General features: G+C 40.2%; 1 protein-coding gene, 1 long non-coding RNA gene and 1 pseudogene across 2 annotated transcripts; all 3 read right to left on the bottom strand.

The window, feature by feature from the left end:
* Positions 1-30,365: 30,365 nt before the first annotated feature.
* LOC113835275 lies at positions 30,366-37,262 on the bottom strand. The gene is made up of 3 exons (XR_003484651.2): positions 35,256-37,262; positions 34,914-35,088; positions 30,366-31,618 (listed from the first exon to the last, which is right to left on the bottom strand). It is a non-coding gene; the product is annotated as an uncharacterized LOC113835275 (long non-coding RNA).
* A 2,780-nt stretch (positions 37,263-40,042) lies between these two features.
* Herpud2 (HERPUD family member 2) lies at positions 40,043-82,234 on the bottom strand. The gene is made up of 8 exons (XM_027411699.2): positions 81,997-82,234; positions 65,989-66,066; positions 62,951-63,064; positions 60,397-60,548; positions 45,215-45,337; positions 42,192-42,515; positions 41,385-41,499; positions 40,043-40,925 (listed from the first exon to the last, which is right to left on the bottom strand). Exons 1-8 carry the CDS (start codon positions 82,141-82,143, stop codon positions 40,764-40,766), a joined length of 1,215 nt encoding a protein of 404 aa, XP_027267500.1. The 5' UTR covers positions 82,144-82,234; the 3' UTR covers positions 40,043-40,763.
* A 22,222-nt stretch (positions 82,235-104,456) lies between these two features.
* Positions 104,457-105,695, bottom strand: LOC100772945 (annotated as a pseudogene).
* Positions 105,696-144,179: the final 38,484 nt, after the last annotated feature.

The raw sequence follows: 144,179 nt of genomic DNA on the forward strand, positions 1-144,179 counted from the left end.
TGAATGAATTTCCTCTTATTTAGAGGGTATTGAAGCCAATCAATTAGTCGTTGGTTACCATCAAGCAGTGTGTGTGCCACTACTGTACCCTTAGGGCTATCTTACCATGGCGGTACCATTGTGGTTCATAGACATCATAGCTGAGTAGGACTTCTGATTGCTTCCCTCCTTTGGAAGCTTGGATGGTGCCTTCTGATAGCGTGAAAGCTAGTCCTTGAAGAGGAGGCTTTCAAGTCAGTTCCAGATAAGTGGCCTCTGGGTACTGTGTCCAAAGTGTATGATGTCTTCAACAATGAAGACTTACTTTCCACATTTGGGGGATCAACTAAGGTCTATGCAATAGTCTGTAATGTTTGGGGAGTCTCTTGGATAACACTGACCAACAACTCAAAAGAGAGCTTCTTGAACATTCTGTTGGGCTTTTTCTTAGATGATCTTTGGTTCTTAGGGGGAACATTGTGAGAAAATTTCACTTAAAGTAATATGTATATTTACATATCAACTTATGTGTAATATAGGAATTTTAGGTGATAGCTAATAGTATAATTCTTTATGACTCTTCCAGATATCCTTGTGGTTATTTTGCTGTCTTCTCTCCTTCTATATTTATCTCCCTCCCTGCTGCCTAATTAGAACCGTCCTGTTTTTCCTGCTTCCTTTACCAAATTATTTGTATGCTAACAGTCTCCTCCCTATTGCCCTCCACACTCTCTCCACCATGCAGTGGTCCCTTTTACTTTCCTGGTTCTTCAGTTACTCAAGACTTATGTACTCATATCAGAAAATTTGGACCTAGGAACCTCAGACAAAAGAACATGAGATGTTTGTCTTTCTGGATCTAGATTATCTTGCTGAGTATGATCTTTGCTAGTTCCATCCATTTGCCTATGAAGTTCCTGACTTCACTTTTCTTCAGAACTGAATGGTACTCCGTTGTGTGTTCCATACTCCATTGTGCATATGTACCACATTTTCACTATCCATATATCTGCTGAAGGGCATTTAGGTAGTTTCCATTTCCTACCTATTGTGAATAGAGCAACAGTGGACATGGCTGAGCAAGAATCTGTGGAGTGGGACATCAAAGTCCTTTGGGCAGATGCCAAAATAGTGGTATATCTAGGTCATATGGTAGATTTGTTTTTAGTTTTTTGAGAATTCTCCAAACTGATTTCCAGAGTACATCAGTTTGCAATCCCAGTGAATGAGGGCTCCTTCATCCCCTCCAGTGTTTGTTGACAGTAATCTTTTTGTTAACATTTTTTTTTTGCATTCTGATTGGAGTAAGATGAAATCTCAAAGTTGTCTTGATTTTCATTTCCCTAATTGCTAGAAATGATAAACATCTTTAAAATATATTTCTTATACGTTTTTCCTTCTTTTGAGAACCAGGCCCATTTTTTTTGAATGGGTCATTTGGTGTTTTTATTAGTTCTTTATATATTCTAGATGTTAATCATCTGTTTAATGTGTAGCTGGCAAACATTCTCTCCCATTGTGTGACTTCCTCTCACCCAATTGATTGTTTAACTATGCTGAAGCTTTTTAGTTTTAGGAATCTCAATTGTCAATGTTGGCCTTAAATCTTGGGCAAACTGAAGTCTTGGAAGTCTCATGCTGCCTGTTTTCTTCGAACAGTTTCAATGTTCCTGGTTTCCCATTTAGGTCTTCGATCTATTTGGAGTTAATTTTTATGCAAGGTGGTGGATACAGGTTTAATTTTATTCTTCTATACATGGATATCCAGTTTCCCCAGCACCATTTATTGAAGATGCTTTATTTTCTCCAGCACCTCTGTCAACTCTAAGAGGCTGAACATACATGTCTTCATATTTGGGTCTTTGATTTTGTTCTATTGAACTGCGTGTTTAATTTTTTTCTAGTAGCATACTGTTTTATTGTTATGTCTCTATAATACATCTTAAGATCTGGAATGGTAATCTCTTCAGCATTTTATTATTATTATTATTATTATTATTATTATTATTATTTGCTCAGGATTGTTTTGACTACCAGGGGCCAATTTTGGTTCCCTATAAGTTTTAGCATACCTTTTTTTTCTACTTTTGTGAAGAATGAGATGGGACTTTTGATTCAAATTGCATTGAATATGTAAATATCTCTTGGTAGAATTGTCATTTTCACAAAATTAATTCTACCAATTCATGAGCATGGATGATTTTCCGTTTTCTAGTGTCTTTATCTCTTTCTTCTGAAGCTTAAGGTTTTCACTGTAGAAGTCCTCCACTTCTTTTGTTAGGTTTATTTTTAGATATTTTCTTTTCCTGTGAATGGTAGTGTGTCCATGTTCTTTTGTTCTGAATGCTGTTATGTATTAAAAAGTTACTGATTTGTGTAAGTTAATTTTGTATCCTGCCACACTACTGAATTGGTTTATCATTTCATGACATTTTCTGGTAGAATTTTGGGAATCTCTAATGTATACTACCATGTCATCTGCAGATAGGGATTTCTTCATTTCCTACTTATACTCCATTGATTTCCTTCTGTTGCTTTATTGCTCCAGCTAGTACTTTGAGCACAATACTTAAAGGAGTCAGGATAGTGAACAGTCTCTCTCCCAGATTTCAGTGGGATTGCTTCAAGTTTTCTCTATTTATAAAGATATTGTCTGTGAGTTCCCTGTATATAGCTTTTATTCCCTCTACTCCTACATTCACTAAGACATTTATGATAAAGGTGTGTTCATCAGAGGCTTTTTTGCATCAATGGAGATGATCATATGATTTTTGTCTTTAAGTCCATTTATGTGATCTGTTACATTTATTTACTTGCATATATTTAATCATCCCTAAGTTTTAGGGATAAAGTCACATTGAGCATACTACATAATCTTTTTCGTGTGTTTCTGTATTCTGTTTGCAAGTTTTTATTTTTGTTTTATCAAGTATTTTTGAATCTATGTTCATTCATGATATTGGTCTGTAACTTTATTAGTTGTGTCTTAACTTGGTTTGGGTTTTTGAGTGATACTGGATTCATAGAAGAAGTTTGGGGGTTTCTGTTTCTATCTTTCAATAGTTTAAGAAAGTTTGGCTATGGATCTTCTTTGAAAGTCTGGTGGAATTCTGTTGTAAATTCTTCTGACCCTGGATTGTGTTTTTCAGCTGAAAGTCTTTAAATTGCTATTTCAATCCCATTTGTTGCAGGTCTATTTGGGGTGTTGACATTTTGTTCAGCTTTGATGGTTTGGCTGTAACTAAGACGTTATCCATTCTCTTAGGTGGTCTGGCTGACTGTAGTAACTTTCTGAATTTCTTTGATATCTATAGTGTTTCCCTGATCATTTCTGATGTTTCTGTTAACTGTTCTCATAATTATAAGAAAGTGTTCTCCTTTGTCTTTTATGGTCAGTTTTAAATTGTTAGATATTAGGATAGCAATGCCTGCTTGCTTCCCAGTCACATTTGATTGAAGTACTTTTGTTGATCCTTTTACTTTAAGGCAGTACCTATCTTTAAAGCTAATATTTGTTTCTTGTGAACAACAGATATCTGGGTTTTTGTTCTTAATCTTAATGAATAGTCAGCATTTCTTTGACTGTAAAATCGACACCATAGATATTTAAAGTTATTATTAAAATGTATGTGTTAATTGTGATCATTGTATTGTGTTTTGCTTGTGTTGTTTGTGTTCTCATTATTACTTTGTGTTTTAGTAATTAAAGATTCCAAGTCTCTCTACTGTATTCACTCCTCTCTTCAGGCCACAATAATGCTTCCTTTTTTTTTAAGGTTTGGCTTGTTGGTTATTTTTTAGGCTGTGTATTTCTGTGGGAATTTTTTTCTCTTTTAATCATGGCAGATAGTTTTCCTGGAGATATTATTTTAGGTTGATTATCAAAGTCTTCTAGAATTTGGAAGAAATTTCTCCAAGCTCTTCTAGTTTTCAAAGTTTCCCTTGAGAAATCAGCTGTTATTCTGGTGGGTTTTCCTTTATATGTGTCTAGCATTTTTGTCTTTCAATACACTTTCTTTATTATACATACTTAATATATTAACTATTACATGCCATGGGGTTTTTCTTTTCTGGTCTTGTCTACTTGGTGTTCTGTGTGCTTCTTGTATCTATATATGTATGTCTTAGTTTGGGGACATTTTCTTCTATGGTTTTGTTAAAGATCTCACTTTTGACATTGACATGGGATTCTTCTCCCATATCTATGTCTGCAGTTAAAAGGCTTAGTCTTTTCATGGTGTCCCATATTTCCTGCATGTTTCCCTTTTCTGTATATATTTTTTTCATATTTCTTTCTATCTGGTCTAGATCCTGGGTCTTTATCCTTAAGTCCTGATATTCTTTCTTCTACTTTCAAGGCTTTCCTTTAAGTTTTCTAGTTGAGTTACTGGATTTTTCAGTTCCATCTTCCTTTCAGCTTAGTCCTCTTCAAAGATTCTACCTCATTATTGAACTCTGTTCTCAAGTCCTGGATTGTCTTCATTATTCCCATTAGCCTTTTGTTTGTGGGTTTTTGTTTTGTTTTGGTTTTGGTTTTAGTTTTTTTGTCTTTTTGTAATCATTCAAGTTTATTCTCCTTAACTTCATTGAGCTGTTTCTTTGTGTCTTCATTAATCTCTTTGAATTATTTGATTGTTCTTTTAAATTCTGTGTCCTGGAGTTCATCTAGTTAATCTTCATTGGGCAACGTTTCTACAGCAGTGTAGGTTTTAAAGGAAAGATAATGGCTTGATCTTTCATATTTTTTCAATTTTTTTTTAAAAATTTTATTTTTATCCTGCTTTCCCAGAATGTATACCCAGTGACCTCAAAGGTCAAGTTAAAGATGTTTGTGGGAAACCATGTGGGTGCTGGGAATTTAACCTGATTGCTCTGGAAGAATAGCCAGTACCTTTAAATCACTGAGCCGTTTCTCCAGCCCCACTCTTTGTAGTTTTGCAGTGAGATCTAGACATGTGGCCTTCTTTTGTTAGTTCTGCCATGGACAGGGCAGATTGGGGTATGAGAAGGATATGGGGCAAGTAAGTCTAGAGATTGAAAATAACTTAAATGGAATGAGTTCAGGTAAACAAAGGGGACTAGGCTGGTGTCCAGAACTTGTATCCTGGTCCAAACCTGGAGTGTAGGAATAGATGTGACTGAGTGTGGAGTTTGGATGTAGCATAGAAAAGGCAAGAATGTTGGGGATGCAGGCAGGGTGGGTCATGGTGGAAGCTTACTGCCTCCTTGCCGCACAGGCAGGTGTGGTGACTCTAGGTTGAAGCACTGTATATGTTGGGTTGCATGAATGAGTGGGTCAGAAAGCCTCTTCCAAAAGACACTGGAGAAGAATATATAGGGTTGGTTGGAAGAATATATAGGCTGGTTGGAGGGGTCCAATGTCCAGGAATGCCTTTGAATATATTGCTTGCAGAGAATAATCCAGACCCAAACCACCAAAGCTGAGAGCGATAATCTTTATTCTTTCTCTTCATACGGCCTTCTCTTTTACTAGCCTGGTCTACCCATGTCGAAGAGCTAGACCATCAGTGAAAACAAGCAAGCAGTTTTGGATGTTAGCAAAGTCCTGGATCTGCATGCATCATGAGTTCTTGGTGCATGTGGTGGTTTGAAAGAAAATGGCTCCCTAGGAAGGGCACTATTAGGAGGTGTGGCCTTGTTGAAGGAGCATGTCACTGTGGGGGCAGGCTTTAAAGTCTCTTTTTCTCAAGCTTCCCTCAGTGTGACAGGAAGTTGACTTCCTGTTGCTTAGATGTAGCACTCTCAGCTCCAGCACCACATCTGCCTGTATAACATCATGCTCCCTGTCATGGTGATAATGGACTGGACCTCTGAAACTGCAAGTGAGCCACCCCAATTAAATCTTTTCTTTGGTCTTGGTGTCTCTTCACAGCAATAGTAAACCATTACTAAGACAGAAGTTGGTACCAAGGACTGGGATATTCCTGTGATAGCCCTGGCCATGCTTTTGTTTGGAGTAACATGGACTTTGATACTTTGGGTTAGGAAAGCAGTGGAATGTTTTACACACTGCTTAGTGGGCCATACTGGTAGTAGCATGGAAGACAGAGGTACTAAGAGTTATTTGAACTGTCCAGGGCTCACTCAAGAGGTTACAGAAAAGAATTAGTATATTGCCTAGAGATTCTTCTTGTATTTTGGTGAAGAAGGTTCTTTGTCAGAAACTGGGGGAGGGAGGGAGACCAATATTTCTTTCTATTAGCTTACTTTGTGGATACTATTTAACATGTAAGTATTTCTGCAGTAAACCCATAGCTGATCCTCAGGGGAATTGTAGGGGATGTCGTAGCCACGCCTGCTAAGGGGCTGGCTACAGCATCCCCTGCACTCAAGCATTAGAAAGAACTAAATAGGCTGGTTAGTACAGGCTGGGTTTGCCACTGTGAGCTGACAATTCTCAAAGATTTCTCAGCATTCTTGCATGGTTGGTCCTCCCACTGCTCTCTTCACAGAAGATTAGGTAGTAAATATATGCCTTGCGAGATGGAGAGACTGAATATAATATAGTCAATGTTCCCTCCTCAGTGAATTCCAGGAATGTAAAGCTTAGCAATACCTCCTTCCTCAGAGATGTCCCAGGGGAAGGCTTAGCAAGCCTGTTGGAAGATTCCTTATAAGACTGGGAAGTTTCTAAGGCTGCAGTTCCCAGCTCTGACACAGTCCATAGGAAGGCAGAAACCAACTCAGACCCACATCACATCACTCCATGGAATTCAGTGGGACAGGGTTGGCAAAGGGAACAATTGTGGCATGCTGTGCCACGAGCTAAAAACTGCCCAAATCCACTTGGGGGCATTATTTTCCTCTCTAATAAGTAAACTTTAGTAGTCCCTTCACTACTTGAACTGACAGCTGCTAAATGTCTTACTATAAACTTTTATGTTTCATAGATTTGAAGATCTTACAACTATAAATAAAGCACCATCCTTCACTGATAATGAGATCCTTTTTACTTCATTCTGTCTGACCTCTCCCCATCCCATATCTGCGTCTTTTTGTTAGTTTGTGTCCCTCTGGGTTTGACCAGGGTCATCATGTGGTCTTTGGATTGCAACTATCCACTGCTGTCTGTTGTGTACATCAATGATTACACAACTGGAGACAGAGGGTCCCCTCTCCTGAAGTCCGTCAGTAGCCTATAATATGGCAGTAAGGGTGAGGGTCCCATGAAACCCTACCCCATCCGTGACTAACTGCTGGCAAGGCCTGTCTTGTGCAGGCCAAATACAAGTATTATGTTGGTTGTGTCATATGTAGAGGATGGCTTATGTTGCTTTTCTCCTTGTCCTCAGGATCTTATGTTCTCTCTGTTCCCTCTTCGGTAACGTTCCCTGATCCATGGAGGGATTAGTATAAACAACTTGTTTACCATTAGGTCCTCATCTTTTTCTCAGCATCTTGGGCAACCAGGAGTCTCTCTCTGCATTCACTGTCATTCATGACAAATATAAGCTTTTCTGATTAGGGTGAGAATAGGTATTTGTGTAGATATTTAAAAGGCTGTTATGTCTACTTAGCTAAGTATCAGTAGTAATATTCCTCATAAGGGCCTATAATCTGCTGAGGTATTATTTTTAAGGGGGGAGGAGGAGGGCATGCTCACAGCTCCAGGTGTAGGATCCTTTCTGTAGAGCAGGCCTCAAAAGCATTCAGAGAGTATTTGGTTACCAACATAACAGTTGTCTACTATTACATATATGGGTACATCTTGCCTGGCAGATTGGTGTTGCAGTTTGTTGAGTTCACAGCTGGGTGAGAGAAATGATGCCTTGCCCTTGCCCTTGCCCTTGCCCTTGCCCTACCCCTAACCCCTCCCCCAGTGCCTGCTTAGCACTTTCCAGAGCTTTGAAGGTGAATGTCGATTTTAACAGCTGTGCTTACTCAGTCCAGGAAAGAGCTGGTCTGACAGGTGCTGACTTCAGGAGAAGAGCCTGACAAGGTTTTGAACTGATGTTCATGCTCCAAAGACAATAGAGAATAAGGGGCTTGGCTGGACTGTGAATTTCCAGACATTTCCTTCCCCAGGGAGGGGCCAGGAAAAAGCCCGTGGAATTATGCAGCAGAGCCCCTTCCACAAGGAAGAAAACAGCAAGAGTCAGCAAAAAGGATTCTGTCCCTGGTCAGAATGCTAAGGCTGTCCTAAACCAAACTCCATCCTCCTAGTCTTCAGCCCCCAGTCATGCTCTCTAACATCCTAGCTTCAGGAAGCAGCAGCTCCCTCAAATAACTCACTGTTCTGGGTCTCACCCACCAGCTACAGAGAGATCTGTAGTCAGGTCTAGACCATTTTTGCCCTACCTGTACATCTGTACATGAGAACCATCCTATGTAGCATGAATAATAAAAAACCCAGAGACAGATATTGGGGTCAGAGAAGCAAAGCAGCCAGCCACTAGCTCTTACCTCTACCTTAGGCCAAAATGGCTGATCCTGTCTCCAAGAATTCTCAGAGTGCAATGCAGACTGCCCTGCTCTCCACCAAGCCTTAGACTGTAATCCCCTGAGCTCCTGTCTCCTCCAACTTTATATTCCCCTCTATGTGCAGCCACACCACTTCTGTTTCCACCTCCCTAGTGCTGGAATTTTAGGTGTGTCACTCCAAGTGCTAGAATCACCTTTGTGTGAGCTCTGTTTCTCTTTTAGACTGGATCGATTTCGAGTAGCTCAGGGTGGCCTTCAACTAACAGAGATCTGTCTGCCTCTGTCTCCCAAGTCCTAGTATTAAAGGTGTATACCACCACCACCTGGCCTCTATGGCTAACTAGTATTGCTGCTGGGATTAAATGTGTATCACCACTGTCTGTCTCTATGGCTGTGGCTAGCTTTGCATTTTGATCTCCAGTTGTTTTTTCTTTTTGTTGTTGTTTTTCTGTTTTTTTCCCAAGAAATTATTGTTTATTAGTTCAAATTAGAAACAAGCCTGCTTCACATGTCAATCCCTGCTCCCTCTCCCTCCCCTCCTCCCCCACCCCCCCACCAACACCCAACCCCATCCCCCCTCTCTATGGGGGATCCCCAGAGTCTGTCATATCATCTTGGGCAGGGTCTAGGCCCTCCCCTATGTGTCCAGGCTGGGAGAGCATCTCTCCACGTGGAATGGTCTCCCAAAGTCCTTTCTTAGTCCAGGGATAAATACTGGTCTACTACCAGAGGCCTCTTAGAGTGCCGAGGCCTCCTCACTGACATCCATGTTCAGGGGTCTGAATCAGTCCCATGCTGGCCTCCCTGACAACAGTCTGGGATCCATGTGCTCCCCCTTGTTCAGGTCAGCTGTTTCTGTGGGTTTCACCAGCCCAATCTTGACCTCATTGCTTATCACTCCTCCCTCTCTGCTGCCTCTGCTTCCATAAGCCACTGGATGAAAGTTCTAGGATTACAAATAAGGCAGTCATCAGTCTCATTATAGGGGAAGGGCATTTAGGGTAGCTGCGCCACTATTGCTTAGATTGTCAGTTGGTGTCATCCTTGTAGATCTCTGGAAATCTCCCTAATGCCAGATCTCTCTTGGAACCTATAATGGCCCCCTCTATTATGGTATCTCTCATCCTGCTCTCCTCTATTCTTCCCCTGACTCAACCTTCCTGCTCCCCCATGTCCTCCTCTCCCCTCCTCTTCTGCCCCTCTCTTTCTCCCAGCTCCCTCTCCCCTACCCCATTGCTTCCAATTAGCTCAGGGATCTCCAGTTGTTTTATTCAATCATAAACAATATCTCACCACAAACCTAGCCTTATAATGGGCTCTCCAGGGCTCCCCCACACTGACTGTTTAAATTGTCTATATCTTGGTAGTGGTAGCAGCAGGCTTCATCCCTAGAGTTGCTGTTCTCATGAGCCTCTAGCTTCTGCCTCCTTTGTGAAAGTTCTGAGGTTTTATTCACACTGACTCCTAAGAAACTGAGACAATGAATGGCTCCATCTTCTGCATAGAGTTTCAGCTGTATTTTAAGCAAACCGAAAGATACACCCTTTGGAAGAGTCGGCGTTTGCTGAGAGTTGACCAGAGTAAAATGCTTCTAAGCCTTCACAATGTACAGTAATGTGCAGAGGGCTTTGTAGGAGCTATGTCCTTGAGTCCACACAGGGAACGGGCACTATTCCCACTCCCCCAGCAACCTGAGACCCAGCGCAATTACCCAGCCAAGGACACACAGCTCCACAGTGCCTAGAACTGGCCTGGAACGTGATTCTGTGGGGCCTGAAGGATCTGGCGCTGTTTCCCCTCCTGCTGTTGTGCTTGCATTAGGATTGATCGACAGTACCCACTGCTGATCCTTGCAGATCCTTGCAAAGGGGAGCTGATGCTTTCTTACATCTAAAAACCACAAGAATTTGATACTGTGATTGTAGTAATAGACAAATTTTGTCAATTTAGGTCAAGTAAGATAAAGATTATAAATGTTCCTGCAATCACATGTAGAGCCTGTAAATTACAAATGAATGGCACAATGTCCAGCCCTGCTGCTGCCTCAATCTCACTGTGGGGAGGTCTGTGTCATCTTAATTCTTCCTTTGGTAATGCCCAACCAGGTATTAGCTGATACACTCTCATCCTACCGCCCAGCCTCAAGGGTAAGGAAGCCCTGGCCCTCCAGCCTGTAGAAAATAAGCCATATGGTGTTCACATTTTTCAGTCCAGAAATAGCTGTGCCTTCCCGGTATGTTCTGGAAGTGGTATGAGGCTGCTGTGTTTTGATTTCAGCAACAGTTATCAGCAGAGAGCAGGCAAAGCTACTTAATTCCCCCACTTAGCAAACACTCTCCCTCGGCTGGCTGCCTGAGTCTAGAAAGAGGAAATATTTTAGGAAGCCAGAGAGTCATTTTGTTTTCAAAATATATGCTGACAGAGGTCTGGAAAGAAGAAATAGGAATTCAGTTTGGGTTTAGGAAAAAGAACCATGTGATCCCCGTTGCATACCAGACACAGTAAGACATGCTTCCCTTCTCTGCCTCCCCCTCAGCTGGGAAGGAACCCCTGTCCTCTGACTTTATTGCATATGGGAAAGGAGCATTTGAAGAGGCTAAATGCTTTTTGACAGGTATATATGCAGGTGCCACATAATAGGACTAGAGTCCAGAGTGCATTGAGTCTGAGATTCCAGGGTACAGTACTTGGCTGAATGTCCAGCCAGATGAACAAAGAACAGAGAAACTGTCAAATGCCAGTACTTGATGCTTTCTCTTCAAGTGTCCAAGGATATAGCATGCTCTCCCTGGATGTTTTGAAAAGCATTAAAGTGGCATTGCTTTTCTACCTTACCTGTACAGCACTGAGCAGGACCTTTAGAAATAGACCCAGATATCCATCCTCCTTGATCTCATTTTGTCCTCAGTTGCTCAATTGCTTGTACATATGAATATATTGAAATATGGAATATCAACATTTCAGGGCAATTCAGCCAGTTACTAGGGGGCATGTACCTGAACCAGTGTCCAGCCTTGGTGTTAGACCAATGCCTTCCTGGGAAGAAGTTCAGGCCTTAAAACAGCAGCCACAGGTTCAGTGGTCCTGTCCCTGAAACCTCCAACAAACACCCCACCACAATTTTCTTTGCCAGAGAAAAGTTCAATGTTATTAGATGGAAGAATGAGAAAGGCAGAGAAAGAAGAGAATGAATCATCTTTGCAGGGAGAATGGAGACACACGTGACAGTCAACTCCTTCTTTTTGCAGGTAATGGGTTTTTTTTTTTTTTTTTGTAGTAAGTCCAAAGATTCCTAAATACAACACCAGTAGCACAGGCACTAAGATCAACAAGTAATAAATGGGACCTCCTGAAACTTAGAAGCTTCTGTAAAGCAAAGGACACAGTCAAAACAAAACAAGACAAAATAGCAGCCCACAGAATGGTAAAAGATCTTTACCAACCTCACTTTTGACAGAGGACTGATATCAAATATATACAAAGAATTCAAGAAACTAGACATCAAAAGACCAAATAATCCAATTTAAAAATGGGGTACAAATCTAAAAAGAGAATTCTTAACAACAGAATCTCAAATGGCCCAAAGACACTTAAGGAAATGATCAAAAACTGTGAGATACCATCTTATACCTATAAGAATGGTTAAGATAAAAAACACCAATGACAGAGGGTCTAGGCCCTGCTCCAAATGATATGACAGACTTTAAAGATCCCCATGGAAGGCTTCACCCTCCCTAGGGAGCAGAAAGGAGAAGGGATGGGGGTTGGTGAGGGGCAGGGAGAAGGAGAGTGTGAGAGAACTGGGGTTGACATGTAAATGAAGCTTGTTTCTAATTTGAATTTTTTTAAAAATAAGGTAAAAACCCCACCAATGACAGCCTATGCTGGAGAGGATGTAGAGTAAGGGGAACACTCCTCCATTGCTTCTGGGAGTGCAAGCTTGTATAGCCACTTTGGAAATCAGTATGGCAGTTTCCCAGAAAATTGGAAATCAATATATCTCAAGACCCAGCAATATCACTTTTGGGCATATACCCAAAGGATGCACACTCATACCACAAGGATATCTGCTCAGCTATGTTCATAGCAGCATTATTTGAAATAGCCGGAACTTGGAAACAACTTAAATGTCCCTCAACTGAAAAATGTGGTACATTTACACAATGGAGTGGTACTCAGTTGTAAAAAAAACAATAACATCTTGAAATTTGCAGGTAAATGGACAGAACTAGAAAAAGCCATCCTAAGTGAAGAAACCCAGTCCCAGAAAGACAAATATAGTATGTGCTCACTCATAAGTGGATATTAGACATAAAGCAAAGGACAGCCAACCTACAGGCCACAACTCCAGAGAACCTAGGTAACAAAGAGGAGCCTAAGAGAGACATATATGGATCTGCCATATATGAAAAAAGAAAAGATCTCCTGAGTAAATTAGTAATGTGGGAATAGGGGAGAGGGTAGGAGGGGAGAGGAGAGAGAACAGGAGAGAAGGGGACAACATGTATAGCTTAATAAAAATTAATCAATTAATTAAAAAAGAAAGCTCAAAGACTATGATACAATCTTTCATTCATAGAAAGCTTGATTGATTGATAGATTGATAGATATAAATAGGTAGGTAGATGGATGGATGGATGGATGGATGGATGGACAGATGTCACATCACTGGGTACTTACCATATGGTAGGTAGGCATTAGTCTCTCCCTCCACTTGCATTATCTTGAATGGGGTTCTCATATCAACCAATACTGTCCACACACTGGTCATAGAAAAATGGAAATACAAAAAAGAAAAGAAAAGAAAAAGAAACCAAATTTCTGTTCATATGTTTATATGTTGTAGATGTCATGTTAGGTATGTTACAGTCACCACAAGTTTACCTGGAGTCATGTATATGAACATGTGCTGATGAAAAAAACTCACAGAAACATATAATTGTGTGTATATCTATTATATATGACATGCATGTTGGGAAGTGGAAGGCAATGTTTTACACATGCACTTCCTGATGCAGGAACTGTAACATTGCCATGTAATGTTTCTTCAAATCAGAGCTTGTAATAAATCCTCCTTGAAATAAGTCACACAACAGATGACCAATGGGTTTCTCTTATTACAGGACACATATTTTGACAACAGATTCTGTCACTACAAAGAAGAAAAAATAAAAAGATACCAAAATATCTGCAGTGCACTGAGATGGTTTATCCCGGAGGTTGGCCCTCTGTGTATGGGAGTTCTACATCCATGGCTCAACCCAATTTCAGTTAGAAAGAAATTTTCAATTGTATTTTATCTGAACATGGACCTATGTTTCGTGTCGTTTTCCCTAAACAACATAGTGTAACTGAGCATGTAGCCATGTTGGGTATTGTAAACACTTTAGAATTGATTTAAAGCGTGTAAGAGGATGTTTGAGGGATAAGCAAACAACGCAAGTTTTACATATTTGACTAGCATTCGAGATTTTGGTGTCTTGGGGGTAGCACTCTGGAACCAATTCTCTCATACTGAAGAATAATGGTTTATTCAAGAGTCCTGTGATGTTTCATTTCCTCTGTTTGTGTTTCTTACTATTTTTCTATTCTCATCATTATAATTATAGAAACTTTCTGTAACTTTATAGATATATTCTAACTTGGGATTGACAAAAACTATAAATTATAACCAGAGGGTAACAGATCATTGTACATAATTGAGAAGACCTAAGACTGCAACAAGACGTCCTGAGTTCAAGTTTCAGCTTTCATAAACTCCCTCTGCAATGCTCGGTAAGTCTTTCTGTCTCTCACGTGGAGTGGGCTCATCTACGGAATGAAGAGTTTACAAGAGATATATTTGTCTCTTCAAGATACAGCCCTCCATTAGGGCTATGGCCATATGATTTTGGCTTAGATCTGTGTTACACATGAGACCTGTGTACTACAGTTTGCTGGCTCACCATACACAAATGATCCAGAGACCCATTCTCTGTCACCCATCACAGATCTGGCTAGAGAGACAGGCCTGTTTCTCACACTCTTTAGCACTGACAGGTGATGGGCATGTAACCAAGTGCTAGTTAGTAACATGATGTCTCAAGGAGAAACTTTCAGAAAAGCTTTTAAAAAACAGGCTCCATTACAATATCCCTTTACCCTTTCCTTCTTCTTCTTTCTTCCTGATCGTGACATGGCCTTGAGTCTGAAGCCATAACCTCAGTCTTTAACTGTGAAGAACACATCTGAGGACTAAGGCTATACATAATCCTCTATGAATGAATGGAAGAAATGATAAAAGCCAGACTTTCAAATACCTCATTGGGCCATCCTCCCAGATCCAGATGGCAAAAATCACACTCCTAAAGTGGAACGCAATTTAATGTGGATCACAATGGAGTCAGAACTAGTTTGAAAAACAGATGGTTTGTTAGGAAGTACTCACTCGATGGAGCCAGTCCTGTACAGCCAGGCGAGAGAGGGAACAGAGAGTTGCATGTGTGCATCCCTCATATTTAAAGCCTTGCTACGTCACCCTGACCATGCCCAAGTGTGTGTGGTCAGCATCACCTGTGCCAGCCCTCAAGCAGGCGTGGTCAGCATTTCCCCCTACAATTCCCTTTTTAGTCTAAAAGAGGATTAAAACTTAACGGTGTAAATGATCTATAATTAACAATCATAAGGGTGAATTACAAGATATTATAATCTACTAATGTCACATCTTAACTATAGCTATTCCAACTAAACCCTAAAGTCATCTGAAAGAGATGTCCAAGCTTGAACACCTCCTCTACAAACCAAATGCTGGCTTTAGAGTTGGACTTGGCTTTCCTCCTCTCAATCCAAGCACATTGTTAAAATAAACTTCAGAGTTTCTGTATTATATCATACTCCTGCTGCTTAAACAAATGAATCATTGCCTGTTGGAAGCACTATTGCAGGCTTATAGGAGCTGGAAATGAATGTAGTCCTGATAAACCTGAAACACAAAGATTCTTCAGGTACAGTAACAGTTTTTTTTTTTTTTTTCAAATAGGTTTTATTTCCTTTTTCAGCGTGTCTAACCTGTACCCTGTGGCCTGTGTGCAGCCCAAGATGATTAGGAACATGGCTTAACACAAAATTCTAAACCTACTTAAAACATTAGGAGATTTGGGGGAGGAGGTAACTCCTGTGTAGGTTTCAAGGGTGAATTTTGCTATTGCTGGTATCATGTCACAAAGTCAAAATGCTAAACAGGCCCAAAAGTTTAGAATGAATCTTCTTCCTAGGAAGGACTCACTGTGAGTGGCTCTCCCCTTGTTTACAAGCCTGTAACTCCCACTCCACCCTTAGGACCCTGATCACCCCTCCCTCTTTCCTTCTCTGTGCTCCCTCCTCCCTCCTCCCTCCTCCCTCCTCCCTCCTTCCTCCACAGCACCTGCATCCAGGTACTTTTTATTTCTGGATCCAAATTCCTCAGGCTTGCATCCATCCTTATCAAGAGGACAGTCATGGTATCTTCCCCCACTTTGTTTATTTCAAATATATCTTTGAGCCTGGTACGTATGCTCAGTACATGGTAGTTCAATTACTTTTAAATAAACATAACAATTTGTTATCTTAGCCAACTGGCAAACTTATGCGAAAGTGACTGCAGATTCCAGCCCCTGCCGACTGTCCTGTCCACAGACTATCATGCTGCATAGCTCTATCCACACTGCATAATGATCCCTGTCACCCTCACACACTTCATAAATGTAATTCCACAAGCTGTTTCTTTCTAGCATAAAAACACATGTGGAAATCAGCTTTCCTCAGACCTTTTATGATGTGTGTAATAGCAATAGATTTGATGCTGGATTTGTTTGTTAGTTTAAGAGAAATAAGAGGTGTTAAGATACTAAAAGTCGTGGGAATGGGAAAACGGGGGGGGGGGAGCTTTTCACAAACGACACTTGATAAACATTTATTACTCCCAGGGGGCATGCATTCATGCCTTCCCTGAGACAGCATGCACCACAAGTGGAAGATAGAGTGGGATATTAATAAGTCCCGATCAATCGATTTCCTCGGCATAACACTAGCAAAAGACATTCAGAGTTGCAGATTGTGTGTGTGTTTTTAAGGCAAGAGCTACCCTGAAAGGGTCAAAAAAGCAATTGAGATGTAATAGGATTGTATGAGATTACATTAAAGGCCACAATTATTTAGTTTATTACATTTTGCTATGAACCACTAAACGGCCCATCTATCTGGCAAATTGAAGCTGATTCACTTATGTTTAAGAATGTGCAGGATGTTCCCGTGCTAGTGACCCTCACTCCCTGATACTATGGGTAGGTTTGCTTTCTCAAGGACAGTGGTCCTACCTTGAGACAGGAAGTGTGGTTGAAACAGTATTTAAAAAAGCTGCCTAAGAAATCCAGAATTTTCCTTACACCCCAGTAGTGAACTGGCTGTCTTTCTCTTGGAACTTTAGTCTCCCTTTTCATTTAACATTCATTTAAATTTGCTTTAAAAAGAACTGTAGACTCCCTGCCATTTAAAAAAAAGTGTGTGTGTGTGTGTGTGTGTGTGTGTGTGTGTGTGTGTGTGTGTGTGTGTGCGCGCGCGCGCGCGCGCGTGTGCGTGTGTGTCCATCCTACGAAGCTCTAAACCCAAGGCTTGATCTTGATTTGTTTTAAGAACTGAGAGTTTAGAGGATGAGAGTATAGCTCAGTCATAAACTATATGCCTACCTTACATGATCTCCTGGATGCAGCATTAGATCTGCTGGAGATGCAGGCTGGAGCTGCCTGATGTGGATGCTAGGACCTGAACTTGCATCCTCTGGAAGAGCAGTAAACACTCCTAATCACTGAGCCATCTTTCCAACCTGCACTTGGCCATATAGAAAGTACCTTAAGGAAATGACTAGGATTGGGGATGGGGATTGTAACCTACCTCTTGCTTTGCTTGTGGGAACGATATCCATTTCATGGCAGACATCTATACCAGAAATATCTGCTTCTGAGAACATGAAAAGGGGGGAACATGTCTGAAGAGGCAGGAAATTCAAGCAGGGAGGGACAGGCACATCATGCAATGCTAGGCTAGATGGGAAAAATGAACACAACAGATGCTGGCCATCTTAACACATACCACTCAGACATTTGCAAGCCACTTCCTACTGCCCCTATTTCCATTCCACCCAGGTGTCATCATGTTTTCTTTTTTTACTGGCAATCATAGAATTGCATTGGCAAAGAAAGTAGAATTTTAGCAAAGTGATGGATGCATGGTTACCTCAAGTTTATTCCATTGTGGCTCAGGGAAGAAAGAGTCATGTTCAGCTTCCTGACAAACATACTTTATAGGTTTGAGTGACTAAAAAAGGAAAGAAACACAGCTGACTTCAGACTACATGTTCTCTAAATGCCCAGCCTGGCTGAGATGGAGACAAGGCTCCATTTCCCCAGAATGAAAGGGCTTCCCCACATTCCACTTTTCTATCAGGATCAGTTCAGACAGAGCCAGATCCCAGAAGACCAGAGACACACAGGAGTTTGAGAAGGCTGAAACCTGAATCCCTGGCCATGGCAAATAAGTCAGCAGTAGATAGGGAATGTCTGTACTTAGCTTTCTGGAAGCCTGCTGGGACCCCAATGCCTAGAAATAGATCTAGTGCCTGGCTCCACTCCAATGGGTATTAGTGAAGATGGTGTCCAGAAAAACCTAATGGCCCCAAACCTATTCCCTGACATTTTCCTGGGCTCTTGAGATCCAAAATCCTCAGACTAATCCAAAGATGGTTGGTAGGGACACAAAATTTCATTCACAGACTCAGAAAGTATACACTGAGCTTGCCTTCTATGTACCTGGCATTGCTGTAAACATCAGTGGACAAAAAGACAAGAATCTCACATGTAATAACAGGAAGAAGCATAGATTAAGAAGTAAACACAGGTGAAGATCTTTTACCATTCTTTGGGCTGCCCTTTTTGTCTTGTTGACTATGTCCTTTGCCTTACAGAAGCTTCTTGGTTTCGGGAGGTCCCATTTATTAATTGTTGATCTCAGTGTCTGTGCTACTGGTGTTATGTTCAGGAAGTGATCTCCCATGCCAATGCATTCATGGGTCCTTCCCACTTTCTCTTCTAAGAGGTTCAGAGTGGCTGGATTTATGTTGATGTCTTTGATCCATTTGGACTTAAGTTTTGTGCATGGGAATAGATATGGATCTATCTGCATGGTATGTAAAATAAGATTGTTTTAAAAAGAAAAATAACTTCATACATGATTATTAGTTTCAAACACAGACATAAACATATGGATTCCTTATTAGCATGTCATGTAGTCCATTAATTATTCTATTTTTCATGACGAACATTGTTTGGTTAATTGGAATATGAAAAGAAAGCTAACTGTTCAGAAATATCAATTGCTGGAGAGGAAGTGGACTAAGGGGAACAATCCTTCACTGCTGGTGGGAGTGCAAACTTGTACAGCCACTTTGGGAATCAGTATGGCAGTTTCTCAGAAAATTGGGAATCAATCTACCTCAAAACCACTCATGGGCATATACCCATAGGATGCACAATCATACCACAAGCTATGTTCATAACAGCATTTTTGTAGCCAGATCCTGGAAACAACCTAGATGCCTACAAACCAAAGAATGGATAAGAAAAATGTGGTACATTTACACAATGAAGTATTACTCATCAGTAAAAAACAATGACGTTGAAATTTGCAGGTAAATGGATGGAACTAGGAAAACCATTCTGACTGAGGTAACCCAGACCTAGAAAGACAAACATGGTATGTATTCAATCATAAGTGGACATTAGATGTAAAGCAAAGGCTATAATCCACCACCCCAGAGAAGCTGGGTAAAGGGGGGGATCCTAAGAGGGACACACATGGAGGTCCCCAGGAAGAGAAAATAGTTAATATCTTCTGGGTAAACTGGGAGAGGGAGTAGAAGGGAAGAGATGGGGTATGGGAGTATGAGAGATCAAGAAGAACAAGTTGTGGTAAGGACAGAGGGGGAGAGCAACAAAAGAGGTTCTCAGGAATCCACAAGGATGACCCTAGCTAAGACTCCTAGCAATAGTGGAAAGGGTGCCTGAATGGACCTTCCCCTTTAATCAGATTAGTGACTACCCCAATTGTCATCATAGAACCTACATTCGGTAATGTATGGAAGCAAATGCAGTGACCCACAACCAAGGACTGGGTTGAGCTCCTGGAGATCAGTTGAAGAGAGGGAGGAGGGATCATATGAACAATGGGCGTCAAGAGCATGATGATGGGGAAAACCACAGAGATAGCTGACCTGAGCTAGTGGGGCCTCACAGACTATGGACTGACAGCTGGGGAACCTTCATGGTAACGAACTAAACACTCTGAATATGGATGACTGTTATATGACTTGATCTGCTGGGGGTAGGCAGTCCCTGACAGTGGCACCAGGACCTATCCCAGGTGTATGAACTGGCTTTTTTAAGCCAATTCCCTATTTGGGATACCTAGCTCAGCCTTGACACAGTGGGGAGGGACATGATCTTGCCTCAACTTGGTATGCCAGACTTTGCTGACTCCCAAGGGAGGCCTTACCCCCCATGAGGAGTGGATGTGGTCAGAAGTGGGGGGGAGTTGGGCAGGTGTGAGAGGGGGAGGGACAGGGAACTGGGGTTGGTATGTAAAATGAAAAGTACATTTTTTAAATAAAAAAAGAAGTAAACACAGGGTTGATGAGACAGCTTGGTAGGCAAGGGCTCCTTAGGGTGACATGATCCTGTAGTAGAGAAGAAAGTCCTGGCTGTTGAGCAGAGGAGGTATGTGACTAAATTACATTTGAAATGCGCCACCTGCTGATTTCATGAGAAGAAAAGCTAGGGCACTCGTGTAGGAAGGCTCCCAAAGTATCCAGAGAAGAGACAACAGAGGCTGGCAGCAATGGGCTTTAGGGAAGACCCTGGGTATGACCTGAGGTTAAGGCCAGAATGATCTGGCAATAGGTACTAAGAGGGCAAGAGGATAAACACAAGCGCCAGGACTGACTTAAGGGTGTTTGGAACATCATAACTGGTACTAGCATTCTCCACGGGCTATGTCTTAGCAATGGGCTGGAATGATACTTAAGTCCTGAATATTCTAGTTATCTTTTCCTATTAGATTTAGAACATCCCTATATGGATATGCTAAGGTTCCCTACAATCTTAGTACTAATTGTATCACTACAGTCCCATCTGTGTGATCAGCAGAAGCCAAGACTCCAGGTGAGAAAGGATAGAGGACTGGATCCTATAAGGCCAAGGAAAAAGGCATCTTGGAAAATTCTATGCTTCACAGAGAAAACAATGGGGTTCCCTCCCTCTTTCCTTCCCTCCCTCCAATTTCTCTCTCCCACCTTACAATCCTTCTTTCTCCTTCACTCTGTCCAATCTCTCCCTCCCCCTGAAATCTCTCTCTGTGTGTCTCTGTCTCTGACTCTCTCTCTCTCTCTCTCTCTCTCTCTCTCTCTCTCTCTCTCTCTCTCTCTCACTCCATCCCACTCGAGGGACTCAGTGTCTCAGTGTATCCCAGGCTGACCTCAAATTCACTGCATAGCCAAAAATGACCTTGGCCCTCCTGCTTCTACCTCCTGAGTGTTGGGATTACTACACAGTAACCACACTACCTGTTTAATGTGGTACTGAGCATTAAACCCAGGGCTTCCTGCAAATACTGTATGAACAGAGCTACATTCCCAGCCCCAAGAATCTAAATCTTAACTGTAAACTATTAGTGGCTGCCAGAATCTTAGCATTCTTGGGACTTAAAGGCAAAAAGTCACAGATTACTAATCAGCTGAAAGAAACCAGGCCATAGGAGAAATGTGGCAAGATCCTCACAGACATAAGTGTGTCTGTTTGTCTGGCATGAAAACATATTCTTTCTGGGTGGCCCCTCACAGAAAAGAGATGTCTTGTCTGGCCTTTGCTTTTGCCAGGAGTTTGAACTCCACCAGGCCAGGGCTGTGAAGCTGACTCAGGGGGGAAGACTTCCCATCTCACCCTACATGAAGGAAGCAGTTGGGAAAGACACGTATATAATATAGTTAGGTTCCAGGCCTAAACATTCTTCTGTGAAATGTGTAAACTATGTTGTGGAATTCAGCTGTGGTGTTTGTCGAGCTAAAGAAACAACACACCTCCTCATTTCTCTGCGTAGCACAGAAGCCACTTGAGACACATAAATAGGCTGTTAGCTTATGGCAGAGTACAAGAGCTGCAGACATTCCATAGTGTCCCTCTGCTTTTGAAAATTAAAGCTTCTAGTGTAGAAAGCTGTGTGCATTTTGACTTGATACCTACATCAGTGAAGAGAGTGACTATAAAATATGACCCTGGATATTTATCAAGAGAAGAAACCACCTTGGTTTTGCTGTTGTTGTTTTGTTTTGTTTTATTTTATTTTAATGAGACAAGACAAAAGCCATGATGTGGAAGTTGGATAAGGCAAACCAACAGAAGGAAAAGAGCCCCAAGTGAAGGCACAAGAATCAGAACCCCACTCATTCACATATTCAGTAGTTCTATTAAAGTACTGAACTGGAAGCTACATATACCTGGTACAGACCCCTGTAGACCTTGTCTTTGCTGCTTCAGTCTCTGTGAATTCACATGAGCCTTGTTTGGTTGATTTAGAGGACCTTGTTCTCCAGGCATCCTCCATTCCCTCTGGTTCCCACATTCCTGCCTCCTCTTCTGTTGGGTTCCCTGAGCCCTGAGGTTTGATGGAGACATCTCATTAGAGATGAGTGATCCCAAGTCTCTCACTCTCTGCATAATGTCTGGTTGTGGGTCTCTATATCTGTTCCCATCGGCTGCAAGAAGAAACTTCTCTGAGGATGGCTGAATAAGGCACCAGTCTATGAGTATAGAAGAATACCATTAGGGGTCATTTACTGTTACTTTTTTTAAAGACCAGTAGTATTTGGTTTTATCTTGGGTCTCTGGTTCATAGCCACCCAAGCAGTGTTGGGTATGAGTTTCACCTCATACCCAAATCAGACATTGGTTGGTCACTCCCACAACTTTGTGCTGTCATTGCCTTAGCACATTTTGCAGCCAGGACAGATTGTAGATCAAAGGTTTTGTGGCTGAGTTGGTGATTACATTTCTCTTTTGGAAGCCTGAAGAGTACCTTCACATATCAAAGACACTAGAACAAGGGGTGAAGGTTCTATGTAGGCTCCAGCTCAATCTCTCCATGTTTAAGGAGCTGTGTAGGCCTTGCTCTCAGCTTGCAGAGAGTAACCTATTGTCTTGCCAATAGCCTGGATTGTTTGGGGATTTCCATGAGATACTTTAGGCCAAAAACTCAGTTGGATATAACCCAGTCCTGGTACTGGAAGTTTTGTTTGGTGACAAAAGATGTCCTTTTGGGACTATTTCACCCCCATTAGTAGACTACCTCATTAGGATCACTTCATATATTTTAGGAAGTTTCCATACCGCCCCTCAAATGCCCCTCAATCCCAGCTGTCTCTCCCCAACATTCCCTCCCTCAACACCATCTCCCCTCCCCTTCCCACTAGATCCTCTCATCTCTGGTCCCCCTAGTTTCCACAGCCCAAGTTCACCCATAAAATCTATTCTATTTTCCCCTCCAAGGGATATCTATGTGTTCCCCTCTAGTCCCTTTCTCTATGCCTAACCTCTCTGGATCTATATATTGTAGCTTTGTTACCATTTATTTAGCAGCTAATATCTACATTTAAGTGACTACATGTTTATCTTTCTTGGTCTGTGTTACCTTAGGATTTTTTTTTCTAGTTCCATCCATTTGCCTGCAAACTTCATTATGTCATGTTTTTTTTAACTGCTGTGTAATACTCCATTGTGTAAATATACCACATTTTATTTATCCATTCTTTTGTTGAGGGACATCTAAATTGCTTCTAATTTCTGGCTATTATGAACAGAGCAGCCACAAGCATGGAAGAAACAAAATTTGTTTTTAAATAAGACAACTTTTTTGTAAAATGCTACAGATTTTTAGAAATAAAAACCTATACAGGACTCATCCCTGTATTATGGCAATGGCTCCGTCCTACAGTGATCACATTGTTCCCATTGCATATTTTGTTTATCTGTGTCTTCTGCCCTCCCATGGCATATTGTCTCAAAATGAAGAACCCTGTCTATAGTGGATGCTGCTATCACCCCCTAGACTGAAAATTCAACCTTAATCACCCTGACTTCTTTGTTCCATACCTCCTGACCCACACCAGCCTAGCTCTCAACTCAGCTGCTTTATTGTACTAAACATGTTGCAGGATTCTTTAGTCCCCACCAGAGAAGAGGTCATTCTTTTGTACAGCTTTCTCTCTCACTGTGCTTCCTGGTTGGTATGGTGGTCTCCTCACAGACAGGCTCTCATCCTAGTTCAACTATGACGCTTCTTGAATTCCCACTATGCGCCTGATTCTGTCATAGGAGTCTCTGGATACAAGGCTAGACCAAAGCCTTGCATTTGTTCAATAAACAACTCTTAAACACCTGCAGGGACTGAGCCTGTGTGCAATGCTTTTCCATGAATCCACCCTAGGTATCTAATTCTATGCTGTAAATCAATCTCATATTAAAAACTCAACATAACACCAATTTCTGATGTTTTCATTTAAAGAAAAGCCAGTCATGGGGTCTATGACACCAACATTTTATAAAACTAAGTAATACCTGACTTCACATTACTGTAAATGGTCAGACTATACATTCGCTTCCTACAGGACACAAAATGTCACAGGTTGCAAAATCTTGTTATTTCACAGAGACTCGGTCTACTCACACCCAATTGAATTATTATAGAATTCTGGAATAAATAACTAAGCCTTTCACAACACCATCAACCTGTTTTCATCTTGTCATGCTGGCATACCATCTACCAATGCACAGACAGTTGTCCAGGCAAGTCATTTTCAGTCAGAGTATAATTTATGTGCCAACTCATAATATCTATCTTGAAAATATTTAAAAAGTCAATATAGTGAAAAGCTTTCCCTTGTCTCTTTCTTGAAATTCTTCTCCTGCTTAACCCAATTTTCTAAGTCACTTAGAGGCCTTTAAACAAAATGAAATCTTAATGATGTCTCTGCCATGAATAATTAATTGTTGGTGTACAATCGTCTCAACAAAATCCATTCTCATTAGATTAGAAGTTTCCTCAAGATGCATGAGTTCATTATGGGCATTTTTTACATCTTTGTTGTGTCTTCCCTTCTTTCTATTTCTAAACTCTGTGTGTGTGTGATCTGTGATTCCCTCACCCTGACAGTTTCCAAAGACAAACAATTATAAGGCAATTAAAGACCTTGGAGATGTAGTAAAATGCTTCCCTGCTCTGAAGTATGGCTGCTTAGCTGGAAAGAGTAAACAACAGAGCAAAGCTTAAACTTGCTGTGGTAGGGGAGGGTGGTTTGTTCTTTCAGAGGGAGCAGGGAGTGTCTTAGTAAGACATGCCTAACTATCTTTGTACAAAAATGCAGATGATGTAGTGCAAGGTCCCAGACACATGGGAGACTAGAGGTTATCTCCCACTCACTGGGCAGAGAGCTGGGAACTTCACCTGTTACAGTGGCACCACCATCCCTTCCCTTAGCAGCCACTCCCTCTCATTCCTCACAGTCCTTACACATAAGTATGCTCAGGTATTTCAATGGACTGCCTAGTTGAATCTCATTAAATCTGTGTTTTAATTTTTAAAAAGTTATTCTATAAGAAGATATCATACACATAACTTTAAACATGTCTACATTTTTCTGTCTAAATGTGTTGCATGGTTTTCCCTAGAGACATGTAAACAAGCTTCTAGTCACCACAAACAAGGCATCAACAACCGAACAAATAAATGATCCCACCAAGCCCAGGTAGGTGAACTAATGGATTTACTGGGCTTACTTACAGGAGCACGAGTGAAGAGTTGCCTAAAGGAGCATGGGTATCTGCATCACTGAAAAGACATGGGAGACAACTAAGGAAAGTTTCATCTCTGGACTTCGGTACCCAAGTTGTAATCAGCTCCACTCAGGAGTCCCTTGTAAACAATGTATACTGTTTTCACCGCCTTGAGGAGAGACCTATGAATCTTGAACTGCCCATACTTCCTGAGTTTCGTAAATTTTGTTAGCTTCCAAAGTCTTATGCGCCCTCCTTCTTGCTCCAGTCAGGGAGTGATTCAATCCAGAGGAAATAGCTATACAACAATAAGGCATCTACATTGGAGTATAACTACATCACTGTTGTTTTTTTTCAAAGTAATGATCTAAAGACTAGCCGGTATGGACTGGATGTGGCAGTGTCAAAGATTTTTGCTTCATTTTGATTTTACATAGCTATAATCCTCTTACAGATGCAATTTTGTATACTGTTTTTCTTATATAGCGGCATTGCCATCTTGGAAGTTACATCACAATGTCTACAACTGTCATTTGAAAAGCTGCCTGACATTCCGCTGAGTTGATGCACTCCAACAACCACCTTTCTCTCTCCACTTCTCACCACGATTGCTAATGTTACAGGTGAACATCCTTCTGCATGAACTTTTATCCAAGTTTATTTTCCTAAGTTCAGCTGCCAGAAATGAAATGACTCTATAAAAAGAGAATGTTTCTTGATGTAGTTTGTGAAATAGTTTCTCCCAAAACACTGTTCCAATGTCTGCTCCCATGAGCTCTCAGCTGGACCAAGATAAAATAGGTCAACTAACTCTCAACTCACAGTACATAAGACAGTGGATTTAAGTGTTTATTGTGAAACGCACAAGACAAACAGAAGTATTTGAAATGTAAGAAATCCAAAGACTAGTGAAACTAATACCCATGTGTACATTACCCAGTTTAGGAAAAGGTAGCATGTGACTGCCTCAGAAGATGCTCATGTACATGCATTGCCGTATTGTGGCAGTCACAGGCAGGTCATACAATCTCCTTGACTTACAACTCATACAGAGAACAAAAATGTTATCATAAACCCATTCATATGCAAAAATAATAAAAAAAATAGTGCTGGGACAGAGGGAGAAGGGATTGACATGTGAAGTAAGCTTGTTCCTAATTTGAACTAATAAAAAAAATTTAAAAAATAGTGCTGAAGTCTAAAAAAATGTATGCTAATAAATTTAAAGCATATGCAAACATTTATGAGGCTCTCCTTTTTATGTGGGAGATACACTCCACAAAGTCTAATGGATATCTGAAACAGTGGATAACATGAAGCCATTTTTAGCTGGGTCCTAATGTTTAAAGAGTGGTCCCACATTAATGGCAGAAGTGATGGGGGATGTCCTTCGGTATATATGTTTATCTTATTGGTTGATGAATAAAACACTGATTGCTCAATAGCCAGGCAGAAAGTATAGGCAGGTCTACCAGACCAAGAGAAGACTTGGGAGAGGAAGCAGAGGGGCCATGAAGAGACACCATGCTGCCCAAGTAATAACATGCAGGAGATTACTGGTAAGCCACAGCCTTGTGGCAATACATAGATTAATAGAAATGGGTTAATAATTAAGACAAAGCTAATAAGAAGCTTAAGTCATCAGCCAATAATTGATAAATTAATATGTCTTTGTGTGTTTATTTGGGGCTAATTGGCTTTGGGACCAGGCAGAATAGAAACCTCACTGGAAAGAAACTCCAGCAACACAGAAGAGAGGCAGACAGATCTGGAATTATACAGAATAAAAAATGTCCTGGGGAATGACCGAAGTGTGGTCCTAGGTGCAACAAAACCAGCTGAATTCCCAAAATGTGAATCAGAGAGATGTATTTATGGATTAGACAAAAGTAACTATATCATCCCAGTTATCTTAAGATAATATGAAAGGGAGAAATAGATCCCTGGATAAAGTATCTGATGGTAAAGGCCACATACGACTCCAAGAATTTACATAAAGTTTTATCTTTTGCTGCACAGCTATGTAGGGAAGCAGGCTAGGACTACTCAAGGGCAATCTTGGCAGTGATGAATCAATAAGCCTGTGGTCATGTCAAGATGCATCCATATGACTAATAAAACAAAGTGAGCCCGGCAGTGGTGGCACACTCCTGTAATTCCAGCACTCAGGAGGCAGAGCCAGGCCTCTGTGAGTTCGAGGCCAGCCTGGTCTACAGAGCGAGTTCCAGGACAGCCTCCAAAGTAATACAGAGAAACCCTGTCTCAAAAAAAAATAAAATAAAACAAAGTGATTATCATATATGCTGCAATGGAAGTTCTGTGGCTGTGCTTGCTCAGAATGTTCTAGTGGACTGTACTTGCCTAACCTATGTGCTGACATGTGCTGACACAGTGTCTGCATGATGAGATGATGTGGGAAAGATGGCAACAGGCACTGTCAGGTCCCTCTAAGCTGGTAGTGCAATAACAACACAGAACAGTGCACAGCTCAAAACTTACACTTTGTTCATTTGGGGACATTTCCATTTAATACTTTCAGGATATAGTAACAGAAACCACAGAAGGTGGAACAGACTATACACAGACACACATTCTTCACAGCTCTGGTAGTAGTAACTGAAGACACTGGTTCACTATCTTATAATTCTACCACCTTAGAATTTAAAATTCTATTGAAATAGGACAAATAAGAAAAAGCAGAGAGAACATTCACTGCTCTAATTTCCCTTTTCAAAGAGAACATATCTCTTCTTTATTGGGAAGAACTGCTGCAGGCCATCACCTTTACCCTGAAGAGGCTGGGAATGCGGCCCTACCCTCGCACAGAACTTCCCATCACACATAACCACTGTCACAGTGCCCCATTTCCCTAAGAGATAACTCATTCCTGCCTCTTGTGTTAGCACTCCATGGCTTGTCTGTACAGATTTTAAAATGTGGCTAAGAAGCACGTATCTATGCAGGAAGAAAATATTGGCACTATTATAAGAGTGCCATAAAATTATAAAAACCATAAGATGACCAGCTGTCTGAGTGACAGCCTGGCTTCAGCTTCCTTGAGGATTTACAAGCCCTTTCAGGGATCTCATTAGGCAAGCCATGAGTGAGCCTTGGAAACAATAGGCATCTACATCGGGGCACCTAACAGAACATGTCCATCAGAGGGAAGAAAATACTTTGCATTTTAAGTTCACAGGGATTCTCTGTAGGCCCTCAAAAGCTATTCAAAATTAATCCAAGCCAAGTACCAAAAAGAAAGTAAGGATATGACTAGTAAATCATTGACAAGTCAAGTGCTAATAACATGGACGAGTTTCATCAAAGCACTTCATCCTCATGTTTAAGTATGGTACTGAGGCAGCATCTTGGAGTGGGTGGTACTTGGAGTGGGTGTGCAGATGCTACCTTCTTTGTCTGCTTCTGGAAGTCATTCTGGGGTCCCCCTTCACCATCAACATGGTCAATCCCTTCAACTCTCCCCCATATGGATCGCCTGGTCCAATTACTATGGAAATCAGTGTGATGGTTCCTCAGGAAGCTGGAAACCAATCTACCTCAAGAACCAACTATACCATTCTTCAACATAGACCCACAGGTTCTACATCCTACTGCAGAGACAACTGGTTTGTCCATGTTCACTGATGCTCTACTCATAATAGCCAGAAATTTTAAATAGCCTAGATATCATCAATTGATGAATAAATAAAGAAAATGTGGGACATTTACACAATAGAATATTACTCATCTGTTAATAAAAAGGAAATTATGAAATTCACAGATAAATGGATGAAGCTAACAATAAAAAAAAACTTCCCCAGGTAGGTAAAACAGACACAAAAAGGTACATATTACATGTTTTATATGTGATTGTTAGCTCTTAAGTTTTGGATATGTGTGCTATAATCTATATAACCACAGAGCTAGGTATCTAGTAAGGAGCCAGAGGAGAAATGTCTCAAGGAGGAGGAAATAGAATACAGGGTTATGAAGAGATAAAAGGGAAACTAGAATTAGAGGACTAAATGGGGAGAGGGTCTGTCTTAGTTAGGGTTTCTATTGCTGTAACAAAACACCATAACCAAAAAACAAGTTGGGGAGAAAAGGGTTTATTTTTTTGAAGATTTTTTTTAATTGATGAAAGAAATTAGCCTAGAATTATGCTTCCAGAGGTGGAGTGGAAATTGCCCCTTTTAAGGTGCTATTCTTCTTTATTTTGATTTAATTAATTAATTGTGTGTGTGTGTGTGTGTGTGTGTGTGTGTGTGTGTGTGTGTAGGTTAGAGGAAAACTTTTAAGAGTTGGTTCTCTCCTTCCTCCTTGTGGGTCCTTGGAATGAAACTCAGGTGATGAGATTTGGCAGTAAACATCTTTAGCCTCTGAACTATCTTTTGTTTGTTTTATAAAGTTTTATTGTGATAAATCTTATAGCTATAAGTATTGGCAATAATCACAAGTAGTTTTTAAAAACATTTTCTCTAACCTTTTTTTCCCAAGAGATTATTTTTTTTTATTAGTTCAAATTAGAAACAAGGCTGCTTCACATGTCAATCCCTTCTCCCTCTTCCTCCCCTCCCCCCAACCTCCCACCAGCCCTCCACCTCATCCCCCCTGTGCTCCCCTGGAAGGGTAAGGCCCTCCTTGGGGCTTCCCCAAAGTCAGTCAAATCATCCTGGGCAGGGCCTAGGCCCTCCCCCATGTGCCCAGGCTGAGAGAGCATCCCTCCATGTGGGATGGGCTCCCAAAGTCCCTTCTTACACCAGGGATAAATACTGATCCACTACCAGGGGTCCCATGAAGTGCTGGGGCCTCCTCATTGACATCCACGTTGAGGGGATCCCATGCTGGACTCCCAGACATCAGTCTGGGGTTCATGAGCTCCCCCTTGTTCAGGTCAGCTGTTTCTGTGGGTTTCACCAGCCTGGTTCCGACCTCTCTGCTCTTCACTCCTCCCTCTTAGCAACTGGGTTCCAGAGTTCATTTCAGTGTTTCGCTGTGGGTGTCTGCCTCTGCTTCCATCAGCCACTGGAAGAGGGCTCTTAGCAGAGGTCAGGGTGGAGGGGGTGAGGAAAGGGTTTATTAGGCTTACACTTCCACATTGCTGTTGTCACTGAAGGAAGTCAGGACAGGAACTTAAACAGGGCAGGAACCTGGAGGCAGGAGCTGATGCAGAGACTAAGGAGGGTGCTGCCCACTGGCTTTCTTTCCATGGCTTGTTCAGCCTGCTTCTGATGGAACCCAAGACCACCTGCCCAGGGATGGATCTACCCACAATGACTGGGCCCTCTCCAATCAATAACTAATTAAGAAAATGCCTTACAGTTAGTTGGATCCTATGGAATGATTTTCTCAATTAAGTTTCCCTCCTTTCAGATAATTCTAGTTTGTGTCAAGTTGACATAAGACTAGCCAGCACGGGGGGGGGGGGGGGCGGATCGGGGATATAAAGGGACAGGTAACACTAAAAGTCTTTTGAAAAACAATATCGAGGGGACTCTGGCCAGCCCAAGCATGGCAAACATGGCTCTGGCAGGCCTTCCTTGCCCTTCTCCCCTAATACCTCAGCCTTACTAAAAACCCTTAGATTACATTCCTAAAGCTATCCAAAAAGGTTACTCCCTAGACTGACTATCAAGGTCTAGTGATCAAAGTATTGAAGTCCAGCAATCAAAAAACCTCTTTTGGCTCACCTCATTAACATGTCCAATTAAAATTAAACACCTCATCTTAATGCAGGGTTTCTCCTTTTACCTATATAAACCACTACTTGCCGATGGGCCATGTCTGTTCCTCTCTGTGTAGAGGCCATCCTTTGTCATGCCTCTCTGGGACAAATACCCCTTTCCCTCTCCCTTGTTTCCTACCCACTCTCCCTTATCCTCTAGCTCCTGTCTTTGTCTCTTATTCTCTGCCCCCATCCCTCTGGTGCAAATAAATCTCCTTTGTGCTGAGAACAGGGTCTTCGGGGACCTGAGCCAACACCAGTCCCTACACATAAGAAGATCTACCACTATAGAAACTTCCTAAAATATATTCACTTATGAAAGAAATCTAAATGAAGTCACCAAATAATAGGAGAGACGATGCTCCAATTAGACATACTATACCACCATGCAAAACCTTCAGTGCCGGGAAAGTTACATCTTGTAGAGTTATTAGCCATAGGTGGCTCATGGAACCTCCCTGACAAAAATCACAGATTATTGTCAAGGCTGTTGGTGGCTTTCCAAAATCTGATGGTAAGGCGCTATTTCTGAAGACAGTACTTGTTTATATCATTGAACACGGTTGCAAGGTACTCTGCACATTACCTGAGAAGAAAAATAATCATCAATATCACCCAACTATAAACACTGAGACCTACAACAATGACCTGCCTGCAAGATATACTGGTGCATTAGTGGCATAAATGTTATGGAGTAACACTTTTTTTAAATTGGATTAAGGCCCACTATATGAGATGAAACCCGTACCTGACACTGCTAATGTGGCCGAGAATCTGAGACTGATAGATCACAGGTCTAGGGAAAACCTAATATTATTATTCTGCTAAAGGAACACAGCAGGAAAAAAAAATGACTCCTATACCCATAGATCAGTGCCTCACTCAACCCACATCAGAGAAGTTTCTTGCAAGTAGATGGAAATTAAGAGAGAGACAAACATCAGGACAATATGCAAAGAGTGAAAGACTTCGGAGAATCCAGTCCTAAATGAGATGTCTTCACCAAACGCCCTCCCTCAGTGCTCAGAGATTGATACCAAAGAAGAGGTGGAAAGATTCTAAGAGCCATGGATGATGGATGACTCCAAGGAAACTTTTTTTTTTTTTTTTTTTTTTTTGGACACAACAGGACTGATGCACGCATGAACTCACAGAGGCTGTGGAAGCATGCACAAGACCTGCACAGATAGATCCAAGCTAGACAGGGTCCCAGCACTAGAGGGGATCCCAGCTCACTATGGAAATGGCAGATTCTAAGTACTGGAGGAGAAAACACCCAAGAGGAGCCTGAAGCTCTAGGACATGAGGAAGTGTCCAGAAGAAAATGCCCAGTGGTGGGGCATCTCAGTGAATGCAGGAGTCCATTGAAATTTAAGGGTCCAAGAAAATGCTGAAGGAAGACCCCAGACTTAAATAGTATGTAAGAGAAAAGAATGTTTATTCCTATACCAGCATGCTGGGGCCGAACACCTGTATAAAACGGCAATGACCCAGACAGAAGCATGCAGACTCCTTTTAAGCACAGCTAGGGGGAATTTCAGGGATGGTTAGGTCATTGGCTGAGGTTCTATCTTTGGACATACTTAGGTAAGTTTCAAGGTGTGCAGGAACTGTCCTTGAGACATTGTGGGGCTGACTCAGGCTTTGCTTGTGCTTTCTCTCTGTCATCAGGGATGTTTTGATTAATAGTACTTTGCTTTAAAAAACTGAAACTTAGACCCTGCTTGTGAAATGGAGGAAGTTTAGACCTCTCAGAAAGAGCTCCTATAGGGAAAGCTGGAGGGGATTTAACAACAAAACAAAGCAGGAATTGGGTTAAAACCCAAAGTACAAATAAGTAGAATAAATCCCAGCTGACACCAATAAATGACCAGGTAAACAGGAGACACCAATAAATGACCAGGTAAAGAGCCTCCATGAGGGAGAATTTCTAATGATGTATGTAGACACACTACTCAGAGTGGAGAACACTTACCCAGTCCTTCAGTTTCCAAAGAGCCCCTGTGACAAGAAGGTAAGAAGAGCTTCCCAGGGAAGTACGGACTACTTCAGTGAAGTAATCCAATCAGTATCAACAGTGCTAAGTCATGCTGATGGCATGTGCCTCAAAACATAATGAAAATGGCACTTAGCTTCTGGTATCTTCCTAAAAGCACATAACCCCAGTTACTCATGGGGTTAGCGCAATTCAAAATGGAAGAACAACTCATAAAATACCTGGCCCATAACTCTCAAAATGGACAAGGTCTTCAAAACCAAAATGCCCTGATAGTTTTGAAGCTGTAAATAGACTAAATAGTCAAGAGAAGGAAAATTATCAGAACATGGAAAGGATTCTGGAACAAAAAAATGAGACATCCATTCAAGATCAAGGATGTCTGAGAAAGTATAAGCTATAGTTTTAAAATAACGTATCAAAATTGGTTTATTAGCTACAACAAATGTCCCAAACTAATGTGAGGATAACAGGAGCAGGTCAGATAGGAGCCTACTATTTTTGTTTTTTGTTTTTTCTTGGATTTTCAAGACAGGGTTTTTTTTTTTTTTTTTTTTTTTTTGTGTGTGTTGTGTGTGTGTGTGTGTGTGTGTGTGTGTGTGTAGCTTTGGAGCCTATCCTGGCACTGGCACTGTAGACCAGGCTGGCCTCGAACTCACAAAGATCCACCTGCCTCTGCCTCCTGGGTGCTGGGATTAAAGGCATGTGCCACTAACACCCGGCATGATCCTACTATTTTTGTAACTTCACTGTAACTTTTCTAAAACCTTCAAATTTTTAAGTACAGATCTTAAGAGCTAAAGAATGATGAAAAAAAAAAAACAGCATTTAGCAATTAAGACCATCTTGATTTAGATCTTTTCATTTTAGGCAATAGTGACTAAATCCCTGTATTATGAAATTAGGAAAAAAACAAAAATTTCCCTAGAGAACTGCTAAGTGGGGCATATGGCCTGGGCTGGAGTCTCATGAAGTAAACGCTTAACATGTGACTAGATTTGTGCAATTGCAGAGGTTGTTGTCCAATATTTAAATGGCTCTTGCTTAGGAAACAATGCTCCAGTTCCACCATCAGGAACTAACTCTACATCCTCAATAATTGGGCAACTTCTCAAAAAGCATTTCATTTCGGGTGTGCCCCATCTCCAAACCAGCACCTTTGGATCACCGGTTCAAGGGTCACCTCCATTTTCCCTGTTTTTATGTTTATCTAAAATATTCTATAACCATGGAAAAGTAAAATTTTATGCTACTTCCAAGCTTGAAATAATTTCAGATTTACAGAACATTACAAAAAAACAGTATTGAAAAAAATCCTGTATACGGTTTACCCATCTTTTCAAATGCTAATACTGAAGACAGCCATAGTGCAGTAGTCAAAAGCATGATTTGTACATTGGAGCATCATGACTAGCTAAGCTGTAGGCTCTATGCAATTGTTAACAGTTGTTCCACAGCATGCATCACCCAAGCTGCACTTAGTGGCCCTGGCTCCTCACTGACAGGGCACATCCCCAGCCTTTGTCTCTCAAAGAGAGGATCCTTCTAAGAGATCAAACCATCAAAACCCCCAGAGTGGCTCCCTTCAAAGCATCTCTGCAGTTAGTTCCCAGGGTGTCTGGGAGGAGCCTGAAAAAAGGAAGAATTGCAGGAAGACTCTGCAGTCACCAGTAAACCCTCTGAGCAGATGGAGGAGGGTGGGAACACAACTGGTAGGAGCAGGACTGCATCTCCCCAACCTCCCACCCCCACCAAGGCTTATAGATAAATGGAACATTTAAATCTCTTATCTCTGAACACCTTCCACAGCACCAAGCTTCTAGATATCTCAGCTATCTAGATATCCCCCCACCTCATTCACAGAACCCTCTGAGCGGGTGAATACCTAAGGTGGCTGGCTCATCAGACCTCGATAGAAACAGGTGTAACTAGCAACCATGGTCGTCAACATTCCTGGAGTTTTACATCAAGACCATATTACCAAGGTCAAGAATTTCCTCTCTTACATGCTTTCTTGTGCTAAGGTAAGGTAGCATCCTTCCCATCGGGGTCCCCAAGAGCTGGAAAAAAAAAAAAAAAAAAGTCAATAGCACAGAGCTATGTGGTGCTACATCACCACCTAGTGTTCAGAGTAACACAGTGCAGTCATCTACCCCTTGCGGTTCCTTCGCATCATTGGGAGTGTAACAGGGTCACAATCTTCAAGAAGCAATACACAAAGACTTACCAAGTGTGCTCTAACTTTCCAGTGTGATGAACCAGATTCACCAGGGAAAAGCTCTGGGGTCTCACAACCCCTCCTCTCCTTTTACTGTGCTTTGTTCTTCGGTTCCTGGCCATTTCTAATACTTAACTTTTCTTTTCCTACAAACTCATAAGTGCTTAATCCGTAGTAGGCCCCAAGAAGCATGAATTCCTTCTCATCCTCTATACCAGTGGTTCTCAACCTGTGGGGTAGCATATCAGATATCCTGCACATCAGATATTTATATTACAGTTGACAACAGTGGCAATATTACAGTTATAAAATAGCAATGAAAATAATTTTATGGCTGGGGATCATCACAACATGAGAAACTGTTTAAAGGGTTGCAGTATTAGGAAGGTTGAGAACAACTGCTCTATATCCTTTTCTAAACTAAAACCTTCAGAGAACACTTCATGAGATTTGCCAAAAATAGCCAAACTGACTTCTGGGAACCACCCTGTGAGTGGGAGCAGGGACCATGACACCAATTGGCTTGTTTTGGAAACTAGCTCCTCCTTCAGCCTCACCCTCTCTCTTCTCCCACATACTGAGTCTGGCTCCTCTGACCAGCTCGAGGCCAGACAGGACAGCATTCCCCTGTGCTTGCAAAGCAGCCCAGTTAGCTAGCATGCTGTGTGTTCTTATGTGCTTCTTACCAGGTCTACCTGTGTGCTGAACACTCCAGCTTCTGTCCAGCTCTTGCTTGTTTGGTAGGTCTTTCCTCACCCTTTTTTCTGTACCCTTACATTAAATTGGTGTTGGTAGCATCATTCTGTCTGGTTCTTTATCCAGACTAACACGGTCTTTAAACTTAGTTCACATGTGCTCGATGTAGGGATGGCTGCTTCGGCTATCAAACTCGTTTCCTCTTTGTTTCTATTGGTTGTTTTCCTATGTCTTGCTTTTAGCTGTTCTTTTGAGTTGTTTGTGTCATATTCTATTATTCTTTCACTCCTTTAGAAAACACTACAGAAATCGAAACACGCCACTGTTGTCATTAGCGTATGCTTTCATGTTTGCGTGCAAGTGTGTGCACACAAGCATGTGGTGGCTAGATGCTAACCTCAAGAGTCATCTACCTGGTTTTTAAGGCAGGTTCTCTCACTGGGGACCTTGGGTTCACTAATGTTGCGGCTAGCTGTCAAGTGAGCCCCAGGAATCTGTCTCCACCTCTACAGCACTGGGATCATAGGAACCTACTACCAGCTTTTTATAGAGCAGGTGTGCTGGTTAGTATTTTGTCAACTCCACACAAGCTAGTCAGTTATCTGGGAATAGAAACCTCAACTGAGAAAAAGCCTCAATCAGACTACCTGCAGGCAAGTCTGCAGGGTATTCCCTTGATTAGTGATTTATTTGGAAGCACCCAGCCAATTGTGGGCAGGGCCAACCCAGGGCAGGTGATCCTGTGTGGTATAAGAAAGTTGAGCATGCCATGCCATGGGGAGCAAGCCAGTAAGCAGGCATCCTCCATAATCTCTGTTTCAGTTCCTGCCTCCAGTTTCCAGCCTTGAGGTCCTGCCCTGACTTCCCTTCATGATAAACTAAGTTTTAATAAAAAAAAATAAATAAATCTTTTTCTCCCCAAGTTGCTTTTGGTCGTAGTTCTTATCACAACAATGAAAACATAACTTGAACAGAAGGAATATGGCATATGCTTGAACATCAGCAATAGTTTTTATTTTTTATTTATTTTTTAGATTTTTTTCGCTATAAACCTTGTATTTGCAATTATCAGTTTTTCTCACAAGCACTTTTTAAATGACTAGTTTTCAAAAGTCAATCTATTACACAAGAATAAAATAATGTGTTTATCTACTCCATAATCCTCAATAAATATATTTAATGGTGCAAACTAAAAGCTTTCACTTCAATAATTAAGCATATGAAAGTTCACTTTTTTCTTTTATACTTTTTCCTCCATTTTTTATTTGAATAAGAAACAAGATTGTTTTACATGTCAATCCCAGTTTCCTCTCCCTCCCATCCTTCCCTGCCCCCCCAACTAACACCCTACCTATCCCATGCCCTTTCTGCTTCCCAGGGAGGGTGAGGCTTTCCATAGGAGGTCTTCAGAGTCTGTCATATCCTTTGGGATAGGGCCTAGGCCCACCCCGTGTGTCTAGGCTCAGGGAGTATCCCTCTATATGGGATGGGCTCCCAAAGTCCATTCCTATGCTAGGGATAAGTACTGATGTACTACAAGGGGCCCCATAGATATCCGAGGTCTCCTCACTGACACCCATGTTCCTGGGGTCTGGATCATTCCCATGCTGGCTTCCCAGCTATCAGTCTGAGGACCAAGAGCGCCCCTTGTTCAGGTCAGCTGTTTCCGTGGGTTTCACCAGCCTGATCTGGACCCCTTTGCTCATCACTCCTCCTTCCCTGCAACTGGATTCCAGTTCAGTTCAGTGTTTAGCTGTGGGTGTCTGCTTCTACTTCCATCAGCTGCTGGATGAAGGCTCTAGGATGGCATATGAATTAGTCATCAATCTCATTATCGGGGGAGGGCATTTAAGGTAGCCTCTCCAGTGTTGCTTAGATTGTTAGTTGGTGTCATCGTTGTAGATTTCCAGACATTTCCCTAGCTCCTGGTTTCTCTTTAAACCTATAATGTCTCCCTCTATTAAGGTATCTCTTATCTTGCTCTCCTCTATTCTTCCCCTGACTCAAACTTTCTGCTCCCTCATGTCTTCCTCACCCCTCCTCTTCTCCCCTTCTCATTCTCCTAGCTCCCTCTCCCCTCTCCTCATGCTCCCAATTTGCTCAGGAGATCTTGTCCCTAAAGCATTCCAGCTGATTCTCTTTTTCACTAGGTAAGTGGCCAAGATGGCCCAAAAGCCTCTTCTGTGCTTCTTCCATGAGAAGGGTGACTGGTGAAGACCATGCATGTCCAATTTCCTCACCTGCCTCTTCTGCAGCCTTGGCTCGCTCAGGCTTTAGCTGTTGCACATACTCAGAAAACAGTGTGTGCAGGGAGTGACATGCTCATTTTGTAAAGCAGGTCAGTTAGAGGAAGAGTCAGAACTCAGCAGTGGCCTTTTGACAGGATGACTTCCAAACTGGTCCCCAAGACGGGTACCTCTGGGATGTACCCAGAAGTATAGAGCAAAGACAGCTGCACCCATGGGGGGGTTGCTATAGGAAGAGATGAGTCTTCATTAGGGCTGAGCCTCACTGTGCTGGGCAAAGATTCCTTCCTAAGAGTCCGGGCTAGGAAATAAGCCCGAAAGCTCAAACCACAGAGTGATGGCTCTGCTCTCTTTGGGAGGACAGCTCTCACAGGCTCTATGGGAACCTTTAAGAAAAGGCTTGCACTGCTCCATAACAGACACATTCAGGAAGCATTGTCATGGATTCCTGTTCTGCATAAATGTTTCTAAATGTCTAAATATTGGAACATCCAAAGCATAATGTGTGTGTGTGTGTGTGTGTGTGTGTGTGTGTGTGTGTGTGTGTGTGAGAGAGAGAGAGAGAGAGAGAGAGAGAGCGAGAGAGAGAGAGAGAGAGAGAGAGAAATGAGTCAATAAATGTGCTTTGTACCCACTACACAGAAGTTGCCACCACTTTGCGTCTGCAAGGCTGGCCCTTTCAGCTGTGGAGTGAGCCAGCTGGCCCCACTGGCTTCCCAGACAACCTGCTAGTGAAGAACCCACTTGCCAGAGCCTGGTCCAGTTTTGCAGCTACAGTGCCACCATTCAAGATTCAACAGACTGGTGGCTGCCTCACCACAGTCTACTAAAATTTGAGGTGGAATCAAGGCTTAACTGACACAAAAAAAAAAAAAAAAAAAAAAAAAAAAATCCTGTCACTGAACTACACAATTACGGATCCAAAAGTGGTCTAAAACCCACTACCTGGAAATGTCTAATTTTAGTAGTGAAATGGTGGCAGACCCAGAGAAACTAGTTAGTATATTGAGCTGTGGATCAAACAGTGGAGCAAATATCTTCAACTCTGCAGCCCCTGAGTCACTCTTCCTTTGCCCACACATAAAACCTTTAACAGGGAAAATGTAATCCCTTCTGTCAAGTGTAAAGAATATAAAAAGTCCCTGGAAGCACCCTAGAAAAACACATCCTGGTTGTCACTAGTCATCACTTGGCTTCTGACCAGTTTCTGAACTTCGGTATAGCCTCTTTTGCTATCTGAAAACCATCTTTAAGCACCATGGCCATTTGGCACCATATAGGCCCCTCCAAAACACAGCTTGACATGACTAGTTATTTTTTTATTTTTTTTTTAATCAAGACTTACTGGAAAATCTGACATGAGGAAATTAACAACATGGAGAAAATAATTAAAAATAACAACACATTTACCATTCCTAGAATGCAGGCGTACCTCTCTCAAGGCAAATCTGACCAGCATCTTCCTCTTGAGGCTCTGCCTGGGCAGACACACAAGACAGCTGCTCATTTCCCCCAGTAGTGTCCCCTGTAACTACAACACCCTGACAACAGTACCCCAAAAATGCTGCAACCTCAATAGATTCCACAGCACTTCTCTCTCTAGCTCCCAACAGAAGGAAATAAACTGATCAAGAGTCAATAGCTCTGCATTCTTCTGCCACTATCCTGTAGGTGCCTTAATTCAAACCCAAGGAGTATCAAGACTGCCTGGAAACTAAGAGGTTCCCTTTAGAATGAAAGAAGACCAAACTGACCAGAAAGACATTAACCCTTCCAAACACTTGTGAAATTTAAAGATACTTCTGTAGGACAACTAGTATTGAAGAACTTGAATAAATATCCATCCCATAAGGCTATTTATCATAATTGACTTTTTATTTAAAAAATTACAGGGAGCAATTTCCAGCATATTTTATAAAAGTACTGCCATATCAAACATTTTGTATCACTTAATTCCAATGAAGAGCTGCCTTTTTTTTCTTTTAGGATACTAATTCCACCTGATGTGACATGTGTCCTTAAAATAGAAAGTTTCCATCATTTATTCAAATGTCAAAATTAAGATTTTTGAGAAGTTTATTGCTTTATGGGTGGGCAAGATGCTACTAGCACGTTTTAGGTAAATAAACTTCTTTATTAAAAACTATGAGGTCATTTCTGTTTAAAACTTTCAGGATAATTCACAGAAAATAGATATATTTATTCAAAGTACACACTGAAGGGCTGGCCGTCTAGCTGTGGACATTTAAAGGTTTAGCAGCTCTTTAAAGAAACAACACATAGTGGTTCTGCTTGGTAAACTACACATAATTGAAATGAATAAAACTGGAAGACCAGTACTGTTTATGCTATGTTCTGTTAGGATCTTTAGACAAACAAACAAAAAAAATCACACGCTTAGTAGTCCATTTGTGCTTAAAATATTCATATGCGTGAGAAGCTTAAAGAAAAGACCTCTGTACATGATCAAAAGAAAGTTATACATTTTCTTTTTTTTTTTTTTGAAATTGCACTGTTATTTAAACCACTTTCCTAAAGTCAAACCCTCCTTTGCAGCTGGCACAGTTTTTCAGGTCTAATTGGCAACTTGGGGAGGCCCCTCTGGTATTAGTGAAGTAAAAAAGGTGGTGATAAAAGACCAAGCTGAAGCCATCAAGCCGGGCCTTTGAACTGCACTGGCATCTTCACCTGCATCTTCTCCACTCTCGTCTTCAAGTCCATCATCCATAAGACGCTCCTTTCAAACAACATAAGCACATTCCTGAGTAACTGGTACCACAAACACCAACTTACAGCAGAGGGAGAGCTAAATACTTTCTATAGCAAGAAGACATCTAAGTGTGTAGGAAAAATGACAGATCCAGGGCAATTAGAAATCTTTGTAAAGTCTAAAATTAATAAGTTCTGTGTTGTGTAAATAACTGCCAATATAAGAAATTCTCATCCAGGCACAATTTTCTTTGGAGATTATTTTTAAAGAGATGCTAATCCTTCCCACTTATTCTAACAAGATATGACTGACTCAGTATTAAAAGCTAAATTCCCCAGATGTAACCACAACAGTTTCTATGTTAGCTTTTCTTTGTGTGCCTTCCATGGGTATTTGTGGAACATCTAAGAGTCCATCATAATTTCTGTCCCATACAGGACTAAGGACTATCTACCTATAAAATCCACACAAACGTCAATAACCTACCATTTCTTCAAGTTCTAGATTGTTTGCATTCTGCCCATCGTTGTTAACGTCAACATTGTTAGGAACCTGTTGCTGACCACCTTCTTGCCTGAAAGGGAACCATCCAGCCTGGTGTCTGTTCAGCAAAATAAAGAGAGAAAATAAGCCACAATCACTTGTATTTGAAATACAATAAGCTTATGTCGCTCAGGAAAAAACTACTGCGGATGTTGTTATAAATGATTAAAAACAAGGATCTTACTTCAAGCCAGTGGATTTCTCAAAGTAATTAACAGAAAAACAAAACCCAATTCAAATTCAAAGCCTATCTTGGACGTAACTGACTCAAAGTGACATATTAAAACACAAAATCTTTTGGAGCTTTTTCAAATTGAAATATAACTAGATATATTCCTTTGCCTCTTAGAGAAAAGGCAAGGCTAGGAAAAAAAAAATCAATGTACTTAAGAAAAAGAGTGTGACTTACGTTTCTAAGTCAATGACTTACTATTGATAAATATAACTTAAAAGAACATCCCCATGAAAGCATTTACTTGCCTTCTAAATAACTGAAAGTCTGTGAATCATTGAATTAACAATTCATATAAAATACAATAAACAAATACTCTGCTTTTAAACATATCTGATAAATATTCTTATACATTATCTCTGCAATTGCTTTTGGTTAGCATGAACATGCTAGATACTCAACAATATTAAAAGTCCTTCATTCAGTGTTTCTGACTGACTACATTATGCTATAATCTGTGATAAACTGTTTCAGAAGTAACTAAAAGAAACCACAAACAGTTAATATCCGTCACTCACAAATAAACCAGCAGCATGGCTCCCATTACCATGATAAACCGACTAAAGGAAGAGTAGAAGTATACAATGCTGAGGAGAACTGCAGCTCGAGAGAATGTGTACACCCAGTCTAGCCAGTCACGGTTGAAGTCCTCTTCGTTGAGCACTGGCCCACCCTGTGCATTCATTTGGACATTCTCATTCATGGGCCCATTTTCTTGGGCCACTAGGTTGGGAGCTGGTGGAGGCTCTTCTCCAGGAACATGTGCCAAATTCAGAGACGGTGATGCAGCAGGCTGGGCTGGACTGGCACTTGATGTGGCTTGAGCTGTAACTGCAGCTTGACTGTAACAGTTACCAAAACATTAAAAAAACTTTACTATGCTATTTTTTTCTTTTAATATTTTTCCATTTTAATTTATTTAGAAGTCCAAATTCTGATCTATGCCAAAATTTGTTCCACACTTGAATTAATTCATTGAGTCCACAAATATTTATTGAGTGGCATAATGTGACAGATATTTTCTAAGAGATTACCTTAAAAGTCAATAATTCTGATAGGTATTATCACAAGGCAGTAGACGTGACAGAGAACAGCATACAATGCATTTTTTAAACGTCTTAGGTATCACAAAATCTTGGATAATCACTTCTCAATCCCAATCCTAGTTTTGGGGCAACTCCACTTGAGGATTACTGGTTCTTGTCATCTGAGAAAGAATTGTGACCTCTAAAGTGCTGATAATGTGCCTGTGTAAATCAGAACGGGGCTACCAAGACAGTTCAGGGGGTTACGGCACCTGCCACTGAGCCTGACTACCAGACTGTGATCTTCGGGATTCATACAGTAGGAGGACAGAAACAACTCCCATAAGCTTCCCCTGCTTCTACATGTGACACAGTACACACGTATGTACACACACACACACACACACACACACACACACACACACACACACACACGAAATGCAAATATGCAATTTTAAGAAATTTCATTTTTAAGTCAGAAAAAGGACTGGAGGTGTAATTCAGTTAATATAGTGCCAACCTACCAGACATGAAAGCCCAGAGCTCCATGCCTAGTACTACATAAAACTGGTATGACAGCAAGCATGTGCCTATAGTCCCAGCGTTAGGGAGGTGGAAGCTCTAAGAACAACAGTTCAAGGTCATTTTTGGCTAAATAGCCACTTTGAGGCCAATCTTGCCTACATGAGACCCTGTCTCACAGAGAAAAATAAAGTTAGAATAAGTTGTTCATTACAGGTTTCCTAAAAACAAAACATGGCTGGGATTTGCTTTTAAACTATAACAAGAAAAAGGAAAGTTTGTAGAATAAGATTGACATGATTTTGTAAATACTGAAGCTCAAACATAGGGACTTGTTTTACTATTTTGTATTTTGTTTTACTATTAAGTATTTTTAAAGGCTTAAATTATGAATAAAGTTAGACAACATACGTAATGAAAATTAAGGAAATGCTCCCTGGGATATAAACACCTAATTAAACCAATGTGCAAATACCTTGTTTCTAAATAAGCCTTTTGTTTCTACAACATTTCTTATCTCATGATGGTTATGATACATGTGCAAGCTATTTTATAGCTAAGAACCTGAGACTCAAAAGTTAAATGACGCACACAAAGTAATATGACTCAATAGCAAGTGACAGCAAAGTCTCACTCCTTTTACATGGTTCTCATGGAGGTCACAAACAGAACCAACGGTGGAGCAGAGTACTAAGCACAAAGTTATAATTAAAAGATAGCTGTTACCATGACACTAAAAAGTACAGTCTCCCTGAAGCCAGTGTTTATGAACAAATACTAGTATAAGAGGTTCATAAAGCAGTTAAGCTTTGTACAGGGAGATATATAGGAGGCAAGAAACTCAGTAGACATTTGGAGCAAAAGAAAAAAAAGGAGAAGATACGTCTAATGCACTATTATCTGAAGTAGGATAAAGTTACAGCGTAAGATAGAAAGGAAGACTAATATGAAGTAAAACAGATTTAAAATGAAAAAAGATTTGGCTGAAATTTCGGAAGCAGGATTCAAAGAAAGAGCAGATGCTCAATTATGTTATTTTTGTAAGGTACTGGGTTCAGAGATAACAAAACCTAGAATCTAAATGGTTAAGGCCAAGAGCTTTCTTGACAACTAATAGAGGAAGTCACAAGGAAAAGGCATTTAAAGAATGAAGGAGACAAAATTTAGTTGTTCTGAATTTAGAGCAAAAGCAATTACTCTAGAAATCTCCCAAGCAAGCAGCAACACAGAAAGCACAGAAGGGGAAAAAAAAAAAAAAAAAAAAAAAAACAAAACTAGTGAGAGAGCTAGCAACTGCAGCCACAGAAGAAAGAAATCTAAGAGCACTGGCCAGGACAGATTCCTGGGTGTCAGCAAGTCAATCTGTCAAACTGAGCAAAGATTGTTACTGTTAAAAGGAAGGGGAAAGCATGAGAAAGATTAAAAAAAAGGAAGAGAAGAAAAACAGGACCACACAAACCAGAAGATGAGAGAAAACAGCAGCAGCTGGTCAGTGTAGATGAGTGTATAGGATGAGAATAAGTGAGAGAACACAGGAAGGACATGACTCACTGATGAGAAGCCTAGTTCCTCTGGCCAAAGTCAACAATGAGAGCAGTAACCATATGGGCCACGCTGAGCCCTACACTTCCTATGGCCCTTTTCCTTTGACCTTTTGTCTCCATGTAGATCTGCAGCCTTACAGGGAAACTCTCTTCTTGGCCTTCTATATTATGTCTAAAAAGTATCTGAATATTGCTAAATGAAATCAGGGGCACGAAGAAGGGGTAAAGAGCAGGCCTAGCTGATGTAAAATGAAGAGAAATTCTTTTTCTGTTAGTAAAGTAATCTGAAATAAGTATCTTCTGAGAAGTTCATAAATTCATAGTCAGTAATTTTGAAGCAACCAAGTGATGGCACAACAAATGCAATCCCAAATCAACTTAGATAAGGTAAGAGAACAAATACTAAGCCATTAACAGAACAGCTACAACAGTGAACTCAGACAGACTTACTATTGCATATAATACTGGTGAGCATACATCTGCTGCCACCACAGCATCTGCAGTGGGCTGAGAGCAGGGTACACTGGGAACCCAGGTGGCACAGCTTGCCCAGGAAACTGGTGGTCCACATTTCTGCAATAAAGAATAAATGAAGCCTTTTAATGTGGCAAAAGCTAAAAAAAAAAAAAAAAGAAAAGAAAAGTTCCTAGGACTTATTTATGAACCGTAAGTCAGTCACTGATAGAATATCTTTAAATCTTACTGAAAGATACTGATTTCCACCATTCTTCAAAAGAACACAATAAATCTTACCTAAGTTGAGCCTGGACCCAATATATAGACAAAATAAGTCATCTGCAAAATACAGAGAAAACGTGGACAAAACCAAAAATACTTTGATTTTTAAGTACATTCTCTTGAAGAATCAAAGCTATAAAATAAACTTCATGACATACTATTTTGAGGAATATGTCACAGCCAAATAGTAAAATTATATTAAAGATACAGCAGACAGATAATTTAAAATACAAATATTTCAAATGTAAACTGTCCTTTAAAGAGCCAGAGTGAATAACATACTTCTGAATTTTTATTTTAGTTTTTTGAGACAGGGCTTCTCTGTTACTTTGGAGCCTGTCCTGGAACTCATTCTGTAGACCAGGCTGGCCTCAAACTCACAGAGATCCACCTGCCTCTGTCCCCTGAGTGCTGGGATTAAAGGCATGTGCCACCACCACCGGGCTTCTTCTAAATTTTTTAAAATAAGTGAAAATTCTATTAATTCAGTAGAACCTATGGAAAGTCGCATTTAACTTCCTTGTGCTTCCAAGTGAAAGCTTTAGGAAAAAAAAAGAAGCCAATACACCCCAGAGGAGCAGACGCCAGGAAATAATCAAATTGAGGGCTGAAATCAATAAAATGGAAACAAGGAGAACAATACAAAGAATCAATATAACAAAGAGTTGGTTTTTCGAGAAAATCAACAAGATAGACAAACCTTTATCTAAACTTACCAAACAACAAGGAGTGAACATGCAAATTAATAAAATCAGGAATGAAAAGGGGGACATAACAACAGACACAGAGGAAATCCAGAGAATCATCAGGTCATACTTCGAAAACCTATAATCCTCAAAATTTGAAAATCTAAAGGAAATGGACAATTTCTGGACAGATTTCACTTACCAAAATTAAATTAAGAACAGATAAGCAACTTAAATAGACTTATAACCCCTAATGAAATTGAAGCTGTCATCAGAAGTCTCCCAAGCAAAAAAAGCCCAGGGCCAGATGGCTTCAGTGCAGAATTCTACCAGAAATTCAAAGTACAGCTAATACCAATTCTCCTCAAAGTATTCCACACAATAGAAGCAGAAGGGTCATTACCAAACTCTTTTTATGAGGCTTCAATAATCTTGATACCTAAGCCACACAAAGACACAACAAAGAAAGAGAACTACAGACCAATGTTCCTCATGAACATTGATGCAAAAATTCTCAATAAAATACTGGCAAATCAAATCCAAGAACACATCAGAGAAATCATCCATCACGATCAAGTAGGCTTCATCCCAGGGATGCAAGGATGGTTCAACATACGAAAATCCATCAATGTAATCCACCATATAAACAGACTAAGGAAAAAAAACCACATGATCATCTCACTAGATGCTGAAAAAGCCTTTAACAAAATCCAAGACCCCTTCATGATAAAGGTCTTGGAGAAATCAGGGATAACAGGAACATGCCTCAACATAATAAAATCAATATACAGCAAGCCGAAAGCCAACATCAAATTAAATGGAGAGAGGCTCAGGAACAAGACAAGGCTGTCCACTCTCTCCATACCTCTTCAATATTGTCCTTGAAGTTCTAGCTAGAGCAATAAGACAACAAAAGGAGATCAAGGGAATACAAATCAGAAAGGAAGAAGTCAAACTCTCACTATTTGCAGATGATATGATAGTCTACATAAGTGACCGAAAAACTCTACCAGGGAACTCCTACAGCTGATAAACACCTTCAGCAAAGTGGCAGGATACAAGATTAACTCAAAAAAATCTGTAGCCCTACTATATATGGATGACACATTGGTGGAGAAAGAAATCAAAGAAACATCACCCTTTACAATTGCCACAAACAACATAAAATACCTTGGAGTAACACTAACCAAAAAAGTGAAAGACCGTACTGTAAGAATTTTGAGTCTCTAAAGAAAAAAATAGAAGATACCAGAAAATGGAAAGATCTCCCAAGCTCTTGGATAGGCAGGATCAACATAGTAAAAATGGCAATCCTGCCAAAAGCAATCTACAGATTCAATGCAATCCCTATCAAAATCCCAACACAATTCTTCACTGACCTTGAAAGAACAATCCTCAACTTTATATGGAGAAACAAAAGACTCAGGATAGCCAAAACAACCCTGTACAATAGAGGAACTTCTGGAGGCATCACCATCCCTGACTTCAAGCTCTATTACAGAGCTATAGTCCTGAAAACAGCTTGGTATTGGCACAAAAATAGACAGGTAGACCAATGGAATAGAGTTGAAAACCCTGATATTAACCACACACCTATGAACACCTGATTTTTGACAAACAATCCAAATATATACACTGGAACAAAGAGAACATCTTCAACAAATGGTGCTGGCGTAACTGGATGCGGACATGTAGAAGACTACAGATAGACCCAAGCCTTTCGCCCTGCACAAAACTTAAGTAAAAATGGATCAAAGACCTCAACATAAATCCAGCCACACTGAACCTATTAGAAGATAAAGTGGGAAATACCCTTGAATTAATTGGTACAGGATACTGCTTCCTGACCATAACACCAGTAGCACAGACACTGAGATCAAGAATTAATAAATGGGACCTCCTGAAACTGAGAAGCTTCTGTAAGGCAAAGGACACAGTCAGCAAAACAAAACGGCAGCACACAGACTGGGAAAAGATATTCACCAACCCCACATCTGACTGAGATCCAAAATTTACAAAGAACTCAAGAAGCTAGTCTCCAAAACCCCAAACAATCCAATTAAAAAGTGGGGTACAGAACTAAATAGACAATTCTCAATAGAGGAATCTAAAGTGGCTGAAAGACACATAAGAAAGTGTTCAACATCCTTAGCCATCAGGGAAATGCAAATCAAACTAACACTGAGATACCATCTTACTCCTGTCAGAATGGCTAAAATCAAAAACACCAATGACAGTTTATGCTGGAGAGGATGCGGAGAAAGGGGAATACTTCTCCACTGCTGGTGGAAGTGCCAACTTGTACAGCCACTTTGGAAATCAGTATGGCGACTCATCAAAAAAAATGGTAATCAGTCTACCACAAGATCCAGCAATTCCACTCCTAGGCATATACCCAAAAGAAGCACATTCATACAACAAGGTCATCTGTTCAATGATTTTCATAGTAGCACTATTTGTAATAGCCAGAAACTGGAAGCAGCCTAGATGCCCTGCAACCAAAGAATGGGTAGAGAAAATGTGGTGCATTTACACAATGGAATACTACTCAGCAGAAAAAAAAAAAAAACAATGGAATCTTGAAATTTGCAGGAAAATGGATGGAACTCGAAGAAACCATTCTGAGAGAGGTAACCCAATCACAAAAAGACAAACATGTTATATACTCACTCATACGTGGATTTTAGACATAGAGTAAGGGATTACCAGCCTACAATACACACTGCCAGAGAAACTAGTAAACAAGGAGGACCCTAAAAGAGATAAACTTTGTCCCCTGGAGAAGGGGAAAGGGTCAAGATCCCCTGAGCAAATTGAGAGCATGGGAAGAGGGCGGAGGGAGCTATGAGAATGACAAGGGAAGAAGAGGAAGGATGCAGAGGTCATGAGGGAGCAGAAAGGTTGAGTCAGGTATAGATTAGAAGAAAGGATATGCGATAGGTAGGGTTTTAGTTGGGAAGGTGGTAGGGGAGGAAGGGAGGGAGAAGGGAACTGGGATTGTCAGGTAATTCAATCATGTTTGTAACTGAAATAAAAAAAAACAAGCTTGTTTCTAATTTAAATATAAAAAAAACCTTCCTTGTACTTCGGTTTCCCTAATTTTGAAACAGAATTCACAAAATGTTGTTACTCTGTATGCAGCAAACACTAGTGCTGTGACTTGAATCCAAAATGTCCCGGCAGTCTCATGTGTTTGAATACTTGGTCCCCAGCTAGTGGCGCTGTTTTAGAAAGTTATGGAACCCTTAGAAGATGCACTCTTGCTGGAAAGAGTGAGTTGGGGTGGGGGTTTAATAGCCCAACCCCATTTCCTGTACTTCCTGTGTTTCTTGACCAACTGTGACCAACTACCCAACACTTCTGAAACCATGCCTTCCCTACAATGATGGGCTGTACTGTAAGCCAAACCAAACCCCTCCCCACTAAATTGCTTGTCAAACACTTGGTCATAACAATGAAGTTACAGTGAGCCAGCTTTGCTTTTATTAACCACTTCTTAAATAAGACTGTAGCTTCAAAATATGTAATTTAAGACTTAGCAATAAAATGGCTCCTACTAACATTCTGCTGTACTCGTAGACCATTGCCTTGTTCAACCATCCTCAGCAAAGCTTCCTCCAGCAGTAGATGAGAACAAACACAGACATACACAACAAACTACAGTGAGAGACCATGGCACTCAGCCCTAAATGGGTTGCCTCCATCAAAGCCCTCCCCTTCAGGGCTCAGGGAACTCTGTAGAAGAGGAGGTGGAAAGACTGTAAGACCTAGAGGGGATGAAGAACTCCAAGGAAACAAGGTTTTAACAAACACACCAGACCTGACACACACATGAACTCACAGCCTCTCTACCAAGTTCTAACCCAAATAAGGCTCTAGCGCTGGGAGGCAAAGTGGACACAAGTCCCCATTCCTAACACAGAAGCTATCTCCTACAACTGATAACCACTCAGTGAAAAAACTAGTTTTCTCCACTGGAGTCTCACTGGGTATTCAAACAACTCTTAATCCCAGGCCCCAGGGCCAGCAGTAGAGTGCCAACACAAAACAAACCCAATGGTATTTTTTGGAAGTTCCTTGTTTCATAATGCTTTGTCTTGGCATTATTTTTAATTTTTTTCTTTCTTTTTCCCCATTCTATTTTGTAGTTTCTATCAAGTTTTTATACATTTTTTTGTGTGTTAATGTATGAGTCTCTGCGTCTCCGTGTTTCTTGTGCCTTTTCTACGGCTTTTTTTTCTTCTGGTAGTTCGTTTGCTTCACTTTATTCTGGTTTGTTTGTTCTTATTTTATCTTTTATTTTCTTCTTCTTATTGTTGTTATTATTATGCCTATTTGTATTCTACTGACACAGAAAAAGAAAGATATGTAGATTTGGGAGGACAAGGGGGAGTTGGAAGAAGAGACACTGTGATCAGAATATATTGTATGAAAATCAAAGGCCAATGCCTTCCTCTAGTGCTCTCTACCTCACTGTTTTGGGAAAGAGTCTTTCATCTAGAGTGGCTGAGTAGCCAGCTCCAGGGATCTGCCTATCTCGACCATCCCCTTTCCTAGACACACTCCCAAAGCTGGACTTACAGACATTAGCACTGTGACTGGCTTTTATGTAGATACAGGGGACCCAATCCAATTTTCTCAGGTCTGAAAACTATAGACTATTAAAGAGTGGCTAATTTTTCATTTTCTTTTCTTTTCTTTCCTTGATCTTAGAGAAAATCCAGTGTTCTCATGCTGAAATTGATAAAACAAATATGTTTAAAATTGTATTTCTTACTAATGGTAGAAATTTATGGAGCTCTATTTCCAGGTAGATGCCCTGGATTAGTATTAGAATACTAATACTAATAAAACTTAAAATAGGCCCATAACAGTTTAGCCTTACCAAACTTTTCTAACTCAGGTCTCTACGGTCAACAATCCCTAATATATGTGTAGTCTTTATTTAGAATATAAATGTGTCATGATGTGTTATATTTAATATTACATTTAGAATATAATGTTACTTATTCTTACCTGGAAAGACCAAACTAATGCCAGACCAAAGCAAAATTTAATACAGAGAGACAGAGAGTGAATAGCTGGAGGGTGGATTATTGGTTAAAGTGATTGCTGCACAGGTATGAGGATTTTGATCCCCAGCACCCACATTAAAAGTTGGAATGAGCTGGGTGGTGGTGGCACATGCCTTTGCAGAGGCAGAGACAGGTGGGATTGCTTTATTTATCCTTGAGCTCTGTGAGTTCAAGGACAACCTGATCTACAGAGTGAGCTCCAAAACAGCCAGGGCTACATGGAGAAAACCCTGTCTTAGGGAGGAATAAAAGTTAGAAATGTCCTGTCATTCTCTGGCCAGTCCTAGGTCCTACTGAGAGACCATGTCTGAAAAACCAGGGTGGATGGCTCCTGACGAGCAACACCTGAAGCTGTCCTCTAGCCTACACACACACACACACACACACACACAGTCTAGAACAGAAGGCAATTATTAAATATATACTACCAAAAGAAGCAAATTCCCCTAAGATGATCTTGACATTCTATTCCCTATTTCTCTAATTTCTCTAATTATTAAATATGACTAAACTATGTTATCATTAAAATACATTCTGGGCTCAAGCTAGCATGTTTACTAATGTTTAGATAAGCAGTTTAACACTCTCCAGGAAACAAGAAAAAAAGAGTGGGAGAGAACTCATTTGATACTAAATGACAAAATTACTATTGAAACCTATAGGAATAGAAAAACTAATCAAATATACAACCAACTATGGTGATCTGAATGAGAGTGGCCCTATAGGTTCACATATTTACAGGCTTAGTCCCCAGTTGGTGAACTGATGAGAAGAGTGAGAAGGTGTGGCCTTGTTAGAATAGGAGTGACCTTGCTGAAGGAAGTGTATCATTGTGGGTGGGCGTTGAGGATTTAAAAGCCCATGCCAGGCCCAGGAGCTCTGTGGCTGTTGCCTGTAGATAAGGACGTAAGTTCTCAGTTACTGCACGAGCACCACGCCTGCTGCCAACACAGTTTCAACATAATGATAATGAACTAACCCTTTGAAACTCTAAGCAAAGCCCCAATTAAATACTTTCTTTTTTTAATGATTTATCTATTTTATTTTATATGCATTGGTGTTTTGCCTGCCTTCATGTCTATGTGAGAGTGTCAGATCCCCTGGAACAGAACTACAGACAGTTGTGAGCTGTCTTATGGGTGCTGGGAATTGAACCTGGGTCCTCCAGATGAGTAGCCAGTGCTCTTAACCACTGAGCCATCTCTCCAGCCCCTTAAAAACTATCTTTCATAAGAGTTGCCTTCGGGTGTTGGTGACACACGCCTTTAATCCCAGCACTTGGGAGGCAGAGGCAGGCGGATCTCTGTGAGTTCGAGGCCAGCCTGGTCTCCAGAGCGAATGCCAGGATAGGCTCCAAAGCTACACAGAGAAACGCTGTCTCGAAAAAAAAAAAAAAAAGAGTTGCCTTGATCACAATGTCTCTTCACAACAGAAACCCTAAGACAATAATTTAATATACTTTGGATACTACACCATTAAGTAACAAGTAAAAGAAAATTTCCACACTAAGAAAAGTGATTATTAAATTGCTAATGGAGGGAAAGGAATTCTAAAAGCTTTCACCTTTTCCATATATTCAGGTATTCTAAAATATCGAGTTAAATCACAGATAATGCAGAAGAAACTGGAAGCTTAGAAAAAGCAGTTGTTAATAGTCATTAACATCTTTTACATATAAACAATTCCTAGAAACAAGAATTATCATTAGGACACCAAATATAAACTAAATCAATGATAGCTTTTGTTTGAAAACACTAAATAAAAATATCTAGTAATATTCCAGTCCCTGTTGGTCTCTAGCAACACACACACACAAATACAGAAAGAGAGACAGAGCTAATATTGACAAAGAGCATATGTGAAATCCATCTCTTTCATTGCTAGTGACAGTATGAACTGAAATAAGCTTTTACAAAACAATTTCTAACAAGTAAATATGTTTTTCTATCTATTTGTCTAAGTAATTCTGCTTCTGAAAATTAGCTTACAAAAGTGACAGATATGAAAATAAAAACAAAACTTCACATCTTTTCCTTTGAGTCATTGCACACACTTGCTATGCAGCCTCCTAACTCTCCAGCATCCTTTCCCACTAAAAGAGACACACGGGACACTATGATGATAGGTCACTGAGTTAAACCTGTAGAGAACTTTGGCACTCACCTCCATGTTGAAACTGTTCCTGATTTCTATCTGAGGGTGTTTGCCCTCTGATCTATCTACTCTGACCCATCTGTACTTCTAGGAATCCATCCAAAATACGAGACAGCCAAAATATAACAACAAAAAAGGACACATGCATAAGTTATCCACCATGCACCTATTTAATAGCAAGACTGGAAACAATTCAAATATTTGTCAATAAAAGAGTAGGCATTATAATCATGTACTTGCTGAATCACTATGTAGCCATAAAAAATAAATTAGTATCTCTATACATGTCTTTAACTTTCAATACTTTAAAAAAAACAAGATATAGAAAAATATGTATAACATGCTCCTGTTCGTGTTAAAATGAGGATATACTTAAGTACATACATGTAAAAGTACATATACATAAGTTTTCTTGAATTTTCCACCAAGAAGCAATGGAAAGATAAATTAGAAAATAATGAAGACAATAAAAGAAAAATAAAATATTTTGAGAAAACAGAAAGAAGCCAAATGAAATCTCTTAAAATGTGTCTGAATAGTAGGCCCATAACATTTTATACAACTAAGAAAAAAAAAGCTACTCCATAAAGAACTCATGGGTACAGCTTTCCTGTTACACACAAGTGGCACTATCTCAAGGCAGATGCCCTGGGCCTCTGGCTCTTACAGTCTTTCTGCCCATCTTCCACAGTATTTCCTTAGTCATAGTGGTTGTATTACAGATGTATCAACTGGGGCTGAGAACCTATGGTTAGTTGTTCTCTGCATACTGACTAGTTTCTGTAATGGCCTCCATCCATGCAAAAACACAGATTCTTTGATGAGAGATGAGTACTAAACTTATCTACGGGTATAAGTATTTAGAATACAGTTAGAAATTACATTGGTTTAAAATAGTAACAGTAGTAGGTTCTCCTTTAGGGTCCATGTTTTCACCAGCCACAGATAATGGGCTAGGTTTATAGTACCAGGCATGAATTCCTTCCTATTGAGTGGGCCTTAAGTTCAATTGGACAGTTGATGGTAACCCCCCCAAGATATTAGTGCCATTCATCATTGCACCTTTAGAGTCAGGTGTCAGGCTAACTGTTGTTATGGTTCAGAGGTATTAAAACTGATTAGGACTATTGACTGCCATTCTTCCTTGCATTGCATACCTCCTCTAATACTATGAAAGCCACTCCTCAAGGGCAAGTTTGCTGGTCAGATCCAGAACAATTCCAAGTCCTATGTACAAAGTGTGTGGTATCTTCAACATTAGCCTACTACCTTCAGTTGTGGAAAGTAAGCAGGGCAATGGCAATAGCCTATATTGTTTGGGAGTCTCTTAGGTTCTTCTGACCAATAATGAATGGCGGGGGGCGGTATGCCTTGCACTGGGCTTGTTGTTACATAGTCTCTATAACATCTGGGGGTGGGGAACACTATCAAAAGGCATACCTTCATTTCAAAAATAGAGTACACCCAAGTGGCATTTGAAATAGAGATATGTCCCTCATATCTTGAAATTAGCCAAGGTTAGGAGTTTTTATATCATAGGAACAAGCAAATCGAGGGCCTTAATTTTTCTTCTACTGAACAGCTGGTAAGCATTTTCCTACATAGCATTGGTTATGACTAATACTTCACCACGCTGGTGCTATTGAGAGGTCATATGACTATTTCTTTATTCAAATAATAATAAATATGACATGCACAAGGCTTTAAGTGAGTTTAGGCCTTAGCCTATCCTCTTACATCCCAGGGAATTGGTGATCCACCAACAAGAAATGTGAAACAGACCTAAAAATTCTACAGCCTGAATTCAGCAGAGCTGTTCTAGGTGACTAACAGACCTGTGAGCAAAAAAAAAGTCTTGTTGAACACTACTGACACTTTGAAGTAATACACAGCAAAAACAAATAATAGAATTTGCCTCCATAGAGGAAGAAACAAATAAATATAGCCAAATAATGAAAAACCAGACAGATCAAATGAAAATATATATAGAATTGAAAATATTGCCAACCTGTTTTTTAAAAAGTTTTTAAGATAGAATAAAATTTATGACATTCCAATTTTAAATATATACATAGAAAAACATGGAAGTATAATTACAAAAACTTCAGGAAGGGTTATTTTTGAGTGGTGGACCACCGATAGGTTTTCAGTTCAAATACAAAAAAAAAAAAAAAAAAAAAAAAAAAAAAAGCTGTTACTAATTCAGAGAGAAACTGAATCTATGAAAGTTGGTGTCTAATAAAGTAGTCAGCAATAAATGTAAAGGCACAACAGATGAGTCTAAAAACAGTCTATCGATTACTGTAAATAGGACTTTGTAAACCACTGTAGTCGGAACATGTTCTTCTGTGTCCTTCTCATGCTTCCCCAAGATCAAAGGGAATGCTAATCACCAGCCTCAGGATTTCTACAAGTCAAGTTCCCATGTTTAGTGAAGGTGGCAGGCTCCTGAGAACCATGCAAAACCCTGAAGCTTCAGGAAGTAAGACACAGAAACCTGTAACATTAGCAAGCACACTAGCAACAGGGAATACTTGCCTCTGTGGTAGACAATTGCAGACTAGCTTATGCACTGTGGTACTAGAGTTTGGGAAACGAGTGCAGAGCTTTTATTTTGGTATTGGGTTTTCCAAAGTCACTAAATCACTGCTCCTGCACATTTAAGGATAGGGCTATGTTAATGCTGACCAAAAGAGAAGTGAAGTAAAAAATGACAGTATCACTGTTAAATTAGAAAATCTATTTATTGAACTTCTTCATCAGTTGCTTTGTGAATCACAAAGTACTCTCTCCAAATAGAAAGTCTTATTTTTGAGTGTTGGCATTCATTCATTTCAATGTTTCAGAATATTAGGCATGCTTGCTGAATATGCAACATTCACCTAAAACAATGAATTTTTTAAGTTATTGCTAGTATATCATCATGTGCCTGTTACTGTTTCAAACACTTTACATGCAACATTAGTCCACATAGAAATCCTATAAGGTAATTCCTATCAACCCCAGGTAAGGAGTGGGTAAAACACAGCAGTGAAGAGACCGATCGATCCAAGCTAGTGAGTGATTTAAGCCTAGGCAGTGTGACTCGAAATCTGTGCAGTCACTAAACTACACCGCCCTTCAAGTTAAAAATATTATTCATCTAGAAATAGATTCCCTAAGTGAATCCCAGATCGATGCAGTTTTGTTACTTACTATTTTAACATTCACTTTAGGAAACAAATACAATTTCTATGGAACTGTCTACCTGAAGAAACCTGATACAGTGGTTGCCACAGCAAGCTTCTAAGAAACCTCCTCTATAGACTCTGAATAACATGAATGTCTGACATATTCCAAAAAGCACAGTTTTACACACTTTGAATGAATCACCACAGACTTCAATATAAGACCAGATACCAGAAAGCACAGAAAAGTAGGTAGAACACTTCAACTCACAGGCACAGGCACACACTTTCTGATTGAGACCTCAGTATCACAGGAAACCAAGCCAACAAGCAACAGATGAGACATCATGAAACTAAAAGCTTCATTACAGCAAAGATACTTAAGACAGTCCACAAAATGGGAGAAAATCTTTTCCAGCTGTTCATCAACAATTAGTGTATAGAATATACAAAAACAGAAAGCCTTTAAACATTAAGAAAATAAACAGTCCAGTTTTTAAAAGTTAGCTATACAACTAAACAGAAAAATTTCAAAAGAAATGCAAATGTCAGCGGGGCATTGGTGGCGCACGCCTTTAATCCCAGCACTCAGGAGACAGAGGCAGACTGATCTCTGTAGTCGAGGCCAGCCTGGTCTCCAGAGCGAGTGCCAGGATAGGCTCCAAAGCTACACAGAGAAACCCTGCCTTGAAAAAGAAATACAAATGTCTAGTAAACACAGAGTACTCAACTTCCTTAGACATCAGGGAAATGAAGATTTAAACCACTTTAAGAATCCACCCACCTCACCACCCTAAAAGAGACAAACTTTGTCCCCTGGAGAAGGGGAAAGGGTCACCATCCCCTGAGCAAATTGAGAACATGGGAAGAGGAGCTACGAGAATGAGAAGGGAAGAAAAGGAAGGATGCAGAGGTCATGAGGGAGCAGAAAGGTTGAGTCAGGTGTAGATATATGATAGGTAGGGTTTTAGTTGGGGAGTGGGTGGTAGGGGAGGAAGGGAGGGAGAAGGGAACTGGGATTGTCATGTAATTCAATCTTGTTTGTAATTCAAATAAAAAAAAAAAAAAGAATCCACCTCACCACAGTGAGAATGGCCAGCATCAGGAACATAGTAGGATAATAATTGCTGGGATGGATTTTGTGAATGGGGACTCATAGAGTTGTGGGGACATAAACCAGTGCAGCCACTTTGGAAATCAGTCTAGAGGTCCTCAAAACATTTGAAATGACATTGCCCAATGACCCAGCCATACTACTCTTAGACTCAAAGAACTGCATTCCCTACTACAGAGACACACTACTGCTCCCGTCACAACAAATAAGAAATGGAAACAATCTAGATGTCCATCAGCAGACAAATGAATAAGGAAAATGTGGTACTTATACACAATGGGATACTACTCAGCTGTAAAGAAAAATTAAAGCATGAAATTTGAAGGTAAATGTTTGGAACTAGAAAAAAAATTACACTAAATGAGGTAACTCAGGCCCAGAAAGATAATGCCACATGTTCTCTCTCATTTGGAGATCTCTCTCAGTTTGTATACTTAATTTGGAACACAAGTGGGAGCCAGGAAAGTAGAAAGAAGCCTTGTGTGTGTGGGGGGGAACAATAAGAAAGGAGGGATGGTGGAGTATAGTGAAACAGAAGTAGTGGGGGAGCTCTAGGGGTGGGAAGGGTTAAGCAAAGAGAGGTATCAGAGTATGGAGACAAAGAGAATCGGGTGAGAGAGAAGGCTGACCCAAAGGAAGGGGGTATCAAAAGCCACAGAGGAGCCTACTATCACAAAGGCAACTTTCATAACAAGTGCAGGGAATAGCAGGACACATGTGAAAAGAAATGGGGAACACTGAATGAAAAGATTAAGCAGGGATGGGGAGGGGTGTGGGAAAAGAGGGACAGAGGTCAGCTAACTAGAACTAAAGATGTCTGAAAAAGTATTAAGGAAACCCAATGTTTAGTAAGCTAATTTCAAAATACAACTTAAAAAATAAGACTTCAAATGGAACTACTCTGCATGGACAGACAATGTCACTCCCAGAAGATACGGGTTATTAAATGAAATTTTCAATACAAAGCATGGGATACCTCCCTATGAGCTACTAGTCAAGGAGGACCAAGTAGTTCCAAACAACACAAGTTATAGTCACTGCTTTTAATTACCACCATAACTACATGGTAAGACCAGTTGTTGAAGATACCATGTAAATTGGTTGCAGGACATACAGAAATCAGTCTCAAACTAACCAGGAAACTTCCTCCTTGCTTGACTAGCTTTCACATTGCCAGAAGGTACTATACAGGCTGCTGGGGGGCTGAGGCAGAAGACACCAATGGTCTGTTCAACCCTGGACCCTGCATGTTATAATATGGACCTGCCATACAAGCTATGTATATGGGCACAATAGAAGCAGGTCTGTTAAGGGGATAACTAATTGCTTTCTTACTGGATCTGAAGCCTGCTCTACATGAGGGAAGTCCCTGATCAAAAGCCCATGGCTGCAGAGATCATAGGCCATAGAGTGGAACTTGCTATTATTTTGCAAAATGACCACACTGTCAAATTGCCTTCTAAATATTTATTTGTATACCCAAAGTCCTGGTCTGCTCTTAACCTTGGTCAAAGTAACTTCTCAGTGACCAGCAGTCAACCGAGAGATGCACTCCTGGTCAGAATACTGAGAGTAAAGTCTTACTGCTCACTCTAATTGGGACATCTATAGTAACAGCAAGGCTAAAGCAGCAGTTCAAAAGAGGAGGTAGAAGGAATGTAAGAGCTGGGGTAGGAGTTGGGGGCTGGTATAGAACAGACTTCTGGACATAACATAACAACAGTACCATGATCTCACAGCAGCTATGGTTACCTGCACAAGACTTACCCAAGATAAACCCAACCAAAACATCTCTAGGCAAAGCCCCTTAGGAGCTACTGACAGTGAATAGTTGCCAGGGTATGGAGAACCATTCTTTATTGAGGATATGGCCACTACTAGGTTTCTCATGCTGCAGTGGACAGTCCCACACCCATGAATATAACAGGCAGCACTAACTGGACTTAATGAATTGGTTTTTTTGTTTGTTTGTTTGTTTGGGGTTTTTTTGGTTTTTTAGTCATGACATTTTTTTTTATTTACAAGCACAGATGATTCCCTAACCTCTCCTGAGACAGTAACCCTACCTCAGCCCAACTCAATGCTGCAACTACAAGTAAGGAACATCAGAAGGAGGAATTCAGGGCAATACAGATTAGAGGACTATATCCCATATTAAAGAGTTCTATATATGTCAGTTCCTGCAGTTCTGCACAGAGCAGTGGGTGAGTTTTTCAAAAAGCAAAACAACTACATGAAGTTGGAGAAGAGGGCATATTGGTGAACATGGGGGTAAATTATAAGTGGCAAATACTTCACTGTGTACATACATGAAGTTTTGAAAAATAAAAAAAAAATTAAACAACTTGTCTATTCATTTAGCCAATCTACTAGCTATTGTTGTTATATAATATACTTAGCATTTACTATTTTCTGCTACTTTCTGTAGGTGTTTATTGTTACATTTCTTTTAGCTTCTCACTTTCAGTAACTGCCTAATTTTATTTCTGTTTCATCTATTTGTGAATAAAGCATGTTAAAATACTTGAAAACTAAGTAAATAAGTTTAAAATGTACTTTAAAAATCAAAAAGATGCTACAGAGAAAAAATCAAGTGTGTGTGTGTGTGTGTTGTGTGTGTGTGTGTGTGTGTGTGTGTGTGTGTGTGTGTGTGTGACTTTTTAGAGGGCCCTAATTAAATGACTCAACTTTCACTTACCCTTGGATTACATATGGAAACTGGCGACTCTGGGCTGGATCAGTTTGTGCTTGTGGAAGGGTACGCTGCCTCAGTCCTTCTGAAGAACCAGCAACTAATGACAAACTCTCTTGACTGGGGGACGGAGTTGTTGAATCTGAGTGATCTGAATTCTACAACAAATAAACAGAAAATGTTAGTATGTCTTCCTAAACATGTATTTATGAAATCCCTGTGAAAAAAAAAACCCCTAAATTTTAGAAACTTATCTGAATTTCATGTCCAATAACACATACTTTGATTTTAATGAAATAAAGAGTCAGATTGTGATAGTAATATTGTATTTATCAACTAGACAACAGAATAACAACCTACAAAAAATTACACACTAAACTATGTAGATTAAACTACAACAAGCAAAGCTCCTTTCACAATGCCTGACACATAGAAAGTGTCTACTAATGCCACTAATTTCTCATTTAAACTGTTACTATATGACAGATACCAGATATCTTGTAACAGATGTTGGTAACACTGTCCTAAGAGAATGATGAAAAGCAGGAACCTAAAATCCCTGCTGTATCTGACATTAACAAAGAACATAACTTAAAGAGTCATTTACAGTCTCCATCTCCACTTTCTTGGAAAAACAAGACTGGCCTAGATTTTCTGACTTTTCAATTCTAAACCCTTATCAGTTTATAAATGCCACAAACAATTTTGTTTTTACAAACCAAAAGGATATAAATCAGAATTTTAGGGCTCAAGCTCAAAAGATTCAATAAGTACAGCTTGGTAAAGTTCCTCAATGAGTAATGGTTAGAAAACAGTTTTTCAAGTGTTGTACATATTTAAAACATAATTATATTTTATATAGATTATAGTTCTCTCATCTTGGAAAGTTAGACACACTATTTCTAAATCCTTCTAAGTTTGTTAAAATTGCCACAGCCTCTTGATAGGCAGGATGTCTTTTAGCCTGTCTATCTTTCTGAGTTCTGCCCAGTGAAAAACCACAAGCACACCAGTCTCTGAAAAAAAAAAAAAAAAAAAAAAAAAAGATCTCTTTAAGAAGTTAATTCATGAAAAACAGATATCAAATATTTTATTAAGGAGTCTTGGCTCTTTAGGACATAACCAAGAAAGGCTATTTTTTTAAAAGAAACTCTTTAAATGGGACATTAAAATATGATATTCATAGCCAGGTGGTGGTGGCACACTTAGGATATATATTTTTTCAGAGTATTATGAAATTACAAAAACTATCAGAGTAAAGAAAGATAAGTTTAATTTCCCCTAAGTGTTCATGATTTAAAGATTTCAAAGAGGTCTGAAAATAATTTTAAAAATCTAATCATAAAAGAATTGCCTATTAAGATAAGAAGTAATTAGTTTTAGAGAAATTAGGATATGTTGACATACAGCTAGGCTTTTCTATTAATTATACTAATGGATACCATTATCTTTTGTTGTTGTTTGGTTTTTCAAGCCAGGGTTTCTCTGTTCAGCCTTGGCCATCCTGGAACTCACTCTGTAGATTAGGCTGGCCTCAAACTTAGAGATCTACCTGCCTCTGTCTCCTGACTGCTAGGGTTAATGTTGTGAGTCACAATAGCCTGGCTGATTGAATTTTTAAAAAGGAAAATATCTTTAGCACAATCAGTGTCCCCTGCCTGGCCAAGAAGTATAAAGCTTCCATAATCTCAATCCTCTCGCCCTCAAAGCTGAACTCCTACAAGTTTCCAAAACAATTCCAGGCAGAAATGAGTATTTAATTATATAAGAGGTAAATATACTAAGTAATTCTCCTCCTCTCTTCATTGTGAATGTATTCCTGAATCCAGTGATTAAAAAACAAAACCACCAAAACAAACAACAACCATAAAAAACCCAAATGTCTTTTGCCAAGTAATCTACCTTAAGAAAATTTAGGTCACCTATATTTAAATAATTTAAAGTACTTTGAATAAAATATACATTTGATACCTTAATATTTCTTAAACTTCATTAGCCTAAGATCTATATTATATAACCATATTGATTCTGTTTCTAGAGTATTTCAGTAACTAACCTGTCCATTCATCAAATTGTAACTCATGGTAAACACAGATTCCAAGTAAAGTAACATTGTGTATCTAAAAACAAATGTTAAATGTTGTATTCTTAACTTTTCTAAGCAATCTCAGAGTGTAGTGCAATGGGCTTCTGATCCCAGAAATTAGGAAGTTGAATCAAATGGATCAACAGTTGAAGGCCAATCTCAGCTACACAGTGAATTCATGACCAGCAGGGTTACATGAGACCTCTTCTCAAAATAGCAAACAATGATCAGAAATAAAATAAGACAAAGCTACAAACTCCAAGTGTTCTGTTCTTCTGTTTGTTTGTTTTTTTAAATCAGTTTAGCTTGTTTTGTTTGCATGTTTGCTCTTTGCTGTGATAAGGACTGAACCAGAGTCTCACACAGATAGATTAGTGCTGAACTGTGGAACTATAGCCCAGCCCTCCATTTAGTTTTTAGAGGCAAAAAACAAAAATCAGAACAGTTCAGTGTTTACTCCTCACAGTCACTCACAGAAATGGAGCTGGATGCCAGTGCTTCGGGACCTTCTCTACTGGCGCTGGATTTTGGAGAACTGGGAGGACTCCGAGCAGTACAGACTAGATGAACCATGTGATACTCATCTTGCTAAAATTAAAGAAGATCATATTAAAGGCAAATTTACAGTTCAAAAATTTACTAGCTAAGCTGAAATACTGAACTCAAGACTTAAATTCCTTTCCTTCATAGCCTAGCCATTTTGTTAATAATAAACTGTTCAATATTTGGAGTTTTCCATTTTAATACTTTCCAGCCTTCTGAATTCAATATTTTCTCCCCAAGCTTAAACAATGATTTATATACTCAATAATTATTGTTACTAGTACTTGGCACACAGAAAGCAGATTTGAAGCAACAAACAGGACAAAATTTTATCAACACAAACTATTATTTCAACATAAAAACATATACAAAACATTAATAACAATATGAGTCACTCTGAAGTTTCAGATCCACAAACTCTGAATAGTAGAAATACTTCAGTTACTTGAATGTATTGATAAAGAAACTCAATCTCATACGCCTTAATTTTAGCATGGAGAAGTATAGTTTTTTACTACTTTCCAAATTAAGCCAACATTTTTTTTATGCTTTAACATCTATATACAGATATAGAGCATATATTTGAGTCGCATTCTATAAATTTTCCATATTATTTCCACAACTATGACTGAGAGAAAACATTCTAAATAATGACAAGGTTGGTCTTTATGTTTTAGTGAGGACACACACACATTTACACAGGACATAAAGCTGGTAAGCTAGAAAAGATGACAGCAATAGACAACAATGAAGTGTTGAGAGTGATGAGTCAGCATTTTAAACAACTATGAGGAACAGCAAAATGGTGAAGGGTGGGTGGGCAGGAGTCAAGAAAGATGCCTGAAGTGAGGAAGAAGATTTGATCCACTACCAGGAAACCAGACTTGTGCTCAGTTCAAGAAAGCCAAGGGTAGCCTTAAAGGAACTGTATTCGGGCCCAAAGACACACAAACCAGTACAATGGGGTTCAATGACAGACACACGTGAAAGTATTTGCATAAAACTGAAAAGCCTAAACTACAGTTGCTGTCAGCTTCTGAACAGGGAATACTAAGAAGAATCCAATGTGTATTCCCATAATCCAAGGGTCAAAGGTCATACTAATAATGGTTTATCACAACATCCATTCACCTTCTAGGAATATATCCATAGAACATTTTATAACTAAACAGTTTGTAGAGCCAATAGCAACATTTTATGGAAAAGAAACTAACTTTAAGAGAAACAATGTGAAGAAGTGCTTGACATAAGGTCTGCAACAGTCTTTTGAGAATATTCATGTGCAGGTTTCAGGCCGTTATTTAGAAAACAACAATAAATGCATCTGTGCTTCAAAGAGCAGATAGCATAACAGTTTTTAAACAGGAAAAGAAAACAACATTCAGGGTAGCTTACTGATGATGTTCTTGTCTAAGCAAGTGCAAAGTCCTGGGCATGAGCCCAGCACCACAAAAAGTGAAAAAAAAAAAAAAAATGAATAGGCAAGCATATTTTGCCATATAATACCATAATGGTGGAAATGTGTAATTACACATTTGTCAAAATCCAGAGTATGTATCACCTAAAGTGGTGACTTTGAGTATGTATAATTTCGAGTGATAATGCTCACCGATCACAACAGATGTACACTATAGCAGCTATGACAGCTGGAGTAGGCTATACACTGGGGAAGTGGATGAGAAATTTTTGTGCTTTAAACAGCAATATTTTTAAGGTGGACAGATGGTAAAACACTACAGCCATTTGAAATCATGCAACTGAACCATCAGAAGCCACACTGGCAAAGCTAAAATGTCACTTAAGCAGAAGAAATGCATTAGCATTACATTTTATGTTTCCCATAGGTGATGTAAACAGAATAAAACAGATCAGGAATATTTGCATTAAAAGTTAAATTAAAAAGCCAAACATGAGGTATAAATCCTGCTATATTCACAAACAAAAAGTAGCATATCAAGAATAAAAAGTTCTAAATGTAAAAACTTCACAAAGGAGAATGAACTAAAAGGTGCCATTGGGTGGTGGTGGCCAGTGCCTTTAATCCCTGTACTCAGGAAGCAGAGGCAAGTGGATCTCTGTGAGTTCGAGACCAGCTTGGTCTACAAGAGCTAGTTCCAGGACAGCTTCCAAAGCCACAGAGAAACCCTGTCTTGAAACCGCCCCCTGCCAAAATAATAATAATAATAATAATAATAATAATAATAATAATAATTAGCACTCAAGTTGATTGTCAAATAGCTACCTTGAAACATTTAGCACCGTCTGAGCATCAGCACTTAAATTCTTTACCCCTAGTACACAAATGAACTTTGGGAGCCCTCTCCACATAAAGGGATACTATCTCAGCCTAGACACACTGGGGAGGGTCTAGGCCCTGCTCCAAATATGAGACTTTGAAGATCCCCCATGGAAGGCCTTTACCCTCCTTGGGGAGCAGAAAGGGGTTGGGATAGGGGGTTGGTGTGGGGCAGGGGAGGAGGGAAGGGAGAGGGAACTGAGATTGACATGTAAAAGAAGCTTGTTTCTAATTTAAATAAAAATAAATAAATTCTGATAGCAGTATGACACTTAGGCATCATCCTATTGCCTTTCATGATATTAAACTCCTAACTCATACTATTTTTATTAAAAGTGTTATACAGCCTGATTAAAAAATGGGTTTAAAGAGATGTTATCAATCTTTCACCACTGTAAACACTTCTTTTGGAATACTGACAAGTCAGTATTTTCTTCTAAAAGATGAAAAACATATGAACACAAATAACTTCTGAGCACAATAACTTCAGTTTTTCTCAGTTGGGCACACAAAACTGTTAGCTAAGCTACTTATATGCTCTGCCCTGTTGTTACCTTCTGACTTAACTGTATACTTTATCTGTTCTGCTACCCACAGGGATTATGAACTCAACTGGCTAGATGAAATTTGTTGACAGTTTCTACCACTCTTCCAAGGTAGAAGGAGAACTTACTTTTCTGAGAATGTCTTTTAGCTGCAGATGGTCAGGAAGCAATCTTCCCGAATACACCAATCTCTGGTCCTTTGTCAGCTAGAAATGAAAAAGAAGAAAGAATTCAGCTTTTTAATTACACATACTTAAGGTTGGGGAAAACATGACTAAATATGGATAAAACTAAATTCTCTTTGAGGATAAATAGGCAGAAAACAGATATTTTAAGAACCTTTATGTCCCAAGTTCTGCTTAAGGCATGTAAGAGCTTAGCAAATTGCAGCATATCTATAATAATAATAAAAAAATGCATATCATCACCATAAAAACATGACAAAAAGGTAAACTAGAAGTTCATTTTATCAGTTGTAAGGTGGTGCTCTTAATTTACAGATTTATTTTCTTCCTTCTAAACATAATGGTCTTAATTTGAAAGTCATTTAGATTTAATGGCAAGTTAATTAGCTTTAAATTAATCTAGCTTTAACTGTTTCTTCCACTTACAAATATTCACACATGTTCAAAACAGCAAAAACAGAGAAAAATCAACATGCATGCATGGAAATTCAGTTGTTACCCCTGTATGTAACCCGTAATAGAAAGTATGTTCTGATTTTATTTAGTACTTCATGATAAATCTGCTGAAGTTCATACTGCTAGTATTATTTAAAATTACTGTTCTTTGTTAGTCCCCATAAGGCCTATTTACAAATGTCCCTTGAATTCCATGAAAACAATTTATTAGCTATACCTAATGTTAACTCCAAAATCCAATCCAAGCCATAAATACAATTTCAAACCAAGTGTATTTTCAGCATGACTATGACAAAAGTCATACATTAATTACCTACCTAGTTGCTCCATTCTTTCATTAGGAGTAGCAAACCCATTTATCCAATTTCATAATTCCTTCTATTTTTACTATGATCGTTCTAGAACTGTATCTCATTAACCATTTGGTTACTGAGTCTATACAAGGAAAACAACCACAATGTACAAATGCTTCCCTTTGTCAGTTTTTAGGGTGACTGCCCAAGCAACCTCCAGTGACCAGTGAAGTGCTGATAATTTTTTTTCCTTTAGTGTCATTGTGAGTTCACAGAATTTTATGCTTTTGAATGCTAACACTTTCTTTATCCATTTAATCCTCAAACTGGACCATCTTTGACCATTAGGAATTCCTAAAAGTTCACTCTGGTGTCATTTGACATGATCTGTCAGGTTCAGCTTCTAGATTTTCTAATGAGGTCTAGAACTGCCACTGATCAAGTGTCTAATTCTTTTTAATTGACAAAAGTCTGAGAATTCATAGTACTTAATTTTATCTTCAGTGAGCAGAACTACAAAACAAGCTATTTTTAGGGAAAAAAAAAAAAACTTAAACCCTGAAATCAGACTGGTATTTTATATTTCAAGTTTTTACTTATTTGTATCTTCTCTCACCTTTAAAACTATACTTTTTGATGCCATTTATATGCTATTTGAAAATTGTTTATTACTTATAAACTCAAAATATTGATCACAAGATTGTTACAAATGATTTGAATGAAATCTATGATTTCTCATAGTTTTTTCCCTTCCTGTCCTAAGATGACCACTAGGGACACATAGTCAAACTAATGAGCTTCACCTGGAAGCTACAATACCAACCTGACAGGCAAATATGCCAATAGTGACATGGCTACTATAGGTTCTGATTGGATGTGGGGCCCACTCCATAGCAATAATTCATGCCTGATACTGTAAACCTGATGAAAGACTGCTGACTAAAAAGGTCACAGGCCTTGGGAAGGAATCCACTACTGTTGCTTTTCTAAATGTATATGTTGTCAAGCTGCCTTTTAAATATTTATGGTTTACAACCATAAATTAGTGCTGTTCTCAGCCATGGTCAGAGAAGCTTCTGTCTGCAGTGGGAAACAGTTAACTTAGACTCATCACTGGTCAAAAGGCTGAGAATACAAGATCGTTGAGATGTTATGAGTTCAGTCTGAAATAGAACATCATATCACCTCCTGCCACAGGCTCAGGAATACATTGTGAAAGAAGGGGCACAAAGAATGTAGGAACCAGAGAATGGAAAGAAGTATGAAAGGCTGTCTACTGGACATGATATGGCCAGTCAACCACAAACTCACAGCAAAAGAGGCTACCTGCACAAGGCTGGGCCCATCAACATTCTATCATCGATGGGGAGGAGCTCATATATCCCCTCCTTCCTGAAGAGCTATGGGCAGTTAATGGTGGCTGGACAGAGGAGTCATATTTCTCAGTGGTATAAGCATTTGTAAGTGCCCCTTGTCAAGTAAATAGTCCCCTGTTCTCTTCCCCCTATAATTTTATATGCCTTCTCATTATACAAATACACAATTCTCTTTTCCTCCTTACATAAAAGGCAGGAAACTATGCTTGCTCTCTGATGCCATGCTTTCTCAGTATATCCAGTATATAATATCTTAGGAGTATACAGATAGTTTCCGAATTCTTTCTGACAAATGCATAATATTCTATTGTACTTAAGTACTACATTTATTTATATTTATTCAAATGTTTCCAGGTTTCTGGTATACAGGAAACTTCTCTCATATTATTCTATTTATCTCTACATTCCCCACAAAGTACCCTGCAAAAAGATCACTAATACAACATATTATTCTATTTATCTCTACATTCCCCACAAAGTACCCTGCAAAAAGATCACTAATACAACCTTGTATTAGTGAAAACAACCTTGTTAGATCAACAGCTATCAAAAACAAACAAAAACTCTAACTGGAACGGACTCAAGAAAAAAGGACAGCAATGTAGTGAGAAACAGTAAATATATAAAACTAACAAGGTGTTTTGCCCCACAGGAGAGAAAAAGGACAAGAGAAGTAGGATCTATAGAAGTTCTAATTTTCTTTGGTTCTTGCATGTTTATTTTGTGGATTGGGGTTTTTTTTTTAAATAATATCTGTATGCCAAAAACAGAATCTAATAGAAAAAGAAACTGACATTGCAGGATAGAAAAATACAGATTATCAAGAGCAGCAGCATCGATTTGCTACTAGTAGGGTCTTGTGTATAGGAGCCAGACTCATAGACTAGGGTAGGTAGGTAGGTAGGTAGATAAGATAGAGATGGATGGATGGATGGATGAAAATCAGGAAATGTGTCCCTTGCATTTCTCATCTACAAAAGGAGGATAATAACAGTATTTACTGCACAGGCTGGAGTCTAACAACAGAATGCACATCAACCTCTTAAAGCAGAACACAAAATTCAAGAATCCATATACTAATTTCTGGTATCTCTATTATGTGATTTCATGAAGACCTAATAGGACTATGTGAAACTATTGGAGAGTGGTATGTCTTTTCAACATGTTTTGTAACATCAAGGCAACACTCAGGATGCTGAAGAGCACAAATGACACAGAAAACAAACGTGGTTGAAGTCTTGACCCATACTAAGATAACTTTCAAGTCTCCGTTTCAAATAACACTTGTAAGTAACAACAAAAGTCTTCAACCTTCATTGTACAGAAATACCTTTTGATGTTGGCAAAAAGTCCGTGTCCAAAGCTTAAATCATTTAATCCTGATTTTTAGTGGAAGAATGCCATGTTTACCAACTACTTCTAAGGAAAGTGACCTACCTGCACATTGTCTTTCTTTCTACATAAATTATCTCTTTGGTTTTATAAAACTGTAACAGTAAGAGAATTAATCAGAAACTATGGCTTCTGAGCAAGAAATAAAAATGTTAGAAAACTCAGTATTCAGGACCACTGATCCACACACACTTCCAGTATAAGCCATTAATCTATACAATACATTAATAATAATATAAAGTACACTAAAAAAACAATTTTAAAGTTCATTTTGAGATAAATTTTCCCAGAAGCAATAGCTTCAGACACTTCAGTATCCAGAAGCACATGCTTGAAAACCTACCACTATTAAGCTATAGCATATTTTGTGATATTACTCAGTTTAAAGCACAAGTACTAGGACTAGGGAGATGGCTCAGTCAGCAAAATGACCACCATTCAAGAATGAGAGCCTGAGTTTAGACCCCCAACACCAACATAAAAATCGAGGCATAGCAACAAACACCTGTGGAGATACATTATTTATGATTTATTAAAGCTTGCCTGAGGGTACAGAAAGCAAAGTTAGCCACAAGCAATAGAGCCAGGCAATAGTGATACACACCTTTAATCCCAGCAGCCATTCTAGCTAGCCACAGAGTCAGGTGATGGTGGCACACTCCTTTAATCCCAGGACTCAAGAGACAAGCAGATGGATCTGTTAGTTCAAGGCCACACTGAGCTACATAAAACTGATCCAGTCCTAAAAAGAAACAGCTCACACAAAGGTGATCTCAGTACTTGGGATCACAAGCCTTTAATTCCAGCACTAGGGAGGTATAAAAGGAAGAACCAAAGGGTCTCATGAAAGATTTAGTCTCCAACCATGCTGAGGACAGGACAGCCCTTTCTGCCTGAGAGTGGCCAGCCACTTCGAGTATCTAACCATTAGCTTGAACCCCAATATCTGTCTCTAAGTTCTCATTATTCATGCTACAAACACCTGCAAGCCTAGTGCTCAGAAGGCAAAGACAGGTAGATCCCTGGAGCTCACTAATGATTCAGTGAGTTCCAGGTTCAATGAGAGGGACTGTCTCATGGGACTGGGCAAATGGCTCAGCAGTTAAATATGCATATAGCTTTTGTTAGTTTGCTTTTCATTGACCAAAACAACCTAATGGGAAAAGGCTTTAATTGATCTTACAATCACAGGTCACAATCCATCACTGAGAAACACAGGGCAGGAGCTCAACCAGGAACCTGGAGGCAAGAACTGAGGCAGAGATCATAGGTGGATGCTGCTAATTGGGCTTGTTCTCCATGGCTCGCTCAGCTTGTTTTTATACAAGCCAGGGCCACCTGCTCAGAAGGGGCACTGCCCACAGCTGACTGGGCCGTCCTGCATTCTTCATTAACCAAGAAAATGTCCACAGACTTGCCTACAGGCCAAATGTCTCTGATGGAGACATTTTTTAATGGAAGTTACTTCTACCCCCTATGACTCTAGCTTATATCAAGATGACAATAATAAATCAAATATTTTGAGAACTCCTAGCTCCCAAACTATGGGTCTCTCATTTGAAAAGTATGCATAATTATTAAATTTAAGAACTAACCAGTCATGGTGGCATACCCCATTAATCCCAAGTACTCGGGAGGCAGAGCAAGCAGATCTATGAATTTGAAGCCAGCCTTGTCTATAGAGTGAGTTCCAGAACAGCCAAAGCTACACAGAGTCTCAAAGAGTAACAAATAAATAAACTGGTATATATCTCAATTAACCTAAAAAATGCCATCCAATGACTAAACTAATAGCCTAGAGAGACTCCCCTTTCCCCCAAAAGTCTTCTTAAAGCTTTTCTCTACTAAACAGAAAGATGAGACAATGATTAACCAGTCTTTAACAGGTTGAGGGTAAGACTCAGGAGTACTAACAAAAGGACATGACATTTATGAGATAACATCACAGTCTTCCATTTGCATCACTGTGAGGAGTAAAGGGTCTATACTCATTATGGCCTTTTGTTCAACTGTCCATCCAATTCCAAAAGGCAAGTTTCTTGTGTCTTCCCATCCAAGTGCTTTGTTTCTCTCAGTCAGAGACCCATATATCCAACTGCTATGATATGTGACATGGTCTAATGTTTTAACAGGCAACTCATAGGCAAAAAACAACAATGAACACCAAATGCCAGTTCCCTATTCTTTCTTCCCTATACTTAACCCACCTACTGTTGTTAAAGTGAAATACCTAGACATAATCAATCCCTCTTTCATTTTGCCTCCTACACATAACTGGCATCAATTTTGTTAGGAATATCCACTCAGCTCAACTTTTTTTTTTTTAATCTCTACTAGCTAATGCCCCAACATTATCTCTTACCTATGCTTTTGCTGCAGCCTCTCAACTAGTTTTCTTGCTTCCATTCAAGTCAGTAACTACAGTGATCTTTTAAAAAATACCAATCAATCCTGACCCATTCTAAAAAACATGGGATTTAATACTAACTCCATTTTTCCCCCCAAGGCAGGGTTTTTCTATGCAGTCCTGGCTGTCCTGGAACTCACTATGTGGACCAGGATGGCCTTGAACTCACAGAGATCTGCCTACCTCTGCCTCCCACGTGCTGGGATTAAAGGCATGAGCTACCACTGCACAGCTCCAAATTTTTTTAACATTATTATTATTATTATTATTATTATTATTATTATTATTATTATACTGGACATGTAGTATATATCTATTGCTCAATGTTGCTCTTGCTGATGGTAGGTTTTAATTTGTGTATATTTACCTTTCCTTTTCCTGGAATATACTTGACATTTGTTATCATTGTATATAGTTTTTGCATCAGGCTTAAAACCTTCTTCTTTAGACTAATAGGGGAACTGTATCAGTCTTGCAGTGAACTTGTAACAGTGGCCACACCCCCCTTGGGCGAGGTCTCAGGCAGAGGTAGAGGAAAGAGAGAAGCTTAAGACATGGCTTTCCTTTGCTCTCTTTTCTTTTTTTTTTTTTTTTTTTTTTTTTTGGTGGGGGGGGGGATCGAGACAGGGTTTCTCTGTGTAGCTTTGGAGCCTATCCTGGCACTTGATCTGGAGACCAGTCTGGCCTCGAACTCGCAGAGATCCGCCTGCTTTTGCCTCCGGAGTGCTGGGATTAAAGGCGTGTGCCACCAACGCCCGGCTTTGCTCTCTCTCTCTAGTGGGTCAGCCGATCCTGTAAGAAGGGTAGAGAAGTGCTCCTGTGGTTCTTTGTATTTTTCTGAGTAATTGTTCCCCAATAAACACCTATTTATCATTTATCTTGTGTCTAGTGAAATAATACATCCTGGCCTTCATGAGTGCATGGAGGAAGGGGCAGGACAAATGCCTTTACCCACTGAGCAGTCTCACAGGGCTATTGATTCTAATTCCTTAATTGCAGTCAATCCTGATTTCTGGTTTCTTTCCAACCTCCTCTAGTAGCCTTCATTCCTCCTCCACTTTCTAGCATTCACTTCCAAGCTAGCATTCACCTAGCTTCCCCAGTTCTTTCCCAACTTGAACACCTTGTTTGTGGTACTCCCTATCAGCTCCTGCAGCTTTTAACCATTTTAGATCTTCACTTTAACATGACCTCAGCCAAGCTTTATTGACTAATCAACTTAGTTTAGTAGTTTCCCCTGTCACTCATCCTGTTTCTTCCCATCCTGAAACAAACCACAATTGCCAATTACAGTTACATGTTTCTGTCCCTAAAAGAAATATGAATGTTACGAATTAAAAGGCCCATACCCTTCTGTTCATTATTTTGTTCCCAGAGCCTGGCACTGTGCCTAAGTAGATGCTAAATGCAATGTTAAATGAAATACTTAAAGTTCAGAATGCTTTGAACATCTTTGGGGAAAAAATTCATTTAGCACTACTTTATAAATAATTATTAAGGAATAAAATGAGATACTATTCTATTAAACAATGGCTACTTTGAAACACTTGCTAGAACAAAATTCATCTGGTTAATTTCTACAAATAATACACTAATATTAGCAGATTATGAACAATTGTACACTAGTATTTTAGCATTTCCCCATAAATTAGCAGTTCACAGCAAGAAAGACATCATTTTTTTGAGAAGCAAAACACAGATATGTAACAAAATTACAAGGTAACCCTCTAGAATAAGTGGAAGAAAAACAAATGCAAACAAAGGTGTAGGAAAACTAAAACTCTCACACATAGCTGATGATGTAAAACAGTGTCACTCTTGTTAAAGACTTTTACAATTGCTCAGAAGTGAGAAATGGCCATTGGAAGGCACAGTACATACATTCAATTACACCCCCAGGTATATGCCACAAAGAGCTGAAATCAAATGTCCACTACAACACTATATAAGAATGTTTGTAACTTCATTATTAATAATGGCCAAAAAGTGGAAAGAACTCAAATATCCATCAATTACTGCATGAAGACATAAAGTACAAGCATACACATACAATGACATATTCAGCCATAAGAAGAAATGAAGTTCTAATACATGCTATAACATGATTGTTATGGTAAGTGAAAGATACCAGATATAAAGGTCATATATGTTTCCTTTATATGAAATGCCCTAAATAGGCAAATCCAAAGACAAAGATTACCGGTTGCCAATAGCTTGAAGACAAATTATAGGGAGGGACTACTAATTGGGTAAGGGATTTTTATCTGGGAGGTGATAAAAAGGTACCGCAGGTATGCAACAGTGGTAACTATGAAAATACAAAAAGCCACTGAGTCATACAATTTAAATGACAAACTTTACAGTATGTGAATTATAATTTAGTACATTTTTACTCTCAACTGAATATTCAAATGCATTCAGATCATCCTAAATTTTAAAAGAAAACTGAATTGTTTGATTTTGAAAACAAAAATGATTTTTATATGCCTAAATTAGGTGAGACTTAAAATTTCTCTTGTTAAAAAAAAAATCACTTCAATTTAAGTACCAATGAACTGAAAAATGAAGCAAGCCAGGTGATAATAACTTTCTGCACAACTAGTTGCTTTGACATAATCTATACCATCAAAGGAAGTACAAAATTTGAGATCTCAAAGTTTAACTTGAACATGTAATATGACTTCAGTTCTTTATTATCTTTTTCCTTGATTGAAAACCCACTTCTCTGGAGGATAAATATGATCAAACCACGTTGTATGAAACTCTGAAGAAACAATCTTCAAAATGGGGGAGGGGAGAAAATCCATTTCTCTATTAGACAAGGGATGCCAGTGTCTATAACAACTCCCAGATCTTAGTAACTTAACACACTAAAAATGAATTTTCCACTGAATAAATTACATGGTATCCTTAAATTTAAGAATTAACAAGCATTCAGCAAGTCAGGAGTACTAATCTGTTTTCATGGCTCTGCAGCACAAAATCAATAAGATTAACTGTTAACAACACTATTCTTCCTGGTGTTCACTCCTATAACCAACAGTCAGTACACTTCTTCCCTAGATAAAGTGAGGTCATGTATGGTGAAGCAAGGTCAGCTAACTAACAAGCTAGGAAGTTCCTGATGGATTTCTCAGGAACCTAGAGGTAAAGCTATTCTATTCAACCATCCACTTACATAGCTGGCCAGAAAAACTCTGCTACCCACTTAATATACAAAAGCCAAAGCAAGAAATCTGACAGAATATTAAAAGAATAAGTAAATACTCTTCTGGAGAATAAATATTAAGAAGTCTGAAGAGAATCAGATGTGGCTGGATGGTGGTAGTGCACACCTTTAATTCCAGGCAGACACAGGCAGATATATCTCTGTGAGTTCGAGGCAGCATGGTCTACAAAGCTGGTTTCAGGACAGCCAGGGCTGTTACACAGAGGAATCCTGTCTCAAAAACCAAAACAAAACAAAAAAAAGGAAAGGAACAGGAAAAAGAAAGAAAAGGAAAGGAAGAGGAGGAAGAAGAGAGAAGGGGGAAGAGGAGAGAGAAAGAGAGAAAGAGAGAGAGAGAGAGAGAGAGAGAGAGAGAGAGAGAGAGAGAGAGAGAGAGAGAGAGATTTGGACCTTCTAAACTCACACTGAACCTGGCTAGACAGCCTGGCCAATAAGCCCTAGGAATCTTCCTGTCTTTGCCTCCCCACAGCTAAAATTAAAGACACGAGTAACTCTATGCCCAGCTTTCATGAATGTCATGGCTTGAATCTGAAATGTCCCTTGTAGATCCATGCACTGGGTTGGTTGTCAGCAGATGGGGCTTTTAGAAAGTGACTGGTCTGGGTGGCTCTGATAGACTGATCCATTGACAGATTCACATTGCTGGCTTTATTGGGATATGACAGAAAGCTGGATGCAGGGCCTCATCTGAACAAAGGTTTCTCGGGTAGTGTGCCCTGGAAAGGTGAGTATCAGATGGCCTTTTCTGACCTTCTTGGGTACCAGGTATACATATGGTGCACATATATACATAAGGAAAAACACTCATACACTACAATCTAGAAAAAATTAAACATTCATAAGTCTGACACATGTATTTACAAAATCAACTATATTTTCATGTTTCAAAAGATTTACTAGTATGAAAAGATTTAAGTCTATATATGTGTATGTATGTACATATGTATGTATGTATGTATGTATATGTGCATAGACAGATAAAGGACTAAATGGGTCTCTCATATGTGACTTAAGACAATCATGCCAAACTCAGAAACAAAACCCCCACATGTTCTCCCTCATATGTGGATCCTAGCCTATAATGTATACATGTATATATGTTAATAGGTATCACTGTGGGTATATTATAAAATTTAAAAAGGAGACCAAGAGAGGGTAATAGCTGGTAATAAGGAATGATAAAATGTAGGCAAAGAATGGCCATTTTAACTGTATAGAAGTTTACTGAGATGTATAGAGTTTGTGACTGGGCAAGTGTTTGAGTAATTCATTAAACTCACTCTGTGATGCTTCTATTTGTAAGTTAATCAGAATAAAGTGATTTAAAATAAAATCATCTCAAAAAAAAAAGGAAAACAAGCCATGCGTTGGTGGCGCACGCCTTTAATCCCAGCACTCAGGAGGCAGAGGCAGGCAGATCTCTGTGAGTTCGAGACAAGCCTGGTCTACAAGAGCTAGTTCCAGGACAGCCTCCAACGCCACAGAGAAAAAACTCTGTCTCGAAAAACCAAAAAAAAAAAGAAAGGAAAACAAAGAGACAAAAGAAAGCCCTCTGTACTAAAAGTCATGACCCCATTATGCCCAACTTTAGCATAATCAAATTCTGCATAATTTCAAAATATTAATTTTGAACTTTAAAATACTTAAATTTTTAAAATATATGCTAAAGAGCCAATAAAAGCAATCTTCAACTGACTGGTAAGTTCTAATAACTGTCATAGAATCCCATGCACAGCTTGGTCATAAGTATCAAATAGCTTTAAAGAGCTAAATACAAGGAAGTACACAAAATATGGATTCTGTGAAAAGTTAATTTTGTAAATTTTTAAACACATCTCTAATTAAATTCTCTCAATCCAGAGCTCTGGGAGATTCAGAAGTACTGTAAATGGAAGCATGGTTACCCAAACAGCCTCTAGCCCCTATTTCCTTAAAGCAGTAACCAGCATACTGAATCTTCAGAAAATACATTATCTGGAATTCCCAAAGAATATTCCCTGATTAAAGTTTTCCACTGTTCAATCACATGTCAGATGTATGTGCAATAGAGAATGCCAAAGTATAGAAATTAATACATTGTGAGAAGATAGAACAAAGCAACACACTCTATTCCCACAGTCTTCTTATAGTTATCAGAATAAACAGTAATAACCACACAGTAAGCTGATTAGGTGCTAGCACAATAATAAGGATGTTCTTACTTAACTATGTAATTTCTAGGTATCACTGCATCCAAACATATCTTCTTTTTAATTAAAGTAAATTCTTTAACAAGTATAGATATTTTGCCTTCATAATATGTCTATGTACCAAGTATGTGTGTGATACTAAAGGAGACCAGAAGAGGGCATCAGATGTTCTGCAACTGGGGTTTAAGACATTTGTGAAATGCCATGTTGGTGTTGGCAACTGAACCCCCTATCCTTGGCAAGAACAGAAAGAGCTCTTAAACTGCTGAGCCATCTCTCCACTCTCATACATTTTTTAACAGTTTCATTGCTTTCTGTCTGTATGTGTATAAATGATACAGTCAAGTCACTACTGGGCAGCCTTCACTTCACTGTATATAGCTGAGTGTGTGTCTGTGCATGTGTGTATACACATTTATGGCTAAGGGCCTTGACTTTCAAATCAGAACAACTTGGGTTCAAATCCCAATTCTGCTTAAGAGTTTTATGACTTTAAGCAGAAGAATCATTAAGTCTCTGTTCCTTGAGCTAACATTACAAGGTGTCTACCACAAACATAACAGGGCACATCAAATATTTACTAGAATGCCTGGTTTAAGTGAACGTTTAAAATCAAAGCAATTAAATAAAAACATTTTAGACAAATCAGTATTACATAACGACAAATTTAAACTAAAAACTCTAAAACCCCTAAAAGCATTAACGCATCATTAAACAAAACTACATTTTTCCAAGAAAAAGACATGAGGACAAGCCTATGAAATACTTAAGTAAATTTTAGTCAGCGGTCATTAAAACTTCAAATTTCAGGCAGCTGTGGTGCAAGCCTTTAATCCCAGCACTCCGGAGACAGAGGTAGGTGGATCTCTGTGAGTTTGAGGCCAGCCTGTTGTACAGAGTGAGTTCCAGAACAACCTCCAAAGCTACAGAGAAACCCTGTCTCAAAAAAAAAAAAAAAAAAAACTTCAAATTTCTATTTTTCATCATCTTCACATTAAATTTGACAGTACCATTTGTTCACAAGGTGTTTTTTTAAAATCTAAGCCATACTGCTAGGTGACGAAGCCCTCTTAAATTTGTTAAAAATTATGTAAGACAACTGTCTTATCAAGCAAAAGCTATTCATGTATATGGATTCTATCTCCTTGAAATCAACAGTCCTTAAGTGGTCAAGCTACTACTTTTTTTTAATTACCTATGTAAGGTAATAGGAAATTACAAAGTAACAAACACAAAAGTTCCAAAAGCTACAAGGCAACACACTACTTCATTGAAGAAAAGGAAAACTTCATTCTGGATTATAGAACATTATTATATTCTCAGAACAGAACCTCTATATACACTTGGTTCTACTCTTGCTTCTTTACCTCCAATAGAATGGCGAAGTAAAACAACAGCTTGAAAAGCTAGCACAAACCTCCCTGGCCGATAGGGAAGACAGAAGACCTAAGTACTGGAAGTAAGTGATTTAGTTTTTACCACCATAAAATAAATAGCAAAGACAGAGGAAATGTACAGAGGCAAGACACACGTCACAAGGCAGTCTGACCCCAAGTACTGGAAAGGTTTGCCTTCAATAGCAAATTCAGGGTAAGTCAACTCCATCTCTAGCTACCTACCATTTGCAAATAAGAAGACATTAAGGAAAGATAAGAAGGTGCCTAGATAGATGGGTGAATTTTATATATTTTAATTTCTATTGGAAATAGAACAATTCTACTGAACAATTCAAGGTTCAGCCACTTTGGAATTTTCATCTCTGATAACTAAGTCCAAGTTCAGACTACAATCCAAGACTCAAAGAAAAGTGGCCTTCCAACAGGGTTCTTCAATATCCTGTAGCAATTACTGAAATTTAAGAGTGATTATTTCATACTTCAGGCCAATTTCAGGACTGAAAAATCAATAATAGCAAATGTCCTGTTAGAATATGTTTTATAATGATCTAAAACACTATCAACATGAACTAGTACTGGTGAACCTCCTGGTTCCTAAACCAATTATCAGTATCTTTGCAAGTTATCTGAATTCCAAGAGCTCAATTCCACATAAATCTTTCATTTCTCTCTCTCACTCTCTAGAAAGAGAGAGTGAGAGAGCCAAATGTCTAAATTCTAAACTAGAAAATATCTGTCCCTTCATGATCACTAAATTTCTAGTCTTTTTACTTAGAACTGTATTGCTTATTATAGTAATAAAGGGCTTAGGGTCATCAGTGCAAAATAAACTCTGAAAGAATGGTAGTTGTTGTTGGGGGAGCAGGACTATAGTCCCATAACTTGGGAAGCTTTGATGGGAGAATCACTTCAGCCCAAGAATTTGAGATCATGCTGTACAAACCAGTAAGACCTTGTCTCGGAAGGAAGGTGGACACGCACACATGAATACACATACAGGATACAACACTAAAAACATTTAAAAAGCCAGTGTGAGTCATTGTGGGCAGTCACAAGGATCTAAACCCCTGATATAATCTTGCTTCATTACAAAATGTTTAGACTTTTAAATAACCTTACAAAGAAAATGTTTATGACTCCCAATTCCTAGAGCTGATGTCTTCCATAGCTACAGGGTACCACTAACTGCAGTTACTCAACAACTGTGCTATTTCAAACTAATTTCAGATAAGTCAGAACAGAAATCTGTCAAGTCTAATAATTACACAAAATTTTCAACCTAGAAATGAACTTGACAGGACATTACAACCCACTCAGAAAACTTGCTAGAGAAATGTTACAAGGTTAAGTCATTAATTATAGTATGTGGTGCAGCCTCCAAAAGAATCTCCAGTGTGTCTATGAGTCAGTAAAAACAGTTTTGCAAGTGATCTCCTCCTCGGGCATTAGTATCCAGATGCACCAACCCCACTAGTGACTAGCTGTGCAAGGGCAAATCTCCAGCCTCAAGCAGAGTTACCCCTGGGCAGATACAGAAAACAGGCTTCACATTTCTATCTCACATAGTTCTTTTGTTTTTGTCTTTTAGAGAAAAGTTGTAGAATAGTACTAAATTTGTTTTGTTTTGGGGACTGGATCATGCTAGCTTCAAGCTCACTCTGCAGCTAACAATGACCCTGAACTGCTGATCCTCAATTGCTAAGTCCCTTACATACACCACATTAGGCTGAATGCAAATTCCTGGTCCACAAACTGCAGAGAATGGTGTAATAGTATAATACACAGATCTCACCTTAGTGCATAGCATACAGGTATATACAGATCTAAGAATATACTTTAGAATAGTATTTGGGCTGTGTTCTTAAATCTATGTCTCTCAATTATGACTATTCCACAAGGTACTTTCTCTTTCAAAACTGTGGGAAAATAATACGCAATAGAAAAATTTTATAAATCACAATTTCTCAGGGAATTGTTATCCTGGTGTAAATCTTCACTTTCAATCTTAAGCTTTGAATAAGTAAAAGTTCTAACTTTTTAGTTTGTTCTAACTACTTAAGTAACTCAGTGTTCCCCCATACTAAAAATATTTGTGTCACCAATACAGTGAATGCTTAATGAGTTTAAATCAAACAACAACAAAAGATACACCCTCCAGCTTTTGCAATAAAGTAATTCAGTGGTTATTCTAAAAGTCTAAATCTTAAACAATGCTGCAATAAACACAGTTCTAACTCATAAGTATCTTAACGCAGATCAACGTCTTCCATACTTAGGAGCACAAACAGGCCTAAAAAGCAGTTGTTTTCCAACTAGCTGGTGGTAAATACGCCAAAATATTTCCCATCCTAAAAACAAGCCTCTTTATTATTTATAAGATTTAGCAGTTGAATACTAGATATTCAAGAATGAAAAAGTTATACAATAGAGAATATGAAAGCCTCACTTTAATACACTCTGTATGACATACTTCTCTCAACTATTCCAAAACTTACCAACTACATATCTTCAAATCCGACTTTATGGACAAATGGTGACATTATGTTTATCTTTCCAATACCAAAATACAGTTAAGAATGGAAAACAAAGCCACACTGATTTGAGCGAAACAGATGATACAACCAAAGAATAAAACAGGTATCAAATGACTGGGGTGTGTGGAAGAACTGCACGTATCACTATCTTCAGAAATGGATGGGAAGTGAGGAAACAAAGTGAATCTCCAACTCACAACACTTGCAATGGAGGGATGTTTAAAGTATATATAATTTTCGCTAAGTCATATACTACTTCCAAAAGAGGAAAATGTACTCTTTACTATGAACATATTCCTGAGCCAGGTACTTAAAATTAAAATGGAATTTTAGCCTAGGAAGCAATGAGTTCTGATATGGACTGTGATTCTTTATCTCAAAACCTAACAAAAACAGCATCTGACATTCACATTAGATGACTGTAAGTTCCACGGAAGATGGTCTCTTTTCCATAACTGCACATTCTTGTCTCTTGGTATTTCTGTATACTCACTAATTAACCGAACCTCATTAGGAAGGTAATAATGATGGTTTACTCAGGAGACACGTGCAACCTCAGAACCAGCAGTATTTTGAATGGAGACCTATTTGACTGGCGAGGAGGGGCAAGCTGGGAGAAGGTAGGTACCAGGCACAGGGGTTGCAGATCAGAGCAGCTGCGTCCAGTTTGACACTTACTGGTTTGCTAGGGTACACGTTAGATAGATGCGTTTTTAGTTTCCCCACGGTCCAATTCAAGAAGCAGCTAATAGTCTGGTCACTGTATTTCTGATTCGGAGCTTTAATGATGAGAGTCACAGGAATCTCCATCCCACTCTGGTCCATGGTGCTCTCAAAGTCAGACAGTCTAGCGGCGCTGCAGCTAAGCCCTAAGGGCGGGCACGGCTGAGATGGGGACAGACGTGAGTTCTCAATATTCTGGGTTCAAATCAGTCACAAGCACATCGGGCGATACGAAGGCCATTGCCGGTACCAACGATGGACGGTGGTGGTGGTGGCGGCAGGCTCTGGGTGCCGGGCCGGGGATGCAGCTGTCCCCGCCAGGTCTGGGCTCCGCCTGGCTCCAGACTGCGGAGGAAGGCGGGCAGGCGACCTGGGGAGGACGCGAAGGTCAGGCCCCGGAGGACCGCTCAGCGCCCCGCCCCTGCCGCGACCCCCGAGCTGAAACGCAACAAGGCCCTACGCGAGCACCCGCGCGGCCTGAGCGGCTGAAGGCGGCGGCCGGAGAGCGAGCCTGAGAGAAGGGAGGTGGCGGCGGGGAGCGAGCCTGGAAACAGAAGGCGGCGGCGGCGGCGGCCGCAGGGCGAGCCTGAAGAAAAGAAGGGAGGCGGCCGCAGGGCGAGCAAGCCTGGGGGAAGCAAGGCCGCGACCGCAGAGCGAGCCTGGAGGAAGGCAGGCCGCGGCCGAGAGCGAGCCTGAGGAAAGCAAGGCTGCGGCTCCCAGCAAGCCCGAAAGAAGGAAGGCCGCTCCTGCGCCGCGACTCCGCGGCACTCGCCCTCCTGGTGTCGCGGGGCGGCGCGGTGGCAGTGGGCGACTGGGCCGCAGGCGCGGCCGGGCGGCAGGTGGCAGAAGGAGGGTGGGGACAGGGCAGCAGCGCCGCGCGAGCGCCCAAAATTATTGTTATTGAAGAGGGTCGGGGTCCCGGGTAAGCCGGAAGGCGCCGGGCGGAAGTGCGTCACGCTCGCGGCACTCCCTTTCGCCCGGCCGGGTCAGCCCCGCCCAGGAGGCCTGCTGGGCCGCTGAGTGGCCGGTGCGCTGCCCAGTCCCCGTGAGGCGCGACCACTGGCGGCGTGGCTGGCACTAGTGAACCCCGCCTTCTCCACACCCCCGAAAGTGTAGGAAGTGCTCCGCCCCCACGAGCTGGCTCGGCAAAGTTAATAATATCGTATCCCTCCTGATGCTGAGTCAAACTTAAGCTCTCATTTTCCTCAGTGTCAGCTGCCTGCAAAACAGTGCCACGTCGTGTAGGGAGTGCAGACTGAAACCTGACCTCACCTTGGCTTTGTGGAGCTCTAGTTTCTGGGGACGCTGCCTATCCTGCTGTGAGTGTGAAGCCAGGCATGTCTTCACATGGCGGTCTCTCAAACCTCCGTCTGTCACAGTTCCTTTTAATTCTCACAAAATTTGCCTAGTTCTTACATCAACTGGGCGTTCCCTACATGGGGACGTGAAAGATGGACCGTCGAGCTAGTTTCTGTTTCGAAGTTTAGCCATGGCAATGCAAGGGTGAGACCAAGGAGTCCACACAGTACTTTAGAGTTCATTGCCTGTGCATTTTCACAGCTCCAGGGTTCCACTTGAAGGGAAGGGTTTTCGGGAGCTGCTCTCTTCCTTTGCCCTTAGGAAGGACCACTGGATTAGTGACCAAGGGGAAATTCTTCTTTGGTTAATAGGGTGGAATCCCCTACACCAGTGCTTCTCAACTTGTGTGTCGAAACCCCCCTTCACAGGGGCCAATATGTCAGATATTTACATTTGATTCATAACAGCAAAATTACAGATATGAAGTAGCAATGAAAATGTTATGGGAGGCCTGGAGAACTAAGAGCTCAGAGGTAAGAGCACTGCTGCTCTTCCAGAGGTCCTGAGTTCAATTCCCAGCAACCCATGGTGGCTCACAACCATCTATGGTTGGGGTCACCACCCATAAGCAACTGTATTAAAGGCTCGCAGAATTGGGAGGTTGAGGACCACTACCCCATATCTCCCTTCCCCATGCTACCTTGCATTTATGTTAGGATACTCTTGATATTGTAGCTATACTGTCTCAGATTCCATTCTTTAGTTAGAGTGAAATCCCCATTTCCAGTCACTGTGACCACAGCCCTCTAGACCCCAGGTCTTCTGTAAGATTGTTGTTTATTTGCCAGCCACCCTATGGGACCTTAATTCTAGCTAAAATCATTTTTTCAGATTCCCTTAAAGCTGGTGGCTATTTGATTTTGAGCCGATTATATGTTCATGAGGGACATGAAGCAAAACAAACAAGGAAAAAAAATGGAGAATGACTAGTAGAGGCTGGGTCCTTAACGACATTGTCATCTGTCTTCAAAAGATTTGTTTCATGTCAGAATCCTTTTGGATCCAGGAACTTCCTCCAACCCCCACCAACCATTCTGCATCTCCTGTCATGTAGGCTTGTGACTCGGGCTTCCAGGAATCCTTTAGAGTTGATGTAACCCTCTCACACAGCACTATGAGATGTATATTAGGGACAAAATGTTCATAATTGTCAAGATATTAAGGCATTTCACAGTGGTAAGAAGAATCCATCAAAGATTTACTAGTATAGACAAACATTAAAACAAAATTATGTGTTTTGTATGAGATGATTTTAAAGTTTATAATCTTGTATTAAGGGGTACCTAAAACTAGTTTTGCTCCTGTTGAACTGGGTCAAATTCTGCACATTATGTAAATATTATTTTATTAAAATGTGTAGGTATAGAATAATACTGAAAATGGTGGTCCCAGAATATTGGTACTGTTTGGCTTGGAATTTGGGATGAGTTTGGGATGGCCAAATAGTAGCAACTGGTGAGGGGGCTTTCATGGCCCTAACATGTCATTTAATAAAAATCTCTTTACATGTGATAGATAAAATTTGGAAATGCAAAAGAACAATTTTATGCATCACTTATAATTTGTTACTAAAGATAAATTATGAAAAACACTTGCTTTTTGTTTCTTTATTTGATCTTGGTGGGTTTAGTTTTATTGTCCTCTTTGCTTTCTTAAGAGCACAGTGGTAACATAGCGAAAATTTTGTGATTCTTGATTAATGTTCTTCAGCAATATTAACTTCCTGTACATGTAAGCTAGTGGTTAAGGTTGATTTCTGTCCATGGCGTAGCACTCTTGGGGGTGGGGGGTAGAGGTAAAAGAGAAATTTAAACAAAATTATTTTTTGCCATTAGATATTTTAATTTATTTTTATTTAAATTAGAAACAAGCCTGCTTCACATGTCAATCCCAGCTCTCTCTCCCTCCTCTCCACGCCCACCCCCCACCAACTCTCCACCCCATCCCCTCTCTGCTACCCAGGCAGGGTAAGGCCCTCCATAGGGGATCGCCAGAGCATCCTATGTGTCCATGCTGAGAGAGCATCCCTCCACTTGGAATGGGCTCCCAAAGTTCATTCATATGCCAGGGATAAATACTGGTCTACTATCAGAGGTCCCATAGATTGCCCAGGACTCCTCACTGACACCCACAATCAGGGGGCTCTGGATCAATCCCATGAGCTCCCCCTTGTTCAGGTCAGCTGTTTCTGTGGGTTTCACCAGCTCCGGCTTGACCCCTTTGTTCTTCACTCCTCCCTCTTTGCTACTGGGTTCCAGCTTAGCTGTAGGTATCTGCCTCTGCTTCTATCAGCCACTGGATGAAGGCTCTAGGGTGGCATACAAGGTAGTCATTAATCTCATTATCCAGGAAGGGCATTCAAGGAAACCTCTCCACTATTGCCCAGATTGCCAGTTGGTGTCATCCTTGTAGATCTCTGGAATTCTCCCTAGTGCCAGATCTCTCTTCAAACCTATAGTGAAATCTCTATTGTGAAATCTCTCAGCCTGCTCTCCTCTAGTCTTCCCCCAACTTAACCTTCATGCTCCCCCATTTCCTCCTCTCCTCTCCTCCCCCTCTCTTTCTCCCAGCTCCCTGTCCCCTCCCTCCATGTTCCCAATGCACTCAGGAGATCCTGTAACATTCCTCTTCTCTAGGGTACCATGCTTGTCTCTCTTAGGGTATTCCTTGTTTCCCAACCTCTCTGGCAGTGTGGATTGTAGGCTGACAATCCCCTGATCCATATCTAAAATTCATATATGAGTGAGTACATACCAGTTTGTCTTTTTGTGATTGGGTTACCTCACTCAGGATTGTTTCTTCTAGTTCCATCCATTTGCAGGCAAATTTCAAGATTCCATTATTTTTTTCCCTGCTGAATAGTACTCCATTGTGTAAATGTACCACATTTTCTGCATCCATTCTTCAGTTGAGGGGCATCTAGGTTGCTTCTGGGTTCTGGCTATTACAAATAATGCTGCTATGAACATAGTTGAACAGATGTCCTTGTGGTATTAATGTGCATCCTTTGGGTATATGCCAAAGAGTGGAATTGATGGATCTTGTGGAAGACTGATTCCCATTTTCCTGAGGAACCACCATACTGATTTTCAAAGTGGCTGTACAAGTTGGCACTCCCACTAGCAGTGGATGAGTGTTCCCCTTTCTCCACTTCCTCTCCAGCATAAACTGTCATTGGTGTTTTTTATTTTAGCCATTCAGACAGGAGTAAGATGATATGTCAGAGTTGTTTTGATTTGTATTTCCCTGATGGCTAAAGATGTTGAACACTTAAGTGTCTATCAGCCATTTTAGACTCCTTTATTGAGAATTCTCTATTTAGTTCTTTACCCCACTTTTTAATTGGATTATTTGGTGTTTTGGAGACTAGCTTCTTTAGTTCTTTGTAAATTTTGGAGGTCAGTCCTCTGTCAAAAGTGAGGTTTGTAAAGATCTTTTACCATTCTGTGGGCTGCTGTTTTGTCTTGTTGATTGTGTCCTTTGCTTTACAGAAGCTTCTCAGTTTCAGAAGGTCCCATTTGTTGTCAATCTCAGTGTCTGTGCTACTGGTGTAAGGTTCAGGAAGTAGTCTGCTGTACCAATTCCTTCTAGGGTACTTCCTACTTTCTCTTCTAAGAGGTTCAGTGTGGCTGGATTTATGTTGAGGTCTTTGATCCATTTGGACTTAAGTTTTGTGCATGGTGATAGATATGGATCTATCTGTAGTCTTCTACATGTCAGCATCCAGTTATGCCAGCACCATTTGTTGAAGATGCTTTCTTTATTCCATTGTATACTTTTAGCTTCTTTGTCAAAAATCAGGTGTTCATAGGTGTGTGGGTTAATATCAGGGTTTTCAATTCGATTCCGTTGGTCTCCTTGCCTATTTTTGTGCCAATGCCAAGCTGTTTTCAGGACTATACCTCTATAATAGAGCTTGAAGTCAGGGATGGTGATGCCTCCGGAAGTGGTGGTGATGCCTTTATTGTACTGGGTTGTTTTGGCTATCCTGGTTCTTTTGTTTTTCCACATAAAGTTGAGTATTGTTCTTTCAAAATATGTGAAGAATTGTGCCAGTATTTTTGATGGGGATTGCATTGAATCTGTAGACTGCTTTTGGCAAGATTGCCAGTTTTATATTTTGATCCTACCTATCCAAGAGCATGGAAGATCTTTCCATTTCCTGGTATCTTCCTTAATTTCTTTCCTTAAAGTCTCAAAGTTCATGCTATACAGGTCTTTTACTTATTTTGTTGGCATTCCCCCAAGATATTTTATGGTGTTTGTGGCTATTGTAAAGGGTGATGTTTCTCTGATTTCTTTCTCAGACCATTGATTGTCTGTATATAGTAGGGCTACTGATTTTTTTGAGTTAATCTTGTATCCTGCCACTTTGCTGACAGTGTTTATCAGCTGTAGGAGTTCCCTTGTAGAGTTTTTCAGGTCACATATGTAAATTATCATATCATCTGCAAATAGTGAAAGTCTGACTTCTTCCTTTCCAATTTGTATCCCTTTGACCTCCTTTTCTTGTCTTATTGCTCTAGCTAGAACTTCAAGTACAATACTGAAGAGATATGGAGACAGTGGACAGCCTTGTCTTGTTCCTGACTTTAGAGGAATCGCATTGAGTTTCTTTGCATTTAGTTTGATGTTGGCTGTTGATTTGCTGTATATTGCTTATATTATGTTCAGGTATGTTCCTGATATCCCAGGACCTTTAGCATGAAGGGTGTTGGATCTTGTTGTCAAAGACTTTTTCAGCATGTAGTAAGATGATCATGTGGTTTTTCTTTTGCAGGTTGTTTATATGGGGGATTACACTGATAGATTTTTGTATGTTGAACCATCCCGCATCTCTGGTGGATCATGGTGGATGATTTCTCTGATTCTCGATTCGATTTGCCAGTATATTATTGAGTATTTTTGCATCAATGTTCATGAGCGATATTGGTCTGTAGTTCTCTTTCTTAGTTGTGTCTTTGTGTGGCTTGAGTACCCAGGTAATTGTAGCCTCATAAAGAGTTTGGCAATGACCCTTCTACTTCTATTGCATGGAACAGTTTGAGGAGTACTGTTATTAGATGTTCTTTGAATTTCTGGTGGAATTCTGTACTGAAACCATCTGGCCCTGGGATTTTTATTATTATTGTTGTTTGTTGTTGTTGTTGTTGTTGTTATTTAATTAGAAAGAAAATTATTCCAACCCAAGCCAAGGTGTGAACCAGATGGTCACTCCTGCCACACCCACCAATTCTAGGCACTGTGCTGAAAACAGCCACAACCAAATAAACATTGGCAGGAGCTATAGACTAACAGCCTGTCTCCAGCCAAAGGGTCCTCTTGAGCTCAGTAATTCCCACAGGGTGCCCAGAGCACCTGGACTTCAAATTCTATATACAGAGATAGAATATATTAAGAGATATTTTTGGAAAGGAATTGGTCTATGCAATGCCAGTTTGGAACCCTCTAGAAAGACAGGTAAATGTTTTTACTAAAAAGATATAAAGATCCACAATATTTTTAGGGTTCTTCTCTGGCTACCCCCACAACTGATCACACTGCATGGCCTGGCAGGAAGGGGAAGGTGGGTCTTCCTCTGTGGCCGGCCGGGTGACTGGGGAGGAGTGTTTGCTTTTGTTTCACTCCTACCTTTCTAACAATATTACTGTTGCTCCCCATTCCATGGGCTGTTAGCATCTTTGTCTCAGCTTACAATAGAATATAAATGTCATACAGGGAAAGCAGCCTAGTGTCAGTGTTTGTTGGGGGGGGATTAAATGATGTTTTTGTTTAAAAAAGAAAGAAAATTATTTTACATGTCATTCCCATGTCCCTCTCCCTCCCCTGCCCCCTCAACTAATGCCCTACCCATCCCATACCCTTTCTGCTCCCCAGGAAGGGTGAGGCCTTCCATAGGGGGTCTTCAAATACAGGGGGTTATTCCAATATTTTTGTATCTGTTGAGGTTTTCTATGTTGCCAAGTATTTGGTCTATTTTAGAGAATGTTCCATGTGGTGGTGAGAAGAATGTATATTCTTTTGTGTTTGGATGGAATGTTCTATGGACCTGAGAGCCATAAATAAGGTAATTCAACCTATGAGCTTTCTACAGCTTGGAATGCCACTGCCTTCCTTAATACCTAAAGGATGGCCAATCATAGTAATTGACCTGCAAGACTGCTTTTTCACTATACCATTACAAGAAAGTGATAGAGACAAATTTGCATTTACTGTACCAACTTTTAATAACTCACAGCCAGTTTGGAGATATCAGTGGAAAGTTTTGCCTCAGGGGGTGCTAAATAGTCCTATTTTGTACAACAAACTTTGGAAATAATTCATAAAAAATTTCCACAATCTCGTTTATCATTATATGGATGATATTCTTTTATCGGATTCTAATAAGGAAACTTTGGAACGTATGTTTGACATGGTGAAGGAAGTTCTGCCTAGATGGGGGTTACAATAGCCCCAGAAAAGATACAAAGAGGAGATTCTATTAACTATTTAGGATATAAGATAGACTTACAAAGAATTAGACCACAGAAGGTGCAAATTAGAAGGGACCGTTATCAAACTCTTAACAGTCTTCAGAAACTACTAGGAGAAATTTCTCAATTACAGACGATTATTGGTGTAGAAGAACATGACTTAAAGCATTTAAAAATGGCACTAAAAGGTGATAAGGACCTAAACAGTCCACGAATATTATCTTCTGAGGCAGAAAAAGAGTTACAATGGGTAGAAAACAATATTGAATGCGCATGTAGATCAGATAAACGTGCCATATGGTAAACTTTACAGCTGTCTCTCAAATAACTCTATTTCTCTTCATTTCCTAGTCCCTTTCAATTAAATCAACACTGGATTTAGAGTTGGATTTGGCTTTCCTCCCCTAAAATCCAAGCATGTTGTTTAACTAAATTTTAAAGTTTCTGTATTATATCAAGAAGCCAATTGATGTAATACAGAATAAATGAAGAATTTGAGGACCATCTTTTTGTCTTTTCTTGGATCTTTCTTTCAAGGCCAAACCCTCTCATAATTGTCTTTTTTCAATGGTTGCCTTTCCCAGTACACATACATGTGCAAGCAAACGTTTCTCTGCTGACACTTATGTTTGAGTCCCATACAGCCAATGAAGACCCGCCTGACGACAATCCCTGGATGCTCCAGAAAAGGAATTGGGCCATACCTCTTCGACTGCACTGGCTCCAACTTACTCCATTTCAACTGACACTCCGACCAGAGCTTCGAATACTGACTTCAATTAAGTTGAGGATTTCAACCTACATCTTCAATCAAGCAAATCCCATCTAACATGGACGGGAGATAACCCATTAGAGACTTTCCCTATACTAACATTTTTTCCCCCACAGGACCCCATAAGGCTACCATCATCCCATTTTAGCAAGAAGTAACTTAGAAGATGCTACGCCCCGACTCCCCATTATTGTTTATTAGGGTAATGTAAGCCTAGTTAGGAATAACTTTCTTATTGTTTAGAGTTGGGATTGGAAGGAGGTGTTCAAGTTAGACACCCTTTCCACATGACTTTAGGGCTTAGCCGGAATAGACATAGTTAGGATGTGCAATGGCAGATTATTGTATCTTCTTGTATTTCACCTTTATGATTGTTAATTTTGGATGTTTTTCACTATTAAGTTTTAATCCTCTTTTAGACTAAAAGGGGAATTGTAGGGAGACACTGTAGCCCCGCCTCCTAGTAATCCCTACAGGTGTGCCTGGCCACGCCCGTGGTCGGGGAGGTCAAAGATGACGCAGGGGCAATTCTTAAGGGACTGCACACACGTGGATAGCCCTTCTCTCTGGCCACGCTAGCTTACAGCCTCTGGGCATGCTCTGGCTTGTGTTTGGGCTGGTGTTTATCTGAATAAAGAAATCTTAGCCTTACGGACTACAGATCATCTTTAAGTGCACGCAGCATGCAATACTCAATAATTTTGTTTTAAGGATTTGTTGGATTTAAGATTTTCTTTGGTTGATGAATCCATTTCCTCTAGTTTATCTTCAGTGCCTGAGATTCTGTCTTCCATCTCTTGTATTCTTTTGGTTATGCTTGTATCTGTAGTTCCTGATCGTTTACCCAGCTTTTCTATTTCCAGCAATCCCTCAGTTTGTGTTTTCTTTATTGTCTCTATTTCAGTTTTCAGGTCTTGAATTGTTTCCTTTATCTGTTTGATTGTTTTTTTCTTGGCTCTCCTTGTTTTCTTTAAGAGATTTGTTGATTTCTTGCAATTTTTGGTTTGATTTTTCTTCCATTTCTTTAAGGTATTTTCTCATATCCTCTTTGAGGGCCTCTTATCATTTTCATGAGGCTTTCTTTAAGGTCATTGTCTTCTGTTTCATCTGCGTTGGGATGGTCAGGTGTTGCAGAGTCCCTAGTTTCTGGTGGTATCATATAAGACTTTCTGTTGTTGGATGTGTTATTATACTGTCGTCTTTCCATCTCCTCTTCCAGTGGGTATAGGCGGGGTCTCTCCCTCTTCTGGTGGGTATGGGTTCAAATGTCTATCTTCTCCTCTTGCTCCTTTGCTCTACCAGAGGGTGGAGGGGGAAGGCAGTGATGGTGGCTGATGCTGGCTGTTTTGGACTGCCTTCTGGTCCCTCTGCAGGATTCAGTGGCAGGAAGGGTCTGGCCAAACAAAATTATTTTTAAATAACGAAAAGTGATTTCCAGTATTTATGGAATGCTTAGTTTAATCATCAAGATAGGGGGCAAATATAGCTCAAGAAGCATAATTGATTCATTTTGTGAGATTCTAGTTTCTTCTTAAAATTCAAAGAAAATTAAGGCTTTCTATCTGAAATTTGAAGTACCTTCTGGGAACTAAAAATACTTTGAGGCTGTTTGGTTGTATGTGCTGGCTGGTTGATTGGTTGATTGGTTGGTTGGTTGATTGCCATCCTGAGATAAAGGACTCTGGTTAAGACATCTTGCAGTTGCAGATTTTAAAGGTGATGCTGGCCATCTGGCTTCTGATTTCTTTCATTTCCTCTTTCACCATCCTTGTCATTTTTTTTATGATGCTGTGCCACAAAATATCTAATCAAGCCTCAATCAAATGCAGTGTATTTAAAACACACACACACACACACACACACACACACACACACACACACACACACACGCCACCTGTACTGGAAGCCTATCAAAATTAGTTCACTTCTGCACTATTTGTAAAAATCCGAATTGGTCTCAGATGTTTGATATAAACTATCTTGTAGAAGATGGAAAAGAGCTGGCCCAGTGGTACACACCCATAGTCCTAGCTGCAGAGCTGAGACTGAAACAGGAGGGTCCTTGGAGCTCAAGAAGTCAACCGCCTACCCCTATCAACACCCAAGGCAGGTGGCAGAGCTGGTCCTAAGGTCAGAGCAGAGCAGGAGAGCTGGTCCTGACCTCATCAGCTGCAACACTTGGGAGAATGGCCCCTACACCTCACCTGGGCAACACAATAGAGCTATCCCTACAGGTGTAGATGTTGGAAAACCAATCTAGAGGTCATGAAAGCCAGAGAATTGGTCCTTCCCCTTGCTCATCACTGCAAGGGATGAGCTAGCCAGGGCAAAGCTGGAGAGCCCACCCTGGTGGTTAAGATAGAGAAGAACTGGAAGGCCAACCAACCCTGCAACTACCCAGGTCCATAACCAGGGTTATGTGTTGGCCCACTCCAACATCCACCCTATCTGTGATCTTCTGGAGCATGGTAGGTGGGAGGATAAAGGGGGTGTCAGTCATGTGGACCCAAAACTGCAGCAAGGCAGCAACAGGATGTTCAGAAAGAGTACCAGTAAGGGCCTGGTATTGATGGTGCAGCAGAGACCAGGAGCCCTGAAACAAGACCAATGATTCTTTTTGATGAACACCTGCACATAAAAATATATGGATAAAGGGTTTGTCACACTGCAGTTTCCATGATAGCTTTTCCCTTTCTCTCTCCCCCTCCCCCGTCTTTTTCTCTTAAATTTTATTTTGTTTCATTTTGGGGTGGGGGAAGGAGATAAGTTGGAATCAGGAGGCATGATGTGAAAGACACACAGAATAAATATAAAAAACTAAATTAAAAGAAGAGTTCAAGACCAGGGCAACTTAACAAGGCTCTCTCTCTCTCTCTCTCTCTCTCTCTCTCTCTCTCTCTCTCTCTCTCTCATATGAGAGAGAGGCACCTCATAAGACAAGCTTTTTGGAAACATTTTAGAGGCAGCTAGATCAGCATTCCAAATACCACAGGCACTCTTCCCACATTTCTGAAGGACTAGGAAACATTTGCAGAGGAAGGAGAATCCTAGTTTTCAGTGTAGCATGGCCAGTTGCATAAATAGCCACAGCTGTAGTAAGTGAGTTAAAAATCTGCAGTATTAGCATTCGTTGTTAAGTTTACTCTTCTCCTTTGGTTAATCCAAAATGTGTTTATTCTTGCTCTTTATCAGTGCTATAGATGGGAAAGCAGGGTTTCATGCATGCTGGGCAAGCACTCTGCCACTAAACTTCATCCTTAGCACAAAAATGTGTTTATTCTTTTTAAATTCTTTTCACATTTGTTTATGATGTCTGAGGGGGCAGATTCTTTTCTCTGAGAATATTATCTATAAGCATGTATTAGTTATAAAATAAATTACCTCCAAGCACTCTGCATTAGAAATTTGTGAGCTATTTTGTGGCTCTGCTTTGAGACTCTTACTGGTATTGCATCAGCTGATACTCAGTCATCTAAAACTTCCATAAATAAAAAAGGACCAATTTTGCAAGTACCTGACTCATACGGCTTGTAAAATGGTCGGATTATTGGTTAATGCCTAAGTTCTTCTCTGTTTAGGCCTCTTGAGTGTTCCACACTGAACAGCTGGGTTTCCTTCGAATATGATGTCCAAGAGACGTTGGAAATCATTTGGTCACCTTTGTTGTGATGGTCACATTAAGTAGCCCTGAGAAGATGTGGGAAGAAGAGGATAGACTTGAGAACCAGGCAATGGAGTGTGTTAGTCTCATTCCAGGCAAGCTACCATAATATACTTAGCTAAAACCAGCAGATCTCTTCTCTTTCTGCTTATAACTGTCCAGGAAGAATGCCAATGGCTCACAACTACCCTCCCTTCTGCTGAAAGGCTTTTGGATGGTTCATTGATTTCTTAGTTTTATAGTTAGAAGTATTGGCTGTTTCTCAAATACCTGTTGTCTTTGTTGCTGAAAAGCAACATTCAAATACAATTAAGAATGTGACATTTAAATGTCACAGAGGGTTGGTAGCTCTAATCTTCCTGCAGAGATAGGCATGCAGGGCGAACATAGTCCTGAACCTTCTACAGGTTTGTATTTGTATATACATATATCCATTTATCTACAGGAAAGTACCTGGCTCATTTGCAGTGCTTATCAGAGGCCAGTGAAATACAGTTCTCATTATGAGATTTTTTTTTCAATTAAAAAAGTGGCCAGTTAGGCCCGGCCCATGGACTTTGGGGAGCCCCGTCGAGGGACTTACCCTGCCGAGAGAGTGGAGAGTGGATGGTGTGGGGGGCACTTAGTGGGTTGGGGGGAGGGGAGGGAGAAGGGATTGACATGTGAAGCAAGTTTGTTCTTAATTTGAACCAATAAAAAATTAATTACAAAAAAGTGGCCAGTTAACATTCTTGTTGTAAGATTCCAAATATACCCTCCTTTGCTGGTTTTAAGAAACAGTCAAATCATGTGAACACTTTTGCTAGCTGGCATGAACTGAAGCTGCCAGTAGAGGGCACTGAAGAGAGCTCTACCTGGCAGTATGTTTTCTTTTCTTTTCTGTTCTTTTTTCTTTTTTTTAGAATATATATATATATATATATATATATATATATATAACATAGACTCTTATGCTCTTGAACAGTTCTACAAAGAAAGTAAGTCCCTGCACCAGCCACAGCATGAGACCAGGATACATCTGTTATAACTAAAAGGGAATGTTTTAGTTCTTGTGGACATGGAGTGAGAGGTACATAGATAGATAGATAGATAGATAGATAGATAGATAGATAGATATAGATATAGATAGATAGGGAGAGAGGGAGAGAGGGGGAGAGAGAGAGGGAGAGTGTTGTGCTTCCATTTATGTGTGTGTATGGTGTATGTCAAGTGGGAGTCTGAGAAGTTCATAAGATAGATCCCCTGGAACTGGAGTTATGGATGATTATGAGCCACCATGTGGGTGCTGGGAATCAAGTCTCCTGCAAGTGACTCTGATGGGCTCTTTCTTCCTTCCTTCCTTCCTTCCTTCCTTCCTTCCTTCCTTTCTTCCTTCCTTTTCTTTCTTTCTTTCTTTCTTTTCTTCCTTCTCTTTCTTTTCTTTTTTTGTTGTTATTTTGTTTTTCTATTTTTCAAGACTGGAACTCACTCTGTAGACCAAGCTGACCTCAAACTCACAGAGATCTGCCTGTCTCTGCCTCCCGAGTGCTGGGATTAAAGGTGTGGGCCACCACCGCCCACCTTAGACAGGCTCTTTCAATGCATGATATCTGCAACTTCTTCAGCACCAGGTACCACCAATAGCAATGACCAGATGCAGAAGGCACCAGATCTCATTCAAGGTGGTTGTGAGCCACCATGTGGTTGCTGGGAATTGAACTCAGGACCTCTTGAAGAACAGTCAGTGCTCTTAACCGCTGAGCCATCTCTCCAGCCCTGATTTGTCTTTTTTTATTCACCTTGGACTACTACAGAATTGGTTCCAGGGATGATCCCAAGAGGTAGACACATAAAGACAAACTGAGAATCAATTTGGTCACATCCTTTCACTGAGCCTTTTCCCAGTAAGATGTAGTATTGGTGATCTCTGGTATATAGGGGTATTGCAATTAGAGTTTCTTCTGAGTTTGATGGTGATAATGAAGCAAGTGGTCATGTAGCTGGGGGTGGTTGCACTTGACTGTTTCAGCTATTACAAGAGCTGTAAAATGGCAGAACATAGACTCTTATGCTCTTGAACAGTTCTACAAAGAAAGTAAGTCCCTGCACCAGCCACAGCATGAGACCAGGATACATCTGTTATAACTAAAAGGGAATGTTTTAGTTCTTGTGGACATGGAGTGAGAGGTACTATTAAAAAACCAAACACAAATTTTATTTTTGGCCTGTGTATGATTTACTGTGTTGCCTGAGCTGGTCTCAAACCTTGAATTCAAGAAATCCTCCTACTTTGGCCTCCATAGTACTGGGAATAAATGCTACCACCCCTACTTTCAATTTTTTAAGAGTTGCTGACTCAGTAATTAGGTGCACATTTATATCCAATTTTTGGTGTGAACCTTGGGGCTTGACTATTACAGGAGAGATGGTTTCTTGGAGCCAGATCAAACTATCAGTCTTGAAAATCCAAGTCACTCAAAGCTTGTAAGATTTTTCTATAAGCAAAAGTGTCATTCCCGTTGGATGAGCTTGAAGTCAGCAGCAGCCCACATTCACAACAGCTTTCCTAGCATGGCAGGGCTAACGAAAAAATGCTGAGCTGCTTTGTGTTTCAGCTGAAGAGTAAGAGACTGCCTTCTGCAAGATCAGGGATGGCCTTAGTGAGGGGATCCACACTGAGGAAGATCTGGAGTCACTCTCCCTTCTAGACTATAAGGTGATGCCATTGAGATGAAGCTGTTGATGTGGCTGAAGTTAGGGGACAGCATCTCAAAAACAAAAAAGAGGACCTCTTTTAGAAGATGTAGTATAAACTTTAAATCAGAGAGACTTGAGGGCTCTAATTAAGGATAGTGTCTGCACCAGTCACTGTTACGGAGAACTAAGGAATAACAAAACCCACTTCCTTCCCAGGAGTTCACAATCCAGTAGGAGAAAATAAGGCAAGCACACAGTGACTGTAAGAACAAATAGAGTGAGGGAGGTGTCCCAGGCCCTTCTGTATTGCCAGCTAAGAGCAGAATAAAGTGAGGAAAAGCACACAAGCTGTGTATATTCCAGTGAGCTGGGGCCATTTTCCAAATGCAAACACATTTGTCTTGTTTTTCCTCCCCATACCCTTTTCTACAATTTCTCCCACATCTTATGTCAACATCTACCCAGTGCCTTTCCTCTAACTCAGATGAGACTCAGTTTGCCCTGTATGGAAACAGACCCTGTAAGACATATGAACTAGGACCTGCAATTCCCTACTTCTCCACTGGGTTATAATCTTTTTCATTTGTCAAGACAGAGTCTCGCTGTGTAGCTTTGGCTGGCACACAAAGTCATACTCAGGCCTGTGCCATCCCCAGCCCACTGCCATTCCTTGGGACAGCCTCATCCTTTCCATCACACTCGAGGCTGCTGCCTCCCATTTGACTTATAATCGCCATTGCAATGTCCTTACTATGGTGGTGGTTTCCTAACTAATATCTAAGGCTAGGCCAGGCATGATGCCACAAGTCTCTTAGTACTCAAGAAGCAGAGGCAGAGGGTTCCCCAAATGTTCAAAGGCAACCTGGTATATATAATGAATTCTAGGCCAGCCAAGGTTCCTAGAAAGACACCATCTCAAAAACAAAATTTTAAGGCCAGATGTAGAATCAGGAAAACATGGATTAGTGTGACTGACAAAGGTAAAAAATGGGAAATGACAGGTCAAGTGCTTCAAGTACTATTTACTACAGGCCTATTTCATTTCTTCATTCTAATCGTTCAGTAATCCAAACATATCATTTGTGCTCTTTATCTCATCTTGAAAACATTTCTAAAACCATACAAACCACTTAAATATTTATATAACTAGGCAAGAGAAAATGCCAAATTTTTTCCGAGAACCATCTCAGCGGGGTTCACATATTTTACTTCATCTCTTTTGTATATTGCTCTCCATGGCTTCCTAGGGTTTGTAAACTGAAAGAGTCTTTGAAAAATGCAAGTTAGTGAAAATTTACTGGATTCCAAGTGTTCAAAGATGCTGGAACAGCTTCTTGAGCATAACCTTGGCAATAGTCATTCTTCAAAAATGCACAAATTTAACCCCGAAGGCATTTATGTTTAACAGCTTGGATGCAAAGGAAGAATACTCAGTTCTGCTGCAGGAATGGATAGCCAAAATCACTGCAAAACGAAGACAAATGTGTTATGGAATGCCTATTGCAGATGTGGAGTGTGCCGGGTGTTAGTACAGGATAATCTCTTTGAGTCCTTTCAAGATAAACCCTGAATGCCACTTTCAGACTTACCCTTGCCACATCCTTAGAGGCTTCTATGCATCTATGTAAAGTGGAATTTCACATTAACTGTATGGTAGCTCATTAATATGCCTGTCTCCTACTTGGTTAAATGTTGAGCTTTATATCACCATGGCCCCCACATAATCCTTTTTGCATAATTATAAATACTATCAATTAGATGATAATTCTCATTTTACATGGGCTGTAGAGAAATGAGTAATTCATTAAGGATCAATCACTTAATAATTAATAGAACATTTGCTACAAAAGTCTTATAATTCTGTTAACTTCCCATTTATTTCTATTTAACATCATTCTAGGTACAGTCACTTAGAGCTGTTGTATGACCATTTCATGTACTCTATCCTGTGTGATGACAATCATCAAGATGTGTGGGAACATCTTGACTCTGTTAAGATTAGAATACAGAGTTAAGCAGAAAGACCACAAAATTGCCACATGGACAATGTTCCAAACCATGGTGTAACACATTACTCTTCAGACATCTTCTAGGAGTCTTGTACATCTGAAAACAACATCCTGATTAACTACCAACTTGCTTCTTATCCACCCAGAAAAATAAGGAAAAATAGCCACAAGATTCAACATTCTGCCTAATCCTTATATCTTTATACACGGTCTCATTTAAGGATTGGTCCTAACAGAGCCAACTTCCTGCAGCTCCTTTGGCAAACAGTACTTTAATCTGGTAACAGTTATTGTACATAAGTCTGGGATCTTCTAAAAGTGTTACATGCTTGGAACATTTGTGTCGATGAAAGTCATTCTGTGTCTAACACAGACATCTTTTATTCATTTCCACAGCAAATTACAGCTCATAACATAATGCTTAAAGATGAGGAAAGCTGGAGGAACCCTTCTTATGAACAACAGACATTTATAAGGATGCCAAAGAACCTACAGTAGTAGGTAAGTTTACAGAAAGTCAACCAGTTCATGTAGGATAGTATTCTTTGATCATTATCATTTCTAAACTGTTTCTCCAAGTTATTAAAATTCTTTTAAAAGGGCTAGAGAGGTGGCTCAGCAGTTAAGGACACTTGCTGCTCTTCCAGAGGACCAACATTCAGTTCCCAGGACCCACATTGGGTGGCACACAACAGCCTGTAATGCCATCTGAAAGGAATCTGACACCCTCTTCTGGCCTCCATAGGCACCCACACATACATGACTTGCTTCATGTAGACACACCTATATACATATAAATCTTTAATTTTTCCTTTAGAAATAATTATTCTGGAGTTATGGTCATATAGAAGCTATATTTAAGGGATTTTTGTATTGATTGCAATTTTCTTTGGTTTGAAAGCTTTTTATAACTTTGTAAAATGTTTACTTTAATATGTGATCTTACCAATAAAAGGCAGTAACTCTCATTTCTCATCTTCTAGTCGGTACCATATATATTTATCTATAAGCAATTCATGTACATACAGAGTTTTTTAAAGTAATAATTGTACATACAGAATTTTATGACTTTTTTAGCCTAAAAGTGTATTTCTAGAGTCTGGAGGGATGACTTAGTAGTTAAGAGCACTTGATGCTCTTGCAAATAACCTAGGTTCAGTTCTCAGCACCCATATTAGGCTGTAACTCCAGCCCCAAGGTATCTAGCACCCTCTTTTGATCTCCATGAGCACTGCATGCAAATGGTGTATATAAATACATGCAGGCAGCAGCACTCATAAAATAATTTATTTTAATTTCCCAGGTGATGGTGGCACACACCTTTAATCTCAGCACTCTGGGAGGCAGATGCAGGCCCACTGTGAGTTTGAGGCCAGCCTGGCCTAAAGAGGAAGTTCCAGGACAGCCAAGGCTGTCATATGAAACCCTGTCTCAAAGATTTTTTTAATTTAAAATATATTTGCAAATTTTATTCTATATGGCCACACTCATATGTAGATACATACATATATAAGCCATAGTTCTATAGATATACATAGTTTGGAAATCAATGTACCTTACTATGAAAGAACTGGTCTTTGACACTAGGACATCTTTCCTCTTAAGCCCTCACCAAGGTCAATATCAGTCTGACACTAGGAAGTAAGCAGTTCAAAAGAAAACAGAAGCTGATTCAACAATATGAATTAGATCCCATTTCTGTACTGAAAGGCAGATGTTGTCACTGGTTTGACCCACTTGCTTACCTTTCTGGTCTAGAGGAGCCTCCATAACAAATGCCTCGTGTGCTAAATATCATAAGGTTGAACAGTAAATGGGATTATATTTACAAATGCTTTGTAGGAATAAAGATATAACTCCAGCAACGTCAGTATGACATTGGTTAAAATCCCATCTACTTTTTCACTACTGATTGCAATAAGCTATAGTTACTTTATGGTCATTATATAAACAGGATTCCCATGTAGTCTCTACAGGAATATAAATGAAAACTATGCTTTGGAGCAATAATTTGATAATGCAACTCAAATTCTCAAAAGTGGATTATAATCCAGGGGAGATGGATGCACCATGATACTGGAGTTCATGACCCATGTGGTAGACACACTTTTTGGGTTGCTTTGTTTTTGTTATTTTATTGTTATTGTTTGTTTTGAGAAAGCCTCTCACTCTGCAGCCCAGGCTGGTATCTAATTCATGGTAGTCCTCCTGCCTCAGCCTTTCTTGACTCATATTAGCACACCCAGCTTGTTTATTATTGTCTATATGTAGAGCTGGGGCAATAACTCAGTGACAGAGTGCTTTCCTAACATGCACAAAGTTCTGGGTTCTACCTCTGTACACACACACACACACACACACACACACACACACACACACACAGAGAGAGAGAGAGAGAGAGAGAGAGAGAGAGAGAGTGACTATGTTATAGTTCATAATTTTTAAACTTTTAAATGTGTATATGATATTCACTCTAAATAATTCTTAAGTTTAAGAGGAGTGTGAGCAATTAATTAATTTAGAACATTGTCTATATCGGCAGTATTTAACTACTGTAACTCTAGTCACTTGAGAGGCTAAGACAGAAAGATCACAAGTTCAAGGCCAGTATGGGATACATAGTAAGCTTTTGTTCCTAAATAAAAGAAAAAATTAGAAAGTGCTGAAAATGTAACTTAAAAATGTTTGCTTAGTATGAGGTGGCCCTGAGTTTAATACCAAATACCAAATGTTTCTGTTTGTTTATTTGTTTGCCCCCACCCCCAGACAGAATTTCTCTTGTGTAACAGCCCTGGCTGTCCTGGAACTTGCTTCGTAGACCAGGCTGGCCTTTGTTTCCCAAGTGCTGTGATTAAAGGTGTGTGCCACAATGCCCAGCATCAGTTTTTGAATTTGTTAAATAAAGCCTCATATGTCCATACAGAGGAAAATTATTCATCTTTTAAAGTTATGGGTAGACAAATATATACTAAGAACTTGTTCATAATGTAAGGAGAAAAACACTGCAAAAGCTATGTTTTCAATTCCCGTTATTATAACCAAATACTGTATAAAGTTAAAGGGGGAAGGTTTAATTTGGCTCACATTTAAGTCCATGGCTGTTGCTCATTGCTCTGGGCCTGTCACAGTGAGGTAGATTGTGATGAACACACGTTCAGAGTAAAGCCCAACACTTCATTACCAGGGTATTAAAGGGAAGGCAGAGTGGAGCTGCAGTGTTCTGCAAGCATTACAGGGCGGGGTGTGATGCTGATGATGCTAATGTCCTCAGGGGGCTCTTCCTCTTCCAGTAGCTGAGAAGCAAGCCTAGGAAGCATGCACCATTGGGAAACATGATCCCCCCCCCCGTCCTCCCCACCCCCGCTCTAGCAATCGTTTAGTAAAACAATCGCTGTATAAGGAAACGCAGTAGATATATATGTGTCTATGTATACATATGTATGTATGTATGATAGGAATGAGTAGGCATGGTGCTTTTTTTCAATGTTTTCTCAATCTTCTAAATAAATTTATGTAACTTCGTTACGATAAAAGCTATTTTAAAAACTAAGCCCATTTAATTTTTCACTCAGCAGCAGTTTCTTAGCTCTTATTTATCTTTTAGTGTGTATATGTATGTGTGATATACATGTGTGGACATGTGTGAAGGTCAGAGGACAACCCTCAGAAGTTAGTTTTCCTTCTCCTGTGAGATCTAGAGATCAAATTTAGGTTGTGATCTTGCACATCACGAGCTTCTACCAATGAGACAACACACTGGCCCTGTTTTCCTTTTTAAAATAAAATGTACTTTACCAATAAAAAAAAATAAATGTACTTTACAAAAAAAGGTTTTCAGTTTTACATTTTGATATATTAGTACATTTTATGTGTGGACAATCTCAATGGAGTTACAGAGACATTTTCAAGTTTCAATATTTTGTGTTTATGTATGTATGGGGTTATATATGCATGTTCATGAGTGCATATGGAGTATAGGTACATGTGTGTAAGCAGGTACATGTGTACATGTGTGAATGCATGCAAGTGGATAACAGAGGTCAACTTCTGGTATCATTTCTCAGAGCCATTCACCTTAGGGAATTTTTTGTTTTGTTTCTAAAGATTTCTATGCATGAATGTTTTGCTGTACAGCACATACATACATGCCTGTTACCTGAGAAGTCAGAAGACATTGACTGTACTCCTGGAACTAGAGCCACAGATGGTTGTGAGCCATTATGTGGGTTCTGGAAATGAACCCAGGTCCTCATCCTCTCCAAGAGCAATAAGTGCTTTAACCCACTGAGCCATCTCCAATTAGATCTAATTAGCTGACCACACCTAATTTTTTGAAATAGAGACTGGGACATAAGGCTTGCCACTTAGACTAGGCTGGCTGGCCAGCAGGCCCCATGGATCACCTTTCTCTCCCAGCACTAGGATTATAAGAGTTACCACCATGCTGGCTTGTTATGTAGGTCTTATGGATCAAAGTCAAGTCCTCATGCTTGTGTGGCAAGCACTTTACCCACTGAGACATCTCCTCAACCCTCAAGTTTTAAGTTTTACTCTTTAAGAATCCTTAAAGAATTCTTCCCTAAATCACAATGATGAAAAAGGAATCTACATTCGTGTTTAAAAATACATTTTTTCCAACCTTCAGGTGAAGGCCTAGTCTTTTAGTGACATTAAAGACACAGGTTTACTTTATTTTGGGGGGGGGCGGGGTTTCGAGACAGGGTTTCTCTGTGGCTTTGGAGGCTGTCCTGAAACTAGCTCTTGTAGACCAGGCTGGTCTCGAACTCACAGAGATCCACCTGCCTCTGCCTCACGAGTGCTGGGATTAAAGGTGTGCACCACCAACGCCCAGCACTATTTTTTTGTACTTTTAAAAAAGAAGATTTATTTACTTTTGTGTGTCTGTGTGCCTGAGTGAGTTTACATGCACCTATGTACAGGAGCCCACAGAATCCACAAGAGGGCACTGGATCCCCTACAACTGAGTTCCAGATGGCTGTGAGCTACCATGTGGGTGTTGGGAACCAAAACCACGTCCTCTGATGAGGGGGAGGGATAATTGTTCTAACCAATAAACCATCCCTCCAGCCCCAAATTCCACTTTTAAAAAAGGAGTCAAGTTAACCAAGCATTTTGAGCTCACAAGATGCTCAAATTTTGCATATGAAAATAGACATATCATGAAATATACATTAAGAATGTGTTTTGTACAAATTTCGATTATCTTTTTAAAAAAGCTACAAAATGTTACAAAGACGGCCTCCATAAACAATACATAAACTGAAGCACAGCTGTCTGCTTCCCAGGAGTTCATTAGCAGCAGCCAAGAGCAAGGTTGTCTGTCTGTCCATTCAGCAAAAGGAATCCAGGTCCTTGGAGAACATGGCTAGACATGTGTGCTAGATATTGTCTCCAGGGCCCTGGAGAAGCACGAGGACTTGGGCTACAGAGGACTGTAGCTGCTGTGGGATGCACTCCAGTCTGCAGGGTCTGGTCATCAGCACACGTTAGACAGTGGAAGGAAAGGGTTTTGCTTGCTGACAACCAGTTTCTGATGCTGATGGGAGATGTAGCCTTTAATGTGACCCATGTATATCAAGTTGGTCAGAATGCACTGGACATCATCAATGTCCACATCTTCCACATGCATGAATTTCAAGGCCACCAGAAGGGCATCTAGAGACAGCTGATGAGTTTTGAGTAACAAATTCACTTTCTTGAAGAGGTTCCTGTAAGTGATGATCTTCAGCTTCTCCAGGATGAGGAAAATGTCACAGCGGATGAAGAAAGTCTTGTGCTTTGCCAGCGCCTGGTTGAGCAGCAGCAGATTGCCCTCACTGATGGTCTTGGTCACTTCTGAAAACTGCATAAGGTGGTATTTCCTCAGGAGCTCGATGGTCAGCATGTGACCGAGCAGCATTTTCACTGGCAGCAGGTAGATGAGAATCATCCTCTTGTTCTTCTGGCTGGAGCGATGGCAGTGCTCAAAGGCAAATGACAGGTACTAATCAGCTTGCTTGAAGTCACCGTCAAACATGGCCTTATGCCCAACATAGTATTTGTATGTGACCCTCTGTGCAGTACTATAGTCATCTTTCAAATTTGAGCTGCCAATGGCTCTGATAAAAGGTTTACACAAATGGAGTTTGTTGATCTTAAAGTAGATTTTAAATAGCTGGTTCACCAGGAACAGCATCCCTCACTTCTTAGAGTCCTCTATGCCAGCACGAGTGTCACTGGCACAGACGCGGAAGCAGCTCATCAGGAACTCAGCAGCTTTTTCCAGCATGTCTCCTACTTTACTCTTCCCCTTCTTTACCAACTGCTGATCTGCATTATTGGCAAATATGCGAAGGTCAAGTACTACTGCATACATGACAGGCAGAGCCCAGTTTTCTTCTTTATGAGCCTGGAATGCCCTCAGAAATGATTGAACTATCACTGTCTGGCACTTGTACGCCTCTATGAAGTCGTGATTCCCCACGGCACAGGTACACCTTAAATAAGCCGCAAACATTTCATCACAGGGGGGCTCCAGAACTTGCTGGCATTTTTCTTCTGGAGAGGCCATCTGGAGCCGTGGGTTCGCAACATGAGGGTGCTTGAAAGACACCAGCTCTGCACAGGATGCTCCATCTCTAGTGTCAATGGCTTCATATACCTGCTGTAGGTACTGGTTAATGGTGATGTGCCTACTATTTATTTTTATGTCAATGAATTTCCATGTACGTATATTTAATGTCGATTTTCAAGAGGAAATGTACACCCAGAAAACAGGAAGCCAACCCTGTGAAATGTGCTGTTGCTGCATTAACCACACCAGCCGCTGGGTGTCTCCATTGCATCACCCCACTCAGTATCGCTGGGCGAAGTTTGCAGTCAAAGAGGTGGAGAGCAAAGCTTTATTCACAATATTCTTTCTTTATACTTAAAAATATTTTTCATATGTATGAGTGTTTTGCTCACAGATATTTGCACCATGTGCATGTCTGGTGTCCTGGGAGGTCAGAAGAAAACCTCAGATCCCCTGGAGCTCAGATCCCCTATGGTGACCATAGGATGCTAAGATTCAAACCCAGGTCCCCTGCAAGAACAAGTGCTCCTAACTGCCGAGCTACCTCCAGTAGCTTCACAGAATTCTAAATTAATAAATAAGACCTGGCATTTCCTGTCAGATAGCCTGGTGAGAAACAGTTCTCCCTAAACGTGTCATATTTTCTTCATTTTTTCGTAACTAGACAATTCATTTGCCAAGGAAAGGAAGTCTTTATTGCACCAGTTTGTAAACTTATTTTAATAACTATCACTTTAAGAGTCTAATAATCAAATAAAAACCGTGAGATCATGTGCAGTTCTTTTACAGAAGTGGAGTTCTACATTGCCTCTCACAGTAGTGTCAACCAGGTAGCAGCGTTATGCACAGAAGAAAGCACCATCAGCTATAGAGATGGTCTCAGGTGAGGGATTTTCAAGACCATATATCTTCAAAGCACACAGTAAGTGCCTGATGACTATCTACTGCCTGGAAAAGCTCCCTTCCTTGGTTTTTATTGTTTTGTTTTGTTTTTGAGACAGGGTTTCGCTGTGTAACAGCCCTAGCTGTCCTAGAATTAGCTCTATAGACCAGGCTGTCCTGAAACACACAGAGATCCACCTGCCACTGCTTCCCAAATGCTAGGATAAAAGGCATGAGCCACCACTGCCTGGCCCCTTCCTTGTTTTTAATTTTTCTTTGATGCCTTGTCTAAGCTAGGCTGGGCAGACAATTTTTGAAGAAAAATCATTGCTTAATATAGTTGTACTTTAGCCCTGAATCATTCCAACAGAAAAAAGGGCATTCTAGAAATTATGACAGTTTGAAGTACCCTTAAATATGAACACTTGCATTAGTATTCACTGTAATTTAGTGTTGGCAACAAGCTGATTTACCTGTCTGTTCAGGGAAACTAATGGATGGTGAAGTCAGATGAAAAGAATTTGAATTCACACAGCAATGAAAGCAGAATTCATTTTTCATTCTATAAACTATAAATAGAGGAACTAAACACAGAATTTGGTGATGACAGAACTCCAAGTGAGAAGCTGGGATTTAAATATCAAGTTTACCTTCTCAGCAAAAGATAGAGTTCCAAGTTGGATAATATGCAGCTTTAGATAAACTCAAACATATGAAGTAATGTAGGATCCTAAGCACTAGGACTGGAAATAATTTAATATCCTGTAACTCACAGAAATATCTGCAACAGAGTGGAATAAGGAATATGATAGGTTGGCCATAGACAGAAGGTGATTCACAACCACCATTTTACCAAAAAAGAAATCCACATGTAACCTTGAAGCTTTGGTCATATAGACTAACCTTAGAGTGGATCAAATTACTTTTCTGGATAATACATATGTCAATAGCATTACAATTCCTGCCAAAAAATTAATCAATGTGGCCAGAGTGTGAGAGCCAAGTGGCAACAGCCACATCCTCCCATTAGCTTCATTTTCTTCAGTGACTTTTGGATCTTTTTCTCTTTTTGAATGTCTTTGTGAATCAGATTCTTTGCAGTGGCTAGATTCCTTAGAATATCATTTATATTTAGGCTATTTGTCTTTAATATAGTTAAATGTTATAATATTTTTACCATAAACAGAATTATATTAATAAAACTTGGATCCAAATGAAGACAAAGTTTCTATTCCACCTGGTCCAGCAGCCGTTTATTCCCAAACAAACACACAGAGGTTCATATTAATTATAAACTGTTTTGCCTATGGCTCAGGCTTCTTAATGGCTAGCTCTCTTTTAATTATTAACCCGTGTCTATTAACCTATGTATCTCCATGTAGTCTTGGCTTACTGGAGAATGCCCGGATCTCTTGCTCCCTCAGCAGCTACGTGGTGTCTCTCCTGACTCACTCTCTTCATTCCTCTTCCCAGAATTCTCCTAGTGTGGTAGCCTCACCTATACTTCCTGCCTGGCTACTGGCCAATCAGCATTTATTCACCAATCAATAAGAGAAACATATATTCACAGCATACAGAAGGACATCTCCCATCATCCAAATATGTTTAAATGTTCTTAAATATCTAATGTATTTTTGTGACTATTCAGTTCCAAGGGCTGGGAATGTAGCTCAGAGGCAGAGTGCTTGCCTAGGAAATATTCAATCCTTCCTGTAGCAACTCGATTCTCTCATTGTTTTTAAGTCATGAAATGTTCCAAGGATACTATCTTAGTTTCTATTACTATGAAGAAACCCCATGACCATAGCAACTATTGTAAAGGAAAACATTTAATTGTGACTTACAGTTTCAGAGGTTTAGTCTGCTATTGTCATGGCAGGAAGCAAGGCAGCATGCAGGCAGACAGAGCTGGAGAAGCTGCTGAGATTCTTACATCTTGATTCACAGGCAATAGGAAATGGTCTGTCTCACTGGGGTATGGCTTGAGCATATATGAGATCTCAAAACCGGTGTCACAGTGGCACAATTTCTCCAACAAGACAACACCCACCCCTACAAGGCCACACCTCCTAATAGTGCCACTTCCTTTAGGAGCCATTTTCTTTCAAACCACCAATTCCACTCCCCGATCCCAAATGGCTTGTAGCCATATAATAATGTAAAAATGCATTCAATCTAACTTCAAAAGTCCCCATAGTCTATAACAGTCTCAAACTTATATACAAGTCTAAAATTCAAAGTCTCTTCTAAGATTCATGCAATCTTTTAACTGTAATCACCTATAAAATAAAAATCAAAGAGATCACATACTTCCAACATAGGATGGCACAGGATATACATTATCATTCCAAAATGGAGGAAAGTGAGGATGGTGAGGAAATACCAGAACAAAGCAACACTGAAAACCAGCTGGATAAACTCCAAATTCTAAGTCTCCATGTCTGACTTCAAAGCACTCTTCAGATCTCCAACTCCTTTCAGCTTTGTAGACTGTAACACACTTCTTTCTCTTGATCTGGTTCCACTCCCTGTTAGCTACTTTCCTCGTCAGGTATCCCCACAGCTCTGGCGTCTCCAACCTCTTGGGGTCTCCAAGGTAATTCAGGCTTCAACTTCACAGCTTCACACAATGGCCTCCATAGGCCTCCATTCAGGCACACCCCTGACACATGTCTGGCCTAAGCAGCTTTCCTCAGTCTTAGAAGCAAATTCCACAGCCCCCTTTTTATAGCCTTAACTCTAGAACCACATGGCAGAAGCTGCCAAGTAGTGTTGCTTACTGGGGCTGGAACATGACCAATTTTTCTTTTTCCATACTTTCCTTCACTGTCTAAACTTTACTGTTCTGGAACTTGCTCTGTAGACCAGGCTTGAACTCAGAGATCTGACAGCCTCTGCCTAACCAGTTCTGGGAATAAAGGCATGCAACACCACATCAGGCTTTAAGCTTTCCTTTAATTCCAACTTTTCACAAGTTGGAAACTTAGCTGGGTGGAATCTTGCCCTGTGGTCACCACTTCCTTTATTCCTTTTCTTAATCTGTTTATCTCCTTGAACACAGAATTTAGCGCCATTCTACATCCTGGTTCCATTTTTTCTCAAATTCTTCTACATTTCGAATTTTTCCTTGCTTAGCTTGCTCCTTTTCATTATAAATATTCATTAGAATTACCATTAATAGCCACATGATGGAGTCTATATTAGGCTATTTTGAGATTTCCCCTGCCAACAGAATTAATCCAAAACTCTTCAGTTTAGCCTCAGGCAGACTCTTTGGACAGGGGCAAAAGGCAGCCACATTTTTCACCAAAATATCACAAGAACAATCTATAGGCAACATACTAAAATTCTTCTCCTCTGAAACCTCTGAGCCAGCCCCCACAGTTCAAATCATCCTCAGCACCACTGTCTTCCACGCTCCTACTAATATGGTCCATTAAGCAGCACTTCAAGCATTTTCTAATCCACAGTCCCAAAGTTCATGTTTCTTCAAACAAAAGCATGGCCAGGCCTATCACAGCTACACCCCCAGTCCCTGATACCAATTTCTGTCTTTGTTAAGGTTTATATTGCTGTGAAAAGACACCATGACCATGATAACTCTTTTAAGAGAAAACATTTAATTGTAGTGGCTCACTTACAGTTTAGAGGTTTAGTCCATTATTGCCATGCCTGGAAGCAAAGCAGCACTCAGGCAGAAATGGTGCTGGAGAGGTATCTGAGAGTTCTTGTCTCACAGGCAACAAGAAGTAGTCTCTCTCACTGGGCATGGCTTGAGCATAGGTGGGAACCCAAAGCCTGCCTCCACAGTGGCATACTTCCTTCAACAAGGTCAAACCTACTCCTACAAGACCACACCTCCTAATCATGCCACTCCCTTTGGGGCCATTTTCTTTCAAACCAGAACAGGCTCTAATGCTCAATTTTCCCTGCATTTGCATACTTATTGGAAAACTGAGCATTGGATCCTGTTTTATACAGTATCAAAACTACAGTTATGAAGTAGCAATGAATATCATTTTATGGTAGGCAGTCACCACAACATAAGGAACTGTATTAAAGGATCTCAACATAGGAAGGTTGAGAACCATTGGTTTAGACATACTGAAAGTGTCATCTGAGAGAATAAAGGGTTGCATGTAATTTTCAGAACCAGCCATGGTTTTAATCTCATCTGTTTGCTATGATGAAACTGAATAAGAAAAAAGCATATTTTCAGACTCTAACACCAGATTTTAAAAGTGTCTGAGCTATGTAAGTATTTCCCCAAAAGTTCTTTTATGTATTATGATGACAGGGAATGAAAGCTGTGTAAAGAACAGGTTAATTCCTGAGTCAAGATGTATTGTTGACATGAGCACAGCCATGTCAAGGACCCTAATGCCTCAGACCCAACAGAGATAGCAAAGCCTTCCCCAAGTAAGGCTCAGAGAAATGATAAAACTTTCCTCTGGCCCAACTAGGAGTGATGATAAACAATTGACCTTTACCTAAGACCAGTGTACATAAGACATCAACTACAGTTCCCTCCTTTCTTCTGTGTACAGCCTGAGGCTGCTCCCCTCCAGATATGCTCTGCCTTGTGTTGTACATAATAAACCAGCTGAGTTGTTGGTTGTTCATTGTGTAATAGGTATCCTTCTACCCAATCCCACATTTTGTTTTTCACATGTCTATCATTCCTTTGTTCCTGAGTCTCCCCAGTCAGATTTCCAAGACTAAGCCATTCAGGACACAACATAGCTGGGAAGATGATTTGGTCAATAAAGTGCCTGCCTCACATCTATGTGAACCTGAGTTCTATTTCCAGTTCCACTAAGTGTGGCAGCACATGCTTGTAATTCCAGTCCTTGGGAGACAGTGGCTGGCCAGCCTAGCCAAATGAACAAGCCCCAGCTACCAGTGAGAGGTGTTGGCTCAAAAGACAATGTTGAACCCTGACTTTCATGAACACCCACAGAAGCACACAACACCTACCTATATATGCTCTTGTATGTACACACACACACACACACACACACACACACACACACACTCACACACACACACAGATCAGTAAGTGTATTTCTAATCTTCAAACTATGAGATGATGTAAGAGATCTCACACTGGGATTTAGGGATCCTATATTTGAGTTCTGACATTGCTACCTTAGGCACTCTATCTAATTCAATTAATCTCTCTCTTTCCCCAGCTCTAAAATTAATCAGTTGGACCAGATGTTTTTATGATAATTAGTGTTGATCTGTGAAATGAATATAAATTATAAACCCCCAAATACATATTTAGGTCATATACTTTAGTAAAATTTTGTTTTCTGTGTAAATCAATTTTATTGGAATAGTTTAATAAGGAAAGTGTATAATGGGATGCTCACTTTTCTAGGACAGAGCAAACATGGCTTTAAATTATTTTGTGGCTATATATTTCTGATTTCTAATCCACTTAGTTGCACAGGTTCATTATCATATTTGTTGGGGCTCTATGTGGACAAATTATAAGGATTACCACTCTATAAGTTAAAAATCACCTTGAAAAGCCAGGTGGTGATGCATGCTTTTAATCCTAGCACTCAGGGGGAAGAAACAGAGAGATCTCTATGAATTCAAGGCCAGCCTGGTCTCTACACAGGGAGTGCCAGGCAAGCCAAGGCTACATATGGAGACCTTGTCTCAAATAAAAAAAGTAAATAAAATTACGTGCAGTTGATTTGGGCATTTCCCTTACTGTTTACTAACACTTTCCTTGCAACGTCAGGGTTCTATTTTAAAGCCACAACACACAGAACCCTGATGGGGGATGTTCTTCTGTATATATGTTTCTCTTATTGTTTGATTAATAAAATACTGACTGACTGACCAGGCAGGAAGTATAGGCAGGACTACCAGACAAGAGAATTCTGTGGAGAAGATGCAGAGAGAAGCAGCCAGGGAGACGCCACGTAGCCACAGAAGGAGTAACAGGTCCGGATATTCTCTCAGTAAGCCAAGACCACATGGAAATACTTAGATTAATAGAAATGGGTTAATAATTAAGAGAGAAGTAGTCAATAAGAAGCCTGAGCCATTGGCCAAACAGTTTATAATTAATATAAGTGTCAGTATGTTTATTTGAGGCTAAATGGCTATGGGGCCAGACGAGAAAGAAACTCTATATACAGAATTCCCCCCTCAACCCTGTCTCAAAAACTAAAATGTCAGTTCTTTTAAAGAATTTTGAAATTTATGATTATAGATATAAACTATGATCAGTTTATAAACTAGTTGAGCACACACACACACACACACACACACACACACACACACACACACACACCAAAAACAAAAAAAAACCATAGTATTTCATCCAGGAGCTGTGGTGCATATTTATAATCTGAGCTCCTAGGGTGGAGGTAGGGTGATCAGAAACTCAAGGTCATCCTTAACTATATGGTGAGTTACAGTGAGTTTGAGATTAGCCTGAGATACATAAGCCCTGTCTAAAGGGGGGTAGTATACAAACTGGATACAGCTCAGTGGTAGAGCAGTTGCTTCACACACATTAGGTCCTTTGTTCAATTTCCAAAATTTGAAAAAAAATAAGGAAGGGGAAAAGACAGAAGGAGGAGGGGAGAGGGAGAAGGTATTCCTAAGCATCAGAAGTTTAATATCAATTCCATGCCCCTCTCTCCTCTTCCCACAGAAATCCCAACTGGTATCCATAATTTCAACAGAAAATTTATAAACCATTATTTTCCTTAAATTTAAAAGTATGAAAAGAACCAAAAAAGTATGATCAGGGATATACACATGTGCTAATTTATATGAAGATTATCTCCTTTGGTCAATGGTGTGTTTGAAAAAAATACAAATTTTTACAAAAAAAAAACCCCACCCTGATTATTGTGATGGTTTGCCTTTTAGCAGCCTCCCCCTCCCACCAACACCCACCCTTTGTCAAGGCAGAAAACACTATTTATTGCTAGGAGGGATTGTTCTACATTGCCTTATTTACAAAGCAAACATAGTACTTTCATGCAAACTATCCTCATCATGTAACCTTCAGCGCTTGGCTTCTCAAAATATTCAGCTTCATTAAAACCAGTGACATCATCTCCTGAGGTATATGACAAATTCATGTTTAAAACATGTCGATGGGCCGGGCGGTGGAGGCGCACACCTTTAGTCCCAGCCCTCAGGAGGCAGAGGCAGGCAGATCTCTGTGAGTTCAAGACCAGCCCTGGTCTACAAGAGCTAGTTCCAGGACAGACTCCAAAGCCACAGAGAAACCCTGTCTCGAGAAAAACAAACAAACAAACAAAACTCATGTAGATGGAGTTTCTGTCCTGTCAGGTCCCACAGCCGTTTAGTCCCAAACAAACACAATGAGGCTTATATTAATTATAAACTGTTTGGCCAATGGCTCAGACTTCTTATTGGCTAGCTCTCTCTTAATTATTAAGCCATTTTTATTAAACTATGTATTGCTACAAGGCTGTGTGGCTTACCCATAATGCTCTGGCATGCTACTCCTTTGGCAGCTACATGACTTGTCTCTCTTGACTCTTTCTTCCTCTTCCCCAAATTCTCCCAGTCTAGTAACCCCACCTATACTTCCTGCCTGGCTACATCCTGCCTATCCATTGACCAAAACAGCTTTATTCATCAACCAATAAAAGAAACATATTCACAGCATACAGAAGGACATCCCCCATCAAAAACACATTAAAATTGCGAGTTTCCTTTACTTTTCCGTGTGTCTACCTATGGAATTAGAGAACTTTCTTAGTTTTCTTTCATTAATACCTTCAGAGTATTTACTTATTAGCTGGAGTGAGTAATTAGAACATGTCTTTTGATAATATAGGGCATGGGCATGTTACCAATCAAGTGATAAGGCTCTGAGTAGGTAGGACTTGGTTGTCACATGCAATTATCTTTTGTTTTGTTTTTCAAGACGGGTTTCTCTGTCTCCTGGAACTCACTCTATAGACCAGGCTGATCTCAAAGTCACAGGGATTCACCTGCCACCTGTTGGGATCAAAGGTGTGAGCCACCACGCCCAGCTACATGCATTTATTTATCATAATACATCTTGTTTCTATACATCTTTTCCTGCAGCTTTCTTTTCATGTCTCTTCATTACTTTTTCTAATAATCCCACTTAGATTCTCTTACCTCTTTTCCATTATACTTTCCTTCTTAATTCAATTTTCTCTGCTTAACATTTAGAAACATTTACTCCAATCTGTGGGCTTTTGTTGTGATACCCCAAGCAGTCAGAGTAGAGGCCTCACTGCCAGCCTGTCCAAAAAATGATGCAATCATGGAGAGAGGACAGACAGGTGGTAACAAGAACATCCAGGCAAATCTGGGCCAAGCTGGGAATCTACTGAGCTAGCCTAACTCTGTAACAAAACAAAAAGGGAGCATGAAGTGAGAGGCATTACTCATTGTGAACTCCAAAAGCAAAAAGAGGGAAGGTGATCCCTGAATCCCTGAGTCTAGAAACAGGGAAAGAGTACAGAGAAGAAAGCCAAGACTGGATTTCCAGGAAGATTAAGTATCAGTGACATGCTCCAAAGGGTCAGGGAAAGGGCCAGCCTCAGTGTGAGAGAGCTTGGCTTACCTGTGGTTTGGCTTTAGCAGTGTGTGGTGAGTGTGAGTGTGCCAGAAGATGAGCCAGGGGCTAGCAGCTGTCAAGAGGAGCACTAAGCCAATGTATTAAAGTTCTGGGCTCTCATAGAGGTACAAAAGGATGACAGAAGACACCATGGGGGTTGAGGAATCAGGAAGTAGGTGGCAGAACTGGCAGAGGCTGTTGTGCCCGTTTAGGCATCATGAATGACAGAGAAGACTGACACAGATTAGTAGTAGTTGTTTGGCAGGACAGACCTGGCAGAGTAGTACAACAGCAGAGAGCTGTTCTACTGTGACTGAAGATGTAGAAGCAGTAATGGGAAAAAAATGAGGCATCCAGGTAGGCCAAGGAGAGAGCAAGCCAAATGGTAGGTAGTGTCAGTCTGTCCAAGTATCCAGCAGCATTCAAACTTTTTATCATCTGTTTTGCATGTGTTTATATGTGTAGGTGAACACGTGTGCTTAGGTGCATATGAACATTTATATACATGTAGAGGCCTGAGGCTGATGTTGGGAATCTTCTTCGGCTGCACACAACCTTATTGAAGCAGGGTCTTTTAATCAAACTCAGAACTTACCCATATTGCTAGTCTCTCTAGCCAATCTATTCTGGACATCCCCTGCCTCCAAATTCCAAGACTGCATTAGAAGTGGGCTATCCCTCCCATCTGACATTTGCATGTGGTATAAGGACCCAAACTCTAGTCCTCATGCTGGCATAGCAAGCTCTCCAATGGCTGACCAATCTCCCAAGCCCCAAATAAGCAAAACAAAATGAACGTCAATATGAGCCAAAGTGGATTTTTTATTTTGTTTGTTTTGAAGACATGACCTCACTATGTAACCTTAACTGGCATGGAACTCACCGTGTAACCCAATCTATCCTTGAACTAGTGGTTCTTGCCTCTGCTTCCAGAGTGCTGGGATTACAGGAATGTGCCACCATGATCAGCAATGTCAGTCTTAATTCTATGCATCCTTGTTGATTTAAGATCTACAACTTAAGGCTGGTGTTGGGGGCACACGCCTTTAATCCCAGCACCCGGGAGGCAGAGGCAGGCGGATCTCAGTGAGTTCAAGGCCAGCCTGGTCTCCAGAGCGAATGCCAGGATAGGCTCCAAAGCTACACAGAGAAATCCTGTCTCGAAAAACCAAAAAAAAAAAAAAAAAAAAAAATCCACAACTTAAATCATACCTTGATTTAAGATCATACCTACAAGGATGACACGAACTGACAATCTAGGCAATGGTGGAGAGGATAAACTAAATGCCCTTCCCCTATAATGAGACTGATGACTACTTTTTATGCATCCTAGAGCCCTCATCCAGTGGCTGATGGAAGCAGAGGCAGACACCCACTGATATACACTGAACTGAACTCTGGAACTTAGTTGCAGAGAGGGAGGAATGAAGATCAAAGGTGTTGGTATCAGGCTGGTGAAACCCACAGAAACAGCTGGCCTGTACAAGGGGAAGCACATGGACCCCAGATGCTGTCTAGGAGGCCAGTACAGGACTGATCCAGACCCCTGAACATGGATGTCAATTAGGAGGCCACTAGTAGTGGGTTATTATTTTTCCCTGATGTAAGAAGGGACTTTGAGAGCCCATCCCACGTGAAGGGATGCACTCTCGGCCTGGACACATGGGGGAAAGCCTAGGCCCAGCCCAGGATGATGTAGTGGACTTTGGGGATCCCTGCCTGGGGAGTGGAGGGTGGATGTAGGGGGTAGGGGGTGGGAGGAGGGGTGGGGGGAGAGGAGGGAGTGGGAGAAGGGATTGACATGTGAAGCAAGCTTGTTCCTAATTTGAACTAATAAAAAAAATTACACACACAAAAAAATCCACAATGGTATCATCAGTCCCCTATGCTCCCTCTGGAAGAGTGATAATTATGTTCCTTCATTTTGCCTTGAACAGTCAAGGCAAAACCATCAAATGTTTTTTAAACAAAAACATTAATAAGATCTAGGTCTTGAGGATATTTAACTGGGAATATTGAAATTCATATAACTTAGTGTTCAACATTCACTTTCTAGGAATTATTTCAAATAATCATGTTTTTATTATCTACTGAAGTAATTTTACTTTAGTGTAAATAACTATTTAATAGTTAATACTCTTTAAATACCAAATACTTATAGATAACTATTTAAATACTAATAATGTTTTCTTCATTGAAAACTTTTAAAAGCTCGTTTTATACTTACATGTGGTAAGTCAAAATTTTAAACATGCATAATTAAGCTTTGGTTAAAAAAACAACTGTTTAGTTCACAAATGAGAATTTATAATTCCATTGTGAAGCCAACTCGTATGCTGCTTTAAGTAAGACTGTGAGTCTGTCAGTGCCGGCACTCAAGAAGTTAAGTCTACTTCAACTGTAGCTGTGGATTTCAAATCTGGTGTCGTTTCCAATTTTTGCCGACAGAAAACTTAAGGATTTTACTGAAAGCAGATGTTTAGAATGGAATGGAAGGCTAAGCACAACCCTAGTTGATTAATATCTTGTTGTACTTCTTTGATATGATACTAACAAATATTCAGTTATCTGCAAGTTGATCTCAAGACTATCTAACATTATCATGAAAGCATAATTTCTTAAATGATTTGTTCAAAGTTTCTATCAATCTATCCTGGCAGCAGAACCGTATGTTAGAGTTATTGCTGTCTGAGTCAGAGCAGCTGCCCTGGGAGTCTTGTCTGAACAGCAAGTTAACTGCTGTTCACAGTAATATCTGGTCTTTCCCACCCTGAAATATACACAAAGGATTTTTGTCATTCTTGGCCCTGGGCAGTAGAAGCAGCAAGGCATGCCAGAAGAACTCTCCAGGCAGAATGTCCCTCCACCTGTTTTATGTTGTAAGACAGACTCCCAAATGTGAGGCGGTGTGGAGGGCTGTTTCTTTGAATGGCCGCTGAATACACCAGCAGGATCCCTGGCAGTGATGCCTGGGCACTGAAGCTGGCATTCAGGAGAGCTAAATAGAGAAAAGAAACTTGAGCAAACCACTTCCTGGAACACAGAGATCCTGAATGAGAAATTGAGAAGCACCAGATTCTCTCTATTCTTATACCAGCCAAGGTCAGATTTCCAAACCCCCATTTATTTGAAGTTTTCCCTTCCAAAGTTCTGTGGCAATGGATGAAGGTAATAAAAGTACTTCCTTCCCTTTCAGAAGATATTAAAAGTTACTGTTCTGTCGTCCTCCTGTTTAAGCTTCTTTTTCCATTCTAAAGTGATAGCTACACCACAAATGAAGCAGAATTGTGGTAGAAGGAGTCATTATGGGGAGATAAGTGACTTGTTCCACATCCCAGGGACAGGTTTTAAAGGGCAGGTATCACTATGCCAGCTTGCTTGTTGCATTATTTCATTTCTCTTAACAGAGCTAGGACTAGTTGGTCTTTGGAGAAGAGAGTTTGGGGCCAGATAATTACCAAAGCCGAGTACTCATTACCTGTGGGGAAGGTAAATTGATAGCAGAGATCTAGCAGTTACCAACCCTATGTTCTCTACCTGACGACTCCTGCTGATAGTCCTTTCTTTCTTTCGTTTTTCCTTTCTTTCTTTTGCTCTTTCTTCCTTCCTTCCTTTCTTTCTTTTGTTCATTCGTTCATTCATTTGTCCTTCCTTGCATCTTCTTCCTCTTCTTTTAATTGAGTAATTAATTTTTATTGTTAGTTTAGTGGATTTATGACAGAATCTCATTCTGTAGCTCAGGCATGCTTCAGTCTTGACTGTCTTCTTGCCTCAGCTTCTCAAGTGCTGGGATTATAGGCATGTGCCACCACACCCTGCTGCTAGCTTCAAATCTAGACTACTCAGAGCAATGACAAGTGTCTCAGGGGGTGGGGCAAACAAAGGCCAAGGATTCCTCTAGTTATTTTCAGTTTCTCAGGAAGCTTAAAATAGTTTGCTCAAAATACAGCCTTTATGTTTTTTTGTGTTTATTTGAGACAGAGTTTCACATAGCCCAGGCTGGCCTTGAACTCTCTCTGTAGAAGAGCATGACCTTGAACTCTTGATCTCCCCGCCTCTGCTTCCAGAGTGTTGTGATTATAGGCATGTGCCACCATGCTGTGCTCCAATTAGTTACACAAAAGAAGTCTCAAACTCCTTGGTTCTTGTTGGGAAGATGAAATGCATTAGTATTCAACGAAGATGTATGCTCAGAAACAAGACTCTTCTGTGAGAGCATCTTCAAAGTTTTGGTGATGAATTAGGAGAAAATTGTGTAAGAGACAGAATTTTCATAAAAGTTTACAAACAGTGGCAGTTCAGTTATGCTCCCTATCTAATCCTGAGTCCTGCGGCTTAGAAAGAGTGTTCTGGGAAGGACTATGCCATGTGGAGAGCCTGTTGTTTACTGAGTGTCTTGGTGCTTGAGTTGCCAGAGGCAGTGACTAAGATGCCATTCGAGGAGACCATGTTGGATCTAGGGAGTGTTCTCTTAGAGCTATGGATTCTTTGGAGAGGTTCATCCAAAGCAAAGACAATGTACATGAGCCTCCACACATCCAAGAAAGGGGGGCGAGAACAACTTTGTTGCTCATGTTTTAGCAACACTAGCAATTAGCATAAAGGGACATTCATTAAATTATCTGACACATTTCATGCCTTATTCTAGGAATATAAAAATGAATGTAAGATTCATGGTGACAGATAAGACTGCCAACACTAGTAGGTCTCATCTACTTTTCCCAGACAGCAAGCAACCAAGGTTACACCCAACCTGTACCCTGGACCAATTTCTTTCCTCCATAGACCTCCAAGTTCTTTAGTTGCTGCAGCTGACTTCCACAAACGACATCCATAAACTACTGTTTAACTTCTGAATGATGTTACTCAAATATCTGATTATCCTCCTGTCTGCTAAGCTGATGTCATTCATATCCTGCAAGAAAAATGAGCAAAGGAAAGAGTCCTTTCCCTGGAATGCCCATCCACCATCTGTCCAGCAAACAGTCTTGGCCCCTTCTCCACTTTCATTGTTTATTTTGGCTTTGTAAATTTCTCCCAGTAAAGCCCATGAGATTTTGTGGAATTCATCCTCAAACCATAAGTCTTGTTTTAGGACAGATGGTAAGCTCCAAGGATGCTGCACTTCAACTGCCGGATGTTAGCACTGTGGGAAAGTGGGTGAAGCTGTATGGGATCTGTCTTCCTCCTACACCTGCATGCAAAGCTATGATTATCTCAGAATAAAAATTCTAAATAAAAATAGGCAAATGTTGCCGGGCATTGGTGGCACACGCCTTTAATCCCAGCACTCAGGAGGCAGAGGCAGGAGGATCTCTGTGAGTTCCAGGCCAGCCTGGTCTCCAGAGAGAGTGCCAGGATAGGCTCCAAAGCTACACAGAAAAAAAACCCTGTTTCAAAAAACAAAAACAAAAACAAAAAATAAGCAAATGTGTCCATCTTTTGATTTTATTACTATGTAATTTTCTTCCTCCTGAAATTACAGAGTAGTCAATCAAAAACCACACAGGACCACCAGCTCAAATTCTTTGGCTTCCATTACATAGGCAGAGGCAGGTATACCAGGTCTTCCAGCATAACAATTTGCTGGTTTAACTGATGTAAGCATTAGGAAAATATGCTATATAGATCAAAGAAGACTTGAGTATGATAGGTAGTCTCATGGCCAGGCGACTGGACAGCTCAGCATTCGTGACTGAGGACAGACTTCTGCCATGCTCTGCCTTGCCTTCCTCAGCATGCCAGTTCTTTGCATGAGAGCTCAGCAACACGGCAGCTTTCACATCGTGCTCCCTGTGTAGCTGTGAACAGTACCACGAATCTCACTTTAACAGTAGGAAACACTTGAAGGTCTTCCATTTCTCTTCCTGCCCTTGTTGTGAAGTTTGTTTGCTGTTAGTTTTTTTGAGGCAGGGTCACACTGTGCAGCCCTCGCTGGCCTGAAGTGTACAGAAATCCTGCTTAGTTTTTGAGACTGAGTCTCTCACTAAACAAGGAGTGTACCGATTTGGTCAGGCTACCTGGCTTCACTCAGCCTTGCTACAGAGGCCAGGGATCCAACTCGGGTTTCCCCGCTTCTACCATCCAAGCCATAGCCCCCAACTCCCCCCAACTTAAAATGTTTCTTTTTTTTTAATTGACCAAGATCAAGTTACAAGAATCTCCCCAAATAGGTCCCTAGCTAAGGAGTACCACTGACCTTAAAAGGAGTCGAAAATAGGGGACAGTGATTATAACTGATTTGGGGCAAATAGGCAGTGTTCTGCTAGTAAATGCAGCAACAGGAAAAAGTGGATGAGCCATTACCTTGGAAAGTTTCAGGCCTGCTCAGAGGTAATAAAGACGGAGCAGGCCCAAATGACTGGGAAGCACACACATTTATAGCCTGCTCCTGAACACACAGTATGCAGCATGAAGGTCCAGCCTGTCAAGTGGGTCTCAAATGCTCCGCTCTGAAGTGCAAGAGTGAGAGGCTGTCATAGCTGAAACCCAGAAAATGTATACATCCAGCAGGAGTAAAAGTTTAGCCCCAAAAGTCACAGGAGCTATGCATGTTATAAACTTATTCTCTAACTCCAGTTCCAAGATGGCCAATGCTCCTTTCTGGCTACATCAGGCATGGCATGCAGAGAAAACACTCATATGCATAAAGACAATTAAGACAAGAAACAACTGACACAGCCGCTATGTCAGACTTAGAAAAATCTCTTTTCAATAAGCACATGGAATGTCTGCCTTCCAGATTATTTTTTTTCTTAGTCTAAGATTACTTTAAAAAACATATTTCAACTTTCTGACATGAGTATAACGCCCAGTGGAAGGATATGGGGAACAAGATGTATCAGAAGATATGACACCATGTGGAAAGTGCAGAGCAATCCATAGTGTAGCAAGGAATGCTCAATGAGGCAGACTGACACTTTTACTGCTTCATCACCCATCATACAGTACATGACAAATAAGGACTCACTAAATTAATTTTCACATATGTTTGTGTGAACACATGTTGTTGGGCTTGTATGTGTGTGTGTGCAAGTGTTTTTGCTCATGTATACGTGTGTATGTGAAACCCAGAGGTTAACCTCATTTGTTCCTTCTCAAGAGCCATCTATCTTGATTTGGGTGTACAGAGTTTTCACAAGAAACTGGGGCTCAGAAAACAGACTAGGCTGCCTGTGAGTTATGGATATCTCCTGTCTCTGGCACTCCAGTGCTGGGATTATTATTACATACAACTACATTCAGGTATTTTTTAAGTTTATTCTTTGACAATTTTAAATGTGTATATAGCATATTCTGACTACTCTCACCCCACCCAGCCTCTCTTTTTATTTTATTTTTATTTATACTTTTTTCTTTTTATTTAAATTAGAAACAAGCTTGATTTACATGTCAATCCCAGTTCCCTCTCCCTGCCCTCCTCCCCTGTCCCTCACTGACCCCCTATCCCATCCCCTTTCTGCTCCCCAGAGAGGGTGAGGCTTTCCATGGCTTTTCATATCATTTGGAGTAGGGCCTAGGTACTCCCCCATGTGTCTAGGCTGAGAGAGTATCCCTCTATGGGGAATGGGCTCCCAAAATCCATTCTTTCTCTAGGGACAAATACTGATCCACTACCAGAGGCTCCATAGATTGCCCAGGGCTCCTAACTGACACCTACAGTCAGGGGGTCTAGAACAGTCCTATGCTGGTTTCTCAGCTGTCAGTCTGGGGTCCATGAGGTCCCCCTTGTTCAGGTCAGCTGTTTCTGTGGGTTTCTCCAGCCTGGTCTCTACCCTTTTGCTCATCACTGCTCCATCTCTGCAACTGGATTCCAGGAGTTCAGTTCAGTGTTTAGCTATGGATGTCTGCTTCTGCTTCCATCAGCTACTGGATGAAGGCTCTAGGATGGCGTATAAGGTAGTCATCAATCTCATTATACAGGAAGGGCATTTAAAGCAGTCTCTTGACTATTGCTTAGATTGTTATTTGGGGTCATCCCTGTAGATCTCTGGACATTTCCCTAGTGCCTGATTTCTCTTTAAAACTATAATGGCTCCCTCTATTATGGTATCTCTTTTCTTGCTCTCCTCTATTCTTGCCAAGACTAAACCAATCTTCCTGTTCCCTCATATCCTCCTCTTCCCCCCCTTTCTTCTAATACCCTCTCCTCTCCCCCCATGATCCCAATTAGCTCTGGAGATCTTGCCCCTTTCCCCTTCTCCAGGGAACCATGTATATCTCTCTTAGGGTCCTCCTTGTTTCCTAGCTGCTCTGGTAGTGTGGATTGTAGGCTGGTAATTCTTTGCTCTTTATTTAATATCCATATATGAGTGAGTATGTACCATGTTTGTCTTTTTGTGACTGGGTTACCTCACTCAGGATGGTTTCTTCTAGTTCTATCCATTTGCCAGCGAATTTCAAGATTCCATTGTTTTTTTCCACTGAGTTGTACTCCATTGCATAAATGTTAACACATTCCCTTTATCCATTCATCAGTTGAGGGGCATCTAGGTTACTTCCAGGTTCTGACTATTACAAATAGTGCTGCCATGAAGATCGTTGAACCGATGTCCTTGTTTTATGAATGTGCTTCGTTTGGGTATATGCCTAAGAGTCGAATTGCTGGATATTGTGGTAGACTAATTCCCATTTTCCTGAGGAATCACCATACTGATTTCCAAAGTGGCTGTATGAGTTTTCACTCCAACCAGCAGAGTGGAGAAGTGTTCCCCTTTTCCCACATCCTCTCCAGCATAAACTGTCATTGGTGTTTTTGATTTTAGCCATTCTGACAGCAAGATGGTATTTCAGAGTTGTTTTGATTTACATTTCCCTGATGGCTAATGATGTTGAGTATTTTCTTAAGTGTCTTTGAGCCATTTTAGATTCCTCTATTGACAATTCTGTATTTAGTTTTTTACCCCACTTTCTAACTGGATTATTTGGTGTTTTGGTGACTAGCTTCTTGAGTTCTTTGTATTTTTTTGGAAATCAGCAGTCTGTCAGATGTGGAACTGGCAAAGATCTTTTCCCATTCTGTGGACTGCCATTTTGTCTTATTGACTATGTCCTTTGCCTTACAAAAGCTTCTGAGTTTCAGGAGGTCACATGTATTAATTATCAATCTCAGTGTCTGTGCTACTGGTATTATGATCAGGAAGTGGTCTGCTGTACAAATTCATTCGAGGGTACCTCCCACTTTCTCTTCTAAGAGGTTCAGTGTGGCTGGATTTATGTTGAGGTCTTTGATCCATTTGGACCTAAGTTTTGTGCATGGCAATCTATCTGCAATCTTATACATGCCAGCATCCCGTTATGCCAGCACCATTTATTAAAGATGCTTTCTTTTTTCCATTGTATAATTTTAGCTTCTTTATAAAAAATCAGGTGTTCATAGGTGTGTGGGTTAATATCAGGGTTTTCAATTTGATTCCATTGGTTTACCTGTCTATTTTTGAGCCAATACCAAGCTGTTTTCATTACTATAGCTCTATGATAGAGCTTGAAGTTAGGGATGGTCATGCCTCCGGAAGTTCCTTTGTTGTTTTGGTTATCCTGGGTCTTTTGTTTTTCCATATAAACTTGAGTATTGTTCTGTGAATGTCTATGAAGTAGTATGCCAGTATTTTGATGGGGATTGTTTTGAATCTGTAGATTGCTTTTGTCAAGTTTGCCATTTTTACTATGTTGATCCTACCTATTCAAGAGCATGGGAGATCTTTCCATTTTCTGGTATGTTCTTTAATTTCTTTCTTTAAAGACTCAAAGTTCTTGTTATACAAGTCTTTCACTTGTTTGGTTAGTGTTACTCCAAGGTATTTTATGTTGTTTGTTGCTATTGTAAAAGGTGATGTTCCTCTGATTTCTTTCTCAGCCCATCTATTGTCTGTATATAGTAGGGCTATTGACTTTTTTTTTTTAGTTAATCTTGTATCCTGCCACTTTGCTGAAGGTATTTATCATCTGTAGGAGTTCCCTGGTAGAGTTTTTTGGTTACTTATGTAAACTATTGTATCATCTGCAAATAGTGAAAGTTTGAATTCTTACTTTCCTATTTGTATCCCCTTGATCTCCTTTTGTTGTCTTATAGCTCTAGCTAAAACTTCAAGTACAATATTGAAGAGATATGAAGACAGTGGACAGCCTTGTCTTGTTCCTGGCTTTAGAGGAATCGAGTTGTGTTTCTCTCCATTTAGTTTAATGTTGGCTGTTGATTTGCTGTGTATTGCTTTTATTATGTTTAGGTATGTTCCTGTTATCCTTGGTCTCTCCAAGACCTTTATCATGAAGTGGTGTTGGATATTGTCAAAGGCTTTTTCGGCATCTAGTGAAGTGATCATGTGGTTTTTGTTTTTCAGTTTGTTTATATGGTGAATTACATTGATGTTCCTATGTTGAACCATCCCTTGGATGAAGCCTCCTTGATTGTGGTGGATGATTTTTCTGATGTGTTTTTGGATTCTATTTGCCAGTATTTTATTGAGTATTTTTGTATCAATGTTCATGAGGAATATTGGTCTGTAGCTCTTCTTCTTAGTTATGTCTTTGTGTGGCTTGAGTACCAAGGTAATTGTAGCCTCGTAAAAAAGAGATTGGCAATGACCTTCTGCTTCTATTGTGTGGAACATTTTGAGTAGTATTGGTATTACCTGTTCTTTGAATTTCTTGTGGAATCTGCACTGAAACCAGCTGGCCCTGGCCTTTTTTTTTTTTTTTTTTTTTTTTTTTTTTTTTTTTTTTTTTTTTTTTGGTTGGTAGACTTTTGGTGACTGATTCTATTTCATTGGGGATTATAGGTCAATTTAAATTGCTTGTCTGTTCTTGACTTAATTTTGGTAAGTGATATCTATTCAGAAAATTGTCCATTTCCTTCAGATTTTCAAATTTTGTGGAGTACAGGTTTTCAAAGTATGATCTGAAGATTCTCTGGATTTCCTCTGTGTCTGTTGTGATGTCCCCTTTTCATTTTTGATTTTGTTAGTTTGCATGTTCACTCTCTGCCTTTTGGTAAGTTTGGATAAAGATTTGTCTATCTTGTTAATTTTCTCAAAGAACCAATTCTTTGTTACCTTGATTCTTTGTATTGTCTTCCTAGTTTCTACTTTATTGATTTCAGCCCTCAGTTTGATTATTTCCTGGCATCTACTTCTCTGGGGTGTTTTCTTCTTTTTGTTCTAGAGCCTTCAGATGTGCTGTTAATTCTCTAGTGTGACTATTCTCCAGTTTCTTCATTTGGGCACTAAGTGCTATGAACTTTCCTCTTAGCACTGCTTTCTGAGTGTCCCATAGGTTTGGGTATGTTGTGTCTTCATTCTCATTGAATTCTAGGAAGTCTTTAATTTCTTTTTTTATTTCTTCCTTGACCCAGGAATGGTGCAATTGTGTATTGTTCAATTTCCATGAGTTTGTAGGGTTTCTGCAATTTGTGTTGTTGTTGAATTCTAACTTTAAAGCCTGATTGTCTGATAAGATACAGAGGTTTATTCCAATTTTTTTGTATCTGTTGAGGTTTGCTTTACTGCCAAGTATGTGGTCGATTTTAGAGAAGATTCCATGTGGTACTGAGAAGAAGGTATATTCTTTTGTGTTTGCATGGAATTGTCTATACATGTCTATTAAACCCAATTCGGTCATAACTTCTGTCTGATCCTTTGTTTCTTTGTTAAGTTTCTATCTGGTGGTCCTGTCTAGTTTTGAGATTGGGGTGTTGAAGTCTCCTACTAAAAGTGTGTGAGGTTTTATGTGTGATTTGACTTTTAGTAATGTTTCTTTTTACAAATATGGGTGTCTTTTATTTGGGGCATAGATATTCAGAATTGAGACTTCATCTTGATGGATTTTTCCTGTGATGAATATGAAATGACCTTCTTCATCTCTTTTGATTGATTTTAGTTTAAAGTCTAATTTCTTATATATCAGGATTGCTACACCTGCTTGTTTCTTGGGTCCATTTGATTGGAAAATCTTTTCCAAACCCTTAAATCTGAGGTACTACGTGTCTTTGAAGTTGAGGTATGTTTCTTGTATGCAGCAGAAAGATGGATTCGGTCTTCATATTCATTCTGTTAACCTGTATGTTTTTATAGGGGAGTTAATACCATTAATATTGAGGGATATTAATGACCATTGATTGTTAATTCTTGTTTGTTTTAGATTTGTTGGTGGTAATGTGTGTGGGTCCGCCCCCCTTTTTTTGGCTCTTGGTAACGTGGGATTATCTGTTGACTATGCTTTTGTGGGTGTATTTAACTTCCTTATGTTGGAGTTTTCCTTCCAGAACTTTCTGTAGGGATGGATTAGTGGATATGTATTTCTTAAATCTGGTTTTGTCAGGGAATATCTTGTTTTCTCCATCTATATTGACTAAAAGCTTTGCTGGGTATAGTAGTCTGGGTTGGCATCTGTGGTCTCTTAGTGTTGGTAGAATATCTATCCAGAACCTTCTGGCTTTCAGAGTTTCCATGGAGAAGTCAGGTGTAATTCTGATAGGTTTGCCTTTATATGTTACTTGGCCTTTTTCCTTTGCTACTCTTAATATTCTTTCTTTATTCTATATGTTTGGTGTTTTAATTATTATGTGATGAGGGGACTAGGATGCTGGCAGACTCTGGATAGCCCCCCAACCTCTCTTATCTACCTCCCATCCCTAGCAAATCCCCTCTTCCCTATCAATCCCTTTCTCTGATTAATGTCTTTTTTGTCTTGTTTTGTGACCCACTGTGTTTAATCAGAGTTTGGAACTATCCACGGAAGTTTGATGGGATCATAATGGGTCTGTAACTAAAGGCAATGATTTCTCCTCTTCCAGAATTTATCAATATTTCTCTGAACCCTTTCCCCATCCAAGCCTGAGTTTTGACAAGCCCATTTTTGTGCAGACACAGTGTAGGTGACTGTAGGTATTGTGAGTATATGATTGCAGTGACTGTATCCTGCATAAGAGGTGGCATCTTAAATGCCTTTTCCCTATATTCAAGGCTCTTAACATTCTTTCCATCCCCTCTTCTGCAATAATCCCTGAGCATCAGAGGGGATGGTATAAATGTCTTATTTATAACTAATCACTCAACCATCACTTTTTCTCAGCAGCTGGAGGAGCCATGGGCTTCTGAGTTTACCACTGATCAATAGAAAAGAAGGTTTCTCTGCTTAGGACTGTGTGCTGGTTAGTTTTTCCATCAACTTGACACAAGATAGAGTAATCTGGAAGAAGGAACCTCAGTTTAGGAAATACATTCATTGGATTGGCCTGTAGGCAAGTCTTCAGGGCATTTTCTTGATTACTCATTGATGTGACAGGGACCACTGTGGATGGTGCCACCCCTGAGCAGGTGGTTCTTGGTTGTATTAAAAAGCAAGTTGAAACAGAGGAGAGGCTACCTTAAATACCCTCCCCTGATAATGATATCGAAGACTAACTTATATGCCATCCTAGAGCCTTCATCCAGCAGCTGGTGGAACTAGAAGCAGACCCCACAGGTAAACACTGAACTGAAGTGGAATCCAGTTGGTGAGAAGGAGGAATGATGGGCAAAGGGGTCCAGACCAGGCTGGTGGAAACCAACAGAAACAGCTGACCTGAACAAGGGAAAACTCTTGGTCCCTAGACTGATAGCTGGGAAACCAGTTTGGGACTGATACAGACCCCATGAAAGTGGGTGTCAATGAGGAGACCTCGGAAATCCATGGGGCCCCTTGGAGTAGATCAGTACTTATCCCTAGCATAGGAATGGACTTTGGGAGCCCATCCCATATAGAGGGATACTCCCTGAGCCTAGACACGTGGGATGGGCCTAGGCCCTATCCCAAAGGATATGACAGACTTTGAAGACCCCCTGCGGATTGCCTCACCCTCCCTGGGGAGCAGAAATGGTATGGAATAGGTAGGGTGTTGGTTGGGGGGGCAAGGCAGGAGGGGAGGAAGAGGAAACTGGGATTGACATGTAAAACAATCTTGTTTCTAATTCAAATTAAAAAATTAAAAAAAAAGAAAAGCAAGCTGAGTGAGACATGGAGAATTAGCTAGTGAAGAGCTTTCTTCCATGGTGTCTGCTTCAGTTCTTGCTTCCAGGTTTCTAATTGAGTTCCTTCCCTGACTTTCTTCAATAATGAACTGTAACCTTGGAGTTGATGAAGTGAACTGTTTCCTTCCCAAGTTGTTTTTGTTCATGGTCCTTATCACAGCAATAGGAGCCAGACTAGTGCAGGCTGATAGTAGCATTTTTTTAAAGACAGGGTTTCTCTGTGTAATAGTCCTGGCTGTGCTAGAACTTGCTTTGTAGACCAGGCTGACCAAGAACTCAGTAAGATCTGTCTGCCTCTGCCTCCCAAGTCCTGGGATTAAAGGTGTGAGCAACCACCTACCGGCTTTAGTAGCATTTTTCTGTGGATATAGACATAACTATTTACCAAGTAATTAGATGCTATGACAGTTTAGTTAAACAATAGTAGTAAGTTCTCATTTAGATCCTATGACCTTCCCAATAATGAGTAATTCACTGAGTTCATAGTATGAGGCATGAATTTCCATGTGGATTGGACCTATCAGAGAGTGATTGGTTACTCCCATAACAACCCTGCCACTGTTACACAATGTGCACATATCTCCCTTGGCAAGTTGGTATTGTAGTTCAACAGATTCATAGCTGAGCAAGATCATTGCTGCCTTTCTCCCCAGTAAGCTTGCATAATACAACACAGCACTATGAAAGCTAGCCAGTAAGAAGGAAACCTCCAGCTCAGCTACAGTTTGACTTTCTTATGTCTTGCAACTAAGGCATGTACTATTTTCAGTAATAGGGTCTTATCATCTAGCTCTAGGGGCAAGCAAGAGGATTAGCAGTAACCTATATTAGTTGAGGTCCTCTGGAACCTTCCTGACCAACAACTTATAAGGAGACACCCACAGCTGTAATACAGATTTTTGTTTAATAACCCATAGCTTCTAAGAGCAGCATATACTCCCTTGCAAGTTACCTTCCTTCAAACTATTTTTTGTTGTTGTTGTTGTTGTTATATATTTTAGCTGGGTTATAAGAGAGTATACTTCCCCATGACTATTTCATACATCTTTATATTCAGTTTATCCTCCCTCCTTGCCTCTTTAACTCCCCCATCCTCTCATCCCCTCCCTGCTTACACTCACCCCAGCTTCCTCCCTCTGCTTTCATGTTATCTACTATTCCCCTGTCATTAAGTTACCCCTCTCATGACCTCTCTGTATTCCTGGCTTCTACCGGTACTGCAAGCTGAACACAAAACATTAGAGATTCCCAGCTGAGGTCCACATGTGAGGTGGATGTGGTACCTGGAGTTTGCTTGGGTTTGGGGTTACACTCAGCTCTTTGTGTTTGGTGGCAAGCACTTTTGTATTGGGTTATCTCCTCAGCCCCTGACTTGATTTAAACATTACTTGTTTAATACTACAGTACAGAAATCTACAAGGGCATATTTTACCTAAGGAGACCCTCAAGAAGAAAGGAGGAGACTGGGTATATGTCTCTGTCAACTTGTCACACACCCCACATGTGTGTTCTGAATGCCACAGGTAATTTCCATTACAAAGGTGACTTGCAGAGCGACAAATGCCAAATGAGGTTGAATCCCCCAGTTCTGGCGTGGCCTTCTTCACCCATATACTATAGGAAGAAATATGAGAGACTATTATTCACCAGTGAAAATCCTGCTGACGTAATTAGATGGAGTACTACATCTCCACATCTGGATGGCTATGATCCTTGTGACACTGACTCACAGCTGTTCTTCACTGGGTCTGGACAAGGGGACCCTAAATACAGCTGATGAACCCATAAATGTTCCAAGAGAATGGGGCAAACTGTTCTACTCTCCCAGAGGAATCTTGTTAATGAATGTGACAAGCCCTGCGGGACTAGTTTGTTTTTAGAATTTTCTTTCTAACTCCTTGCTTCCACTCCTCCTTTCCTCCTTCTTTCCCTTTCCTTTGGCTCTATGTCTTAGTTTCCTCTGCTTTCTCTCCAGCCTCTTCACCTCTTCCTCTCTTCCCCTATAAGGCAATGCTCTGAAAATGAAAATAAAAAGTATTTCAACCTTTATTTAAAGAATTTGGCTTTCATAGTTCCCTGACCTTCACAGAAAACTCTTTTCTCACCTTGAATTAATTTTCATAATTATCAGAAGATTAAAGGGCCCAGTTATCTGTAAGTTGAATGCATTAGGAGAAATTGAATATTGAATATATACAAGTTCTTTAAAGACTAACATTTATGCTTTCTGGCATCTGCTCTCTTAAAAATGGCATTTAACTTGATTCCCAGCCATATATGCTGGGAATTCCTACAGTTTACAAGTACCATCTGTTTTATGGGCTTCCTTTATCTGTATAGATAGTTCCTGTCCTGTTTTCTCTTTCTCTCAAGACCCATTACAACTTATGTCTTCTTAGTTTGGAGTTTTATTAGTGAGAAAAAAGGATGATGCCTTTTCTTACACTTACGTAAATCCAAACATTTGACAAGTAATGGAAGAAGTAAGTAAGCCTTGAGATGTTGGCCTTAAATTAGGTTGGCATGTTTTCGTTTATCTATCTGACTGGCTGGACTTTAAATTAAAATGTCTCCCCACTTAACTAATTTAAAATTAGTTGCTCAAATGTTTATCAAGACTCAGTTATCTTGTGTCCAATTAATGAGTATATATTGTATAATCATAGGACCATGGGTCTGAGGTTAACAATGCCGGGTCACACTTCAGTAGAGCTTCCTAGTGCTGGTACCACGTGACTAAAATTATTCGTGTGTGTGTGTGTGTGTGTGTGTGTGTGTGTGTGTGTGTGTGTGTGTATCTGTGTGTAAAAGAGAGAGAGAGAGAGTTTAATCACTGTGACAAAATATCAGAAAAAAATACATTTAAAATGAGAGGGTTTATTTTGGTCCTGTTTGCAGGGTTATGCTAATCTGTGATTGGCTGGTCCTGTTTGCAGGGTTATGCTAGTCTGTGATTGGCTGGTTCTGTTGCTTTTGGTCTAAAAGGAGTGGTTCTCAACCTTCCTAATGCTGTGACCCTTTAGTACAGTTCCTTATGGCTCACAACCATAAAATTATTTCATTGCTACTACATAACTGTGATTTTGCTACAGTCATGAATTGTAATGTAAATATCTGATATGCAGGATATCTGATGTGCAACCTCCAGAGGGTTCACAACCCACACGTTGAGAACCACTGTCTAAGAGTGAAGCAAAATGTCACTGTGGGGAGAACATGGTACAGCAAAGCTGCTCATTCACTCATGGTGAAGAAGAAGGAGAAGAGCGGGAGGAGGGAAAGGGAGAGAGAGAAAGGAAGAGGAGAGAGGAGGGAGAGGAAGGAAGGGGCTCAGTATTCCCTCCAAGGTCATGCCTTCAGTGATTCTTGCCACTGGAGTACTACTGTCAAAGTTCACCACATGATGGGAATTTTCCCACACAAGCCTTTAGAGGACATTTAAAACACAACTGTAACAATATACATTCAGGACTCCTACTAGGTTGGTATCAAAACACCACAGAATAGAGACTGCTTTCTCACAATTCTAGATACAGGAAGTCCAAAACTAAGGTACTCAAAGGATTGGGCATCTGATGTTCTCCCTGTGGGCTCACTTGGCCTGTGCTCCTTAGGGAGAGGTCACTGTCTACTGCTCCTAAGTACAGCAATCCTGGGGATCAGGCCGTTACTCTGAGTAACTCGTTAAATCTTCATTACTTCTGAGTGCCACATCCAATCACTCTGGGGGGTAGGGCTCCACAAGATAAATGTGGGGGTCCAAATTCAGTACATTTCAGTAAGTAATCCTTCCCACTACTTCCAGATTGGAAAACTGAAAGCCATAAGGCTGAACAATCTGCCCAAGGTCATCTAGCTGATAAACTACAACACAGGGTTGGGGTGGCGGGAAGGGATGAACCCAACACCTGGATTCTTAACCATCCTGCCCTGCTGCTCCCCATCACCTAGTGTGAGCTTCTAACATATGAGCACCCTCAGTCTGACACCCTTAGCCCTAGTCAGATCTTAAGCCTGTTGTAGAATTATCAGAAATTCGTCACATCTTTTCATTTTTTCCTACAGTAAATAATTCTTTATTAATATTAGTCAATGACAAATTGGAAAACTAAATTTTAGTTACTACTAAAATTAAAAGTACTTGTCTATCTTAATGAAGTAGAAGCCTCCTCCTCCTCTATTTCTAAGTTTCTGTACTTAAATTCTAAAAAAAGAAAAAAAAAAGCAAGGGCTGGGGATGTGGCTAAGTGGTAGAGTACTTACCTAGCATGCAGGAGGCCCTGAGGTCACTCTCACACCCACAAGGGAAAGAAAAAAAGAGAAAAATAAAAAGGAAGTCAGAAAGCAAAGAACTGCTTGAAAAATAAGCCTAAGACTGGAACTCACCAGAGAGGAGACATTCAGATGCAAATAGTCACACAAAAGATGTCCCACATCATACTCATCGGGGGAAATGCAAATGAAGACAGTAATGAGATACTACTGTGTATCTATTAGGATGGCCGAAACTCAGAATCCTAGCAACAGCAAGAGCTATGGAGTAGCTCATTCATGACTGGTGGCTGGTGGCTGGTGGGAGAGGAAACCAGCGTAGCCACTTTGAAAGACAATTTGGCAGTTTCCTATAAAACATATTTCTATATTTAACCTTAGCGGTTATAAATGTAACCAGTGGTAATTAAAAAGAAAAAGATTGCATTGCTTTTGAAGGATTTAAAGCTTTTTAACCCAGTTTTCCATTCAGAGAACTTAAACATTATTAACTCAGTAAGGTTACCTTTAGAATTCTTGCTAGTTAATGAAACCACTTTTATAGTAACTTACCAACTTTGCTATAATCAAATTAAATGTGCACCGAGGACAATCTGGTTAAGCAAGTTGAAAGCAGCCCTGGGTTTTTACTGCACGGAGGTGAGAGGACCAGTGCAGTGGATCAGAGCAGAGATTCTGGAATCTGGTGAGACTGGGTACTGCCACTGTGTCTCTGAGCAAATCATTCAGCCTGACTCTGTTTGCTCATCAGTAGTAGTTTCTGCTCTGTGTGACACTGAGTGAATCCACAGTAAGTGTGGCATAAAATTCCTACGGAAGCCCTCTCTAAAAAATCAATTGTATTTAAACTTCTGAGGAGAATGTTTTGCTGAATTTTTTTAAAAACCCAAATCAGCCAAATCTCTGGTGGGAAGGATGCAGTAAGTGTGAGAAGAAGCAACAAAATGTCGTGAGCCCCACATCACACCCCGGCCCTCTCTTTGTATTACTCATCACACCAGGAAACAGCAGAAGCTCTGTTTTGAGGCAAACCTCACACCAGCAAGAACACTGCTAAACCACAAAGCTGTGCCCTTAAACCTCAGCTATACTCCCTGCTTGCTGCAAGAGCTAGGAAGAACTTGTGATGGGTTCTGACAACAACAGATTCTCACTGCACAGTTCCTGTGAGCTCTGATGTATGTTGCATCAAAGGAAGACACCGTGAGGTGCGTCAGTTCTCCTCATAATCCATTTAAAATTAAGCATCTCCTGTGAATTTGAGTGACTGAGTACAAGATCTATTTTGGCCAGCTGAACATACTCTTAGCCTATTTGCATAGACACCTGTAACACATACCACTGCTACAGACACAAGACAATCTGCTGATGTGGCTGGGAAATCTTGTGAGTTAAAGAAGGAAGCCAAGCATAGGATGGATAAGAACCAAAAGAAGGCTTGATGGAGGGTGTGGATCATCCTCCACTGGGTTCTGTAATCTCCCAAACTATTTCCCGAGTGAGACTGGACGGTGGGAAACCTACTGGCAAGAAACCTTTTAGATACCTAGTCCCAAGCATCACCGTTTCTGATCTTACATTTCCACAACGCACACATAAAACCCCATTCTGTTCTTGAAACCCCAGGGCTGGCCCGCTTGGCAGGCTTGGCCAAACTGGGGCTGAGTCCTTGGCTCTCGCAGCGCTGCTTTCACAGTGAGCACTGGCAGCACAGTGTCCCTGCAGGATGCAGACATGGAGGAGCCAGAGCGGGAGAGAAAGGAATGGGTGCATCAGGGCATTCATAGCAGCTGGTTTTAAGTGTGAATGACACACCTTACAGGCAATGCACGGAAATAGCCAGAGGCCACTGAGGTCAAGCGAAAAGCCTGTCGTTACTTTTGTAACTTGGACATCAAAGGCAAATGTAACCTGCTTTCATGTAATCTGGAGAAACCAGTCAAACATGCTGTATCTAAACTATAATTGCAATTAATGAGCTAATTTGCAAGTAATCTAATTTTATGGGAAAATTGTGACTTAGAACAAGATAGATTGGTGAGTTACAATAAAAAAGAAGATTATAGCCATCACCAAAATGCCTAAGAATTGGAAAATTTGAGAGGAAAATAAGTGAATTGGATTATACAAAAGGAAAAACAATGCAAAGCTTAGGAAGATTGAAACTTGTCTATGGATAGATTTTTAGCACAAATTTCAACTTTGTTTTTTCCCAAAGGAATGTATACGAGTAGATATATGAATAGAAGATGTAGGACACGCTATCAACACTTTTATGTTGCTCTCCTTCAGAATGTAAAATAAAGTGCGGTGTGTATCTCAGGGTTAGAATACTTGCCGAGCATGAAGACAGCTCTGCTTTGAGATGTACATAGGGGTATTAATTGTCTTTATCAAAGGATGAGGGATTGATTGACATTGGTACCCTTGTACCAATGGGGCTTGTTTTTCTTTGGTTCTGGCTTTGATGCTGATGCTATTTTGTTGTCCTGAGGATTAAACCCAGAGCTTTTTTTTAAATTTATTTAATCAATTTATTTATTTATTTATTTATTTATTTATTTATTTATTTATTTATTAGTTCTAGTTAGGGAACAAGCTTGTTTCACATGTAAGTCCCTTCTCCCTCTCCCTCCCCTCACCCCCATCCCTCCTCCCCCACCCCAGCCTACCCCCCACCCCATCCACCCACCACTCCCCAGGCAGGGTAGGGCCCTCAACGGGGGCTCTGCAAAGTCCACCAAATCTTCCTGTGCTGGTCCTGGGCCCTTCCCCATGTGTCCAGGGCCAGAGTGTAACCCTTCACGTGGGATGGGCTCTCAAAGTCCCTTCTTGCACCAGGGAAAAATACTAATCCACCACCAGAGGCTCCCTGGAGTGCAAGGCCTCCTTATTGACATCCATGTTCAGGGGTCTGCATCAGTCTTGTACTGGCCTTCCCGACAGCATCTGGGGTCGATGTGCTCTCCTTTGTTCAGGCCAATTGTTCCTGTGGGTTTCTCCAACCTGGTACAGACCCCTTCACTCTTCATTCCTCCCTCTCTTCAACTAAATTCCCGATTTCAGCTCAGTGTATATCTGTGGATGTCTGTCTCTGCTTCCATCAGCCACTGGATGAGGGCTCTAGGATGGCATAAAGAGAAGTCATGAATCTCATTTTAGGGGAAAGGCTTTTAGGTTATTCTCTCCACCATTGCCTGGATTGTCAGATCTTGTCATCCTTGTAGGTCTCTGTAGATCTCCCTGGTTCCAGATCTCTTCTTGGACCTATAGTGGCTCCCTCTGATATGGTATCTCTCATCCTGCTCTCTCTCCTCTATTCTTCCCCCAACTCAATATTTCTGCCCTTCCATTTCCTCTCCTCTCCTCCTCTTCTCTTGCTTTTATTGTAGCAGCTCCCTCCCCCCTACCCTCATGCTCCCAATTAGTTCAGGAGTTCATGACACTTCCATTCCTGGGTACCATTTTTCCCTTAGAATTCTTCTTGTTTCCTAGTTTCCTTGGTGAAGAGGATTGTAGGCTGGTAATCCTTTGCTAAATGTCTAAAATTTATGTATGAGTGAGTACATACCATGTTTGTCCTTTTATGACTGGGTTACCTCACTCAGGATGGTTTCTTCTAGTTCCATCCATTTGCCTGCGAATTTCAAGATTCCATTGCTTTTTTCTGCTGAGTAGTACTCCATTGTATAAATGTACACATTTTCTCAATCTGTTCTTCAGTTGAGGGGCATCTAGGTTGCTTCCAGGTTCTGGCTATTACAAACAATGCTACTATGAACATGGTTGAACATATGTCCTTGTTGTATGAACATGCACTATTTGGGTATATACCCAAGAGAGGAATGGCTGGATCTTGATGTAGACTGATTCCCATTTTTCTGAGCAACCACCATACTGATTTCCAGAGTGGTCTTACAAGTTCGCACTCCCACCAGCAATGGAGAAGTGTTCCTTTTTCTCCACATCCTCTCCAGCATAGATTGTCATTGGTATTTTTGATTTTAGCCATTCTGACAGGTGTGAGGTGGTATCTCAGAGTTGTTTTGAGTTGCATTTCTTTGATGGCCAACAATTTTGAGCACTTTCTTAAGTGTCTTTCAGCCATTTTAGATTCCTCTGTTGAGAATTCTCTATTTAGTTTTGCACCTCACTTTTTAATTTCATTGTTTGGTGTTTTGGTGGCTAGCTTCTTGAGCTCCTTATATATTTTGGAAATCAGTCCTCTGTCAGATGTGGGATCGGTGAAGATCTTTTCCCATTCTGTGGGTGGTCGTTTTGTCCTACTGACTGTTTCCTTTGCCTTGCAGAAGCTTCTCAGTTTCAGGAGGTCCCATTTATTAATTGCAGACCTCAATGTCTGTGCTACTGGCATAATGTTCAGGAAGTGGTCTCCTGTGCCAATTTGTTCAAGGGTAATTCCCACTTTCTCTTCTAGAAGATTCAGTGTGGCTGGATTTATGCTGAGATCTTTGATCCGTTTGCACTTAAGCTTTGTGCATGGTAACAGGTATGGATCTATCTGCAATTTTCTGCATGTCTGAATCCAATTGTACCAGCACCATTTGTTGAAGATGCTATCTTTTTTCCTTTGTATAGATTTAACACCTTTGTCAAAAATAAGGTATTTGTAGGTGCGTGGGTCAATATCAGGGTTTTCAATTCGATTCCATTGGTCTATCTGTCTATTTTTGTGCCAGTACCAAGCTGTTTTCAGAACTATGGCTCTATAGTAGAGCTTGAAGTTGGGGATGGTGATACCTCCAGAAGATCCTTTATTGTAAAGAGTTGTTTTGGCTATCCTGGGTTTTTTATTTTTCCATATAAAGTTGAGTATTGTTCTTTCAATGTCTGTGAAAAACTGTGTTGTAGATTGCTTTTGGCAGGATTGCCATTTTTACTATGTTAATTCTACCTATCCAAGAGCATGGGAGATCTTTCCATTTTCTGGTATCTTCTTTAATTTCTTTCTTTAAAGTCTCAAAGTTCTTATTGTACAGGTCTTTCACTTTTTTGGTTAGTGTTACCCCAAGATATTTTATGTTGCTTGTGGATACTGTGAAAGGTGATATTTCCCTGATTTCTTTCTCATTGGATTTATCATCTGTATATAGCAGGGCTACTGATTTTTTTGAGTTAATTTTGTATCCTGCTACCTTGCTCAAGGTGTTTATCAGCTGTGGGAGTTCCGTGGCAGAGTTTTTCGGGTCACTAATGTAGACTATCATGTCGTCTGCAAATAGTCAAAGTTTGACTTCATCCTTTCCAATTTGTATCCTTTGATGCCCTTTTCTTGTCTTATTGCTCTGGGCAGAACTTCAAGTACAATATTGAAGAGATATGGAGAGAGTGGACAGCCTTGTCTTGTTCCTGATTTTAGAGGAAACGCTTTGAGTTTCTCTCCATTTAGTTTGATGTTGGCTATTGGTTTGGTGTATATTGCATTTATCATGTTTAGATATGTTCCTGTTGTTCCTGTTCTCTCCAAGATCTTTATCATGAAGGGATGTTGGATTTTGTCAAAGGTTTTTTCAGCGTCTAGTGAGATGATCATGTAGTTTTTCTTTTTCAGTTTGTTTATATGGTGGATTACATTGATGGATTTTCGTATGTTGAACCATCCTTGCATGCCTGGGATGAAGCCTACTGGATCATGGTGGATGATTTTTCTGATATGTTCTTGGATTCGGTTCGCCAATATCTTATTGAGTATTTTAATATCAATGTTCATGAGGGATATCAGTCTGTAGTTCTCTTTCTGAGTCATATCTTTGTGTGGCTCGGGTATCAAAGTGATTGTAGCCTCATAGAAAGAGTTTGTCAATATCCCATCTGCTTCTATTGTGTGGAACAGTTTGAGGAGTACTGGAATTAGCTCTTGTTTGAATTTCTGGTAGAATTCTGCAGTGAAGCCATCTGGCCCTGGGCTTTTTTTGGTTGGGAGGCTTTTGATGACTGCTTCTATTTCATTAGGGGTTATAGGTCGATTTAAACTGTTTATCTGATCTTGATTTAATTTTGGTAAGTGATATTTATCAGAAAGCTGTCCATTTCCTTTAGATTTTCCAATTTTGTGGAATACAGGTTTTCAAAGTATGACCTGAAGATTCTCTGGATTTCCTCAGTGTCCGTTGTTATATCCCCCTTTTCATTTCTGATTTTGTCAATTAGCATGCTCTCTCTCTCTGGTTTGTCTATCTTATTGATCTTCTCAAAGAACTAACTCTTTGTTTCATTGATTCTTTGTACTGTTTTCCTAGTTTCTACTTTGTTGATTTCGGCTCTCAGGTTGATTATTTCCTGGCATCTACTCCTCCTTGGTGTGTTTGCTTCTTTTTGCTCTAAAGCTTTCAGTTGTTCTGTCAATTCTCTAATGTGACTTTCCTCCAGTTTCTTCATGTGGGCACTTAGTGCTATGAACTTCCCTCTTAGCACTGCTTTCAGAGTGCCTATAAGTTTGGGTATGTTGTGTCTACATTCTCATTAAATTCTAGGAAGTCTTTAATTTCTTTTTTTATTTCTTCCTCAACCCAGGAATGGTGCAATTGGGTGTTATTCATTTTCCACACAAATGTAGGTTTTCTGCAATTCGTATTGCTGTTGAATTCTAGCATTAATGCATGGTGGTCTGATAAGATACAGGGAGTTATTTCAATTCTTTTGTAACTGTGGAGGTTTGTTTTGCTGCCAACTATGTGGTCAATTTTTGAGAAGGTTCCATGTGGTGCTGAGAAGGTATATTCTTTTGTGTTTGGATGGAATGTTCTATAGATATCTGTTAAAACCAGTTGGGTCATAACTTCTGTCTGATCCTTTGTTTCTTTGTTAAGTTTCTGTCTGGTGGTCCTGTCTAGTAGTGTAAGGGGGGTGTTGAAGTCTCCTACTATAAGTGTGTGTGGTTTTATGTGTGGTTTGAGCTTTAGTAATGTTTCTTTTACAAATGTGGGTGCTTTTGTATTTGGGGCATAGATGTTCAGGATTGAGACTTCATCTTGATGGACTTTTCCTGTGATGAGTATGAAATGCCCTTTTTCATCTCTTTTGATTGCTTTTAGTTTAAAGTCTAATTTGTTAGATATTAGGATTGCTACACCAGCTTGTTTCTTGAGCCCATTTGATTGGAAAATCTTTTCCCATCCTTTTACTCTGAGTATTGCCTGTCTTTGAAGTTGAGGTGTGTTTCTTGTAAACAGCAGAAGGATGGATTCTGTCTTCGTATCCATTCTGTTAGCCTATATCTTTTTATGGGTAAGTTAAGACCATTGACATTTAGGGATATTAATGTCCATTGTTCATTGGTTCTTCTTTGTTTTGGATTTATTGTTGGTGGTGTCATTGCGTGTGGATTTTGCCCTCCTGTTTCTTTTTGTGTTTGGTAAAATTAGATTATCTATTGCCAGTGTTTTTGTGAGTGTAGTTATGTTCGTTGGGTTGGAGTTTTCCTTCCAGAACCTTCTGTAGTGCTGGATTTGTGGATATGTATTGTTTAAATCTGTTTTTGTCATGGAATATCTTGTTTTCTCCATCTATAGTGATTGAAAGTTTTGCTGTGTACAGTAGTCTGGGTTGACATCCATGCTCCCTTGGGACTGGAGATGTAGTCCATTGGGAGAATGTGTGGTTAGAATGCACAAGGTACTAGAAGACCCTTCCCACAGAATCTCTATATGCTTCAGCAAGCTGACATCCTAACATGGGCTCCTGCTAAAAGACTGTAGCAATCTATTTCTTTTAGAGTAGCTAAGGATGAGGTGAGAAGAGGAACCAGGAAAGCAACCTCTGACTTTGACAACCCCCTCTGTCTGTCCATTTCCCTGAGGTAATAAGGAAGGGAAATGGACTTAGTTAATAAACTACTTCATATAGGAAACCTTACTTGATTAGGCTAGCCCTAATTTCTCAATACTATGGGCAAGGAGGACTATTCATCTTCAATCAGCAAACATCAGCATCATCATTTGTTTAATTACTGCAAGTAATAAGGCCACAGATCATGCCTGTGTGGTCACTAATTGATAGCCAGGGTACAATACAGTCTCTTGCACACAATAAATAGTAAAATTTGCTGAATGAGTGAATGAATGTTGTTATCTTTCCCTACATGGCTTATGGTTTAGTCTAAAACACTTAATCTGTTCTCCATTTCTGCTCTTAATATCTTCAACTTTATTTTTAATCTTGTGTAAGCAATACATGAATGTATGCTCACTGTAAAAATTGAAGTCACACATTCATACATAAAAGTATGGTTGTAGAAATGTTAATTATGCTCAATAGAGCTATTTTAATTATTTTGTGTGTGTATGTGTGTGTTGCCTGCATGTATGTATGTACTGGCTACTTTTATGTCAACTTTACACAAGCTAGAGTCATCAGAGAGGAGGGACTTTCAGGTTGAGAAAATGCCTTCCTAAGATCTGATTGTAGGCAACCCTGAGGGACATTTTCTTAATTGGTGATTTATGGGGGAGGGCCTAGGCTATTATGGGTTGTGCCATCCACGGTCTGGTGGTTCTGAGTTCTATAGGAAAGCAGGCTGAACAAGATGAGCCATGAAGAGCAAGCCAATAAGCAGCATTCCTTTATGGCCTCTGCATTAGCTCCTGGCTCCAGATTCTTGCCCTGCTTGAGTTCCTGTCCTGACTTTTGTTACTGATAAACTGTGACATGGAAGTGTAAGCTGAATAAATCCTTTCCTCTCCAAGTTGCTTTAAACATGGTGTTTTATCAAATCAGTTGTAACCATAACTAAGACACATGTATGTTCACTATATGTGTACTGTGCTCTTAGAGGCCAGAAAAGAGCATTGGGTCCCCTAGGACTGGAGTTACACATAGTTGTGAGCTACCATGTATGTGCTGGTAATCAAATCTGGGTCCTCTGAAAAAGTAGGCAGGGATCTTAACCACTGAGCCATCTCTCCAGCCTGAAGGCCATTTTTTTTAAAAGCTAAGACTCCTTCACAACTTTCTACCAATCTAGTCTTATTTCTTTTCCAAGTTCTTAAAGCTGCTCTTAACTGTTTCAGGTATATGCTCAAGCTTCTTTTTCTGTATTGTCATGTATATGTGTGTATACATGTGTGTCTGCAAAGACATATGCTCACATAGTCACATATTTGTTTTTCCATGCATGTATGTGATGGTATATAAATCCAAAATGTTATAATCCAAGAGTAAGAGGCCACAGAAACCATGCTAGTTACTGCAGGGGAAATTTAAAACAGGTAATGGAAGACAGAAGTTACAGAAGAAACTACTGTAACTGGGGCCTGGAGGGAAAAAATAAGCTACAAGGATCTATAAACTAGGGTGCCTAGAAGCATCTAAACAGTGGTTCTCAGCCTGTAACAGGTCTCATATCAGATATTTACATTATGATTCATAACAGTAGGAAACTTATAAGTAGCAACAAAAATAGTTTGTGGTTGGGGGTCACCACAGCATAAGGTCAAAGTTTTAGGAAGGCTGAGAACCACTGATCTAGAGTGATACAGCTGTATCCTTACAGGATACAGCTGGAACATTGGAGGAAAGGGCTATCTGGCTAGGAGTAGAGACACTGTCAAAATTCTACAGGTACCATCTGAAGCTGGAAGAAAGGAAGACAAACCTGACTTCTGGTGAGCAGGATGGTTCAGTAGGTAAAGGTACTTGCTACCAAGCCTAATGACCTAAGCTCAAGCCCAGGAACCCATACTGTGGAAAGAAGACCAATTCCTGCAAGTTTTTTCCTCTGTCCTCCACATATATGCTATATTATACACACACACACACACACACACACACACACACACACACACACGTACACACAAGCACAAATCTACCTATCTTGATTCTTCCATGTTCCAATATACAGTGTCCTCTGTATCCCTTTGGCCAGGTCTGAAAACAAAGTTCCTAAGAACAGAGGGTGCAGTGGAATAGATCTGAGAACAAGCAGACAAGAGGTCAGCATAGTCAGTTTAAAATAAAATATATAAATAGTACCTTGGCATATGTAATGCTCTAAATTCATCACCTACCATTTTTATAGAGATAAAACCCATTTAAAATACTTGTATGAGCAGGCTGGAGCCACAGGATAAAGGATACAGCAGAACACAGAGGCAGACACCATAAGGCGGCAGTAGGTGGGAAAAGGGCAGACATTGTGCAGAACAGCAGCTTACAGGGCTGGGTATGTGTAGGTCTTTTTCAGGAATCAAGCATGACCTGCTCTGCAGAGAATGAGCAGAAGGCAGGCCTACCAGCTGATAGAACCAAAAACTCAATTTAGAGCTGCAAGAAACTTGGCTCCTCCATGGTAACTCATGACTTCTACAAAACTAGGAACTGAAACACAGTGTAGTGATGGGCTGGGCAGCCCAAACAGTCTCAAAGTTAGGTTATTGTCTCTTTTACCTCTTGGGGACTTGGTGAAGGAACGGCTAAGAGACAGTTCAGCATCAATGTCTCCTCTTCCTGCTACTGTAAGTACTAAGTAGCCTTACTCAGACAATGTGACAATGAAGAAGTTCTAAAAGGAAGTGCTTCAATGCCCTGGTTTATGGACAGTGCTAGGCACCTGACATTTTCATGAAGAAGTTGCCACAGAACATCCTCAACATAGAAACTAGTAACTGCCAGAATCTGATTCCAGATGCCTTTGGTGCAATAATGGAGGCTCCAGTATGTCTCAAGTACTTTGATGCACAGCAAAAAAAATGGGATACAGCAATGAATAAGCCACATACTTCTAGGCACTCTAGACTTCATAGGGAATCACAAGTGAATGCCTTGTGCTGGGGATATGCTCAGTGGTGGGGCACTTGCCGAGAACATGCAAAGCTCTTGATTCACTCTCCAGTAGCAC

This window comes from Cricetulus griseus, chromosome 4 (assembly GCF_003668045.3).
Source record: "Cricetulus griseus strain 17A/GY chromosome 4, alternate assembly CriGri-PICRH-1.0, whole genome shotgun sequence".
Lineage (NCBI taxonomy): Eukaryota > Metazoa > Chordata > Mammalia > Rodentia > Cricetidae > Cricetulus > Cricetulus griseus.

What these genes read in the sequence shown, in the direction of transcription:
- Herpud2 (XM_027411699.2), bottom strand. Translation starts at nt 82,143, where the DNA reads ATGGACCAGAGTGGGATGGAGATTCCTGTGACTCTCATCATTAAAGCT. An exon ending in TGGCATCCAGCTCCATTTCT is followed by an intron (nt 60,549 to 62,950) that starts GTGAGTGACTGT and finishes TATTTGTTGTAG; the next exon opens with AATTCAGATCACTCAGATTC. An exon ending in TTTCCATATGTAATCCAAGG is followed by an intron (nt 45,338 to 60,396) that starts GTAAGTGAAAGT and finishes TCTTTATTGCAG; the next exon opens with AAATGTGGACCACCAGTTTC.